Genomic DNA, 111,559 nt, shown 5'->3' on the forward strand with positions numbered 1-111,559 from the left:
GGCAGGAGAGTGTGGCCACAGGTAAATAAAATTTCACCGACATACGAACTGACAGGAAACATTCCCACTCCACGGACTCACTCCCTCAGTTGCTCACAAAGCCTGCCCAGGGCTGCTTTCAGAGAGAGTTCCGGTGAGTTCTGTTACCGTTTCCTGCGCTTGCTTCTAAGGCCTTAAATATGCCTGGTCAGCTCCTTTGGAGTGTTGGTTTTTTAAAAGCACAGACTAAAGACTATTTTTGAAGTAAAACTTTCCTCCTGGGATAAAACTTCCCTTCACTGGCTCTTGCTCCTGAAGCCACACCTCCCCTCCCTCGAGCCAGAGCCTTCCTCCGGTCTTGTCCCAGGTCTTGTTCTGCCTGGAAGGCTCTGGGGTGTCCGTGTGCCTGGGCTGATTTTCATTAAACCCCTCAAGGCGAAGCTGAGCAAATGGCTCCAACAAGTTGATTTTCCAAAGAGTCCATTTTATTTTGAACCAACGTGTCAAAACAAAATCAAGTCAACCTAAAATTCATGCAAAGCAAATAAGTACATCTGTTTGTGGGTTTGCCTTCAAAACTACAAAGGCAATGCAAGACACAGAGGGCCCGCAGAGCTCCTGGGGAGGCAGGGCGTCTACTCCAGCTTCCCCACAACAGGGGTCCAGAAAATGGCAGCACCAGCTGGTGTCTTGGCTGCAGAGGGGTTAAGACTGAGCTCAAGGCTTGGATGACTCCTGTCTCCTTCCCAGCCCTGGGCCCAGGGTGGGGGTGGGCTAAAGAGAAAGCCTCCACTTCACCTGCTGTCCCTGCCTCCTCCTCCACGTTGCAGACGCCAGGCCTGGAAGGGGGTCTGGCCGTTGCACGTGCCAGAGCTGGAGAAGGGCGTGCTCACCCCTCAGCCTTACACCAGGCTGAGACCTCTCGGGCTGCAGGCGGCTGGTGAGTCCACACAGACGCTGGGCCTTGCTCTCGCCTCAGCCTCTTTTGCCAACTCTTCCCTCTGGGGAAAGAGCACTTTGAGGAGCACATCTCCAGAGGTGGGGTCCTTATCATTTGAACTAAAGAGACAGATGCTGTGGTTGCCGTCTGGGGTCTAAACGGGAGGGTATCACAGGCAGTAACCCAATCTTATTAACTTTGACCCCAGACCCGTTGTTAGAACAATTTAATGGGTTGTGAAATACCAGAAAATTTCACAGCAGAGATCTAAATTTATAACTTCTGGCTTAGAATATCTGGCTATACCGGTTCCCCTATTTCCCCATGGCAACAAGTCTGCTGAAGACCCTCGGCAGACACCCTCCCGTCACTGACCAGACCTGTGAGTCCTGGGGCGGTTGCCCTGGGGCCACAGGGACATGGAAGGGTCAGGCTCTGGCCTGCATCCTCTGGAGGGCCAGCGAGAGACGGCCTCCCCTGGCCATTTCCGAGCAGCAGTGCACAGGGGGCCTCCCTCGGATTCCGAGTAGAGCAAACCCTTTTACTAAGAGCTGAGACCACGGCCAGTCTGGGGAGTACAGACTTCTGGGAAAGCACCCACACCCATCCTCAGCCCACCCCCTTTACCAAGATGCCTGTCTGCTGAGCCCTGCAGCATCTGGGCAGAGCCCGAGAGCAGCCTCGACCTGAGTCAGAGACAGTCCGACCCCTTTTGTCCCGGTCGACTGCCCCAGCATGCACTGAGTACAGGGGAACTCCGGAGGGCAAAGCCCACATCCCCAAATGGGCTGCTCTGCTTTGCTCATCGCAAAATTTGCCTAATGGTGGTGTTCCTGGGCATGATCTTGGGCCACCTCATAGTGATGGCTATAGTAGTGACCTCCGTGAATGCCCTGGGGAAGGGGAAACAAGACAGGGGAAGTAGCATTAGACAAACAAGTGGCTGAGGAAGAGTATAAAGAAAGACACTTCTCCATTGTCACAGTCATGAAATGAACATCCACCCAGCTCAGGGGGTTTACGTTTCTGTTCATGTCGCCACCCAGTTGACACATACAGGACCCTGAACCTTGGAGCTTTTTAACACGTGTTCCGCTCCTCTCCCTGAGCAGACAGACTGACAGCTCCCTGAGAGCAGGGATGGCGACACATTTCTGTACAGGTCTCGGTACAACCTGTAGTCCTCCAACATTCCTGGCGATTAAAACGAGTGCTTATGGTCAAATACCTAAAGTACAATGATTTACTAAACATAGACGGACCTACCACAGAGAATGAAATTGCTGTCCATTCGTCATCGCTCATGAAATGCTAGGATAGTGTCTGAACAAAGTTTACAAATAATATTTTTTAAAAAGAAAAATCCACCTATTGTCACCTGCCTGCCTGAATGAACCCCATTATGCCACACAGCACCCTCCCCCAAAGTGAAAGCATGGCAGACAGATGCTGTCCTCCAAAGGAGCTTGGTCAGCTCCCCCAGGCTCTCCAAGAGCCAACTGCTGCCTGGAGGTGTTTACAGGGCCGGGGGGCAGACGGCCCAATCACCCTGGCCCACATGGAGGAATTTTCCACCCTGTGACATGACCACTGGGGATAACCCCACTTGGGGAGGCTCAGAGTGGGGACTGCCTTCCCAGACACACCCACCAGTGTGGAACGTGGGCGACCTAGAAGAGGAACGCTGAGCACACAGTGGTGACAGTTCTCGGAGAGCAGACAGCTGATGCGTGGTGGCCCAGGGTGCATGGAGTCTCAGGAAATGAGACTTAAGATTAGCACCTAATTATTGCGTAGACGGTTCCTACCAAAGAATGGAAAAAACACTACTTTTTCAGTGAATATGTGGTTTAGGTGATGTAGAGGGCTATTCATCTGTAGAGAAATGCAGAGAAACTAAAGGGGGAGGTAAGGATCACCTCTCAAGTAAGGGAGGAGTCAACATTTGAACCCAGGCCCTGCTGCCCAAATGGCATTTCCTTGACTGCCTAGAACAGACAGTCCGCCTGGAGTCCTGGGCCTTGTGCTGCAGGTCTGGAGGGTCCCAGACCCTTGCTCTGGCTCGGTTCTAGCATCCCGTGTGCCTTCGCTTCTGCCCTGTCTGTTCACCACCCTCAGGCTCACAGGCCCAGCTCCCAAAAAGTATTCCTACCTTCTGTTCCACGTTGGTCCCGAGCCATCCAGTCCTGCTGGGGTAACTCAGGCTGCCCCGGACTTCCCTGTGCCACCCCCACCCCCACCTCCCTAGAACTGCCACCTCACGCCTCAGTTTATCTTTCTGAGTCTTTTCCCTCTCCCTTGTGAGCCTGCATGCCCCAAGTCCCTCTGTTAGGCTCCTCCTTCTGCCTCTGTCTTTGCTCCCAAGCAAAGGCCCCACCCTCTTCTCTGAGATGGGCCCACCCTCTCTCTTTCAGAGGCCTGGCTTGGTCCTGTTCCTTGGGAGGCCTTTTCCTTGGGCTCCCCTCCTGACTCTGCCTCCTTAGGCAGCTGTGAGCCCAGTGGACTAAGCCTGGGGTTGGGGCAGGGGGCAGCTGCGCCTGCCCCTGCACACGGCTCCTGATGCAGCTCCCGTACAGAGTGTGGCCTCGGGTCCCATCTTACTATCTGCACCTACAAAATGAGAAGAATTCCAGCCCTACATGGTGTCATAAGGATTATATTAAAACACGTGAGACACCTGGAACAGTGCTTTGCATACAACAAATGGTCAATAGCTGTCACTGTCCTTCGTCCGCCACTAAGTGCACCCCCTTGAGACACTGCAGGTGCTGCCCCTTCAGGCCGCTCCACCCCAAGGAAGGCTGCGGAGCCCCACTGGCCTAGCCCTCCCTGGGCTCACAGGCGAGGCAGGGTTGGAGGATCCTGGTGCTGCCGGAGCCTGAGTCCCGTGCCTGGTGCCAAGTGGCTCAGAGGAACCCTGTTGGAGTCTCCCAACAGGAGAGTTTACCTTCGGTGTGTCACTCTTTGGGAAAGTGGCAGTGCTGCCCCCCGCACTCAGCACGTCACTTATTCAAGTCTCCACTCTCCTCTCTTAAGGCCCCAGCCACTTCCCATTTAATGCCTCAAGGGACTTTTTTAATTTGGCATGCATGTGATTGCTGATTCAGGGCTGTGAGTTCCTTGAGGGCAGGGCCAGGTCTGTTTTGCTCACCACTGACTCTGCCAAACCCTGCCCATCCCTGGCAGAAATTGGACACTTAACAAACAGCTGTCTCATGTAAAAGTATTTTGGTAATGCACATGCAACAGTCAAAGACCAAAGAAACGTGAAAAAGGAAGACCTGGCTGGGTGGTAGACCCTGAGCCTTAGCTCTAAACAATGTGTCTGACCAAGAATTTGTTTCCTGGTGTGCAGATTTATGAGGTGTCTTAAAGAGTTATAAAAAAAGGAAAACTCGGTTTCAATTGTAAAGAAAAAAATAGCACACACCACAAACCACACACACACATTCTTTGCTCTTCAGGATCTCAGGCACCTACCTAAACTGGAAACCTTTGCCTTCTGGACGCTTGAAAACAAGCGAGACCAATCAGAAGCCAGCATTTTTAAGGTCCCGCCCCTCCACATGGGTGACAGACAGTGCGTTCAACCCGGCGCCCCCTGGAGGCGAGGAGTGCAGGTGCTGCGCCTGCTGAGAGGGTTCCCTGCCGGGCGGAGCCTGCTCACCCGGCGAGTCCCTGTCGCCCCTGGAGCTGCGACCTCCTCAACCTGCACGGGTCGAACTGCATAGGGGGTCCACGTTGAGTCTTACAGGGCTGAGCTGCTGAGGAGCTGCCAGCAGTGATTTTTAACCTGTTTACAAAGGTGAGTTTTCCCACAACTTGCCCCTGTTTAATCCGAGGAATGGGTTTGAGGAGAGGAAGTGGCTCCCAGAAGTGGGTGTAAAAGCAACAGCGGGTGTAAAAGCTTCGGAGCACCTCCTTGGGACCCGGCCCAGCCTCCGTGAAGCAGATGGACATAGAGAGGAGTGGCACCCTTTCCCTGGTCCCCGGTCACCGGGATGGGGGTGCAGGGACGGCCCCCACCTCCGCCTGCTGGTGGGCCATCCCAGGAGCCCCGGCTGCTGCCGCTGCACCCAGACCTCCAGGTCGGACAGCCAAGGTGTCTTCGGCTGCCCCCTCTCCGAGAGGACCTGACTGGGTGACGTCGCCCTGCTCTCCCTCACCTGGGCAGGGCGCAGAGCTGAAAGGATCATTATCCACTCCAGGGTCCTCGGCCCCAGTTTGAAAGGAGGTCTGAGGAGCACCCCTGTGAGGACGCCAAAGACCCACTTGGGTCAAGGTGGGTTCTTCCTTGGGCCACTGGTGGCTCTCGGGACAGGCCCTGGGCCCTGCCTGCCCTCCTCTGCAGAGGGGCTTTTGCAGGAGGAGGGGTCAGTTTGTGCAGGCAGGGTGGCAGGAGAGTCGCGGGTCGACAGGGAAGTCCAGGCTCCTGGCACCCCCAACATGGGGAGGTGGGGAGGAGAGGTGTGAGGAAGAGAAGTTTTTACTTATGAGCACCTACTGCGTGCCAAGTACCATGTGAGATTTCTGTCCAGGACAGCACATTCCCCACAAAGGCCCAGGAAATATGGTTTAAAAAAATATATTTATGTGTCACTTGAACGAGTTCATTTTATGTGGAGGAGAATATCCCTCTAGTCCCCTTCCCCACCACCTCTTCTTGTCTGGGGCCAAAAAAGTGGTGGTCGGTGGGACGGAAAGGCCAAGAAGTGACTCCAAAATCGCCTGAGAGGGGAGGTGAGAGCCTGGTCTGATTAGCACCAGAGGAGTTGTGAGAACTAGAAATACAGGTCCTGGCCCCTCCCTGGTGGCTGAGGAAAAACTCAAGATTTTGGAAAAAACTAGCTCCAAGGTGACCTCCCCAGTCAAGGAGGGGAGAGGACGGGGCCACTGCATGGGCCCTGCTCACGGCTGGCTGCTGGGAAGGGCGGGTCTGGTCGGCCACCAGACCCAGAAATCTGCAGCATTGCAGATGAAAGGGGATGGGGGTGCCACTCTGTCCAAGACCTCCATGGTGGTGACAGAGGACTTGCTCCTCAGGCACCCAACTTAGCCCTGGCAGAGCCAGCAGCCACCCTGAGACCTAAGACATGCTCTTGCTGCCACTCCGTGGGTGAGGTGCCCCAAACCCTGGGACCCCTGTGCATCATGGCAGAGTGACCTGTGCTGGGGGTGACTGAGGAGCAGCCTTTGCCTCCCAGTGCAGCCGAACACCTGGCCTCTTGTTCCCCTCCTCGTTCCCTTGTCCTCAGGAACATGTGAACCCCAGTTTTGGTCAGGAAAACTGGCTCCCCAGGCCCAGGTACTATACCCCCCAGCCCCGACCCCAACCTGTCCCTGTCTCAAACTTGTCTTTCCCTCTCCACTGCTCTCCTGCCCTGTTGAGGACCCCAGTATCTCCCAGACTACAGGTCCCATTCAGCTCCTGGGACTTCATTAATTGTGGAATAAAAGGTTTGGTCTCAAGGCACAGAAATGCCAAGACTGTTGGGGAGCAGGTGAATTTTCCAAGTGCTTGTTGGATGCTGGGAACCCAGGGTGCTATGGGGGGAGAGGACACTGCAAGGACAGGACTGGGGTTAGACCTGCCTGGGGACAGAGCTGTGAGCCCGAAGTCTCACGCACTGCTCGGTGACGGGTGAGCCAGCAGGCCTGGGGCCGCTGCCTCAGCCATCCCCTCCTGCACACAGGAGCCCTGGGCTCTCTGGGAAACTCCAAGTGGGCACAGAGTGGAGCTGGGGGTCCAGGCCTGGTCCTGCTAGGCCACTGGCTTGCTGAGAGCCTTGGGAATTAGCACAGCAGTCCTTGGCCTTCATGCCTTCAGGCTTGTGATTAGGACCTAATGCGAAACCTCAGTTGGAAAGCCTGTTGGAAGCATTACCTCCCACTGAGTGGATTCTGCTCATTCTTCCCTCCACTCAGGAGACAAGAAGTAGAGGGAAGCGAGGACACAGTTGATAAAAGCGCATTAGCTGACGTTGTGGAGTGCATGCTACCTGTCTGGCTCCATACCAGGCACTCAGCATATTTAATTCTCCCAACAACTGCACGGACTAGGCAGGACCCTCGCTGCCAGTGTCACTTCTCCTTGGCCACTATGAGTGAGTGGCCAGGCCGGCACTCAGATCCACACTGCCTGAAGCAGAGACCTTCCCTTCCCCACCAGCGTCCCCACCCAACATCATCCTGGGACTGGTTTCCCGGAGACCCTGCTGGCCTGGGGAAGCGCCTTGGCTGGAAGTACGACCTGGCTTTCCTGCTTGACCCCAGCTCACTGCGGGGACTTGGGCAGCTCGCTTTACTTCTCTGGTCTTCTGTCCCTTATTTTGTTTCACAAGGAGTTTTGCTCCCTGAGCCCCCTGCCAGATCCTTGGGGGCCATTTCTATAGTCCTTGCCCCTGATCCTACGTTGGGTTAGAAAAGAAATAAAAGTGCAAATGGAGCCCAGGGCCCTAGAGTGGGGTTTTCTCAGCCTCTGGGCATCCCTACATGTGTCCTGGAGTCACCCACCCATGAGGGTGGCACGGAGCCCGTTACCAAGCTCATGTTTCAGAAAACTAAGGTCCATTGAGGTAAAATGGCTCTTCAGGGTCAAAGAGCAAATTAGAGGCAGAGCCATGGTTGGACTCCAGATTTTCCAACCCTGAGACCAGGCTGCTCTCAGGCCCCTGGGATGGATCCTTGGTGTGGTGGTGGAAGAACAGGAAAAGGGAAGTATCAGCATGACTGAGGTCCCTTTGGAAAGACCACTTTCTTGCCTTTGCCGCCTTCCAGAGGCTGCCCAGATGCCTTGGCTTGTGGCCCCTTCCTCCATCTTTGAAGCCAGCAACAGTGGGTTTAGGGTTTCTTTAATAGTTTATTTGCACTGTATTTTTTCCATTACCATTTACCCCCCTATTCCCTCTTCTACCTTCACCCTCCCCGGCCCAGACTGAGTTTTTCTCACACTGCATCAGTCTGACATCAGCTGTTCTCCCTAGTTCTAAGGGTCCTTGTGGTGAGCCTGGACCCACCTGACAATCCAGGGCACCTCTCCATCATCTGTGTTGGCTGATTCCCTCTCCATGTAACCTAGCACGTTCACGGGTTCAAGGATGCGGATGTGGACATCTTTGGGGGACATTATTCTGCCTGCCACATGCCCCTTATCTCTAAGGGGACTTCCGAAAATAGTTATCTTTCCTGAGCATCCAACATGTGTGTTGAAGTGTGTACCTGCTCCTCTCCCCCATGCGCCTCCCGGGAAGTCTGTGTTCAGCCCTGGCCTTGCCCTTCGAGGATTTCCCTTTCATCCTGTGTCCTGCCTCCCTGGTGCCCACCTTCTCAGCACCTCTCTGTACCCCTTTCACAAGTAGACCCTTTACCTCTGAGCCAGGCAGCCCCAAGCTGGAGTGGGGCAGGGAAGCAGCTCAGGTTGCCGGCCAGGTTCAGCAGGGGAATGGGGGCTGCGCTCCCAAGGGACAAGGGGCTGATTGCTGCAGCTCAGACAGCGCCAATCCTGGCGCGTGGGACAGCCTATGGGATTGGTTCCCGTCCTCCCAAGCCCAGAAAGGGCCCCTACACCTCGGTGACCAGTGCCTGTTGGGGAAATGGAGAGGGCAAGCCAGGCGCTGCCTGCTTGTGTGGCTCCACTCTGCTGGGGGGGGGGAAGGGGGTGCAGAGGAAGGAGGCCCCAGCAAGCGCCTGAGCTGGGACCTTCTGGGAACGGGTGGGGGCTCTGTCTACCTAAAGAGGGGTGGAGGCTCTGAATTTGTCCACGTCTCCCCGACGTGCCAGGCAGCTAAGCTTTGGGCATCACATTATCTTCTTTTGTTCTGTCTTCTGCTCCTTGTATTCTCCTGATACTGTCCCCTCTGGGGTCACCTGGGGGGAGACTTGGGTAAAATCCAGCCACCTCGTCCTTGTACCCTGTAGGAGGCAGCTTCTGAACCAGCTTCCTGGGGTTCAGATCCTTATGTAACAACCCCTGTCCTTGAGGCGGGCTGCTCCTGTGACTTCCTGTTCACAAAGAGAACATGGGAAAGTCTTTTAAGATTTGGTTATAAAAGGCTGCGTCTTCTACCTTTCCCTAACACTCTTCCTCACTGGATCTGGCTTGTTCCCTCTGATGCGGCCAGCTGCCGGCTTGCGAGCAGCTGCACGGAGGAGTCCACGCGTCTAGGAACTGAGGGCAGCCCCCGGCAACAGCCAGCATGGAATTGAAGCCCTGGGCCCAACATCCCCTAAGCAACTGGATCCTGTCACCAACCATCACGTGAGTAACCTTGGAAATGACCCTTCCCCCATCAAACCTTGCGATGACCTGCATTGCAGCCTGTGAGAGACCCTAGGCAGAGCGCCTACTCAGCCACCCACAGATTGTGGGCACAGACTCCTGAACCCCTCTTCTCTGCTTTGCCGTCATCTCTCCCCGCCTCCAGACTGTGGTCCAGCCCCGCATGTCTGGGCTCCACACTCTTACGGAGAGCTCACCCATTCATGGCTGCAGCGATTAGTCAGCGACGTGTCTGTGGCGAAAGGCTTCCAGTCGTTTCCCCCGTCCCACCAGCTCATCTGCGTGCAGTTCCACTTCTCCTCCGGCCCCCGAATACATATTTTATCTGGATGTTACTATAACAACCCAAATCAGTGACTATGTTTCCCTCGTCATCTCTGTTTCCAGTCAGTAATAGATGTTCCCTTTGGAAGGAGGCTCATCGCTCCCCAGACCCTCTGCTGGAGGGAAGCAGAAATCTGCTCCCCGCCCAGCTGCCTCCCTCTGATTCAGCCTCACCTTCCTTAAACATGACTCTCAAGATGTCAGAGCATTCGTGGCTGTCACGTCTCCACATTTGCCAATGAACCTGCCTGGTGTTTCCCACCACTAGCCCCATGTGACTATAGCAGCCGGACCAAGATTTGCACGCCAGTCCTGCCACGTGCTGCCTGTGTGTCCTGGCGTGAGTTGGTTCGCCCCTGACCTTGGCTTCCTAGTCTTTGAGGTGAAAAACTGAGACACCTCAGGTGTGCGTCAGCCTGGGGAAGTTCCTCCCGTGGTTCCAGCTTTGATCACAGGCCTACCCCAAACCAGGTTCTACAGCCAGTGGGATGGCATAGGTTACACGCCCAACCAGTAACGGTGCAGAAGGTGGCATTGGCCTTGGGACTGACAGATCCAGCCAGCACCCCACGGAGTAGGGAGAGGGTTGTTCCCCAAAGCAAGGGGTGCTGGGCAGATGCCCGTATCCAGGTGCACCTTCTCTGCCATGTGGGCATGTTTGAAGTTCTCTCGGTGTCTGTAGAGGTGGTGATCGCACCACATTGCAAATGTACTCAACGCCACTGAATTGTGCATTTGGTGAGGGTTAATTTAATGTTATATGAATTTCACCTCAATAAAAAAGGTTTTTTAAATGCTCCCACTAAAATAAAGAACCCACGTCATCTACAACTAAAAATGCACTTACTCTTCTCCCAGAGGAAGATAATCCAAGTCATGACCAGTTCTAAAATCAGGATCTCTGAGTAATGTGCATTCCTCTCAGTGCAGTCTGGGTGTGGCTTCTTGTCTCTGTAACGGTGGCTAAAGTATAAATTTGACCACCCCAAATGCCACCTTATGATGGTGGACAGAAAATAGATTATCCACAGTGAAGACCGACTTTGGGAGAGGGAGAAGGGAAGGAGCATGAAGAGACTGCCGGTCCGCAGCCTCCACCGCACGCCGCTGGCACGGTGGCCGGGGCTCACTCCTCCACAGTGGAGCCAGGGCCTGGTCCAGTTTCCTGGGAGATCCTCTCTGACCCCTTGTCCTCCAGGGCTGGGCTGAGGGCCTGCAGAAAAGTCCCATCAGGGAGGGCCACCTTCCATCAGTGTGGTCATGGCTTCCCGGGGATTCCTTCATGGGATGAGTGATCCCTCGGTCTGGGGATGGTGATTCCCAGACCCAGGATTCCCTAAAGCCTCGGCCAGCTGCCAGTCAGCTCATTTCCTGGGAAGACCACGGACTAGTAACTAGCCCCACGAAGACCCAAAGCTGCTGGGTGGGCTGTGTGTGCCCACCACAGAGGTTGTGAGCATTAAAGTAGTGTAGATATGAAGGTGCTTTGTAACCCATGAGTGTAATTATCCGCGTTCACAGAGAGAACCATAAAGTCACAGATTCATTCTGTATGGTTTTAAGTGTGCTGGAACACCATTTTCGTATTCATTTTTTTACCCTTTGGAAATAAATCTTTCTTATTTATTTATATATTTATAGAGAAAGAGGGGGGAAGGGAGATAGAGAGGGAGAGAAACATTGACGTGCCTGCAACCCAGGCACTGCCCTGACTGGGAATCCAGCCGGTGACACTTTACAGGATGATATTCAACTAATTGAACCCGCCAGTCAGGGCCTTTTTTCCCCTCTTCCTGGATTTCCCACAGCAACTGCCATAAACTTCCCTGCTTTTCCGGATGCTGGGTCTGCCCCTTCCCACTGGAGGTACCTCAGCCGCTGTCTCTCACTCCAGCATGAACCTCACCCTGTCTATTGACAGGTGTGAAAATGAATATAGGTGTAAAATGCATGGGTGTGTGTGTGTTTGTACATGTATTTTTTCTGTCCACTGAGAATACCTGCCAGGAATGAAACCTCAGTAGCAATGAGTACACCTTGTGCCTAAATCTTAGCTTCTAAACACCATTTTTTACTAAAAGGAACTGCACTTTTGGGGAAAAAATCACAGGTTTCAGAGTTGGGTCAAGGAAGGAGCAGGATGAGTCCAGAATATATCAAAATCAAAAGGAAGGAAACAAAGAAAAGAATGGTGGGATTCATAAGGGACTCCCACTGGTAAAATATGGGAACACTTGAGCACCAAAATAAATAACAATACCAACAGATTACAACCCACTGAATCAAGTAGGAATCTATGAGTCCACATCATTAGAAACAAATATGATGAGTCAATTGTAGGTTTAATGAGGAGTGGGATATTTATATAGTCTCAGAGTAGTTCTCCACAAAACACTTCCTAATGACAATGGGGAAAGAGGGACCCGGCAGTGGATGAGCCTGGTGCACACCCCTTCCATCCAGTGACCAGAGTTAAGGTTGTTGGAACCGGCCAAGCTGAAGCGGTGCGCCACCCAGCAGGATGCAGCGAGACCCACACGGCACCACTTCCGTGACATTCCAGCTGCAGATGCATCACCAAAGCTACTCTCAAGGAGACATCAGACAAATCCCGTCCTGGTCCATTTGGGCCACTATAATGAAGTACCAGACTGGGTGCTTTACAAACAACACACATTTCTCACAGTTGGGGGCTGGAAAGTTCAAGATCGAGATGTTTGGTGCGGGCGTCCTAGTTCAGAGACGGCAGTCTTTTCTCTGTGCCCTCACGTGGTGGAAGAGACAAACTAGCTCTCTGGGGTCTTTTTTATATGGGCACTAACCCTAACCATGAAGGTTCTGCATTGCGAAAGCCTGCACACAGGGAAAGAAGGTGCACGTGGACGCTGGGTGGCCCTGGGGCAAATGTAACGTGTTTGCCCAGCACCCCTTGCTTTGGGGAGTAACCCTCTCCCTACTCCGTGGGGTGCTGGCTGGATCTGTCAGTCCCAAGGCCAATGCCACTGCTTGCACCCAGTTATAGGCTTGGGCGTGTGACCTGCGCCATCCCACTGGCTGTAGAACCTGGTTTGGAGTGGGCCTGTGATCAAAGTCAGAACCACGGAAGTAATCCCTCTGGACCATCCTGCTGGGGATGGCCACCTTGAGTGAGGGTGACATCAAAAAACAAAATAGAACCATTCCGTGTCTCCGTCCTTGAGGCTCAGGGTTGGGGAGGGAGAGTGCTGTTAAAGGATGTGATCCCTTGTGCCCTGGAAGCACTGGAGGAGCTTCCTGAGGAAAAGAAAATGATGTTTCCCCACTGGGATTCTCAGCTGGGAGATGGGGACCCCGAGATTGCAGGCTGCTGCCTTGGAGTTTGTTTGAAACAGAAGGAAAGCAGACGAGAGTGCGGAGAGCAAGCTCTGGGGCTGGCACCTGAGTCCCTGGATCTATCAATTCCTGAACCCCAACCTTGGGCTTCCCAGTGGCCTAAACTCTAAACTGCTGAATTGCTCTGAATTGTTTAAGCTAATTTAGGCTGGGATTCTCTCACTTGTAACTGAGTCTTGACTACCTTGCCACTCTACAGGAAAGGTAAGTGAAAGTTTCACCATATGGCATGGATGAACCTACATGGACAGTGGTCCCAGATGCAGCTCTCCCAGTGGGTGTGACATGCGAAGGATGTTGAGATGACCTGAATGGTGAGTCGCTGTGTGGTTGAGGTCACCAAGCAGGGTGGTCGGTGGGCTGGGTCTGGGAGTCAGGGAGCAGGTGTGGCAAAGGCAAGCGGACTGGTTTCAGACGCAGACTGATGGAGAGGACATAAGGTCTAGCAAGGTGCTGGAGCCGAGGGTGGGGATTCCACTTTCCCCTTCACCTCGGTCAGGAGCATGGGGACTGAGCCTTCTGCTAGAGTCCCTCGGTGCAGGAGGTCAGAGGAACATGGTGTTGGCGGAGGAGTTGAAAGGGCCCCTGGGCCAGTCCTGGTGCTGGTGGCCGAATGCGTCTGGTTCTCCCCACTTTGAAGGCCAGGTAGCATTTACTTCCTGGATCCTTGGAGTTGAATGGAGCTGTACGACTGGTTCCAGCCAATGTGTGACAAATGGCTATCAGTGGGCTACCCTCCAGTGCTGTCCTTGAGGTGGTGGCTCTCCTGTCAGCCAGAGTCCCAGAACACTCACAGGGCTCAGGCCCTCTGCAGACCTTCCGCAGACGTGTACCAGGAGCAAGAAAAGAAACTCGGGCTTTAGTAGTGTATTTAACTAATTCACAACGGGACTCGGCGGTACTTTTGTTGTGGTCAACGGCAATGACAGAAGACAACCCAGTCACCGGGTTCGAGCGCGCAGTCCAGAAGCAGTGAGCACATCCCCATACTGTGCAGCCACCGCCGCGGTCCAGCTCCCCAAACTAAACCTCCGTGCCCACGAACACGACTCCCTGCTCCGCGCCCCCTCAGCCCCTGGTAGCCACTGTTCTGCTCCGAGCATTGGACTTTTCTAGGCACCTCCTATGGCATTTGGCCTTTTGTGTCTGACTTATTTCACTTAGCATGTCTTCGAGGTCCATCCATGTTGGAGCACCTGTCAGAATTCCCGTCCTGTTTAAGGCTCCATGATGGCCCATCGTTATGGATGTGGCACTTGGCTTCCCCACCGCAGGCCGAAGAACATCTGGGCGGTGTTCACCTTTGGCCCTTGTGAATAACATTGTTCGTAACACTGGTGTACAAATGTCTGTTTGGGTCTCTGACTTCAGTCCTCTTGGGTATGTACCTGGAAGCGGAATTGCTGGGTCATACAGTACACCTATGTTTACTTTTCCTGAGTAACTGCCATATGTTTTCCGTAGAACCTTTGTAGTTCTAAGTCACCAAGACTTGGGGTTGTTTGCTCCCACAGAATAACTTAGCCTGTCCCTGCTGATACCACCCCTCACCCCAGATGATCTAGGATCGACTCACTCCCTTCAAGGGGGCTCATCTTGTAGAGGCCCTCGGCCAGGATGGATCTGGCGTCCCGAGCTTGTCCCTGTTGCGCGGGCGGCCTCCACTTGGCCGCCCCACCTGGCGGGGGGTGGAGGGCGGAGTGGGGGTTGGGGCGCGGAAGGGCCGGCGCTGCTGTCCCCAGCCCCAGTGCTGAGGCAGGCAGAGTGCAGTGGGCTCTGGTGGAGGTCGGGAGAACTGTAGGGCATCGGCCGCCGGGGTCTCCTCGGGCTGAGGGGAGGCACTTGACACCGGCCAGGGGAGAGGAGGGGCCGCTGTCCCTGCGGCCAGTGCTGGACACGGGGACCCAGCGCGGAGGCAGTGCCAGGTAGCAGAGCGCCCCGCGGGGGAAGGGCCGCAGAGGCTGGGAAGTGGGACCGTGGGCGCTAGGACCAGCCGCGCGCACAGGCCGCTCCCGCCACGACGCCCCGGGGCCCCCCAGTCCGCGCTGCCTCCTGGGCCGGCTCCGCAGCGCCAGAGCCGGGGCCAGCGCGGCCGCCGGGGACGAGTAGCAGGCGAAGGCCTGGGCCCGCGGGCGGCCGGAGGGAGGGAAGGAGGAAGGCGGAGAGAAGGGGTGGGAAGGGGGGGGGACCCGGCAGAGGAGGCGGAGAGAGAGAGCGCGACAGCCAGCGGAGGGAGGGAGTGAGTGAGCGAGGCAGGCAGGCGGGCTGGGAAGGAGAGAGGGCGCGCGGGCGGCGGCGGCGTCGAGACCAGAGGACCATCCGGGACGCGGCGCCGCGGCACCAGGGCGCGCAGACGGGCCGGCCCGACCCCACCGGCCACACGGTAATCAGCGCCGCTCCTGGCGGCCTGGGCGGCCGGCCCGGAGGTGGGCGAGGAGGAGGTAGGGCCGGGCGGGGGGCACGGCGGCGGGCAGTGCCCGGCTCGGGGTAGGTTCCCGGACCCCTGCAACTCGGCGCCGGGAGCTTGCGGGGCCAGGGCTGCGGGCGGGGACCGTGGGCTGGGCTGGCCGGAGTGGCGCGGGGCATTTGTGGGTTTGTTTATGTCCCATCGGGCTCCGCAGGCGCCCCCTCCCGTCCCGCCCGCTCCGGGCTCGGAGCCCCCTCCCCGCCCCCGCCCCGCTCCGGGCTCAAGTTCAAGTCTATACAATGCGGCGCCCCTCCACTGCTGGCCTCAGCCGCGGTGCCCGGCTCGGCGCTGCCGCAGGGGCTCCGGACTCGCCACCCCCGCCTTCCGGCCCTGCCTCCACCCGGAGCCCCGCCTGGGGCCTGCGGGCGGAGAGCCGGAGGGCGCAGACCCCGACCCCGAATGATCGGCTCCCGCCGCGGCCCGCAGGGAGCGGAGGAAGGGGCGCGGGCCCAGCTCAGGCTCCGCGGCGGCGGCAGAAAATGGCAGCCTGGCACGACCCGGCCCCCCGCCCCTCCCCCCGGCTCCCGGCCCTCCCTGGCCAGGCGGACACGGGAGGCCCCGGGGGGCGGTCCGAGGGGTGATCGGCGGGCCGGGCCGGGGAACACTGCGCAGCGATCCTCCTCCGGCCACCTGTGGCTGGGGGTGCGGGTGCCAGTGGATCTGGGAGGGGCGACGAGGGCGGGGAGAGTGCCACTTGGGGGGCACACCTCCCCGCGGAGGGCCGGGGGTGGGGTGGACTTCGTGCCTGGCTCCTCCCTGCCCGCGCCGTGGGCAGTGGGAGCCGGGGCGGTGGCGCCGCAGTGTAGGGGCGAGGCGGGGGCGGGCGAGTATCCCGTCCTCGGCCGCGGGGCCGGAAAACGCAGGGGTGGGAGTAGCGGGGCAGGACGGGAGCCGCGCGGGTGAGGGCGTCGGGGGTCGCCCGGGCAGCAGAAACACCCCCTCCGCAGCACTCAACACGCAAGCGGACACACACGCACACGCACCCCCGCTGGGCCGGTGCAGACGTGTCCTTGAAAGATTTCCATCTGCACAGTGAAGGACGAGGCCTGGCGGAGGCTGCAGATTAGGGTCAACTAGCCCAAGTCCCCGCGCCCCGGGAGTCCTGGAGCTTCGGAGCCGCAGGCGGCCCTGGTCCGTGTCCCGCCCTCACCCCAGCTCCCCTCCCCCAGGCCGCCCTGCCCTCCCTCCCCCTCCGAGCGGACGGAGCTGGCGTGGGTCCAGGGCCCGCCCCCGGCCTCCCCCAGCCCCCCGTCGCTGGGGCCCGCCGCCCTCCGGCTGCCAAACTTCGTTTAGCTTTCCTGGAGCCTCCCTTCTTGGGAGAACCCTCTCCCTTCCCACCCTACCTCTGTTTTCCCCCCTTTCTCGTCATCCCCTCGGTCCTTCCGCCCGCTCTCTCCACGAAAAAGCCAGTTGAGTAGGTGTTGGCGCCGCGGGTGGAGAGCGGGGGCTCATCAGTTCTCGGGGGCTCCCTTCCCAGCTCGCGAGGGGCGCCCCCTGCGGCTGCACCTTGACCCAAGATGGCGCCCCGCACCCAGCGGGGCAGCCGGGGCCTGCGTCAGGCCGCGGGGAAGGCTCCGGGGCCCGGGGCGCCACACGGCGCGCCCCCTCCCAGACCAGCAGTGACAGGAGCCTGTGCGGGAAGCGCCCTCCGCCCTGTGACCCGGCGTGCCCCTCTCGGCTGTGCCCAGAGACGGCCATCAGCATCCCTGGGGGACTGTTCGGTCTTCGTGTTTCACCCTGGGCCGCCCGCGGCTGAACGGGCCTCCTGGGCTGCGGCTGCGAAGGGATCCTGGGATCAGGTGCTGGGCCGCTGGGCCTCCTCCCTCCTGGGCAGATGTGACAGCTGCAGCCAGGGAAGCTTTTCTCCTCAAGCGTTGCTGGAGTGTGAGGGCTAGTCTATGGGATTTGGGGAGCCCAGCTGTCAGGCGGACCCTCCTTGGGTTGTCTCTCCCCTCCTTTGGCGGAGGCCATCTCCTGGTGGTTTGCGGGAGCTGCCTGAGCTTGGAAGCTTTGGTTGCTAGGTTGGAAGCTAGGTTTCTGGGGCAAGGTGGTCCCCCTCTGCCTCCCAGGCACACCGAGCCCCCGTTGGGCTGTTTGACAAGCAGCTCTGGAAGTGTGAGTCTGTGTGCGTGTGTGCGCATGTGCCGCACCCAGTCAGGGTCTCCAGGCGAACTTGCACAGCGGGCCTGGCGCCTGCCTGCCTCCCTTCCTGGCCCCACTTCTTTGGGCCCTGGCTCCCTCCCTGGCCTCTTGTCCAGCTCCTGGGTCACTGTCTTCAGCCACTCATGAAACACAGAGTTGTAGGCTGTGGCTGACTGAGGCTGTCCTCGCTCTCCTTTCCAGGCATGTGGGCCTGCAATAGGCGGCCAGCCTCAGAAGGGGTGAATTCCTTCTGGACTCAAGGACTGAGACCACAGTGCTGGGACTGCTCCCCAAGCGCAGGGACTGCTCTCCAAGCGCCGGAGCACCGTGGCCGTCAGGCGGTGTGTCTGTGGGGTGGGGGTTGGACTGGAGCTTGAAGGTCCATTCCAACTTTTAAATTCTGTGGCTCTGATTCTCGTGGTGGCATTTCAGACCCAGGAGTGGGGGCAGAGTGGTCTCTTTTTACACCACGCAGCAGTAATTGGGAAAGGCCCCCAAGGAGTGAAGGTCTGCCGGAGAGCAGCTCCCTTCCCCGAGGGGGTGGACCTTTGAAGGCAGAGGTGGCTTGAGGGCTGGGAACCCTGCGGGAGACAGGCTTGTCCTGTCTGACTCCACAGAGGGTGTGGAAGTACAGCTTCCGGTGAAGGCTTCACACGTGTGTGTTCTTCTGTAGGTTTACATATACTTCTGTGTGTGTGTGCATAATTTCTGAGGTTTCTTTCCAGATCCAGGTAAGCACTTGAGTGCCTTACGGATATTTTACTATCGCGGTCCCACATCAGTACAGTTGGTCTTCTGTAAAAGCCTACAAGGAAGACAGGACAAGCTTGAAAATACTTGCCCAGGGCAACCTGGCGGGGAAGAAGGGGCCAGGCCTGCCCTCTGGCGAACTTCGACTGTCTCGTTCAGCTCTCCTGGGCTGCTGCTATGCTTGGTTTCCTCTCCTTCCAGTTTGTAGTCTCCATGGGACAGGGACCTTGCCTGGCTGCCTCCAGGTCCCCCCCACTAGACGTTTCAGGGGGCCACCGTGGTCATCTGCTGAATGGTGGGGAAACTCGCTGCGCACCTGTGTTTTCAGTCCCTGTCCTCTCCCCAGTGGCAGAGGGTTTGGTGGCCCTTCTCTCTTCCCCTTGCTGCTGCTCTGCTTTCCCCAAATAGCCACCACCTCCTTTTCTGCCAGATCCTTAGGCTCAAGCTTCCCCAAAAGATCCCAGTTCTTCCCCAACAAGAGACCAGGCTCTCCAAAGGCTCTTTTTGGGGGGAACCCAAAAAGGCTCTTTTGGCTTCTCTAATGGGGGTAAAAAAAAAAAAACAGATGCAAGCTCTCCGCATCCTTGAGCCTGAAATGTTATCATTAGAACCCAAGCCTTAGACTTTAGGGCTGAAAGAGAACTTTGAGCCCTGAGAATACCTGGAATGGGGTGGAGGGCTGTTTGTGTGGGAGCCAGGCCTCTTTTCCTCCGGGGTCAGCAGTACTGGTCTGAGCCCGGGGCCACACGGCCAGCTGTGTGCCTGTCACATGCTCCTCCTCTGCTTCTGTACTTCCTGATGCCTTCTGCTTTTGTCGGCTTGGTGTTCCTCAGCATGGTGGCCATGTCCCCTTGCCCCAACCCATGCCCCACTAATAGTAAGTGTGTCTCCAGCCTCTAGCTTGGGAACAGGCAACAGCCAGGGCCATCCCATGGCCTGCAGGCAGCTGTTTACTTCCATTTTGGTATCTAATAGACAGTGGGGCCTGTCGGGAGCCTGCGTGCCCTGTGAGGCTGGGCGTCTCTGTGAGCCTGTGGCTTTGCTGCTCCCAAGCGGGACTTTAACAGTAAACGCAAGGGTCCAGATCCTTCTCCGCTCAAACCTTGAGGGCTTGTTTTTAGTCATTTCTCTCTTAGACTGCGATTTTACTGGAAAAACTGTAAAATCTGAGATCCATGTGGAGTCAGGGATGCATGTGTGTCCAAGCTGCCTTCGTGTGGGCAGGACAGGGTGTGGTGCAGGTGCATCTTTGTGCGCACGTCTGTGCACACCTCTCTGTGTGTGCGCAGTGTGCAGCTGTGTGGGGATAGATCCAACTTGCTTACCCATAAGCCTGTTTCAGGGCAGCCGAAGTGGGAGCCCTGGAGTCAGAAGGAACTGCATTTTGACACTAACTTCCCAGCTGTGGGATCCAGGGGCCCTGACTTCATCCCTCAGTTTCCTCACCTGTAACAGGTCAGTCAGCCCAGGCTGTACTCAGAGGTCATTGTGAGGACCAGACAAGGTCATGTGCTGAGTGCAAGCGCTCAGTGCTAACTGGGCTGTGATTGTTTCCGGTGTTTGGGCGGCTTACGTGGATCAGCACTGCAGGAAGTGCCCGGAGAAGTCTGGTCCACCTTCCTGCCTTTTTTGCGAAACCTCAGACTGATGACGAAAGTGCTGCTTCTGATTGAAAAATCTCTGAGGGGCGAGGCTCCTCTGCACCACTCAGCAGTCTGTTCCAGAGCTGAACTAGTCGGGTTGTCAACAGGTTGTCTTGGTAGTCAGTCACCTTAAATCCCTCACACGGCAGCGTCAGCTCCTGTCCCGAATGCAGTGTATTCGCTTCCAGAGACTTACTGAGCATTTCCTGTGGGCAAGGCCATGTGCTGGACTTTGGGGGGAAACAGAGTGAGTTGAGGGTGTGCCCAGCCAAGGTCGCAGGACAGGGAGATAGAAAGTGCTCGAAGGCCAGGTCACAACCAGCTGAGAGGCTCTGAGAGGGTGTCTTGGAGGAGATGGCATGTGAGACAGGCTTCAAAGCACAGAGGTAGGGCCTCCAGGCGGAGAGGAGGAGGCCCTGCCATCGGGGATGAGGCAGGGAGCCACTGAGTGGCAGAGCGGGGCCTTTGCTGTGCTGGGGGCCAGGCTGGTACCCGTACTGATTTGGGGAGAGTCAGCTGCTGTGCTCTGTGACTCCTACATGGCCCAGGGAGAGTCACTCTGAATGGCTCTGCTTGTGGTTGCTTTGGGGGGTAGGATGGCGACCAGAGAGAGAGGGAGGAGAGGGAGAGGGGAAGGGGCCGACTGAGCTCGTGTGGTGTAGGATCCTGATGGTTCCTTTATACTCTGTTGACTAGAGATGAGGAACTCAGGCTTGGAGAGAAACAGAGCAGGGTTTAAACGACACCAACCCCAGGGGTGTGGCAGTTCAGGGGAATACCGGCCAGGGTCAGGTCTGTGTGCCAGTGATGGCATTCATGGTGTGAATGGGGAGGGGCCTTACCTGGTCTCCCAGAGGTTTCTGTGTCTCCCTTTCTATCCCCTCCCTCAAGCCCAGGGGCCCCTACAGGGGGCTGTGAATAGGGGTGCAGAACCTGGCTCTCCCCTACTTTTTGTCTTTCCTCCATACGCAGGGCTGTGAATAGGGGTGCAGAACCTGGCTCTCCCCTACTTTTTGTCTTTCCTCCATACGCAGCAGAACCAAGCCCCTAGTTCGGCAAGGATGTGCCCCCGCCTGGCAGCCTTGCTTCCGAGTATGGCTGCAGGTGCCTGGCCACCCGGAACGAGGACAGTCAGTGGTCAGGGCCCGCCAGCCCACATCTCTCTTGCTGATCACATCGCAGGGCTGTCTGGAGGACAGCGACAGGGGAGGAGGTGTGGGGGCCTGGGGCTCTCCTAGGCTCATCCCAGTGGGGAGTGGAATTTTCCCGACTGTAACTGAGCATTGCCTGCTCCCATCCTGTTGTGGTCCCCTCTGACCCCTAAGGCTTCCCAGCCTTATTTACATCTATAACCAGGTTCCTATTTTCTCTTCCGAGGTCCTGGCCCTGCTCATTGTCATCCCTATTGATCTTGCCTTTCTGTTTGTGTTTCAAATGTCAAGGTCATTTTCAATTCTGAGCCAGTTGTTGGCTGCCCTGTCTGGGTGCTCAGAGGGGACAGAGGACCATCTCAAATAGCTGGTAACTGGAGGGCTGGAACTGGGGTGTGCGGACCCCTAGTCTGGTGCTCTTCCTGTGTATCGCTGTGTATGTGGACCTGGGGGGCGGTGCAGATGTTCTAGACCTGATAGGCCAGCCAGAATCCAGGGTTCCAGTGGTCCTTATGTGAAAGGGTTAAAAGGTTCTTATCGGGGACATGATGGGATGGTGGGGTCACATCTGAGGGTTAGATGTGGGCCGAGTCACAGTGAATCAGAATGCCCAGGCTGGGAAGCCGGGGAACTTGGGAACAAACTTCACCTCAGGGGGTCCCCCAATGACCCAGGGAGGAGCAGGCCAGGATGCTCCGGCCAGTGCAAGGGGATGGGGTCCTCCAGTGTTCCTGTGAGCAGAACCTGTTGGGAAGGGGCCTCTTGAAGGAATGATTCTATATGATTCGTATTATAGATTCTGAAAGGATAATTAAACCTATGGGTAGAGGGAGATCTGGATTCCCCAAAGCCTTTGAAATGGGGTAGTAAGCATGTCTACACTGACATGTGGAAGTCCATGATATGAGATTGGGTTACCGCCCCCCAAAAAACTGTGTAATCTCATTTTTGTAAAATTTCTTTAAAATATATACAAATACATACACTTATAGGCTGTACCTGTGGAGAAAAAGCCACCTAGAGGGGGGCACAGGAAACCCACCCACAAAGACCACCTTTTTACATTATGATTTATGTACTTTGTAACCTTTGAACAAATGTAAATGCCCATGTGTTGCTTTGTTAATAACAAAAATAAAACCATACTTTTTAAAGCTTCTGAGTAAGAACTTGAAAACATATTGAGTTACAATTAGGGCTGGAATGTCAGAGTGTTTTCGTGATGGAGGAAAAGCGGGTTGGAGACGGACAGCAAGGACAGGGCTGCTCGGGCTCGTTTTCGTGGGAGGCTGCAGGGAGGAGCAGCCCCACTCGGAGGCCTCGGCGAGGGTCTGGGCTTGGGGGGCCTGGGTGAGAGCGGCTGCACCCAGCCACTCACCAGGGGCAGGGGACCCAGGTAGCTGTGTAGGACGGCGACTTGGAACTCTCGGTTCCGACCCAGAATGGGAAGCAGACCATTGAGGATTTTCCCCAAAGGCCCCAGTCTATGGTTCCCTGGGAACTGGAGGTATGACCAGGGCCTGGCCAGGTGTGACTCGTAGGGCGCTGCACGAAGGACCAAGTGGGGCTTTAGGAGGCCCTGCCAGGGAGTGGAAGTGGTGCCTGGGGACCTCGGTCTGGCATGTGCCCAACTCTGTGCTCTGAAGGCCATGAGCAGGAAGCAGTGGCCCCAGTGATAGAGTGGAGAGGTGAGAAGGGGCAGATAGTCATCCCTCCGCTGTTGCTTGGCATCAGCGTCCACCTCCCCTGCCCCAGCCCCAGCCGCAGCCCCAGCCCCAGCCCCAGCCCATGGGTACTCTCTTGGAGCTGGCTTTCCCCTCTGAGGCTGCCCCTGTTGAACATGACGTTAGCTAGGGCATGAGTACTTCCATGGCCCTGCCCTGCCCTGCCCTGGAAGAAAGCAAGACAAGTGAAAGAACAGTAACGTGGAAGCGAGCCCGAGCTCAGAGTGGGCCCCCCTGTGGGCCTCCTATCTACCCTTGGCTGGTACGGGGCCGCCTTTCAAGGCAACGGAGACCCTGGGGGCAGGCAGGCCTCAATTAATGTCTCAGCCCCACTACTACAAAGTGGCTTTGAGAACTAAGTGTCTTTGAGCTTCAGGTTTTCCATCAGGGGTAAGAAGAAGATCCACATCTTACCCGAATCAAATGAAATATGTTATGAAAAGAGCCAGCACTGCCCCAACCGGTGTGGCTCGGTGGGTTCAACGTCATCCCACAAACCAAAAGGTCGCCTGTTTGATGCCCGTTCAAAGCACATGCCTGGGTTTCAGGCTAGGTCCCTGGTTGGGGGAGAGCAAGAGGCAACCGATCGATGTTCCTCTCCCTCTCTTTCCCTCTCTCAAAAAATAAATAAATAAAATCTTTATTAAAAAAAGAAGACCGTCAGCATTTTGCGAGGCACATAGTAGGTGCGCAGGAGGTATAAGTTCCTTTTCTTTAAGGGGGGTCATGACAGGGCTGCTGAGGGTGGTGTGAGGGACTGCATGTGACGACTCCCAGAAAGGCCCCAGTGCACTCTAAGACCCTACAAATGTTGCTTGTTGTTTTTCTCACTCCTGAAAGGTCTTGGTGCCCCTCTTCCGGCCCCTGTAAAGCCAGGATTTGGCTGGTGGATCCCTGAGGTCCCCGGCTCCCGCCATGCGATCTCTGGGTCTCGTCATCGGTCCCTTTAGAGCCTGTGCTCACTGGGGACTGAGCAGGTCCTGCAAGCCCTGAGCCCTCTCCCTCCCTGCCCTCTGGCCTCTTTGGGCCCAGAGCCAGCAGTGGCGTCTGTCCTCTGGGTTCTGGGCCTGCTGGCAGGGCTGGCTCTGCCCCCTGGCCTAGAGGCATGGGAGGGTCCAGAGCACAGCCAGGCCTGGCAGCTGGTACCCAGCACTGGTTCCTAACAATTTTATTACCAGCAACAATGTGGCGCTTGTGGCCACCCTCTCACAGACCGGTGGTTCCCAGCCCTGCTGGTGGTGGCCGAGGGCCTGCACAAGACTGGAAGCCCAGTTGGGAAGCACAACGGGGCCGGGCCGTTGTCTGTGCCTTTCCTTCTGGCAATGCCCTCCACGCAGCCTGGACTCTGAGGACTGGGGTTCAGCGTGGGGGGAGGCCAGGGTCCCGAGCTGCTAGGTCTGGCAGCTCTCAAGTTCTCTCTTTGGAGGCCCCTNCACCCTCTCACAGACCGGTGGTTCCCAGCCCTGCTGGTGGTGGCCGAGGGCCTGCACAAGACTGGAAGCCCAGTTGGGAAGCACAACGGGGCCGGGCCGTTGTCTGTGCCTTTCCTTCTGGCAATGCCCTCCACGCAGCCTGGACTCTGAGGACTGGGGTTCAACGTGGGGGGAGGCCAGGGCCCCGAGCTGCTAGGTCTGGCAGCTCTCAAGTTCTCTCTTTGGAGGCCCCTTGCTTCAGATCTGCAAATAAGGTTCATCTGTCTATTTATGGAAGACCTACTATGTGCCAGGCACCGGCTACAGAGACGAAGGGGACCAGCTGGTCCCCATCCAGGAGCCCGCAGCAGAGACGAGGGGGGCAGCTCCGGCAGCACGTGCCTGGGGCACTGCAGGGGCTCAGAGAAGGGCCCTCTCATTCCGGGGGAGGGAACATCAGGAAAGGCTTTTAAAAGGCTTGAGCTGAGTCTTGAAGGGTGGGGAGCGGTTGGCCAGGTGGTCTAGGGCATTTTGCAACCTGGTGTGGTCGGAGTGGTGGGATGTGCGGAATGGTGGGGTGTCAGGCTGGGGGCCTGGGCCAGAGCGGGGCCATGGAAGGCTGAGATGTTATCCGTTGGTAGGTGACAGACGTGGAGTAACATGCCCACATTTGTATCTGAGAAGGGTCATCCTGGGGCATCAAGGACGAGAAATTGGACAGGTTAGGGTGGGGGTAGGGAGCCAAGGCAGAAAGCTGGTGCAGAAATCCAGGGAGTGGCGGGTGGGCATGGAGCGGGGTGCTTTTCAAGGCATTTAGGAAGCAGAGCTGGTAGGAACGGGTGGAGGGGTGAGGGAAGCCAGGGGGCCCTCTTTGGTTTCTGGCTCAGCTGGCTGTGTGGGTGGAGATGCCATCCCTTGTGAGGGTCCGGTTGTGGGGGGGGAGTCTCCAGAAACCTGGGAGTGCTTCACATGGGAGGCGGGAGCGCAGAGGGACTTGAGGGCCCTTAGCATTTGCCCAGCTGGATCCAGGGGCGGGCCAGGCCAGACAGATGGAGAGAGCCTGTGCCACCAAGCCTGGGGGGCGCCCCGGAAGGGCAGGGTCCAGCGTGAGGGATTAGAAAGGTGGGCATGTTTTGTTCCGTAACTGATAGCACCCCCTGGAGAATTCTGAGGAGGGAAGTGACTTGCGCAGGCATTCGTACCATGTGCATTAGGGACGCTGACATGTGGGGCCCTGAGCTGGGTCTCAGGAGCCCCCCAAATGGCAGGCCGCAAGGCCTAGACTCCCAGCCGCACAACCCCGACTGGGGGTGTGTCCCGTCACCCCATGAGAAGGGTGTGGGAGTGGCCAAATTGACACCCACCCTCCAATGAGAGACAGGTCTGCTGAGGTAGGGGGCCATAAGCTGAGGGCCGAAGTTTGGGTAAGAAAACGAGAAACAAAACTGCTTCTCTAAAAGAGAAATGAGTCGTTTGAAGGTCACAGGAAGGGCAGTTTTCGGAGAATTTTTAGAAAAATACCCTGAGCCAGGTCAGTATTACTGAGGTGAGAGGCTGCGTGGCACATCGGCCTGACCCCCTCCTACCCGTATGCTTGGGCAGATCTTGGAACTAACCTCTCTTAGCCTCAGTTTTGCCATCTGCAAAGTGGAGATAACCTCACAGGCTCGTGTTGTGTTTGTTAGCTTGCTTCAGGCACTGCTCCCTGCACCAAACCTTGGCACGTTATGTCACTCATGTAAAGAATCCTCATGCAGTTGGCCTCACAGGTGTCTGAGGATTACAGCTCAGCCAGGAGTGGTCCCTGCCTGGCACCGAGGAGGCGCGTACGCACACTCCCTGAGCTGCTTCTTGCTGCCTCCTGGGAGGCCTGGCCCCCTGGACCCGCGGTCAGTGAGATTCTCATTCCTGGGAAGGTCTGTTTGCCACGTCCCACGGATTCTCTTGCTCGTGAAACCAGGATGATGCCCATGTGTTTGAAGAGCATCTGCTGAGCTAAATGTGAATTAGAGAGGCTTTTTTTTAAATAAAGGAAAGGGTGGTCTGTGCAGACCTGCCATCCATGGCTGTGTGGAGAGCCGAAGGGAGAGGGAGGAAGGGGCTCTGAACCCTGCAGGGCCTGGGTGGACCACAGCGGGGACCTTGCCTGGTAGCTGGCCCAGTGTGCTGGGGGAAAAGGGTGCAGGGCCCTAGAATTGTCTGGGAAATGGGCTTGGGGTGACCTTGGTCTGGCAGGTGAGGCCAGCTTCCTCTGTGAGTGGGGCACTCGTGGTTGCATGTTGGACCCTGCGACGTGCAGGCACGCCCCGCCCCTTGGGGAGATCTTTGAAGTATCTCTGCCTTCCGGAGGAGGCTGGTGGGGTGGGGCGGAGGGGGAAGGTAGGTGGCTTCTCAGCCGGAGAAGTGGCGGTACTGTTGGTAAAAAGGCTGTCTCTGGTTGGGTGTGGGCTGGGATGGGGATCACTGGCCATGTGAGTGTGGACTCCAACATCCCTCTGGTTTGCACAGGCCTGCATACCGGCCCCTGTCACAGGGCTAGTTCCCTGGGGCTCTTCTTCCTCCCCTGACCCCTTCCGCAGATGGTTTGGTGTTGGTTGGGGCCCAGGGTGAGAAGAAAGCCAACCAGAGGCCAGTGGGTAATTCTGATAGCAACAGGCTCTTCCTGAATTTGTGGGGAGGGGCTGAGCTCCATCAGCAGCTCCCAGGTCCTGGAGACCCTTTGGGAGACCTCTTAGTTCTGGCCTGGGAGTGAGTGGGCCAGCTGGGTGTCATTTGGTCAGGGAAGAGGGTGAAAAAGCACAGGTGGGGGACGCATGTGTGTGGTTGGTGTGGGGAGAAAGCGGTCATAGCTGAGCCAGGGGCTCAGCTTCTAAGGGAAGCTGAGGGATGGGAGGCCAGCCGCTTCCCTTGCTTCCTATGGTCACTGGCACTCTGACCTAGGACTCTCGTGACCCCCTCCCTCCTGGGGCACCTGGGGACTGGTGGGGCCTGCACACCCCACCGCAGGTGTACAACCTGGCCTAGGAGAGGTGAGCCTAGGAGCTCTGCTGAAGGCCTTTCCATTGGCCCAGTGCCGGAGGGTTTCGCCAAGCAGCTCCTAGAGTGGGGGCTGTGGGGGCCACTCTGGGCACCACAGCACTGTGCTGGGGGTGTTGCAGCTGCCTGGGGGTGACTGCACACAGTCCTCTCTGCCTCAGGGGTCCCCGGGAGAGGAGTGGGGCAGGAGGGGGAGAAGCACTGAGCTTTGGGGGACCATCAAGGTGCAAGATATGCGCTCTGCCCTCATCTGTGTGAGGAAACAGGCACATCTATGTACAAATGAAAAGCCAAATGGCCACCCAGCAGAAATTGGTTAAAGACCCTGGGTGTGTGGTTGGGGCAAAGCAATGGAGGGGGTGGGGTGTTGCTAAGGGATGGGGGGAAGGGGTGGGTAAACACAGAGAGGGAGAGAATGGTGTGAGTTGGACACAAGTGTGGAAATAGGGGACGTGAGCTGGGGTACAGGGACTGGCCCCGGAATGGCGGGATCCACCGGGAAAGAGGCAGGCCGCTTGGTCTGAGCCAGTCGCTGAGGCCGCCAGTGTGGGACCAGACTGAAGTTTAGGTTTTACTGTGTTTGAAAATCATTGGCATCATAGGCTTCTTTTCTTTTTTTAAAAAACAACAACTCATTGAAGTATAATTCATGTACCATAAAATTTACCCATTTAAAGCATGCACTTTGATGGTTTTTAGTCCCTTTGTAGAGTTGTGTAACTATCTCTGCAATCAGCCTTAGCACATTTTCATCATGTATCATAGGTTCTGACTGAGGAAGCCGTGTGTGGGGAGTCTTTGCCGAGAGGCTGGGGTGCAGGCAGAGACACCAGAGGCAGGGAGACCCATTACGGAGTCACTGCCAAAGCCTAGACCTGTGGTTCGAAGGGTCTGGAGGGAGTGGGGGGGAATAGAAGCCGGAGGACCAGGTGTCTAGTGGACTGTGGGGCCTGAGAGGAAGGCGGGACCCTAGTTCTCTCTGGGGTTTGGGGCTTGGGCAGCTGAGGGGAGGGTGGTGCCAGAGGACACGTGAGGCATCTGGGTCTGGAAGAGCAGGAGTTTAGGGGACAACAAGTCATCCAGATGGTGGCGTCCAGGAAATGAAGGTGGAGGTGTTGCAGAAGGGGTCTGCTTTAGTTTAAGCCCAGCTACCTCAGCAGAGGGGGGTTTAGAGTGCAGCTGAAGGCAGAGTAGAGCCCATGCGTGGGGGGTGTCCACGGGGCAGTTGTAGGGGTGAGACTGCGGCCAGCCTGAGAGGCAGAGCAGAGGAGCCCGAGAGGTGGGTGAGAACCGAGAGCATGAAGCCAAGTGCAGTCGTGGATGGGAGAGAGAGGCAGAGACTCCGCTTGCTTGTGAACTTGCGGAAGCAGGGGTCTCTTTTCACCCCAGTGCCCGGCCAGACAATGGTGCTCAACAAATGAGTGAGTGCGTGGAGCAGCTAGGGATTGGCTGGCGAGGCGGCTGAATTGAGCCCAAGGACCGAGAGGATGGATGAAGGCCTTTCGAGGCTGTGGGTGACTGTGTCGGTCAGAGCCCATTCAGAAGGCAGAAACCACACAGCGATTTGAACAGGAAATGTCTAGTAGGAAAAGGCTTATTGACTGTAACAGGTGATTGGTGTAAGGAGAGACTGGCTAGTAAAAAGGTAAAAGAACTGCAGAAAATAGAGAGATGGCATGTATGAGACCGCCCACAGGGTGGCCATGGAGGGCCCAGGGAAGAGGCCCCGGGGATGAGATCCTGACCTTAGTGGAGAGGGCATGGTCGTGGCTCCCCGGATGACAGGGAGGTCACTGTGGTGCCATGCTGGCAGAACTTGCTGAAAACCTACTGTCCTCTAGAGCCCACTAGAAATTCATCCTTGTGGGGCCCAAGAAAAGTTGTTCATGAGGAAGCATTTTGCTGGAGCTCACTGATGCTAAGCTACCCAAGCGGAGTGTGGGCGAAGCTGCTGGCTGCTGCCGATGTCATTCACTGCAGGGGCCGGGCACTGGGCAGTTGCGTGCTGTGGGGTGCTGGGGAAGCTGTGACCGGGTGGGAGGGGGCACTGGGGAAGCCACAGCTGCAGCAGGATCTGGCCCCTGGAGAGGCTGTACACAGTGATGGACCCCTCGGAGAGAGCACGCTGGATCTAGGGAAAAGAGACATCCTTCAGTGCCTCCTTAGCGCCCCCTACGGCCAGTGTCCCATGCCAGCTGGCGAAGGGGGAATCTAGAAAGGGCCTCCTCCTCTCTCTGTGTTCGCAGAGCCAGTGGTCAGGGGTGGTGAATAAACTTACTGGCACTGTCTCCTGCTCTGGCTACCCAGCTTCCACTGAGGCCTTTCACACACATTCGAGCTCCCCTGTAACTACAAAATAGCCCTATGTCTACCCATCAAAACACCCTTCTTACTGAAGGACACTGTACCTTACTCTCCCCCAGGTGAGGAATCTCACTGCTCACGCCAGTCACTGTCTACATGACCGACTTCTCATGTTCAGTCACAGTCTCACCAAATACTCCATTACCTAGCGGGTGTGGACTCTGTTTAGAGAACTCTGGGGAAGCAGAAACATGCAGGTGTGGGCCATGGGCCACCTCCAGGGGAGGAGAGGATCAGACCCATGCCCGCGGGGGCCCCAGAACGCCAGCCCATTAGGGTCCCCCTGGCTGACTCTCACATGGGCTTTCAGCGAGGCCGCCCTGTGCCCCTGACCCACCTGACGCCACAGCACATACCACAGGGCTTCTCCTGACCCGCCGCCCCCGGACACGCGTGCTCCTTTATGGAAGTCCCCACTGGCTCATCTCGGCTCTCAACAACAACTTCCACTTCTTACCAGCGTCTATTTTGGGTATAAACCTTTTTTTCCCCTCTCTGCTTTTGGGGCTGTGTCATGGTAACCATTAGTAGGAGCAGAGGAGTCTGATTCAACCATCTCTGCCCCCCTGGCCACCACCACCATTGTGGTGGCGGGTTTGGTGTGATCACAGATCCTCACGTTGGTGGCACCCTGGCCTCGAGGCGGGGGTGGGGGGGCGCGGTGGGAGAGCCATAAGTCATCTGGCTGTGCCTCCAGACCCAGGCAGATGGGCTTTGAAGTGGGGAATAGGATGGTGGGATTGGTGGCCCATCACCAGTGGCCCATGGTGTTCTATGGGCAGCCGGCAGCTTGGGTGGGAGGGACGTTTCTGAAAGTCAGAGTATGGTATGACGAGGGGCCCCTCCCTTGTGCTGAGAGAGAATGAGCTGTCGGAACGTGGTCCTCCGACCCCTTCCTCCTCCTTGCGAAGCTCCAGTCTGTGACGGGGGGGGGGGGGGGGGGNGACGGGCCGGGGGGGGGGGGGGGGGGGGGGGGGGGGGCTGTGGCGGATAGACACCTTTGTCTGGGAGGCCCTCGCGTCGGCATTCTGCCGCCCCCAGCTTACCAGGCCTGGAATTTGTCACCATGCTGGCAGATGACTGGGTGACGTGGGCACAGGATACTCCTCCGCCTTCTGTCGCCCACAGGACTCAGGCGCACGTCCTCCCAAGCTCAAATAGGAAAGTCGTGAGGCTGTTACCTGTGGGCTGGTGTCACACCAGGGTCACAGGCAGATGATCTGGGGTCTGTGCTTAGCATGCTGACCCGGGACTGAGTGCCGCTGAGCACGTAAAGACTCCAGAGTTGGATGCACCTGGATCCGCCATCCCGCCCTGGGACTCTCCACTGGGGCCACCTTGGAGAGGTAATAAACCTCCTTAAGCCTCAGCTTCTCTTATGAGATAACAATAGACCCTACTTCATAAACTTTGCAGGACTGTTATGAGAATAATGTAGGACAGTGTACACCCCCAGCACAATGCCTGGCACATAGTAGGTGCTCAGTAAATAGTTGAATAAATAAATGAATGAATGATTCCCACCTTGGCCGAGGCACTGACTATGAGGTCACGTGCCCATCACCGCCCCTGCTCCTGCCCCCATGGCAGACAGACCTAACCAGGAGTGGGAGACTAACTGGACATTTTTTCTCTGGCCAATCCGTGCCCAAAGGTAACGTGGCTGCAACAGTCACGTGCTGACTGTACGAGATCACGACGGAGTGGATGACTGAACTTCGGGGTGGGGCAGACCTGGTCTTGTGTCTGATTCTACCGCATCCTAATTGGACAACCTTACGCAGCTTCATCAACCTCTCTATACCTCGGTTTTCTCAACCGGAAAATGGGGGTAAAAGCAGTACCCGCTTCAGAGGGTGGGAGCAAGGGGTGAGAGCGACGGAGATGTTGAACTTGTAAAGCTCTGTTCACAGGACCCAGCATGCCGTAGGAGCGCGATAAGCCCGTAGTCTGCCAGAGCAATGCGCCCTCGGCGCTCCAGGGATTTCAAGAAAGAAGAGAAAGCTGTGGGCTGGATGAGTCAGGAGCAACTAATTGTTAAAATTTATGGAGTATGTGGTTTGTGTGTGTGTGCGTGTCGGGCTCTCTTGTAAGCATTTTTAATGCCTTTCATTTTAATTCTCACAACAGCCCTGGGCAGTGGCTACTATTATTCTCCCCGTTTTACAGCTGAGAAAACTGAGGCACAGTTTTGCTTCAGATCACACAGATGATAAATAATCACCACCCGACAGCCAGGACTGGAACCCCCACAGTGGGCCTCCGGGGAAGGGTGGCAGGAGGTTGAGATCAGCACATGAGTCAGGACTGTCAGCCGCAAGGCACAGACTCACTCACATTCAGAGAGGGTGACAGATGCCTTCCCTCCAGGTACAGCTACATCCGGGGACCCAGACAATGACTTGAGTGTTCCATGCCTCTATCTCTATCCCTTTGTTCTCAGGCGAGCAGCCAGCAGCTCCTGATTCACATCCTACCATATTAGCATCTTTCCATGGCACCAAAATCATCCTGGGAGGCCTCTGATTGGCTCTGCTTGGTCACGTGCTCACTCTGCCAAAGGTGAGGGGTTGGGTTAGCACAAACCACCAACACGCCCCTGGGAAGGAGGGGAAGGTAACTCCAAACACTCAAACAGGCAAAGTCCACTGTGAGGAAAGTAGACCAGGTAAAGGGACGAGGGAGCTGCTACAAAGATGATCAGTATTTTTCAGCAATTCAGGTAGAGGCCTTGAGATGGAGTGGGAGGGGCCCTTATGGTGATAACATTAGGATTGTTTCTGGTGGAGCAAGGAGTCAGGTTTGTGGGCACTTACGGTTTTGTTTCTGGGGGAAGATAATTCTCTGCAGGCTCCTTTTGAGGTGAGACTGTGGGGTGACGGTCTAGTTGCTGCTGGTTGGGTTATACTTGTAGGTGAGACTGGAGGTGACCAGCTAGGGGGCGCTAATGGGCCTGGGGGTGGTGATGAAGGTGGGAATGGCACGAGGGACAGTGCAGTATCGAGGCTGGGAGCTGACCCGGCAGGCCCGAGCAGAGGGTGGCATCGCGGGCCTTTGGTCTGAGGAGGGCTACTGAGCGAACCAGGGTGGTGGCCGGAGCTGTCGGCAGCAACGGCGGGCACAGGTACAGTTGGGGGGGGGGATGTGTGTGGGGGAGCGCCGCATGGTGCCTGACAGGGCTGGGTGGAAATGACGTCTTGCAAGAATTAAACGCTCTGTGAGGGGCGTGTGTTGGGGCAGAGGGGGAGGTACCACTTTATAGCTGGTGACGGAACTCTGTGTGGGTGTGAGGAGCTGATAATGGTTGTTCTGTGGGATGTGATGGTTTCATAGAGCAAGAGGTGGCAGGGCCGTGGCTGCGCTCTGCAGAGGGGGTGGAGGCCACGCCCCAACGCGGTCACCGTGGGGTGCAGGCGCTCCCGCCTATCCCCATCCTCTCCTTTTAAGTGTTATTTTTTTATTTCCTCACAGCAGGGCATGCACAGAACTTCAGAGGTCGAGTAGTACTAACACCTCTTCACCAAACGCGGGGGTTCCTGGCCCGCTCCCACCCCCGTCTGCTTCTCGGAGGCAGCCACTTTTAGCTATTTCTTCTAGCAGTTGTACACTTAATATCTTAGTAATATGCACATTTTTGACTCCCCATTTGAGACATTTTTCATCGCTTTCTTATTTAGTGAAGAAGAATTTAGTTCTCGCCCTGACTGGTATGGCTCCGTTGGTTGGGCATCGTCCTGCAAAGCGAAAGGTTGCTGGTTTGATTCCCAGTTAGGGCACGTGCAGCTGATCGATGTTTCTCTCCCTCTCTTTCTCCTTCCCTTCCCTTCCCCTCTCTCTAAAAATAAATCAATAAATAATCCAAGAAATCGTTTATGCATACATTAACATATAGGTATGCACATAGTAGGCAGGGGAATATCACCCACCCCACCAAAGGAGCCACATCCTAATACCCTGACCCAGTGGATATGTTACCTTATATGGCAATAGGGACTGCAGATGTGATAAGGTTAAGGGTCCTGAGATGGGAGATTATCCTGGGTTATCTGGGCGGGCCCCAAGTAATCACGCAGGTCCTTGGAAGGGAAAGGCAGGGGCAGGGGAGTCAGAGAAAGAGATGAGAGGGCGCGGGGGGTGGGGTGGGCAAAGGAGTGCCCTGAGGGGAAGACTGGCCATTACTGGCTGTGATGAGGGAAGGTGGCCGTGGGCCAAGAAATGTGCACAGCCTCCAGAAGTTGAAAGAGTCAAGAAAATGGATTTTCCCTCAAGCCTCCAGAGAAGAATGCAGCCCTGCCAACACCCTGATTTTAGCCCAGTGAGGGTGAGGAGGACCATTTTGGACTTCTGAGCTCCAGAACTGCAAGATAACAAATTGGGATTGTTTCAAGCCATCCATTGTGTGCTCATTTGTAACAGCAGCGAATAGGGGATTATTAAGTAGTATCATTCACATACATACATAAATACGTGTCTATGCACGTGTGACAAATATACACGTATTTGTCACATCAACATACACAGCCGTTATTTGCATTAAATCAGCTCTTGCAGCTGAGTCTCCTCGTGTTCTACCACGGTTCACTTTCTTTTTGTTTCCCCTGAAATTAATGATTAACCTGCATTTCCACCTGTCTTATTTTCTTTCTTTCTTTTTTAATTAAAAAAAGTAAAAATTACTTATTTTCAGAGAGATGGGGAGGATTGGATCCCTCTCGCAGGCACCCTGACCAGGGATCCAACTGGTGACGCTTTGCTTTGTAGAACCACGCTCAACCCACTGAGCCACAGCAGTTAGGGGTATTTCCTGGGAACCTTCTGCTAGTGTTGACTATACCCTCTAGTAACAAACTATACCTGGTAGTAACTTTATTATTGCTTTCCACAAGGGCAGTCAAGTATTATGTTTCAGTTCCATTTTTTTTGTTGTCCATTCTCTTGCTCTCTGCGATTCTGCCACTTCCCTCTGTGGTCAGCCCTCGCCTCCCCTCGCCTTCCTTCTGGCTGGAGTGTTTTCTGGATCACGTGTCTTCCTCTCGCTTGGTTTACCGGTCCCTTTGGAGCACGTCATCCAGGACAGACACCCGTCAACATGCAGGCATGTGTTCAGTTCCTGAGCTCAGGCGGCCGAGAGCAAACAGTGGGTGACACCGGTGGTTTTGTCAGGTTGAACAGGTGGCTCCAGGGGAGAAGGCACAGAGATGACAGCCCTGCATATGCCCAACTCTGGAGTCACCCAGCTGAGCTCTGAACAGTGGCCTTCCATGGCTTCACCTGGCCTCTTCCTTCTCTGTTCTCCTGTGTCTTAGAGGACGTCTTTCCATGCTTCCTGAGAAAGGAGTGTCTGAAAATATCTTTATTCTACGCTCACACTTAAGTGATAATTAGGCTGGGTAAAGAGTTCTAATTAGAGAATTATTTTAAGAATTTCAAGCGCATCAGTCCTTTGTTTTCTTGCTTTTGATATTATTAACGTTGAGCCGTCTGAAGCCATTCTGATTCCCGAACCTTTATAGGTCACTTTCTTCTCCCTTTCTGGAAATGCTCAGGATCTCCTCTGTGTCCCAGTGATCCGAAATGTCACCGTGACGTGCCTTGGCGTGGGTCTGTTTTCATCCATTGTGCGGGAAGTTCGGGGGCCTTTTCAATCAGGCGACTTGTACCTGTCAGTCTTGGGAAATTCTCTCAAGTTACCTCATCGGTAATTCCTCCCCCCCCACCCCGCCTTTTTCTTTCTTTTGTAGCTCCTCCACTTTTCAGGTGTAGAAACCTCTGGGCCGATTTTCTAATTCTCTTTTCCATCCTCTCCTATTTTCTACTTTCCTTTCTAACATTCCCCTTCTGTCGAGTTTCATATTTCTGCTAGCGCAGTGTTTTCTTTCTAGGAGTCCTTCTATGTTCCTGGAATGTTCTGTTTTAATGGCATCACATTCTTTTTTTCGTGGATGGGGCCATCGTCCCTGTGTAGTGAGCGGGTTTCCTCCAAGTTGCGTTGGGTTTGTTTGGGTTTGGGTTTATTTGCTCCGGTCTCTGTCTTCCCAGTGAGAAGCTTCCCTGCGCTGTCTCCTTGGTTGTCTTTTCAAGGTTGAGAACAGGGGACTCTCGGACTTTTTGACCCACTGGTTGTAGGAAACGAGCCAATCAGATATCGTTTGGGTTCTGGGGTCAGTACCTGAGCCCTTTTGCCTTCTGAAAAGAAGGTTAGGGCTCAGCTGCCAGTGTTCCGGGACCCCAGTGGGGGAGTAGCCGGTAGGACACAGCATCACATTGGCAACAACCTGCATCTCCTTGGTGTTGGAATATCACCTTCGCTCTCAACGGGCGAGGCTGCCCTTCACACAGAAGCCCTCTGCTTTTTTCTCTCCAGGGAAGAGCCCTCAGACTTCTGGGCGAGGTGGGCCGAGGGGGCTTGCTTCTTTGATTCCATCTTCCTTATTTTCACACACGCATCCTCTTCACCCGTGGGGGTCCTGGAGGCCCCCGCTGCTACCACATCAAATGGCTTTTAAGGACTTAGTTATAAGTCTGTTTTCATGCGCCGTCTGAAATTGGGTGTCCTCTTCCTAGACCCCCAAATTTCATTGGTGGTGTCTCCCCTCTCTCTTCAGCCCCCTCTGTGACTCAACATCTTACTTGAAAAATCTTCCCACTCAGCTGGATTTAGAAGGCAGCGAGTTTGGGTGTGGATATTCAAAATCCCAACTCTTTTTCCACAGGAGTTTTGTCATTGCAGTAGTGATGATGGCGACCATGTCAGTGGTGACACCAAGACATTTTCATGATGGGCTTCCTTAAAAAAAAATTGTTAAGTGGTCATTGTAAACCCTTTTCATGGCCACTGTGGACATTAGAAGTTCACAGAAGGAAAAAAACGCTGCCTTTCACGGAGGTAGGGGCTGGGCAAGGATTCTTCTTTGGTGGTGGTGGTGGTGGTGCAGCCTGTGGTGTGGATGCGGAGGGGGCCCCAGTGCCAGGGTCGTGCTTGGCAGAGGACTGTCATGGCGTCCACACGCCGCTGTGTTGGGACCGTGGACTAGGATTAGGTCACTCCCCTTGGCAGGGATACTTGAGAGAGAAAGGGAAGCACTCGGCCCCCACGGTGTGCCCCCGCGGCCTGCCCGGCCAGGTGCTGGATGGTTTGGGATGATGCCGGGCAATGATGAGGGCCACTCACTGACAGGTCCATCCCAGTGAGTAGCACTGAGGAACCTCGAGGTGGACCCAGGTCAGCGACATGTGCTGTGAGGACAGTGTGCAGCTCAGATGCTGGGTGGTACCTGGAGGAAGGGCAGGAGGAAAGAGCGTTTCCTTTCCTTTCCGGGGTGTCTGCATCGGGGTCAAGTCCATGTTCTGCTTTCCTGCTGCTTCCTTCCTCTTCTCACCAGCAGCCAGAGGTTCACTGAAAGTGGTTTTGTCTCACTGGAGCTCTCTGGATGTTCCTAGGCCTTAGGGCAGCATTATTTGCCTCTTACTTTTCGCCTGGGGCTCCTTGGATTCCATCCTGGGGCTCCTGGGGCTGCCTTTTGTCCTTGGGACCGCCAACAGCTGGGTGGGGCTGAGGCAGAGGACGTCTTGTAGATCATCTAGTCCAACTCTCCAGCTTTAGGGACGGGAAAGAGGACCAGAGAAACCCACGTCTGGGACTAGAACCCACGTCTGGGACTGCAGCTTCAAGGTCCTGTCTCACCAGACTCTGCCTTTTAGCTTCCACATCCTTTTGAAGGTTTCGATGTGAGGGTGACTGGGGATATTTGTGTTAACGGATGCAGTGGGTTTCAGGGGCAACTGCTGGCTTACGGCTGCCCGGCCGAGTCCTCTAGGGGCTCTGGTCTGGGCCGGCTCTCCAGTGGGCTCGCAAGAGTTGTCTCTGTGGGGAGGTGTAAGCTGAGGAATGGAGCTTCACAGAGACCCCCTCACAGCTTTAGAGAGATCTGGATTCAAGTCTCTGCTTTGACACCGAATATGGACGAGTTCTAACCTTTCTTTTTTTAATCCATACCCGAGGATATGTTTATTGATTTTAGAGGAAGGGGGAGACAGAGAGAAACATTGGTGTGAGAGAGGTATCGATCGATCGATCGGTTGTCTCCCGTGTGTGCCCCGACTAGGGATCAAACCCACAACCTCGGTATGAGCCCTGATCAGGAATTGAACCTGCAACCTTTGGTGTATGGCTGATGCTCCAACCAACTAAGCCACCCGACCAGGGCAAGTCCTTACCTTTTTGGGCCTAGATTCAACAGACAACTAGGAATGGTAATGATCCTAGTAGCTGCCCAGAAAAACAATGCCTGTCACGTGCTTAGCACGGCGTCTGACACTTGGAGCGCCCTCACCATCGCCATCAACTCCCCCTTGTGTTGGAGGAGCAGAGGTCCGTGGGGCCCAGCACCCTGCCCAGCTTGGAAGTGTCCATTTCACCCCAGGTTTCCTGGGGGGAATGCAGGGCTCACCTGTGGGGGGTGCAGCTCTTGCAGCCTGTCTGGGTTTGACTTGTAGGCCCCCTCCTGTCCTGGCCTGAAGGAGCCTCCCAGACCCTCCCCAGCTTCGGCTTCCCCCTCCTCACCCTGGGCAGAGCCAGCACTGGGGCACCCACCTCCCAGCCAGGCGCCCATCCCGGGCAAGGTGCTGCGCCCCTGGGAGACCCAAGCCTGTGCTTTCTCCACTTCCTGGTTTTCCAGGGAGCCTAGCAGGAGGGGGATGGGAGGAGAAGCCCCAGAAGGAGGGGGAGCCCAGGGAAGCAGAACAGGAACTCAGAGGGGAAGGGTGTGGGTGGGCCCAGATCCAGGCTGCCTCCCACTTTCCTTCTCCTGCCAGTCCCCTCCCTGGCCCTGGCTGGTGCTCTGGAGGCAGCAGCTCGGCCCACATCTTCTGGTGGGCGGGGAGCGGAGCTCTGTCTCTTATGTGTGTGTGAAGGGAGTTGAAGCCGCAGCACCCCAAGCCCAGCTCCCCAAGCCCCAGCTGAGGCCCTCTGCTTTGTTATTCCACTGGCTGGAGGCCCACACCTGAGGCCGGGGGCAGGAAAATCCCCTACAATTCAGTTGTGTGTTCAGAGGGCCCCACTTAAGCCCACCAGTTTCTGAAGGCAAATGGGGTGGTGGGAAAAGGGAACTCGCATCCTCCCCTGCGTGGCTGTGGCCTTGGTCTCTCCCCACCACGGTGACCTTGCCCCACAGCACTGCCGGCCTAGGCCTTCAGCCTGGCCACAGCCGGTGTTCAGCCTCAGCTTTCTCTGGGCCCAAGCGCCCGTCCTAACGTTCAGTGACATTTGCTTCACTACATCCTGTGACTACCGCTCACTTCCGCCACGTGGGGTAGAAGCAGTGTGGGGGTGGCACAAGCGGAGGACAGATTGGAAGGAAAATGTAGCTGGGCTGGGGACCTCTGGGATTTCCCAGGGGGTGGTTGGGGTGGGAGGGGTACGGGAAGCTTTCAAAGGAAAGAACAGACCTGGCTCCCACTGGCAGCGTGGCAGCGTGGCAGCGTGGACTGTTGCCGCGTCAGAGGCAGGTGGCCCTGAAGGAAACCAGGCGGTGCTGAGCCTCCGTCTCGTCCACTCTCTGGCGGCCTGGGCTGGCCTGAGCTGCCGGTGAGCCCACCCAGGGAAGAGCAGTTTGGGCAGGGGGAGGACCGGGCCTTGAAGGCCAGCAGGGCTCTGGGGCTGAGGGCCTAGCCTTGAGGAGGAGGTGCGGGTCAGGCGGGGCCTGGGTTGGGGGTTTGCTGCCTTGCTGACCCCTCTTCTCTCCCCCAACAGGTGGAGCCACCAGAAACCCACACCCAGAGGCAGCCTGAGGCGGAGTTTCACCGGACTTTTTCACTCAGCACCTGGCTCTATGTCTGACTTTTAACTGCTTACAAAGGCTACGACAATTCCTTCCCCAAAGCCAAACGGCCCCCAAGCCCGGTGCAATCCCAGCCTGCCTCCCACCGCCCAGCTGCCCGCGATGCCCTCCAGCGGCCCCGGCGACACCAGCAGCTCCGCCCTGGAGCGGGAGGAGGACCGAAAGGTGAGCTGCTGGCCCTGCCGGAGACCTTCTAGCCAGAGCCCAGGTCGGGGGAGGGCCCGTCCCCAAGTCGCCGCAGCAGCTTGGATGCGCTGAGCGCTGGACCGCGCAGCTCAGCTTTCACGAAGGCGCAGGGAGGACTGACAGCCCTGTTTTGGCGATGAAGAAACGGGCTTGGAGGGAGAGGTCAGACTCGGGTGGCAGAGGGGCAGTTGTTCCAGTGCCGCCCCTCCCCCCGCCCTGCCCTCCCTGTGGTGTTTGAGCAGAGGTTCAAACCCTAGGTCCGTGTGGTTGTTAGGTCAGCCTTGCAGGGTCCCCAGACATGGATTCCTCTTGGGATTGACCTTTCACTAGCTGTGTTCTCCGGTGAGTCTCTTACTTTACCTGTTTTAGCTGCCTCTCTTTCCCCAGGGTGTTCCCTAGCTTCTCAAAGGCCAAAGACAAGTTCAGGGGGACTTGGTAGGCGTGAGGCCTCGTTAGGGCTCCCCGCCTGGCGTGGGCACAGGGCTGCAGTGTGCCGGCTGCTCAGGGTGACATCAGTCATCGCAGAGATAGTGACTTCCTATTCCCCACCCCCACCTCACGCTCTGAGCAAGTGTCACTTCTGCCCATGGAGCTAGTGACTTCCTCATTTTCAGAGCTCTGGGTGGGCTTCAGTGGGGTAGAGGGAATCACAGCAAGCTGGATCCCAACAGGCTGTGTCCACCTACAGGCAAAGCCCCCCATCAGTGGAAGAGTAAACTTCGCCATCTCCCTTCTGGGGAAGCTGTGCCACCCACAGTCCTTCCCGGGGTGTCCTATCTGTCATGCCCTGGTCCCCACAGTTCCCTCCTCCTACTCCTCTTTCCCTGAGGGGTGGTGGTTCTTGATGCCATCAGGGAATAGCAGGGCATGTTCACGGGGCACAGTTTGTTTTTCTGGAATCAGGGTGGACACCTGCTACCCGATGTGGGGCCCTGAGCCCTCTGAGGGTGTCAGCTCTGCTGGCTCTCCATCAGGGGCAGCTTGGAGACCTGCTCCCTGCTCACCTCCTTTCTAGGCTTGCCCTTTTTTAGAGCGTGTTTCGGTTTTCTGGGTGGTTTCCCATTTATTTAGTCCTTTCGGGACAATGCTTGTAACAAGTGGGACAAGGACAAATGGCCCTAGCTGACAGATGAGGAAGCTGACCCAGCTACTTAGTGGTGGGTCCAGATGGGAGCCTGATATGTGGGGAAGACAGAGCCCCGCCTGTGTGGGTCCTGGAAGGGACATACACGCACACACACATGCACAGGAGCGTGAAGTCCAGACACCTGCCTTCCCAGCCTGGAAACCTACTGCGGGCCTTGGAAGGGTTCCTACCCACCAAGCTGGGGAGAAAATGCATGGTGCAGCCAGCAGGGCTTCTAGGGGAAACACACAGGTCATTTCCATCTTTTTGACCCCAAAGAAAAAGAAGAGGTGGTCCAGGTTACCCCACGGGACTTCTGGGCTAGTCCCACCACGGCTTGAGCAATGGCAGACCCAGCCCCCGCTGCCGCAGGGTTGGGGCCATCTGTGGCCACCTGTGCTCCCGAGTGGCAGCTGTGGCTGTGGATAATTCCCCGCCTTCCTTGAACCTGACTTTGCTCCTCTGTTGGATTAGGTGACCCTGACCCTCCTCCCTTGGTCCAATGTTCTGGCTGGTACTGACACAGCTTTGTGACCGTGTACTTGCAGTGGGTGTTCAGCTGCCTCCCCACCCCCCACAGGTGGGGAAGAAGGGGACAGGTGAGCCATATTCCTCCTGGTACTGGCCTGTGCTGCCCTGGGCAGCAGAGCGCTGGCCTCTCCCGTGGAGCGCAGCAGATAGGCGCTGTGTTATGTCAGTTCAGAATCGAGAAGGAGCGCTGGATGAAGAGTCAGCAGTCCCAGGTCCCAGACACTTACTGGCAATGTGACTTCAGGCTGTCGGGGCTCGAGTTTGCTCAGCTGGGTAATGGGGATAGTAACTCTAGCTACGCCTGTTCTGCCGGGTGGTTGTGGAAGTCAGATGAGGTCACGGGCATAGAAGTGCCCTGCAGACAGCAAAGTCTGGTCCAATTATGAGGGATTACGATTGCTATTATTATCCAGCCATAGTAACTGCGCAGGCTCCAGCGGCAACAAACACACACCGGGCTCAGATCCTGGTGCAGATAGAAGGAGCTGGTAGACAGGGGCTGGGGCACGCCCACGGCACGCATGCCGGCTCACCTGGCACACGTCCCTGGCACCTCTGGGCTGGCTCCCGAAGCTCCGGGGAGTCGCCCTGGGAGGGTGGGTGAGGACACCAACAGCTGCCACAGCGGCCTGTGAGAGCCAGGCCTGGGGCAGGGCTGCCTTGTTGCCGCAGAGGGGGAAGATGGGTTGGGGCTGGAGCTCAAGGAGCCTGGCAGAGTTGCCAGGGGTGCCTGGCACAGAGCAACTGCTTGGGAGCCAGAGGGAAGGGGTGTGGCCACCCACTGGCCCCACGTGCCCTTCCAGCCGCCCCCGGGGCCCCGCCTCTGTTCACCTTTCACTCCAGTACTTCCTGGAGCTGCCGGGTCTTTGTCTCTGCTGTTTCCTCTGCCTGCTGTGCCCTTTCCCTAACTTTCTCTCCTCTCCTCCGATCAAAGCCCGTGCTTCAGTCTGCCTTGGATTACCATTTGTGGTGGACCAGTGGTCCTCAGAATGCCATTCCTAGCCATTCACCCATAGGTGGACGCCTAGGTTGTTTCTTGGCTACTGTACGTAATGCTGCAGTGAACCTAAGGGTGCGTGAGGGTATAATGCCAAGTGAAATAAGTCAGAAGGTGAAATCAAACCATATGATTTCACTCAGATGTGGATTCTTTAAAAAAAAAACTGAATAGACAAAGCAAAACAAAAACAAACTCCAAGAACAGATCGCTGGTTTCCAGAGGGTAGAGTGGTTGGGGGTGGGTGGGTGAAAGGGGGAAGGGCAATAATTGTATGGTGATGTGCACTAACTAGACTTTTGGGGATGTATACAGATGTAGAACTATAATGCCATACATATACTTGAAACTTATGTAATCATTTTTTAAAGATTTTATTTACTTTTGGAGAGGGGAAGGGAGGGAGAAAGAGAAGGAGAGAAACATCAGTGTGTGGTTGTCTCTTGCATGTTCCCCACTGGGGACCTGGCCCACAACTCAGGCATGTGCCCCAACCAGGAATCGAACTGGTGACCCTTCGGGGCACAGGCCAGTGCTCAATCCATCGAGGCGCACCAGCCAGAGCTTCTGTAATCGTTTAAAAAATGTGATGCCTACGACTCTTAGCTGTGGATCACTCAGCTGGTATGTGGATGAAGAAAAAAAATGTGATTCCTAGACCTGCAGCACCTGGAAAGGTTAGAAATGCACATGTCTGGCCCCGCCCCAGACCTGCAAATCAGACACTGTGGGGATGGGGCCCCTGCCACCACCTTGAGAAGCACTGGTGTGGATAATACCTAGCCCCACAGCTGCCCATGGAGGGCAGGGCCCCAGGGCCTGACTAGCACAGAGTAGGTGCTCAGGAAATATTTTGTGGATAAGATGGAAAAGAAAGCGAGAGGGGGCAAGACCCCTTCACAGGACAGCAGTCCTGGAGCCCAGGCTGAGGCAGGCAGGGCACAGGGCTGTGGGTGATGGGCTGAGGTGGCCGTGCTGTGGCCGGGAGTGCACACAGAAGTCTGCATGCGGGTCACCCTGGCACCTGCCCAGCATCCCTTCTCCCTGTAGTCCCCCAACCTCAGCGGGGCTTCCTGGGGAAGCCAGGAGGGGCAGGCTTTGGGGGGTCTGAGCTCCTGTGCTCTGGCTGGGGCGGGTCAGCTGGGTAAATGTGGGTCACAGCAGAGGGAGGGGGAGCTGGTCCTATGGGAAATGGGTAGGAGGCAGAGAGACCAGGAATCTCGGTCCTGGCTTGGAGGGGATTGTGGAGGCAGGGTGCCAGGCCCTGTGTGGCAGGGAAAGAGAGGGGCAGAAGGAACAGGAAAGGGGACCAAGAGCATTCCAAGCCTTGGGGCTGGAAGGGCCTCCTCAGATACACGAATATGAATCAGTGACTGGTCAGGAGTCCCAGTCCCTGGCTGGGTCCCATTCTAGCTGCTTCCCAATTTCTTTCAGCCTCAGAAACAACAGCCGAGATGCGTTTAGTGCTGATTACCTGCCAGGTGCTCTCTTAAACTCTGTACTTGCATTCTTATTTCATTCTTACAATTTGCTCTATAAATTAGGCTCTATTATCTTCATTACTTAGTCTTGTAAAAAGACTAAACCGTTGCTCTGAGAGGTAGGTCACTTGCCCAAGGTCACATAGCTAGTAAGTGGCAGTGCTGGGACTGGAACTCAGGCAGCCCGTGCTGTTGGCTTCTCTGCCCTTCAGGCTCCCTTCTGCGTGAGGGAGGGCAGAGCGAATGTTGTTGCCCAGCTGTGACGCTTCACAGGCCCATCCACGTTTCTTCTGCCGCAGGTTCGAGTACATGTGTTTAGACTGAAAGTCCGGGCGGTCAGAGAATGCTTTTCTCTGTGCAACAGTGCTCTGCCCGGGGGGTAGATGTTGGGGGCCCTTCATTTTCAGCAGAAACTCACACACACAGGCTAGTGTGCATGGCTGTGGGCTCGTGTGTATGTGCCACGCGGCTTCTTACCATTCTTCCCCGTTCCTTCCTCCCTTCCTTCCTCTCTGCACACATTGCTTCTCTTCCTCCCAACCCCTCTCTGTTTTCCTTCTAGCTCAGGTACCTTTCCAGGTACCTAGCCCATAGTAGGGCTTCACAAGTCTGTTGTACAAACTGAATCAGCATTCCTGGAGGACCTAGTTGAGGAAGGAGCATAGGAAGATACTTGCCCGCTGGGTGATAGAAACTGCAGAGAGTGGGAGCGTATCTGTGCTCAGGGAGCACAGCCAGTGCGTGTGCGTGTGCGTGTGCGTGTGCGTGTGCGCAGGCTCAAGCAGGGCCAGCGCTGTGGCCAGGGCTCCTCCTTCCTCACCTAAGCCCAACCCAGAGGCCTGGTGAGCGTTGATTCCCCTTGGGCACTGACCACTTCCTGTGCTCTGGAAGGGAGGCTCAGGGCACCTTTGGGTGGGATCGCCCCAGCTCCACTCCCAGTTGTTCCTGCAGACCCCCAGGCCTATTGCCCACCCCGGGCTTGCTCTGCATTTATTGTACTCAGATGCCCACACACCCCACTTAAGCCAGGCTCTTTGCTTTGTAATAGTCACTATAGGGGTTGTTTAAATAGCATTCCTCTTGGTACATTTAAACAGTTACAGAAAAGGCAGCTTTACTTTTACCTCTTCAGGAACAGCTAATAATACTAGCACATCCATTTATAGCTCCAGGAGGTCAATTGGATGCTTGGGCACGTAGAGCAGATGTGTGATATCAACAATGCCCCTCCCCCCACCTCCCCCTTAACTGGAACCCACATGTTAGGCTCTCTAACATTCTCTGAGCTAGACATTGTTACATGTTTGGGTTAGCTAACCTTGCCATCAATAGTCGTGAGTGATATCAGTTGGACTCTGGAGACAGACCTGTGTTTAAACCTGGACTCTGTGTGACTCAGCTCTGTGACCTCTGAGCAGGGAAAGGGGAGGCTTACAAGAGATAATGTGTGAGTGCTTAACACAGGGACCTAGCACGTATGAAGTTAGTCTTATAATTTATTTTGGATATCTGTCTGCCTACCTGCCTGCCTGCATGCATATTTGTGGTAACGGTCTACTATTTCAATACAACTCCAAGGATGACCAGGGCCTGGGAGAAGAATGCAGAAAATGAAGATGGGAGTATGAATGGTGTGGATTGATTTTGTTTTAATTTTTTAAAGATTTCATTTATGTGTTTTTAGAGAGAGGGGAAGGGGGGAGAAAGAGAGGAAAAGACACTTCAGTGCAAGAGAGCAACATTGATCAGTTGCCTCTCGTATGCACCCCAACTGGGGACTGAGTGGGAAACCCAGGCATGTGCCCTGACCAGGAATGGAACCAGCGACCTTTTGCTTTGTGTGACAACACCCAACCAACCGAGCCACCGGTCAGGGCTGAATGGTGTGGGTTTAAAGTCTGCCGAAAACACAGCACATGGAAGAAAGTTTATTGCTCTCTGGGTCTTCGGGCACAGGCAGGCCTGAGGTTCCTTTTCTCTCCATCCATGGAACAGAGGCAAAACTGAGGCAAGTATCAGGAGACCTAACCCTTGATGGCCCAGGCAGTGGCTACTTTCAGAGGCCCTCCTGACCATCCGTGCTAAGAAGTAGGTCACAGGGGGCTGGGGGCAGGGAAAGCTGAACTCAGCTCTGCTGATGGGAAGAGAGAAGGCAGGGAAGTAAGCAGCAGTGGGTGTCCGGAAGATTGGGAAATGGGGGGATGCCCTTCTTTCCTGGCACCTGCACTGGGCACAGGACCCGGTCCTGCCTGCAGCTGCCCCTGTGGAGAGCCACAAGGCAGTTAGGGACGTTGCTTATAATCATCCCACTTGGCGTTTGCACAGTGTGGAAAGGCCTGTAAAGGAATTTCTTTTGCCCAGCATCAACTCACGTGATCCTCACAGTAATTTAGGCGGGGCCTACTGTCATCACCCCATTTTACAGATGAGGAGTTGGGGCTGAAAGAGGTTGAGAGACTTGGCGAAGGCCACGTGGCTGTGAAGTGGTTTTGCCTGGACTCTTCCCCTCCTTATATAAAGCATGGTGCCTAGCAGGGCGGAGAGGAGTTGGTGGGCTTTGCAGAGCCCGGGTGGGCTGCTGAAGGAGTAAACGTGAGTGCGTGGGCTGGGTGTGCACAGAGGTGGCTGCTGGCAGGGAGTGGGCATGCTCCACCCTGACCCTCAGCACCATGCCAGGTACTTCTTTGTTTACACGTTGTCCTTCCTCTAAGTTCCCTACTTGCTTATCTTTATATCCAGTATGCAGTAGGCACACAATACCTGTTTTCGAGCACACCCATGGTTCTGGCCTCACGGTGGCCCCGGAACCACAGAGGTCAGCACTCGGGGCTGCAGTCTGCTGGGCATGTGCTCCCCGGGTTCTCCCTTCCAAGGCAGTGGGGCCCCAGCATGGCACACAGGCTGTGGGGAGCGCCTGGGAAAACCGACAGGTATGACTGTTTTCAGCCACTGAGCATTTATGAAGCGCCTGCTGTGTGCAGGACTGGGGACTTAGAAAGGAAAACAGAATGTGGCTGCTGCCCTCCAGGGACCTGGCGTTTTGGGAGGGATGGGTGATTTTCACCAATGATAATTATGAGGGCCACCTGGCCATCAATGACTGTGTGTTGACTCTTGTTGAATAATTGAAATAAAGGGCTGATGAACTTTAGAGGTAACTGGGATCAGAAAAAGCAAGGCTTTGGAGGGCCGTGTGGCAGTGTGGGCATCTACAGTGAATCCAGTGCCACTGCGTGTGATGTGGTGGTTCACACCGTCACCCTCTGTTTCTCCCTACCTGTCCACCCACACACCTTGCTGCTCACCCGTTGCGGGCCCGACCTGGGCAGGCCGGGCCTACAAGCGCGTGTGCGCGCACACTGTGTGCTGTGCGGGATAGGGGGGAGGGGGGGTGGTCCCCTGACTGTAGCTCTGCGGACAGGGTCATCAGGTGGCCCAGAACGGGGCTTTGCCGGTTGGGGAAGCCAATTCATTTCACTGAGTTTCACAATCACGGATGGGCCCTGGGAGGCCAGCCAGCCAGCTGGCAAAGAAAGGCTGGACGTGCTTCTTGTCCCAGGGGGCCTGGGCAAGTGGCTGGCTAGATCTGGCAGGTTCATCCCCTCGGTTCAAACACCGACTTGAGACATCTGCTCTGCGGATGCTGGGTCAGTAGCATCCGGTGCGTGCTCCGCAGGGAGCACGTACGTCTGGCTGGCGATGTCTGGGCAGGGCCTCTCTTGGAGAGAGAGGCATGGTGTCCAGCGAGGTGTGAGGCTCCTGGGGCAGCTGTGTGTGGACTGTGCGTAGAAGTGCAGTGCGCGCCTTTACCTTGGTTTGCCTGCGTGTTTATGGTTTCACTGTGTGTGTGCACACTTGTGCACACGTGTCAGTAGCACACTGCACAGTAGGGTACAGTGGGATGTTGCAGTGCAAAGACCTAAAGGCTGGGCATCAAAATATTTAAATTTTGATTCGAAAAGGCCTGGCTTCCTGGCTCTCTGATCTCAGCAGGTTAGATAACCTCTCGGAGCTTCGTATTTCCCGCCGGTCTAATGGAAAGGAAAAAAAGAAAGAATGCCAGCTCCACTTTCTGTGTAAGAATAAAAACGAAATGATGTATGTGAAAATGCCTCGTTAATTACCGCGTACTGTAAAAATGTGAGAGATTATTATCATCACAGCCCAGTGCATCAGAATGAGCAGTTGTGTGTGGCTTAAAATAATCCACCCAGTGAGCTGAGTCAAAATGTAGGTCAAAGCATAGCCTCAGAAGTTGAGAGGGGCTGATGGTAGCTACCTAATCTAACAGGCCACCACATGTGAAGGTGCCTTGAAAGCTGTGAAGAGTTACATAAATGTAAAGTGACATGATTACGTTGGAGCCTAGAAAGTACATCTTAGTCTCCCTGTTTCCCTGATTTGGAGTCATATCACTCAGAGCAGCCCTGGAGCCTCATGCGTGGCTGTTCTGGGGCAGATTTGTGGATTCGTATGTGTGCCTCTCTGTGGGCATGGACGCATTTATTGAGCACCTACTATGTGACAGTCACGCATCAAGTATTTTCAAGTGCCTTCCCTGTTTCAGGTGCATGGGTCTAGGCCCTGGGGGTGCAAGGTGAAGAAGACACAGTCCCTTACCTCAAGGGGCTGGTGGCCTGGCTAGGACAGTAGCTGGCAATGGGAGTGCTGGTCAGTGGATGCTACAGGAGAAGGACCCATGAACTTGTTCAGGGTGGGGGAGGGGAGGAGGCAATCCAGGGGAAGGGAATCCAGAAAGTAAGCTGGAAAGTTAAGGGTTTGCTGGTCCACCTGAGAGAGAGGAAGCTGGGACAGCAGGAAGGAAGGGTCTGTGCCAAGGTGCTGGGGAGGGAGGCAGCCTGCTTTGGCACCTGACGCCGTCTGTTTGCCAACAGGTGGGAGGAAGGCAGCGGAGGGAGGAGTCCACGGCTGCCAGCCAGCTCCTGAGGGGGCCTTCCTCCACACAGGCTAGGGAGCTTGAGTCTGGCTTGATCCTGCAGGCTCTGGGGAGCCCCTCAGCACGAGCTTATGCTCTGCGGGGTGACATAATCAGCTTTGCATTTGGGGAAGATCGTGGAGCCCCAGTGTGCCTGAGTATCTCACTGCAGTAGCACCAGCCAGATGTTGGGGTGTGCCTGCAGCAGTGAGTGACAGCTGCCCACGTGGGCCGGTGAGCTGGGGTGTGGGGGGGGGGCTGGAGGCGGGGGAGGTGGGAGGGATGCGCTCTTCATGAATAGGTCTGGCCAGGGCGTGCTGTGGGAGCAGAGGAGGTTAGCAATTCTTGAGTGAGTGTCACATGTCAACTTCCCATATATTACCTTATTTAATTGTAACATCTCTGGAAGGTGGCTATTATTAATATTATTATTTTATTGATTGATTTTAGAGAGAGAGAGGGGAAAGGAGAGATAGAGAGAGAAAGAGAGATATCAGTTTGTTATTCCACCTGTTTATGCATTCATTGGTGGATTCTTCTATGTGCTCTGACCTGGGATCAAACCCCTAACCTTGGTGCATCAGGACGATGCTCCAACCAACTAAGCTACCCAAGCCAGGGCTGAGGTAGATATTAGTATCCCAGTTTTGTCAGTGAGAAAGGCAAGACCCAGAGAGGTTAAATATTCTTGAGGTTATTTGTGAGTGAAGAGTAGAGCAAAACGTCCAGCCTGCCTCTGCCCTCCCATAAGCCCACCTAAGTAGAAGTTCAGCCCCCTCCTGCCACTTCCCAGTGGAAGGATTGACTAATTAGTTCCCTTACTTGACAGATGAGGAAACCAACCTGGGCTCAGATCTGTTCCTGCTAAATTTCTTACTGTTTTCCAGCTGCTCCAAGTCACTGTGGATCAGATTCTTCCCTTTCAGAGTATTAGCAACGCTTCCTAATTCAGTGCTACTTGCAGATTTGATAAGCATATTTTAAATTCCTTTGCTCAGCCTATCAGCAAAGATATTGAATGAAACGGGTCCCATGACATATGGGAGACTGAGCCCCTTGCTGCGCCTCCAAGCCACCTGCTCCCCCTTCTCAGTGTGTTGCCCCCAACTCCTCGTGTGAACACAGTTGGACCCGAATTGGAAGGGGCCGCCTCCCTTGTTGCCCTGTGGCTTGTGACTACATCGAGGAAGAACGATATGCTGGCCAAGAACAGCATGCTTTTCACAAAGCCGTGCTTCAGGGTCTGACTGGGTGCAAGTCCTAATGTAGGCTCTCGTGGAGACTTGATTTCCTCAAGCACAACCTGAGGCCCGAATGCTGGGCTGGGTGTGAAGCACCTTGCCCTGCAACAGGCTCAGTACGCGGCAGCCTGCCCCAGGGATCTCTGTCTGCACTCTCGACAGGTCAGGACCTGGGCATGAGGGCATTGTGCCCCTTTCTCCTGGGGTGTATTGCACTGAATTGAATTCAACAGGGAAAACAAACGTGCTGAGCATGTGTGACATCAGGTGAGGAATACCGCAGCAAAGCTGCAGGTGGCACACGGGTTGCCCAACCGGGGCCCCCAAAGGCCTTCTCCACCTGCTGATGCTGATGTGTCAAGTGCCTTTGTTTTGGAGAGATTTCTGCGTGGTATTCGTGGTGCACTTTTTGCTGATCAGAGGCTTTCACATCTCTGATGAGTTCAGAATAAAAGTGAGAAAATCAGCCCTGGCTGGTGTGGTTCAGTGGATTGAGTGCCAGTCTGTGAATCAAAAGGTCGCTGGTTCAATTCCCTATCAGGGCACACGCCTGGGTTGTGGGCCAGGTCCCCAGTAGGGGGCAAGCAAGAGGTGACCTCTCAATGTTTCTCTCTCACTCATCAGTGTGTGTGTCTCTCTCTCTTTCTCCATCCCTTCTCCTCTCTCTGAAAATAAATAATTAAAATATTTTTTAAAGGTAAGAAAATGAAGCCTCTGTAAGTTGTTAAACAGTGTCAGGAGGAGATTTGCTCAACCTCATGGTTGGCCAGGCTGATCCTGACCCACTTTGGCATCCCCTCTCGTCTGCTGCCCTATGCCGGCCAGTCCCATGGGTCTGGCCACTAGGAATGGCCAAAGGCTCTGTTGGGTCCGGCCTAGTGCTCTCTGGGCAGGTACAGAGGTGGGTCTCTGGCTGCTGGGGAGGATGTAAGCCCTCTCACCTGGGGGGCAGGCCCTGCTAAGTGCTGGGCTTGGTGTAGGCTCTGGGGGTCCAGTAGTACACAAAACAGATGAGGGCAAACCATTCATCTGCCCTCTTAAAACTCTGTGAAGCAGGCGGAATGGAAACCCATTTCATGGACGAGGAAACTGAGGCTCAGCGAGAATGGTCCAGTAACTACCAAACAGGCAAGCTGGACTCTGTGCACTTCGGTTTGCTATAGGCCCTGTGCCTTCCATGACTTCCCATTGCCTCCGATTATTCTGTAAGTGCTGAGTTACCCGGCCAGAAGGATCAAGACCGTGCCCACTCTGTAGCGGTGGAATCAGACCAAGAACCGCCTGAGCTTGACATTCGCTATAGTTATGTAGAGCCCATTGAAAACTGCGCAGATATTCAGTTGCATCACTGATGTTTCCTCTGAGATCCAAGCAATCTTTTCTTCAGCGGAGATATCTGTCTGTGGAGTCTCGGAAGATGGCTCAGAACCAGCAGGGCCAGCCTGTCTCGGGGCATGTTCCCTTGGGCCACCCTCAGCCCCAGCACCCTAGAGTTCTCAAGGACACCCAGAGCTCACCCCTCAGCCTGGTGCCCTCCCTTCTCCCCCACAGACAGGTACCAGGCCCCCCAGCTTCTCTTCCAGGCCATTCTCAGCTGGCCTCCTTACATTGTCTCTTCAGTCCCTCTGCAGCCCCTCCCGCCTCACTGCACAGCATAGGGACAGTGCACCCTGAAAGATTGGCCATCACCACCCTACCTTGGTCCTTGACTTCCTCGAATCTGATGACTTCGGGCTCTTGGGCTGGCATCTCTCTCCTTCCTTGTGTCCATAATACCCGGTGTCCTCTTCCTGCTCCTCTGAATGCTCTCCATCTCCTTCGTGTGTTCTGCCCTCCCTCTAACCTGACGGCAGCCTCCGCTCAGTGCTGAAGTCTGGTGCCTCTGTTCCTCTTCCCCTTGCGTCTCCCAGAACTCAGCTGTGATGCCCCGAAGTCTCCCTCCCGGGAGCGTCTGTCCCACAGATGTGCCTCGAATGCGCGGATGGTCCAGTGTCTACTGGTCCCAGTAGGTTTTTGTCTGCATGTCCCATTGTCACCTGAAAATTAATGTGGCAAACCACAAGATATTTTGAAATCACAGAAAATGAAAGTTGAGCGGTATGTCGAGGGCCATCTCGATGAAATCCTCAGGGAACCTGTGCACCCGCCTACCCTTCTCTGGGGCACCAGGACTGCTCTGAGTTGACGCCCTCCCCCAGGGTGGCCGAGAAGCCATCTTTGGTTCCAGCTGTCACAGCGGGCATGCAGAGCATGTGGTCCCCATACCGGGTCAGGGTCCCTCTCTCTGGTGCCCTTCCCCATCATTGTTTCTGCTCATGATTAGTCATGCTAGAGCTGGCTGAGTCAGAAGTGACGTGTGGGTGGTTTGTGGCCAGGCTGGGGCAGCGAGGGAGGACTTTCTAGGTTTAGTTAAAAACCCTCTGTGCCCCGGTTGAGCATGGCCCAGTCCCAGCAGGTATGTAACAAAACCAAACTACTGATCCCCCCCAGTGGATCAGGGGGATGAAGGCAAACGAAGACCTCATCCCTGAGCTGCTCCTGGGAGGGGACAGGCGTGGGTAATGCCGGCACCACACTCAGAGCCTTCAGGAGGTATTTCGTATTTGTGGGAGCTGGAGAAGCCCTCCATTTCCTATGGGGGTCCTCATTCCCAGTGCTGCATGTGCTTCCAACATGCATTTAAGATTTTATTTATTTGCTTTCAGAGAGAGGGGAAGGGAGGGAGGAAGAGAGGGAGAGAAACATCAACTGGTTGCCTCTTGCACGCCCCCTACTGGGTCCTGGCCTGCAACCCGGGATGGTGCCCTGACACGGAATTGAACCAGTGACCTTTCATTTTGCCAGAGGACACCCAACCAATTGAGCCACACTGGTCAGGGCTGCATTACTAAATGTAATATTTCTTCTCTTGTGATTTTTTAAAATAAAGGTGATCTCTTAAATATATATCTAATTTAATTTTTGTGCTGTGTAAGAAATGTTTTTCCATATAAATAAATGCATTTCCAGAAACAAATTATCTGTTGTTGCTTGTGTCATGATTCTGCAGTTCAGAAATGTGGCGACCAGGAGGGACAGCTGCCGCCCCTAAGTCCCCAAAGGGTATATTTCAATGAGGCTCTAAGGGTGGCTCAGGCTTCTCCAGGCGTGAGGGGGTGACATTCATCCCTGCCTTGAAGGACCACCATGGCACAGGCCTGGGAGCCTGGCCGTGCGGGGCAGCAGGGTGGGGTCCTGTTGTGTCCAGCCTGGCTTCACAGGCCGTGTCTATGCCCACAGGAGGGAGAGGAGCAGGAGGAGGCACGTGGCAAGGAGGAGCGGCAAGAGCCCAGCACAACTACACGGAAGGTGGGGCGGCCCGGGAGAAAGCGCAAGCACCCCCTGGTGAGTGTCTTGGCAAACCCCCAGCACACACGCACGCATGCGCGCAGTGATGCGTGCCCCTCCCAGGAGCATCTCAGGTGTCTCTCACGGATATGTGAAGACCCTCCCACGGGGTGTGGCCCCTTCCCCATTCTTTGAGCCCCTAACCACCCTCGGGCCTTTCTCTTTCTACATCAAAGGGGAGGCCCCTAGAGACCCGGGCACTTGCACTATGGGTTCAAGCAGAACAGGGACTTGAGCCAGGCCCCCGACTCCCGGCTTCCGTCTGAAAGGGCAGTGAGAGAGGTTGGCACATACCCACCGTGACTCGACAGGGCAGAACCTGCCTCTGCCTAGCCTGCCTGCACAGGCCCCTCCCTCCCCATGCACACACCCACCCTGGGCCTCAGCCCTACCTGGAGAACCTGGAGGAAGAGAACTCAGGTATGGGAATCTGAGCACAATGAGCAGTAAAGAGATGCGGGCTGATGAGTCCCTTTGAACGGAAGGACAGGTGGGCCCTGCTGAGTCCTGTACAAGTGGTACAAGTGTAGCTCACAGAAGTGCATTGCAGGCTGCTGGCCACTCGAAGCCCCAGGCTCCTGGGTGCCATTGCTCTCAGTGGGGGGCGGGGAAACTCTGGTGTTGCCCAAGCTGAGGAGTGCTCTGGAGAGCAAGGCCTGCGGGCTGTGGGAGCCGGCCTGATGCCTTAAACTCCGAGGCGGAGCAATAATGATTTGCCAGCACGAAAGACAGCTGGTTCCTTTCTTTTAGCCCCTTCCAGCTGAGAATGGGAAACTTGAAGCATGAAGGTAAGGAGGAGCCAGGAGCTCCGGATTTGTAACTCTGCCCTTCAAGGAAATGTTCTCAGCAAGGCAGGATTTTCTCCCTTGGGTAGAGTGGGGGGGGGGGGGGGTCAGAAGTGAAAGGAGGCAGCCGTGGAGGGGAGGGCTGCAACAGCTGGACCCGAGGGGGTGTGCTCAGTCCTGCAGTGGGGTACTAAAGGGCCCCACTCCTCACCCTGCTGGAACATTTGGAGGGGAAGGGAGTGGGGGTGGGGCAGAAGTGAAGTCATGTAACTGGTAATTTTAGACATTTTAATATTAAAGCAAACATGGATATTTTATGGCCTAGAATGAAAAATTCACATGAAGTTGAAAGATAAAAGAGGGGACTTTAAAGGAATGTCTAGCTTGCAACAGACTCCAGGCTGCACCCCCAGACTCCCAAGGTGCCCCTCTATCTTCCTCCCCCATAGGGAACCTAGTGGGAGACAGTGGGGGGCCAGGCTGGGGTGGGCGGGAAGCCAGGCTGGGTCAGAGAACACCGGCAGTTCCTCCTCTGCACGTGCGCCGGGGACCCACTGCCTGCTCTGGGTGCTGGGGGCCAGTCCCCACTTACAGCAGAGAAAGGCTTGCAGCCCTTTGAATCCACGGGACGGCACGTCACTGAGAGTTGGGGTGAAGGCCCTGGAGCAGAGGGTGCCTGTTGATCAGGGCGGGTGTGCAGAAATGGGCCCGGAGGTGTGCAGGTGAGGGGAGAGGGGGACTGGAGAGTGGGTGAGCCTGGGACGGGGCCCAGTGTGGGAGGAAAAGCTTCATCTTTGGAGCCCTGCAGACCTGGGTTTCAATCCGGGCTCCACCACTGACCACCTGTTTCACCTTGAACCTTGGGTTCCCCTTCTAAAAACTAGAGATGACACGGATGCATTCCTTCTAGACCCCTGGGAGAATTGAATGGGTTCCATCACCAAAGAGCTAGCACCCGCCCTGGCGGGGCCAAACCTCTCCTCCTGACCGTTCTTCTTTAGGAGGCCACAGCAACCTCAGTTGGACAGGAGGAACAGTACTGAGTTTACTGCTTCGAAGCTGTGTGATCTTCAGCAAGTCACTCAGCCTTTCTGAATTTCCACATATTGGTAGCGCCTGTCCTGTGTGCTCCAGTGGTGTTGTGCAGACAGCAAAGTGGAGTCCAAATGTTCGGGCCTGGCTGCAGCATACCTGCCCTGCTGCAGGGGCTGGCGGGGCCAGTGCTTTGGGCGGGAACCTAGCTCGGGCTTCTCACTAGCCCTAGCGGGAGGCTGTGCACAGTCACAGTCTGGATGTGGTCCAGGCCACGTCCTAGGCCCCAGGATGGGAGAGAGAGCGTGGGGAAGGCAAGGTTGGCTGGGGAGACAGAGAGCCAGGGCAGCTGTTGTGAAAGGACCCCCTGTACACTGGGGGAGCAGAGAAAGACTGAGAAAACGGCCAGCAGACCCCTTCCCGGACAGTGGGCCCTGGGGGTGAGGGTTTGGGCAGGGGAGGAAATGTGTGCTGTGGCTAGAGGTCAGTCAACCCATGGTCCCCTGGCCCACAGGCCATCTGGTTCACTTGTGCGGCAGGTGTTTGCCCCAGCACCGCCCTGCCCCCCAGCAGAGGAGCACAGCAGGGAGGGTTTCTTGGGGACCTGGTGCAGCTGTGGCCCTGAGAACGATCCGCCAGGGAGCTTTCCAGCAGCTGAGTGAGTGTGTGTCATCCAGCTAAGCCTGCGAAGGGGCGGGAGCTTGGCTCATTTCCCAACAGGTGGAATGGAGGGGGCAGTGCTGGGAAGGGAGAGAGGAAAACCTGGCTGTGGGCTGGGCCTTCACTTGTGCAGAGGCTGCAGGAGATACTCACACGGGCGCCTTCGCCATCGCCCCCAGCCCCAGGGTCAGGGAACCTTTAGTCCCTCCTCCTTTTGCCCCCAAGGCCTACCTGTCTCCAGGTGCCTCCCACTCATTCCTGCTCCTGACATCTGGTTGCACCCTCACGCAAACCTCACCCAGACCCCACCCGCCAGCCCTTTCTCCCTCAGGGACAAATACTTTATCCCTACTGAGCACCTACCAGGATGGGGCAGGCCACACAGATCAATAAGGCTTAGCTTTCAACCCAGTGAGTTTGAAAGGAGACCACACATAACCATACTGAATACAGTAGTCTGTGGCACATCTCTGCCCAAGACTCACTCTCCAGAGATTCTATTCCCACGGAACAGGCTCTGGAATACTCCATCTGGCTCCTCACCACGGGCTCCCTCCTGCCCCTGTGCTGCTTGCTGCTCAGTGTCCACTTCTCACCACAGAAACATAGAAACCCCCTCCCCTTGCTGCTCCCTGAACACACCCAGCTCAGCCATTGTGACCCATGCTGGCTCTCCTTTTGGAACTGTTTGTAAAATTAATCCAAACAAACACTAAAAAATAAAAGACTGGCGATAAGCCCCCGACTGTTGGCTTGGGTGGCAGCGGCCCTCAGACACAGGCCTGTAGACTGCCGCCTGCCTGCAGAGAATTCGAGAAAAAGTGCTTAGAAACTTGTACGTGTTTTACTGTTGCCACGTCCAAGTGAGTGATTTTGCATTTCACAAAAGGATCGTTTTTTCCATGGATGGGGAATTAACAAAAACAAAAGCAAACACCTGGCCTTTCACCCTAGAGAGCTGGAAAAGCAGGCTGAAAGAGCCTGTCTCTTCCATAAGATTTTTGTTTTGAAGGTTTTATTTATTTATTTTAGAGAGAGGAGAAGGGAGGAAGAAAGAGAGGGAGAGAAACATCAATGTGTAGTTGCCTCTCACGTGGCTCCCACTGGGGACCTGGCCTGCAACCCAGGCATGTGCCCTGATTGGGACTCGAACTGGCGACCCTTTGGTTTGCCTCCTGCGCTCAATCCACGGAGCCACAGCAGCCAGGGCTCTTCCACGAGATTTGATGTTTAGTGCCCCCCCCAACACTGTGGTTGTGGAGCTGAGCCATAGTGTGCCGCATACCCACCTCACAGCAGACAGAGCCCGTGAATAAACGCTCGGGGCTGTGCAGCCTTTATTGCCTGCAGAGGCCATCACAGCGTGACTTCTTGAGACACCGACAACAAACCTGTGGGGGGGCGGCGGGGGGCGCTGTTGTTACCCTCCTCCCTCTCAGATGAAGAGACTGAGGTGCCCAGAGGGTGACTCCACCCCGCCCCTCGGCAGAACCCACAGTACTCATCTCTCCTGGGTATCCAGATTTTCATTGTTAATATAAAAACACAGGGCTGTTTGAGAAAGGGTGTAAGCTGGTCAAAAAGGGTACAGAGAACATGTAACTGAGGCGGGTGATTGACCCAAATACCAGAGAGCCCGTGGGGGAAGTGGGTGAGACTGTGGCAGCCTGAGGGGTGAGAGGTGGGCCCGTTAAAACCGGGCAGTGGCTTGGTCTGCAGCACTGGTCTCAGAGCCAAGATGCTTGAGATCAGAACCGGCAACAGGAAACAGGAAGCCACTGCAGGGCTGGGCGGGGCTTAGGAAGGGAGCTGGCACCTGGACTCTGGGCCTGCGGGCTGGCCAGTGCCTGTGGTAGGGAGGAGGGGACAGCGGCATGCCAGGCTGGTCTCTGTCCCCCTGAGCGTGAGCCTGCGTGTGGGCGTGAGTGTCGGGGTGGGCGGAAGAGTCATCTTTCTGCTCACCAGCTCCGCAGGAAGTTGCTGAGTTAGAAGTGAGGGTGTCCAAACTTGGTTCCTGCCTGGTCACAAGCCCAGACAAGCCCCGCGAGTGCCTTTGTCCTTCATGCTGGTTACAGCTGGGGTACTTACTAGGAGGGACAGTTTCTGCCCTTGCCCACCAAATCCTAGGGGGCGACCAGCCCTTTGAGGCTCCATGCCCTATTTACTAGCTGAAGTATTTACTCATTGAAGATTTATACCCACCAACTTCCTCCAGGGTTAATTTTGCTCAGTGGGAGCACTCTGAGGTCACCTCTTGCTAAGAATAACCCAGAAAGGGAGGGAGGGGAAGGAGGGGGCTGGGAGCAGGCGCCAAGCTCAGCCAGACCGGCCCAAAGCCAGTAGTCGCTCCACGTTGAAGCAGAGCCTCCAACGCAACGCCTGAGTGAGTGAGTTCCAGAGGGCGAAACCGCCCACTTCAGAGCCAGAGACTGGGGTACACACTGTGGGAGGTGAGGGAACCACTCCTCTGGGGCCGAATCCAGCTGGGCACAGTTTAACTCAGCTGTTGGGAGGCTGCAGCCCTGGCTCATTCTCCACCCTGGTCTGACCTTTCGGGTGGTCTCCTAGCGACGGCAGATCTCAGCTCCCCTCTTGGTGTCCAGGCCAGAGCGGTTCCCTTGCTCACCCCTGGAACCTGCCTTGGTGACCTGTGCCCTCTTGTTCTGATGCACAAAACTTCCTGAATAAGGGCGCTGGCTTCGGCAGCACACGCAGACGGATAAACATGGACCGGTTCAGAGGAGATTAGCGTGGCCCCTGCGCAAGGGTGACACACAAATTGACGAGGTGTCTCATACTTTGCGCAGCGCCCAGTGGGCGTCCTCACGCCCTTTGGTTATCTTGGAAGAAACATGAGTCAAAGCCCAATGCGTGGCACTTGGTAGCAAAATCGTGACTTTTCACTGTAAAGATGTTTGTGGAAGGCAGTCTGTGAAATGAAAACGAAGCTGAGTTATACCTGGAGTATTTGTGCTAATATGTTAACTTGCATTTCCTCTGTAAACCTTAAAAAAAAAAAAAAAAAAGAGGGAGAGAGATAAAAAAAACTTCCTGAAAGAGCATCTCCCGTTCCTGGGCCCCAGCCCTTGGCCTCCCTACGAGCCTGCATCCCTGGTTCATCAGCGTGTTTGGGACGGTGCAGAGAAAGCGGGGCTGCCCTGTTGTGTCTCAGGAGGTTAGAGACTTTTCCTGTGATGGCCCTGCAGACCCATCTGCCCCTTCCCCAACCCGGTCCGTCAGATCAGCACCGACTAATGACATCCAGTACGGAAAAGCCAGACCATGGGCTCTGTGTTAAGCATGAAGATGTGTTGGGGGCGAAGCTGGGCTTGGGCCTTAGCAGGGAGGTAACATTTGGAAGTCAAAGGGGGAAAGTGGGAGACTCTCCTATTTCAGGACTTTTCCTGAGTGAAGAGCACGTGGGCGCCACAGGTCATGGGGAGGCCTGAAGGCTGCGTGGAAGGACTAGGGTTTCACAGGAGAACAATGGTTTCTGTCCTGGTCAGAGAGGTGGTTTTCAGGCAGCCTGTGTGGGTTACACGTGATCCTCTCAAAAACGTGTTCCTCCGGAAGGTTTCTGAGGGACTGGCAGGCGTGGAATGACAGGAGTCATGTCTGGGAAGCTGTCTCTGGCGTCCCAGAGCCTGCCGGGCCGCGCACAAAAGAATGCAGGGAGCTAGGAGGCCGCTGTGGCCGCCGGAGGAGGGAGAGGAAGGGGCGAGAACAGATGTTTCCAGACCTCAGGCCTAGCGTCAGTGCTATTGTCAGAGACCGAGACTTCTGGAAGAGAGCAGATTTGTCAGGGCCCTTTTGGAGGCCCCTCCAGTCTTATTGGGGGAGCATCTTGGTTTTGTGTTTCTGCAAGTCCCTCCCTGGCCCCCTCCCCAGAGTCACACATTCCAGGGCCGCCTCCAGCAAAAATCCGGCAACCCCTCAGGTCCCAGCCGCCTCGGCTGCGGGAGCCACAGCTGCACCTGCGCCCCTCCTGTGGTGGCAGGTACTCGCCGGCACATGCGTCAGGGCAGGGTTGTTGACACTGGTTTCCTTTCATCATCCTCGCCTCGGGAATTTTGTGTTTCAGTTCTGCCCCCTCCAGAAAGATACAACCACGCCGGAAAAAGCTCCAGAGAAGGGTAGCCGAGTTGATGGACGGGCGGCCAGGCTGCCAAGTGAGGACAGGCTGAGATGACGACTGCCAGGCGTGGGGAGATGGAGCCGGAGGCTGAGAGGGGATGTGCTGAAGGCTGCGAAGTCCTGTCGCAGGGCGGGGCAGGATGAGCACGCCCCGGCTTGAGGTGGGGGTGGGGAGGTGCCCACTAGAAACTTTGGAAAGGTGCGGCGTGCAGCACAGAAAAGAAAGCTCCGTTTGCCATGGCGCGTTCTCTTCTTACCAAACATGTCACCCTAGGCGTGGATGGTAGAGGTTGAAAATAGAGAACTTCAAAAGAGATTTGCCTAAATACGTGGATCTCCTATACATAATGGCTTTTGTAAGGAAGCCTTCAAGCTCCCTCCGAAACGCTTTGAGGTTGACTTCAAAGAGCAGAGCCAAGCCCTCTTCCAGGCAGACAGGTGTCCCTGCTGGAAGCAGTGCCCAGAGTGGGCCTGCCACGTGCTAGGTGTGTTTGTTCCTGCATCCGCCTGCGGGGGCGCAGACTGAGTGACCTCTAGGACTTCGCTGAGGCTTGAAGTTCTCAACTTGACACACACACAGACACACACAGACACACACGGACACACACACACACACACACACATATGCATGTGAAGAGATCCTCAGTGGCGGGTGGGTTCCTAGGCTGGGGCCAAACTTTCCAGGGTTGGCCCTCTATGGTCTCCGGTCCTGCTGTCCATTGACCCCACTGTTGACCCTTTTAGCCGCCTCACTGGGAGAAGGAAAATGGAGGGGTCGGGCTCCTAGTTCCAAAGTGATGGAGCCTGGCTCCAGTCACCCCAGGGAGGCTAAGCAGGGAGGCGTTTGGGACCTCCCTTGGGAGTAAGTGTGGGGTGGACCTCTCTGGCTCTCCTCATCTCAGGGCCACTTCCAGCCAATCAGATCAGAGGGCTGCCAGGGAAGGGGCTGCAGGAAGGCCTGGGGCAGAGGAGAGGGGGAGCTAGGGCCCAGTGCCAACACTTGGGAGGCAGGGCTGCCCTGCTCAATGGGACCGTCCGGCCGTTTCCTGAAACTGGAGTCAATCTGGGAGAACCGGGGGCTTTTTGAGGGGCCGATGGGCCTGCAGGAGCAGAGGCAGTGGGATGAGCCGTGGGTGTGAGTGGATGGCGACTGCTTTGTGGTTGTGTTGACATCGCTCTGTGGCATCCCAGTCTTGCAGAGCAGGGGGTGGGCATCTGTGAGCAGTGGTGCACAGCCTTGCGTGTGTGTCTGTGTGTGTCTGTGTGTCTTTAATCAAGAGGCCAATGCTGGCCTGATGCCAGGGTCCTGGCTGGCACAGAGTGAGCACTGCTGAGGGCCTTAAAGGCACAATGGCAGTAATGTAGGGAAGGTCAGGGAGGGTAAGCTGAGGCTAAGGATGGGCTGGTGAAGGGCCAGCCCTGCATCTGCTGGCCTGTGGGCCTTTCTCCCCTAGAGCTTCTGGGGATTTGGGGGGGAAAGCCCTTCTCAGCCACAGCCTCCGTCACCAGAGTGGAGGGTGAGTCAGAGCCAACCCAGGGCCTCAGCTTCTACATCCAGGGGCTCCAGGCCTCCCCTTCCACACCTGGGCCCAGGTGAGCCTCACAGTGCCCCGTGAATGGGCTCCTGTGCCCACAGATGCCGGGCATTGTTTCCCTTACCTCTTACTTGCCAGGCTTTAATTTTTTTTGTTATATGTAAATATTATAACTATAGTAAAAGGCCCCTACTTGTCTGTTTGGAGCCTTGAACTCTGCCCACCTTGGGAGACAAGGCTTTACCCTTGAGGGAGGGGCAGGAGTACTGGGGTTCAGACCAGACTTCCAGCAAAGGCGGGAGTTGGGGAGGCTGGGGAATTGGCTTTGGCCTGGACCGGTCCACTGCAGAAAGCCCCTGCTTGCTCTGCCTGGCTTTGCTGCTGGCTTTTCCTTGCAGCTGGCTGCTGCCAGGGAAACAGCCTGCAGCCTTTCCCGGCCCTGCTTAGGCCCATCAAAGCCTCCTTTCCTCTGTGGGACCCTTGGGATTTGAGGTCGGGCTTTTCCAGAGACTCAACCTGGAGCAGGAGACGGCTTTCAAATGCCTCTTCTGTGCCTGGGTCACTCTGGCAGCTTTACCACTTAGAAGGTGTGTGACCTGAGGTGACCCTTGGGGCCTCTGTCCTCAGCGAAGTGAGGGTGATACTACCCGTCAGATTAATTGTGATCATTAACTGTATCCATCCATACGCATATTGATGCTGGGGCCTGTGCTTGGTGCTGGGAGCTGTGGGTAGACGGCTGGAAAGGAGAGAAATGAAAAGATAAATGAGACAGAGCTCACAGTGGAGGAGAGACGCAGTAAACAAATAATTAAGTACAGTGTGAGGGGTGCCGTAATGAGATGGGGTGTGTGAGTGCTCTGTAAACAAACCAGGTGGCAGAGGCCTGCGGTGGGCTGGCCCAGGGTCAGCGGGAGCATGGAGGGGCCTTTGCCCTGGCTCCTGGGGCCAAGCTGGGGATTTGGGAGCTGGGCGCAGGGGTGAGGTGGTGGCCTCAGAAAACCAGGGCCTGGCCCAGAGCTCTCCCAGACTGGTGTGTGTGTGAGAGACAAGACAGCTGGACGTCAAAATGTTCCTTAGAAGAGGGGTCCCCAACCCCCCAGGCTGCAGATGGAGCTCCTGACCCCACCCTTGGCCCGGCCCCATCCCCACGTTCTCTGAAAAACCTGTGCCTGGTGCCAAAAAAGTTGGGGGCCAGGGCCTTGGAAGACAGAAAGTCGAATGGCGGTTGCCAGGGACTGGAGGCAGGGCCGTGGGGGGTTAATAGGCACAAAGTTTCCATTTGGGAAGATGGAAAAGTTCTGGAGACGGACGGTGGTGACGGGAGGAGACCCACGATGTGAGAGAACTTAATGCCACTGCATTGGACATGGGAAAATGGTTAAAATCATAGGTTTTAGGTTATGTGGGTTTTATCACAATACTTTAAAAAGTTCTCTAAAAAATTGGTCCTTCGAAAAAAGGCAGTCCCCGGCTGGTGCCCTGCCCTCCGCCAGGGTTTCTCTGTGGTCCTTTCTGACGCCAGCCTGCGGGGCTGTGTTCACATTTGGACGCTGAGGGTGCTGTCCTGCGTCTTGTGGGGCGCTGAGTGGCACCCCGGCCCCTGAGCATGATCAGCCAGCAAGCCGCCCCTCCCCCACGTGTCTGAGATGTTTGTGGTGGTCTCCACCGTCTTCGCCCACTTGGCATAAGCTGCTCACAGGGAGTGTGTGGGAGGCAGCCACGGAGGCCTGTCTTTGCCTGTAGGAGGCGGTTGTCCCAGGGTGGAGGGGTCTTGCTGGGAAGGAAGGTAAAAATTGACAAATTCTGAGGGCCCCCAGGAAGTGGTGGGCAGGGTTTGAAGGTCCAGAATGAGGCACAGTGGGCATGGGTAGGTGTGCAGCGGGTGACACCACGGAGCGTTCCGCACAGCTGTTGCACCCACCCAGGGGGCGAGGGAGGGTGCCCCCTGCTGCCGTTCTGGTTCTGCCGCCTCCCCTGCCCCTCCCCTGCCCCCCAGCCCCATAGGGGCGAAGCAGAGGAAAATGAAGCTGTCGCCTACAGCTGCTGGTGCTGCCTTCTAAAGGGGCCAGGGGCTCCGCCCCACGGGAAAAAATGAGTGTGTCAGGGTGTGCTGGGTCTCCTTTCAAGGTGACAACAAAAAGAAAAGCAAACAAAACCGAAATCTCTAGCAGTTCGATCTGATGTGCAACAAAGGTGAAACTCTTAGTGTGTGTGAGCGGGCTGCTCTTCTAACCTAGTCCTCAGCAGTCAGGAAGCAATTACGAATCCTGAACATGGGCCAGGTGCCCGGCTCTAGGCAAAGCCTAACCAGACAAAGTTCCTGCCTCCCAGAGGCACAAGCTCATGGCCACAGGGGAGAGGGCAGGTGAGGAGGCCTGGCCTGGCCCGGCCTGGCTGGGATAGCCTCTCCCATAGACTTCCCCATGTGGGTTATTGACACGAAATGCCCCTTTTGGAGAGTGCCCAGCTTCTCCCCAGAGATTTGACGGGTCGCTTTAGTCGACTTGCCCGTGGACCTACTCTGTCTCAGTGGCCTGCCCAGTTACCCTGGCACCCAAAGAGGGCCAGCGAGGGGCGCAGGGTGTGGGTTCTGGGTGGGTGAGCTAGAGCAAGGGGTCCATGGCAAGAGTCAGTAGCTCCCCCTAATTTCAGGGCTTTGGTTGGTGCAGGCTCACTGGGGTGGGAGAGGACAGGATGGCAAGGGAGCGTGGGAAGAAAGGAGGAGGAGGAGTTGCCCCTGGGGCTGGAGCTGGGCAGGGTACTCCCCAGCTTCCCCATCTGCCCACCTCACAGAGGGTGGTGCCTCACGTGGGGGTCCTGCAGGGCTGTCTGGGAGGGGAGCTTGACCTGTGTGGGCCATGACCTGGGGTTTGCTGGGCACCCGAGCAGGCACTCCTGGCTGTCTCTGCTCTGGAGCCGGCAGTCAACAGGAAGCAAGTCCAGGATGAGAGAAGGCTGTGTGGTCCTAGGCAGGAAGTGGATGACAGCATAGTTGTCTTGAGCAGCTCTGTGAGGCCCGGAGCCTGCCCCAGCTTGAGGTGTCGGTGGGGCAGCAGGTGGCTCAAGGACAGAACACCGGCATGACGAGGAACGAGCTCAGCCAGAGTGGGCCAGTGGGAACCCCACCCCTGCCTCCCCCGGAGTGCCATGTCTGGGCTCCGGGGTGGCTGTGGGGCCTGGCGAGCTGCACTCCACAGGCTGCCTGGGCCAACGGACTTTCTCACACACAAGACAAAGTCTTGCGGATGAGGGGGTTTACACCAGGGAAGGGCCCTCTGGGCCAGGGAGCCCTGTGGGTTTGAGCAGGGAGGTGGGAAAGATAGTCTGCATCCTGGGCAGAGGGCGTGGGTCCCGCTAAGTGGGGATGGCAGCTGAGGAGAGAGACGGGTCCTTCTTGCTGCACTCGTATTCCCGTGTTTGACCTTCTGGCTCTGCTGGCTTTGGCCCTCAGTGCCCACGTCTCGTGGAGGAATTCTCGCTTCCGCTTCAGTCGGAGGCCTCTCCTTCCTCTTGCTGCAGCCAGCCCTGTGCCCCACATTTGCAGCTTTCCACGGTGGGGCTCTCTTCCTGGAAGCAGACCTGCCCCGGGCTGCCCCCCCACGGCCAGGAGGACGGCTTGGCCGGGGTCCTGGAGTTCCCTCTGCCCACGCTCATGCTGCTCCACGTGACTGCTACCTCGTCCAAGAAAGACTCCAGATTGGTTCTGGTTTTTCTTTTTACTTCCCCCCCAAGGTGCTTGTCCCTATTTGCCACCTCTGGGGCCTTGTCATCAGACAGTAGCAGGCTCAGAGTTGAGGTCGTAGACCCCTAGAGCAGAAGCCACCTTTCAGAGTGCACTTGAGTAGCACCACTCTCTCAAGGGGATTTGGCCGTTTCTACTCATTAGGTGGGCAGGCCCACCCCCCACCACTGCACTTCTGGGGCTCTGGCCTACAGAGACCTGCAGGCGCACAGAGCTCTAAGTGCGCTCCCCCACTGCAGCCAAAAAGCAAATCGGCCCAAAGGCCCGCCAGTAGGGACCTGGATGACTAATCTGTGGGGCATCCACTCCAGGGAGGGTTGGGCAGCTGTGACAGAGAGCGACACAGACCCGTGTGCACAGGGTGATGGGTGAGAGGAACTTTGCTCTCTGAGCAGCAACATGAAGGACAGTTACGATTACTCTTGATGTGATTCTTGTAGCAAGTTCAGTTCTTAGACTCTCAGGGACAAAGCAATGCGCGTCCTTTTGGAGGGGGGACCTGGGACCACGTGGTAGGGAGGGTGTGCGATACAGACTGCAGCTGGGGTCTTGGCTGTCCTGGGGTCTGAGCACCTGGGAGAACCCATGGGGGCCAAAGCTGAGGGAAAGACTGGTACTAGGCTTTGGGGCCCAGAGGAACACTTTTTGTTTTTTTGCGGGGGTGCCCTTTGACCCTCCTGCTCCGGTGTCTCTTCCAGCTCTTCACTGAATTTAGGCCTTGAGAGACACAGAGGAAAGCTGGGAGGCTCTGGCCCAGAAGGCAGATTGAAACTTTTGGAGGAGGGGTCCTGATTAGAAGTGGGGATATTGTGGGGAGCATTTGTTTTTAAGGGGGGCTGTAGAAGGCTAGAGAGCACTGTCAGCTCAGTGAGTATAGGTGTGGGGGTGCAGCTTGGGCCATGGAGCCAGGCTGGCAAATCTGGCTGTATTCTTCCCCTGTTTAAGCAGGAGTCTATGAGCCCCTTGTCTTCAGGTGGCCAGGCCCATGAACCCCTTGAAACTGGGCAAAATTGTGTGTATATGAACATCATGCAAAGTCGCACGGGCATTCATGTGAGCGGAATTGTCTGGACAGTGTGCAGCTTTCCCCAGAATTTGAGAGGTCAGTGATCCAAACATGGCTGGGACACTGGCCTGACCCTCTCCTGTGTTGTTTCTCCTTCCCTCCAGGTGGAGAGCAGTGACACGCCGAAGGACCCTGCGGTGACCTCCAAGTCCCCGTCCATGGCCCAGGACTCTGGCCCATCAGAGCTGTTACCCAATGGGGACTTGGAGAAGCGGGGTGAGCCCCAGCCAGAAGAGGGCAGCCCCGCTGGGGGTCAGAAGGGCGGGGCCCCAGCAGAGGGAGAGGGCACAGCCGAGACCCCGCCTGAAGCCTCCAGAGCCGTGGAGAATGGCTGCTGCACCCCCAAGGACAGCCGTGGAGCCTCGGCTGATGAGGGTGAGTCCCCAGCTCAAGGGGCAGTCTCTGCAGGGCTCCCCTGAGGGTTGGAGACTTGGCGCCTCACTGGTCCCTGGAGGCGTGGGCTGGGCCCGGGAGCTGAAGCGCTCTCCTCACCCAGGCTGTGCCCAGGAGGCTGCTGGCCGAGTATAGCCTGCACACAGGTTTTTTGGGGCCCATGTAGTATTTTAAGCATTTAAACATATTAATTGTCAATATTTAAAAATCAAGACATTGGTCATAAAAATCTGGAGTTTTTGCTTCTCATGGGAGGGAAAAGGTAGATTTGGCGACAGCGTGGGTTTGCAGAATGCCGACGGCTGCTAGACGGGGGTGAGCTGTCTCCGTCCCCGACCCCCCCCCCACCAGGCTGGTTGTGCACTTGTTTCCCTCAGCCCCTCCCTGGCCTGCTCACTCTCCCGTAAGACCTGTGGCTTTCAGGGATTGCTGTGTTGGTAGCCCCTGGCCTGGGTGACCTGGGGGTAGCAGGTACCCTCGTGGGCATTAAAAGCCCAGTGAGCCTCCCCCAGCCCGGTTGTCCCAAGCCCACCGCAGTTTGCATGACTGGACTAAACTGCAGCTGGGACAGACTGGGGTGGGGGAGGGGCGGCGGCCAGTGTGTTGCCCAGCCTCAGCCTCTTCTTCCTCCATTCCTCCAGGGACTTCTTGGCCTAGCCCTGGAGTCCTGGAAAGTTGCCCACTATTCCCTTTCAGGTTAAGCCAGCGATTTCAGGGCCAACCAAGCTGTAAACATGTTAGTAATGAGCACGACTAGCATTTGTACAGGGCTTCACAGTTTACCCGGCGCCTTCTCACACATTATCACATGTGCTGCTCCCGGGCCCTGCCAGGTTGCTTTGCATATGTGCGCTTTAATTCCAGAAAGTCTTCCTTCCAAGTGTGTGTGGTGGAATGAGTGAATTGATTAATTGGCATAAATCATTTTGTATGGATCCAAACCTAACATTCATGCAGGATTGAGAACATCTCCGAAAGAGAGATTTCTAAATTAATGACAAAAATGCCTTTCATCTATTATTCATCTGATATTTATGATGCCCCCACTACGTGCAAAGAGTTTTCTGAGGCATTCTAGGTTCATTGTTTTACTGCTCCTCTAAACAATCTTCTTGCAGAGGAATTATCCCCATTTTAAGGTGGAAAAAAATGGAGGCTTAGCAAGATCAAGTGACTTGCTCAGAGACCCCAAGCCCATAAGCGGCAGGGCCAGGTTTCGGTCTGTCCTGGTCTCTGGCTTCAGAGTCGGTGTGTCCTTCCACTCTCCCCTTTATTTTGCAGTGGGGTTTGGGAGGGCCAGCCCTGGGCCCCTAGCCTCACCAGAGCGAGTGCCTCCAGGATGCGTCCTGACATTCGGTGGGAGTGTTCAGGGGCCCGAATGGAGGGAAAGGAGGAGGAAGGGGAGTGGCTACCACCCTCCTATTAAAAAGGCCAGGTGTGCAGGAGCAGAGCCCGCCCACCTTTCCTACCAAATGTGCTGGGCCCAGGAGATCTTGGTTGACTCCCGGCTTCCCGGGAGCCCCCCTGCCACTGGCACCCAGCTCCGGGCCAGGGCTCAGGCGGTCCGTTCTGGCTGGCAGGATGGAACCACAGCTCCAAGGCTGCTTTTCACCTTGAGGGTCTGCTTTCAGTTTGGGATTTCCCTGTCTCCATTTCCGTGTGTTCTCAGGAGCTCCTCTTTCCGTCAGTCGACAGGTATTTATCGAACACCTTTTGGTCTGTGCCAGGATCTGGAGAACTCCTCAAGAACAAAAACTCAGTTCTTGCCCTCAAGGACTGCACAGTCCGCTGGAGAGGCAGACACTAATGAGAAATCTGCACTGAAAAGGGCGTGATGATACCCAGAGATAAGCTGTCGAAGGGAAAATAAACATGATCCTGTGAGGAACTCAAACAGAGGAGCCCAGCTGGCCTGGGCCATTACCCCTAAAAGCTGAAGGAGGAGCTAGGCTGCCCCAGGTGAGGGGTGGTGCAGGGAGGGAGTGAGGCCAGGGCCGAGGGCTCCCAGGTGGGAAGGAGCGAGGCCCTTAGGGACCCGGCAGGGACCCACAAGGCTGGAGTGGAGAGCGCAGGGGAGACAGACAGGTGGGAATGAGGGGAAGAGCAGACAGGCCCAGGGTGACCTTTGAGGCCACCCTCCCAAGGCTGACATGGTGTGCTGTACATTTTGGGAAGATCAGTTTGCCGTCTGGATCCTGGAATGGAGTGAACAAAAGGGTGGGAGCCCAGGCGAGTGCTTGGGAACTCGTGCGGGGACAGAAGCAAAGAGGGTGGCTCGGGTGAGCAAGGTGGACACAGAGATGGATAGAGGCGGACAGATGGCCAGGGACGGAGGGGGAAAGAGGGAGATGGTTCAAGGGTGACTTCTGCATCGGGCAGATCTTCCTCAGAATCTTAGTGCTGAGCACAGTGGGCAAAAACACTCTGAGTTTCCTTGAGCACTGAGTCGGGCCCCAGCTCTCCCGCGCGGCTGCCGCAGTCCAGGCAGAGGAGAGGCTGGCAGGGGTCAGAGCTGGTGGGATCCCTGAAGGCCGCTGTGAACTTCCGGATGCTGACACTGGCCAGGTGTTGTTACCTAGAGAGCGGGCAGTGGCCTACTGGAGGCTTGGCCACCATTCCAGTGTCAGCCACAGAAAGTACATGCTTGGCTGCTTGGTTCTGGGGAGGAAGGAAATGAAGGACCCAAGGAGCAAGGACCTGGGCTCTGGTCTCCCTTCAGTTCTGCTCATTCTAGGTTTCTGTTCAGGGGCCGCCTCCTGTCTCTCCTGGAAGCCCTCTCACTACGTCCCATGCAGGGAAAACCGAGGGCTCTAAGGCAGATTTCCTGTGGGTGGACAGCCAGGAGAAAGAAAGAGGAACTGGGGAGATGATGAGTAATCAGGACCAGAGCCACCTGGACAGGCAGGTGGTGGCCTTAAGAAGGCTCCCTCACCCCCAGCACTAATGCTATCACTATGCTAACAGTAGGGCGGCTTTCTCTTTTCTGGAATGTATTCTGCATCCTCTACTCGGAGTGGTCCACCTGGCATCACCTGAGAAGTTAGGAACGCAGACTCTCGGCCTCACCCTAGACCTAGGGAATTGGAATCTGCACGCTAGAGAGATCCCTGTGATTTCCAGGCACGTTCGAGCAAGAAGCCCTGCTCTGCGTGTGTTCTTTAATCTCGTGATCCTGCGAGGACCCTTTCATCCCCATTTTTCTGATGGGGAAATTGAGGGTTCAGAGAGTTCAGTTATCCACCCAAGATAATACAACTACTAAAGGACCAGATGAGGGTCGGCACAGAGCTCCTCTCTCCTCATCCTGAACACCCAGTATTGGGCTGGTGACTGCCCTCTGGACAAGCCTGACCTAAATCTTTGAGATTTAGATTCATTTTAAAGGGAAATTGAGGTGGCCCCCTGCTGAGTATAGTCCCAGACCAACAGGTAAGTGTTAGAAGCACCCTGGCCTCTGCTGCCTCTAGGACCATGCATGTCAGGGCCCACCTGGGAGGCACTTAGCCACCTGGCCCTGACCGTGACCCTGGGTCTGGGCCAGGAGCAGATGGACTGACTGCAGAGGAAGTGTTGAGAAAGCAGCTGACCCTTCTTGACTCAGGACAAGTGCCACATTCTGAGGCAGCCCAGTTTGTTGTTTTGCTTGCTCGTGTGTGTGCGTGTGCGCGTGTGTGTGTGCGTGTGCGTGTGTGTGTGTGTGTGTGTGTGAGAGAGAGAGAGAGATCACTCAACCGGGCATGCGCAAAGGCTAGTCCGTCTGGGAGAAAATTCCAGAGAGAAGGCAGTTAGAAACTACATAAGGAAAAGTAATTCCGTTTGGGAGAACACGGGGCCAGGCATGTAGAAAGGGGAGCATTGAGTTGGTGTCTTATGAAGGGAACTGTCTTTCCAGCTCAGGTAGTAGGTCACGCCACTCCCTGTACCTCAGTTTACACATCTTCAAAATCCAGGGCCCTTGGAGTACTCCCTCATCCTTACCATTTCTTTCTTTCAGCGGCTGATTTGCGTTCATTCGCATGAATAAATGACTTCCCCTAGATCAAATGTCACAGAGGGCCCGGGTAGGAAACGTGGGAGGTCCTGGGGGTGCCATCAGGTCCCAGGGCAGGCGCCCCCTTCTGGCAGCGCAGAGCCTTGCCAGGCAGAAAGTGCTGGTTGAAGTGGCACAAAGCACTTGCGGGGTGGGGGTGGGGGTTCCGGCTGCCCGGGTGGCGAGCCCCGCTCTTGGGGCCCAAAGAAATTCGGGGCAGCATGCGGTGGAGAGAGGACAGGACCTAAAGGAAACAGGTTGGAAGAGACTGAGAAGGTCTCCGCCAGACCTTGAAAGGCCTGTCCTGTAAAAAGCGTCAGCGAGTACCGCGTGCGCCCACGACCGACTTACGCGCTTCCTCCCCCCACCCCACCCCCGCAGCCAGCTTGGCCCTGCGGGCGCGCCGCGCCCACATTTAGTCCTGGGAGTGCGGGCGTGCAGGCATGCAGGGCGCCCAGATGCTGGTCCCCACGACCGGCTCCCCGGGACTCTGGGTCCCAGGTAACCCAGAACTGCCCCGGCCCCTTGTCTGGTAAAAGAAAAGAAACAGCCTTTGGGGCTGAGGATTCAGAAGCCTTCAGTGCTGTGGCGAGTTTCCGCTTCTGAGCCAGGAGGTGAAGTAGGGGCTGTTTTTTCCGTTTTTGCCTCTTCGTGTCCCCCTCCGCCTCTGCCCTCCCCACTCCTCCCCCCACCCAGCTACCAGGAGCCAGCCTTAGTGACCTTCCTGCCTGTGGGCCCGCACTCAGAACTCTTGGCTTCAGAGAGGGAGTTCTGGGGCTCAGGTAGGAAGAGGGCTCACTCCCCCTGACCGCCTGTAGGAGGCCCGGGAGTGCGTAATTAACCCCGCCCGGCCGCCCACGCCCACTGCGGGTAGTGCTGGGCCTGGGACCTGGCCTCTGGGAGGAGAGGACACGTACAGGACCAGGGTAGGAGGGCAGGGGTATTAGGAAGGAATGTGACCGCCCTCCTGCCTGGGACCAGGAGCAGGACAAGGAGTGAAGACTGTTCTCCTAAAAACAGCGGCTAGTGGGGCTTCTGCCTACAGGGGAACCCTCTCTCCAGGAACTGGAGGCAGGATCCAGGTGAGGAATTGCAGGGAAGAGACGCAGGGCACTGCTGCCTTAGGGAAGGGGAATGCAGCTAACTTGTACTGAGTACCTACTACACCCAGCCCCACTCGAGGCATTTAATGTTCCCAGTAATGTAAAGATTTTGGAAGGTTTATCTACCTTAATTCCGTGAGGACACAGGCCAGGAGAAGTTACAGAGGTCTCCTGAAGGCACTCACAATCCAAGTCTTCCAGAATGCAGGCTGATGTCAGGAACCTGAGAATGGGGTGGGGAAGAGGGTCCAGAGGCAGATACCAATAACGGAGCCGTAGTTTGGGAACTGCAGGAGGGCCTTAGAAAGGATCTCCAGCGTCTTTATTTTCCACACGAGAAACCCGAGTCTCCTAGAAATGAAGTCTCTTCACCAGAGCCTCGCTCCAGTGGCCCTATACCCCACCGCTCTCCCCACCACAGGGCCCCTGCTTCCCCCACAGAAGTGAATGTTCCAGTCTGGGGCCAGGGGAGGCTGTGCAGGCTGGCCCCTTCTCTGGGAAGGGGGCTCTGGTGACTTGGAGGAACGGTGTGGGGCTACTTCTGCAATAGATCACCCCCCCCCCGTGCCTAGGACAGAGTCTGTGGGCCTGAAACCACAGCCCTGGCTTTTGTTGCCCGGATTTCTGGGCGTCTGGCCCTGCCCCAGTCCCTCCTCTGCTCTGGCTGTGCTCTGAGTCCTCGGGGCCAGCATGGCGTCTGGTACCTCGTGGGCCATCCCATGTGACACACAAACAACTAAGTGGTCCGAAGACCCCTGTCCCCACAGCAGGCACCCCAGGCACAAGGTGGGGCCTCTGAGCTACTCCCGAAACTCCGCCGACAGTCCCTTTGTTCTTCCCTCTCCACAGGCAAAGAGCAGAAGGAGACCAACATCGAAACCATGAAAATGGAGGCAAGTGTTTTCCTCAACCCCAGGGGCTCTGTGGATCCCGATTCTAGGAGAAGAAAGCCACTGCTCTGAGCGACCGTGGCGAGTGTGTGGCAGGGGAGCCCGAGGTGGCCCCTGTCCCCTTCTTTACACATCCCTCTGTGAGGAGGAGAGGAAGTGGGTGTGGAGGTTGGACGTCCCCCAAGGCTGCCATCTAGTCCCCCTCCAAGACCAAGCACCTGCCCTCTCGGTGTATGCCCATGTGCCCCCTGCCCCGCCCCCAGCTGCTCAATCTCCAGCCCAGACGCGCCTCGCCCAGCACTCGCAGGGTTGGCACCTCTGGCCGGGAGTCAGAGCTCCTGGGTTCTTTCTGTCCAGGGTGAGTGAGTGCCTCCTCGGTTCCCCCTCCACGAGGAACGGACCCTGCGGTGGTGCTGTTCGTGCCCACCTTAATGGCAGTCTGTCTCTGTGTTGTCTCTCTGTCCTAGGGCTCCCGGGGCCGGCTTCGGGGTGGCTTGGGCTGGGAGTCCAGCCTCCGCCAGCGGCCTATGCCGCGGCTCACCTTCCAAGCGGGGGACCCCTACTACATCAGCAAGCGCAAGCGGGACGAGTGGCTGGCACGCTGGAAAAGGGAGGTGAGGTGCCTTCTGGCCTGGGCCCCAGCCGGTGCCACTGTGTTGGAGAACCAGAAGCTAGCTTCTGCCGCCCCCCCGGGGCCGTGGCCAGTTTCCTTCGGGCTGACCTCTCACACTTCAGAGGACTGCTCAATCCTAGGCAGGGAGTGGTCCCTTTGTTCTTTCAACAAATGTTTATTGAACACTTGCTGAGTATTAGGCAGTGTATTCACATGTGCCTCCTGCGCTCGTGGAGTTGGCATTTTGACGGGGGAGACAGGCAGAAAACAAGTAAATGGGCTGGAATGGAGGGTGACAGAGGCCTGCTCTGGGTGGGACGGTCAGGAGAGCCTCCTTGGAGGAAGTGACATTTCAGTTGGGACTGGAACCAAAGATCTGGCCATGTAGGAGCAGGGTAGGAGAGAATATTCTAGGCAGAGGAAACAGCGCAAGCAAGGCCCTGACTTGTCTGGTGGAATGAAAGACCAGTGTGCGCGGAGGGAAATGAGCAAGGGAGAAAGTGGAGCCAGACGGGGCTGGGAGGCAGCAGGGTCTGATTGTATAAGGCCTTGTGGGTGCCAGTCAAAAGCTGGTTTAATTCTAAGTGCCTGGGATGCCATCGACAGAGTCTGTGCAGAGGAACGATGGGACGTGGATGGGAGGGGCAGTGGTGGACAAATCCAGGGTGGATGTTGGAGATAGAATCAGTAGGGTGTGCTGATGAGTGGGAGGCATGCAGGGCAGGGAACAGAAGGGCTTGAGGATGACCGCCAGGGGTCTGGCCTGAATGCCGATGGTGGTTGTGTTACGTCTTCAGATGGGGAAGACTGGGAGGAACAGGTTTTGGAATGTAGAGTTCAAGGTGAGATGCTGAAGTGCTCGGCGCCTGGGCAGAGGAAGGTGCGGGCGGGCTGCAGGCACCGAGGTGGGAAAGGAGTCAAGAGCAGAACCTCGTGTTTAAGTCCGTGGAAACTGATGAGCTCACGGCGGGCAGTGCGGGGAGGGTGTTGCGGTGGCCATGGTGGCAGCAGCGGGCAGACACCAAGTTCCAGGATTGTATTTATAGAAATCCCTGTTTATGGACCTCATGGAAAGCAGGGGTGGCAGGCAGTGGGGACAGAACAGGGAGGCCTGGGAGGAAGCCAAGGGAAGAGATGGGGTCTCAGAGAGAAATTTCCCCAGGGAGAGTGGCCACCCAGCCCTGCAGAAGCTGAGTCCATTGAGACATACCTATTGCCTCTGACACACTGGAGGTAGCTGGTGGTTTTTCTAAGAGATGCTTTGGTGGGGGTCGTGAGGAGGGTGGGAGCCAGCCCCTGGAGGGCTTCAGCAGCGAGAGGAGCCGAGGCGGTGGAGAAGGAAAGGCCAGGGGAAAACCAGAACACCAAGAACGGGGCTGCTGTCCTGCATGTTTAAGAGATGTGTTGAGCCCTGGCTGGTGTAGCTCAGTGGATTGAGGACGGGCCTGTGAACCAAACAACTGTGGTTCCATTCCCAGTCAGGGCACATGCCTGGGTTGCAGGCCAGTTCCCGGCAGGGGACCCACGAGAGGCAACCATACATTGATATTTCTCTCCCTCTCTCCTTCCCTTCCCCTCTGAAGATAAATAAATAAATCTTTAAAAAGAGAGAGAGAGAGATGTGTTGACCTACCAACACAGGGAAGGGAGCGGAAATGGGAATGGCGGGAACTGCCACCCCCCACACACCACGGGGGGCATTTCACATCACTCTCACTGGTCTTTACCCCCGGCCTGAAAAGGAAGGCGTTATCCTCAGTTCATTGTTCGGGGATTTGCTCCAGTGAAAGTTCAAAGTAGGGTGGGGATTTGGCGGCCTGGTTGTTTTCTGGATCTGGGAAGGCAGACGTTACTTCCCTGGTGGAGCCTAGAAAGCCGCAGCCAGTCCAAGTCCAGGAGCAGAGAGGGGCTCGACCAGAGCGGTGAGAGTGATCTCTGGGATAGAAATTGGGCACTGGGACCATATTCCCCCTCTGGTCAACTGTCCCTCTCTTGACCCCTGGAGCCAGGGAGGGGTTTTGCTCCTGAAGCACTTGTTAAGCCTGGTGGTGTTTCTGACCTTCCTTAGCCTTGGGGCCAGAAGCTTAGACTTAAGGACTTTTAGACCTGCAGAAGCTTCTAGAAGTTCTGTAGTCCTCAAACTGCTCCCTTGAAGAAGCAGTATGGAGGCTTGCCCTTAGTTAGGATAAAAAAGGAAACCTGCCCCGGCTGGTGTGGTTCAGTGGAATGAGCGTCAGACTGCGCATGGAGCTGAAAGGTCACCAGTTGGATTCTCAGCAGGGCTGGCCCTCTGGGTTGAGGGCGGGCAGGAGGGGGTTGGGGGCGTGTGAGAGGCAGCCGGCGGATGTTTATTTTCCCCTTTCTCCCTCTCTTCCCCTCTCTCTAAAAAGTAAATAAAATCTTTAAAATAAATAAATAAGGGAATCTTTTCTCAACTTCCTGGAAAATTAAGATAGTAGATACGTTTTCTCAGCTTTAAGTTTCCTACTAAAATTTAAGAAGACTAGTTTACCGTGAGCCTTTTCTGACACCCACAGAAGTAGCGAGAGTGGAGTAACGAACCCCTGTGCGCCTATCACCCAGCTTCAACAACCATCAAAAGCTTTTTTAGAAAATGTTAAACCTTTGGCCTCTGCTTCTTCCCCAACCCCAACTCCAGAAAGAGAGCCCCCGCCAACCCCCCAGCTGTTTCCCAGGCAGTGTCACCTGAAGGTCCAGCCAGCATTTCCCCGCCTCAGAATGAGACACCTGGTCTTTAGAAGGTCCTGCAGGGCACTGTCACGGAGCTGTGACACGGAGCCCTTGGCATCTGAGCGCAGAGCGGGTTCCTGGGGCTACCGGAGGCCAAGAGGACTGGTCTTGGGTGACTCAGTCGTCCCATGACAGGCTGAGTGTTCAGGCACCTCAGAAGGGGCGTCACCTGGAGGGACTCAGACACATTTTTCTTCTTCTTCTTCTTCTTCTTTTTTTTTTTTTTTTAAGATTTTACTTATTTTCTTAGAGACATAAGAAGGGAGAGAGGGGAAAAAAAAAGTGGAACATCGATGTGCAAGAGATACATCAGTTGGTTGCCTCTCACATGCCCCCAGCTGAGTACCTGACCTGCAACCCAGACATGTGCTCTGACTGGGAATCGAACCAGTGACGTTTGGTTTGCAGGCTAGCATTCAACCTGCTGAGCCACACCAGACCAGCCAGGGCGGGACTTAGACTCATTCTGAAGGGGGTCATCCATACATCAGTGAGAAGTGGCTTCTGGCTTTTAAGGGATGAATCGGAATTTAGGGAAGAGGTGTACAGTGTGTGCAGAGGTTTGGAGGCCGGCAGAGCATGGCCTGTTTGGAAGTGGGGGGTTGTGGTGGCGGAACACGGGGAACACGGCGCTGAGAGTGGCAGGAAGGTGGCTGGGGCCAGGGTGGGTGGGGTGCGTGTGCCCTGCGCTGGGACTCCCACTGGACTCCAGTCTGCACCTGCCCCTTCCCTGCGGGACCCTCTTCCCCTGAAACATCCTCTGCTGCATTATTTCCTTTTCCAATGACCGCCTTTGTCAGGCAGGCCACAGTTACTGAGGGCTACTCCTTACTTTTCTGTCTGTCTGAGATTGCCGACCTCCTCGGACTTTCCTGCCCTCTCCCCCACCACACAAAAAAAATTTAAGACATAGAATATCACCAAATGAATGACATTTGAAGCAAGTGGATGAGGAAATGGGGCATTTCTTCTTTCCTTGAGGCTGAAGCGGGAATTCCTGCTGGGGCGGGGAAGCCGTCATCTTGTCTGTCCCAGCTCCTGTTCTCTGCCCCTCTCTACTAATTCTTTTAAGGATCAGACTACCTTAACCAGGACCAGGCCCTGCTATAGAACAGAGAGTGGATCCCTGTTGTCTCCTCTGTCACATCAGAAATCTTCTGGCTGTTTCTTGAGGCTTCAGTGCACACTGTCACCCACCCCACTTCACTGCCATTCTCTAATATGAGGGGCCAGCCTCCCCTTTATCCTTGCCATGCTCCTTCCCTCCTCTTTGCCTTTTTTCATGCTGTGCTTTTCCCTCTCCATTCTTCAAAGTTGAGTTCAAGAGCTGCTACTTTCTCCAGGAAGCTCTCCAGGATTTCTCCAGAATATATTGACTGCTTCCCTTCTCTGTACTTTGTAGCCCTTACTGATAATATTGTTGGATTTAGCACATGGTTTCTTGGAGTATTTTTTCACTACTTAATGTGTTAGTCATGTCTTCTCCCATTGCACCCAGCCCGGTGTTGGGCAGGGGGAGTAGGCTCCATGGACACCTGTTGGTTACTAAGCCATCGGGAGGTAGATGAATGGGGGACCCCTTCGCAGGGAGCTCGGCCCTTGGGTTTCCACCCCAGAGCCCAAGCCCTTGGTTTCCAGGGGTGCTGACAGGTGAACCTGGAGAATAGCATGGGGCCCAAGGATCTGGGTGGGCAGACCCCCTACAGTAAGGCGGTGCCTTGACTCTTTTTCATGCTGTGCTCCGCTCCTGCTGTTCCCACTGGCTCGTTGCTGTGCTTGAGCCCAGGAGAGCCTTACATGGCCTGGGAGAATGGCCCAGGCTGGGGTGGTGGGGAGAGCAGAGGTGAGGCAATTCCTTCTCTCAAAGGAAGGCAAGTCCTAGGACCCTCTTTCTACTAATTATCAGAGCGAAAGGAGCCAAGGGAGGGCTTAGTGTTTAGGAAGGCTTCTCACAGGTATTGTCTTCCTGGTTCCCGACACTTCGAGGCGGAGGGGAGCAGAGGCCTAGCCAAGCAGCTGGAACAGCCGTCCAGGCAGAGGGAGGGGCTTCTGTACAGCCGGCCGTGAGGTGACGTGATGTGAGGGCTCTCTCTGTAATCTCTTCACTCCAATCTGATTCTAAATCGCCTCAAGGCAAGGATACCACGTCCCGCTGATCTAGAATCTGGTCTCTTTCAGACTCCCAGCCTGAGGGGGGAGGACTCATGCATTCTTACCCTTATTAGAGGCTCAGTACCTGTTAAATTGGTGATGATAATGCAGCCCTAGCCAGGAGGGTCGGTTGTTTGCAGCTTGGTCCCCGAGGGCCAGGGTTGCAGTTCTGTGCCCTGTTAAGGCACATGCTCAACCAATGGGTGCACGGATGGGCAAAGCAACAAATCCATGTTTTTCTCTCTCTCTCCTCCCTCCCCCCTCCCTCCCTTTCTCTCTCTCTAAAATCAATAAATAAAAGAAATCTGTTTGAAAAAAATATGATAACAAATAATCTTCAGTCTCAATATGTAGTCTCCCCTCCCCTCCCTTTCCCCTCTCCTCCCCTCCCCTCCCCTCCCCTCCCCTCCTTTCCCCTCCCCTCTCATCCCCTCCCCTCCTCTCCCCTCCCCTCCCAACACTCAGACCCAGCCTCCCCTGCCCTGCCCTCAGGCTGGCCAGCAGGTAGCAATGCTTCACAATCCCAGGGGGCAGGCTGCCTTTGGAGGTGAGTTCAAATGCTGACATAATTTCTTCCCAGGTGTGGGACCTCAGGCATCCTTTAACCTTAGCAAACCGAGGTCCCTCCGCTGTGGCGGCAGGGGCAGCACTCACCAGTTCCTTTTCTGCTTCAGCCCTTCCCGAGCTGCTTCTGTGCTGGCGCTCGACCCCTCTGCCCCCAGGGCTGGCATTCAGAGGGATAGGTGAAGATTTGCTGAATGAATAAATCTAATCTCAGAGTTGTCTGGGTTAGTAAGGTAATATGTAGCATTTAACGCTTCTAGCACAGGGCTAGCATATAATATTAGCTCAATCATTTTTTTAAAACAAATTTAAATTATATAAGTTTTATACCGATACATTCTTATTGTAAATCCCCCCTCCCCACCCCCATTTTAATTCTTCCACCAGAGGTGCCTGACAGGGCTTTTCTTTCCATTTCTGTGTGTGTGTAAATATATAATTTTGCTTCACAGTTCCTTTTTCTTTTCCTTTCTTATTCAAGTGGAACCGCACCATAGTTTCATTTGACAGCTTGGTTGTTCATGTACAGTAAGTCTGGGCAGGCGAGCCCCGTGATTGGTCGCTGCTATGTTCCACCACGGGCATTACCGTGATTGTATTTAACCATTTTCTTCTCGGGCACTTGTGGTGTTTACGGTGATCTGCTGCATAAGCACCGAAACAGTAAACACCCTTGGTTAGGACTCTTTGCACATCTGTGTTTCTCTAGAAAGAGAACGCTGGGTCGAAGGGAACGTGTATTTTGCATTTTATAAAATCTGCCAAATTGCCCTCCTTAAAAAGGCCAGCACCAATTTATGCCCCTACAAACAGGGTATGAGAAGACTCCCACCTTTGCCAGCATCAATATTTTGCTAATCTAAGGGTTGGGGAAAATGGTATCTTGTGATGATTTTAATTGGCATTTCCCAGATAATAAGTGAGGTTGGACATCTTTTCATATGTTTATTGGCCATTTGCACCGCCGTTGCCGCTGCTGCTTCTGTGAGCTGAGCAAACGCTGCTTCCTCTTGCTTTATAGCCCTGCAGTCTCAACAGATTGCTTCCTGTCTGCCCCGGGAAGAGCAGCCGTGAATGTCCACAGGGTCGTCTCCTGCTGCGCTCTATTCCATTGAATAAGCCATCACCGCGCACCCACTGAGCAGCAGGCATTGCGCTGGGGGCTTTGGGAATAGGTGGATTAATTTGATCTCCTGGGCTTTGGTATAGGAGACTGGAGAAATGTCAACACAAAGTAGATCATGAAGGTCAAAAACCAAAGTATTAGCAAAATATGTTAAGTGGCAGTTTCAGGGTATTCTGACCGGCAAACATTCCGCACTTACTCACTGCATATAGACTAATGAAAACCTGAACTTTTGCAAAATGGCCTCAAAAATAACATCAGCCTTCAGAGAGGGGATGCCGTTTGGAGCAGGCGTGACAGCATGTTCCACCAAAAGGCTGAGCGTGTTTTAAAGGCATTCCCGGGACAGCCTGTGAGCAGTTGTGACTTCCAGGCCTGCTGGCCTTTTGGATAGGCTGGGACGTTGTTGTCACAGAGGTTCCCCATTGGCTCTTAAGTGGGTGGGCTGTTTGCACACTAGAGTGATCGTTTCATCTAAGAGAGAAAAGCTCTTTGAACAACCCCCTTTTTTTTTTGGTGGTGAGAAAGCACGGGGTGGGGCAGGCGGTCGTCACTCACCCGGGATGCGGCAGCTGGCTGCAGCGAAGCCTGGACTAGGCCCGAGGGGAAGGCCTTAACTGAGCACCTACTGCGCGCCAGGCACTGTGCCCAGAGCACTACTTTCACGGTCACCCTGAACTGTGATAACGTTAATTCGTATTTCAGGACCCATGAAATGGAGGCCGCCCCAGTGGCGCCGGCCTACGTCACACGTCTCAACCCAAGTCAGCTGCTCTTACGGGAAACACCTGTCAGGGAAACAGACACCAATCACAGTCCTCCGGCTCAGCTTTAGCTAGTTGACCTTCCTCTAGAAAATAAGACTAGCTGGCTTTATAAGGAAATCCCGACTTCCTGGCCAATCTGGTGCTGTTTCCACGTTGCCTCTTCTAATGCTCGGGAGGAAAGGTCCACTGCTCGCGAGGTACTATGTTCCACCGATCCGTGGATTGCTCTCCCTCGAATAAAGGCCACCAAATGCATTGTTAAGGTGTATAATTCTTGTTTGATAGATATATGATCCAGATTCCCTGTAGGAACTATTTGTATCCAATTTTACTGTTAGGAAACTAGGTAACAGCCATGTGTCCTTGTGGAGAGGTCACGTGGGCAGAACTGGACTCCAGCTCCCATGCTGCCCTTGTCTGCACCCACAGACCCAGCTGGAACCCAGTCTTCCCGGTTCGCAGCCTTGGCGCCTCCTGAAACTGAAGTGAGCTGTGAGGAGAGCGGTGTGGGGCCGGCCAGGCCCTCCGCTGGACTGCCTCTCCTCCCCACCTCTCCAGCTGCAGGCGTGGAGGCTGTTCCACCGGTGCCCTCGGGCCGGTCCCCTGCTCCACTCACTGGGCCCCAAGCCCTTTCCCTTGCGCTGCTGTTTCTCATGATCTGTGTCAGGCATTGTGAGGTGGCGTTGCAAGGGTGGGAGTGAGATTTAGGAGGCCTGGGTTCTGGTCTCGGCTTCTGTCCCTGAGCAATCCCAGGGAGTCTGTCCCCGCTGTGCACTTCAGTTTTCTCATGAGTAACGCGGCAGATACAGACGGGAAGACCCCAGAGAGTCTAGAATTTCATAATTCCGGGGGCGGGGGAGGACAGGGATCAGGATCTGGAGCTCTCCTTGTCTCCTTTACTGCCTTGTCCGTAAACTCTGAATTAAATATTTGAGTGCATTCTCAGGCTCACATAAATGCCTCTTTTAGAAGCACATACATAAAGCCTCCTTATAAGGATTCTTTAGAAAAGAAAACTTGAATGAAATTCATGTTTGGTGCTAGAGTCTAGTGTTCCCTCTCTGCTCCTGTCCCCGTTTCCTCCTCTGTCATTTTATGCCAGGAGCAGAACGAGGGGACGCGGTGCGCATCTGCAAACACTAGGTCTGGGTACAAGGCAGGAGCTTGACCTCATACTGAGAAGGTGGTGTTGCGGAGCGTGCCCGCCCTCTGGCCCTCGCAGCCTCCCGCGACATTTTCTTAGCTCCGGAGTTCACAGCCCTGCTTCTGGGTTTGGTCGCCAGAGACCTGCCTGGGTCTGCAACCTGCCCTCACTGCTAGTTTTCTTTCTTTTCTATTTATTTATTTATTTTATTTAAAGGTTTTCTTTTCATTGATCATACAGTCATTGGTTCGTTGTTTCAAATGGTTCTTGAGCCCCAGCTGAGCAAACACTGTGTGCTCAGGCGTCCAGATAACACCAGACATGTCTGGGTGTCTCCTGTGTTCCAACATGTTCTAGACACCGAGGAAACAAATCCAAAGGGAGATCAGAATCCCGCTCTGGGATGCCCCCTCTCCTGGGAGAGGCAGGCAGGTGAGCGAATAAATCATGCTGCTGAAATCCAGGAGGGGCATTATAGAAATACGGGGAATGGGGCTGCAGGAGTAACTGACTGGCCCTGCCCAGGACCTTGGGGACGCTTGCCACAGAAGGGACATCATGCAGGCTCCATTGGAACAGGAGTTTGCCCGACAGGGACCGTGGGGAAAGGCACTGAGGGGTCCTAAGGTAGGTGGTCCAAGCAATGCCCTAGGGGTTCGCCGTCCAGAGCGCCTCGGGATGTCTTGCATACTCAGTTCAACTTTTACAAGTATTCTCATAGCATTTTCCAGGAGGCAGACAAGGGAAAAGATGTGATGGTGATGCTTTTTCTGCTCTGCTTGAGAAACCAGACCATTTGTCAAGGTGGTCCCTGGGATGCTCAGGCATGGAGTGGCAGGCTGGGCCCTGTGACTCCGTGAAGGAGCCAGTACACTACATGCAGGAGTTCACAGCCGTGAACTGATGCCTCACCGAACACACACAGCACTGCACCGGCACTGGGGAGGTGGACGGGCACTGTGCTTGAGGCGCACGCCGCCCCACAGGCGTGGGGGTGCGCAGACCATTCACTGTGAGTCTGTCTCACTGTCAGTGGAGCAGGGGGCTCATTCTTTGCTTCTGACCCCAAATCTGATGAGCAAAGAAAGGCTGGGGAACTTCTGGGGGACTCCTGGAAAGCTTCCCGGAGGAGGTGTCCTTTGAGAATTCCAATAGGGATACATAAGGAAGGCATTTTAGGGAAAGGAACCACTGAGGACAAAGAGAAGGAGGCATGAAGCTTCTGAGTTGTTTAGGGAACAGCAAGAGATCCGGTCACTGGGGTGTGGGAGTTGGGGAGAGAGTGCGATAAGAGAGAAAATGGCAAGGGAGGGTGGTCAGGCTGTCCATGGTCTGCTTGTTGTAGTGAGGAACTCAGGCTTCCTTGTGCAGTGGGGGCTGGAACGTGAGAGCACTGGGTGTTCGTATTAGGAAGGGGACCCTGGCAACATCATAAGGGACCCGGACAGGGGACGTTTAGAAGCGGGACCAGTTAGGAGGTTTTATGTTTGGCTTTGAGGGTCCAGGTAATGGGGATCAGGCTTGATAGAATTGATGGAACACGTCTCTGGTCGGTGGGCAGGGAGAGACCTGCCTGGTGTTTGGGGAGTAGGGACTGGAAGTGGGGCTGGCTCTCATCACCTGCACTAGAGGATCCTTCAGGGGAAGCGGGTTTGGGGCAGGGAGGTGGTGTGGACTTTTCATCGTCTTAAGAAAGTGTGTGTTTTGATGAGCTGGAACTTTTTGGTTTTAATGAAGTTCAGTTTCTCCGTCTTTCATTGGTCAGTGTGTGTGTATCTCTAAGAATTTTCTGCCTACGTCAAGGTCGCTGAGATTTTTTTTTAAGAAGGGGTAGGCTTTTGAGTTAGGTTTCAGACAAGCTGCTTTTGAGAAGCCCCCGGGTGGCTGTCCACAGAGAGCAGGTTAGCAGGCAGCTTCCAAGGTGTCACTGTCACCTGCAGACGTGGGGGACAAGTGCAGGCTGGAGGGCAGGGAGGGCAGAGCTGAGGAGTGGAGGGCAGCCGTGCATTGGAAGGAGCAGGACAAGGGGGGACAGAGACTTGCAGTATCTGGGAGCAGCTGGCAACCAGGACAGACTCGTAAAGGAGTTCCAGAACTGACTGGAGGCCCACAAAGCCCCCCTTTCCACCCATCTGGAGCTCTTTCTAACCCTGTTAGGTCTCTGAGGGCACCTGTCCCTCACCTCTCAGCTCACACTCTCCTTGCCAACTGAGTGTGTGTGTGTGTGTGAGAGAGAGAGACAGAGAGAGCAACAGAGACAGAAACAGAGAGAGAGGATTTCACCACTTTTCTGACCTGACTTTCTGTCATAACCCTTCCCAGGTGCCATGTTCCTCTTTAGCCAGTGGGTGGTGGGCAGTATACATGTATTCAAATCTCACTTCCATTTCAGGTTGGTTAAATACAAGTAGGGATAAAACAGTTCAGTCTCTTGTATATTTGAATCTAGGTGCAATATGAAAGGTCACTTTGTGGGGCAAAAAAACAAACCAATCCCGGAACCCGCCCCCCCGAAATTGAGTTGGACATGCTTTATACATCCCAAAGGTGCTATCAGAGCCCAGTGTTTCTTGAAGGGTATGTCTTCCTCCCTCACAGTCACCTGGGCACTAAAAAGACACACCCCCAGCCCCCATTCTGAACCAGTGGGGACAGAATCTGTGGCTTGGTTCCTGAGAAATCCAGTTATCTAGCCAGGTACCTAGATGATTCTGGGGCGTGGGAAAGTTTGAGAATGCTCAAGCTATGCATGAGAGAAAGTGGATTAAATCTGGCCTAGGAGAGAATCCCCCGAAGGTGCATTTGCTGTATTTCGGACCACCCTATCACCCTTATCAGGGGTCTCCCTGCACGTTGGAATCACCTGCGAGTTTTGTTGTAATTGCCCCTGCTTTGGGGTCCTTGGTGAAGGGCATGGCCCAGGTGTTTCTCCAGGTGATTGGTTCCAAGGCTCAGTACCAAGTGGGGGGAGAAGGGCAGGCTCTAAGGCTGGCAGAGCTTGGGGACCATTTCCGAACATGGGCCGGGGGGAGAGGCCGGAAGAGACTTGGTACAGGAATTCAAATTTTTCCTTTGGGATGGAGATGGTAGGCGCTCCAGCTGCCTTCAGCCTAGTTTACCCCAGTGCTCTAGGCTGAGCTCCTCGGGAGTCTTCCCTTTGGACCCTGAAACTTGAGAGGGTCTGCATGCCTGATTCTGAATGGTGGTCCTGAGGCCCCACCCTTTGACCCCTGGAGCCCAGCGATAGCGGGGAGGTGGGGAGGGGAGAGCAGCCCAGGCCTTTGGGGCCTATGGGGTGCCTTTGACCCACATCCCTCCTTGAGTATGAAATTAGCACTTCTCTCCAGGGTCAGGTTTCTAAAGCAAAGTGACAGTATCGATGCATCCTCAAGCAAACTTGTCATAAGGTTCTTTCCACCTCTCACATGTTCCACCCTCCGAACTTCCTCGATCTTATCTGTAACGTTCAACACAGGGTTGTGGTTCCGTTAGACTGATCTGGAGAAGCTAGGCACTTATAGACAGTCTTGTCCTCAGCGTGATCCCCTGTCAGTCCCAGACCTCGCAGCCTCTCCAGTTGATTTCCCTGGTCAGGAGCTAATGAGGTCTGGGGCCCTGCAGCATCCCCACCCCCACCCCCTGCTCCCCGCCCAGCCCGCGCCTTCCTCCCTCCCTCCCTGGAGGACTGGGCACACCCTGGAGCTCCTGGGCGTGCTGGGGGATGAAAGTGACTGTGAGAGAGAGTGGGGTTTGTGGAGAAGCCTTCCCTGGTGGCGCAGGCCTGGAGCTGCAGGGAAAGAGAAGGCAGATGGGCGCAGGGAGGCAGGAGGTAGCCACTGAAGTTCCCGAAGCCTAGGGCAGGTCTGGCAAGTTCCGGCTTCCAAGCACAGGCCATTGGGAAGTGTAGCAGTGACAGGGAGAGAAAGGGGGACCTGTGGAGGGGTGAGGGCTGCTTGGGGTAGGGGTGGGGGGAGATGAAGTAAGGGGTCAGTTTGTTCTCTGGATCAGAACTTAATGGCAGCGGATCCCAGAACAGGCGCCTGGCTGCTCCCGTTCTGAACAGATAGGCAGACAGCTGCGCCTGCGCTCCTCGCCCTCCCTTCATCTGGCAGGAAGCAGAAGCCACTGCAGACCCCCCCCCCCCCCAGAGACCTGGCCATTCCTGTCTGAGAAACCTGGGGGGGTCACACTGCTCCCAGCTCTCCGTCTCCCTCCCTTGAGTCTTACTGCCTTTGCTGATCCTGGCCTCCCTGAATTTCCTTCCCTGTGAGGAGGAAGCATCTCAGCCACGTCACTTACTGTATCTAATTGCACGCTGTCCCGAAGGAGGGCTGTGCTTCCATGTGTGGTGGGTCTTGGGTACACGGTTAGGCTGCGAGTCACAGAAGGTGGAGGCCCATCTCCTGCACTGGACCCTCCACCTCCGCAGCGCCCTCCCCCAGCCAGGCTCTATTAGGTGCTCGGGGGGCCTAGGGCTCCTGGGTCCTAGTGTTTGGGTGTGTTTGGGGTGGGGTGGGCGGGTCAAAGGTGTGCTGCCAGGTAGAACACAGCCTCTTCGGGTTCTAAGACTCTACTGGCAAGGTGGTTGCCCCTTGGCGTTTGCCCAAATGCTGCACCTCTCCTGGGCCCACGTTTGGGGTGGTGGCACAGAGCCCACACATCCTAAGCCAGCACATGGCAGGTTGCCATGGTGACCCCTTGGCTTCTCCTCCAAAAGAGGATGGATTTCTCTATCAGCCCAGATCCTCTGCCTGGGCTTCCACTGTTCTAGGAACCAGACTGCCCAACCTGGTTACCTCACACTCTCTGCCGTGGTGGCAGCTTGTGGATGGCTGGGTTTGAATCAGGACCCAGGACCAGAGGACAGCATGTTCTGGCTTGAAGGGGACCTGAAAGGAAAGGCCCAGGAGATGGGGCTTCACCTCAGACATGTGCACTGAGCTGCCCCCGCCCCCCAGCCTCCCGCATCTCCTTCTGCCTGCACCTCCTCATCCCAGACCACTTCCTCTCCAATGAAAGGCTCTGAGCCTTCTGGCGTCCTCCACCCCTCTAGGCCTCAGTTCCCTCATTGTAGCAGAAACAGCCAAGGCATTTAGTGGTGTCCGTACCTGGGCAGTATCTGAATTACCTAGGGAGGCTTTAATGGGTTCCTGGGCCCTACCCCAAGCCTGCTGATCTCTGTAGGAGAGCCCAGGAATCCGTACGGTTTTAAACCTCCTTGGGTGATCCTGATACTTGTAAACCCGACTGGGTTCAGGATTCTCCTGGCAAGATGATGTGTGAGGCCCTCGTGGGAAGAAAAGGCGGCTAGGCCGCTCTGCCTTGTGTCAAGGACGGACCGGGTTCCCAGGAGCTTCTGGAGACCCCCTTGCAGGTCACTCTTGTCAGAAAGCCCGTGTTTCCTGGTCATGCTGGCCAAGCCCAGACCAGGCCCCCACCTTTCCGCCACAGGAGAAGCCAGGAGAGAATGACCGAAAAGGGGGGATGTTGCCATAACAACCAGCTCCAGGCAGAGGCCTTCCTTCCAGGGGCTGGTACTTCACCCCAGTCATGGTGGTTTCCATGGAGATGGGTTACTGAGGGACAGGGGAAACATTTGCCCCACTTAAAGCATTAGTCAGGAGCTGCCAGCAGGCAGAACATCTCTAGGTGGGAGCTTTGGACCCCTGTCAACTTTAAGTCGCCCCCACCATGGCCTCTGCTCTCCCTGAGCAGGTCTGACACTTCTCCCTGCTTAGTTGCTCTCTCTGCGACTGGTCTCCCTAGCAACAAGTCTTGCCAACTCCTTGCTGTTGGCTTGTCGCTATTTTTAGCTTCACTGCCAGCAGCCCAGTCCTGGTCATTTGCTTGCAACTTCCATGTGGACTGCAGGGAAATGGGAAAACAAAGGTTCTTGCCTCTTTGGGGTGTCCTAGACCTGGACCTTTTGGCACCCTCAGAACTTTGCTATGGGAAGTAGCCGTCCCCCACTGGGAACTTGGGCAGTGGCTTCCGGGTGAGGCTCCTGCAAGGACATTGGTTTCAGTTCAGCAAACACTGTCTTAATCCTCTACAATATGCAGGGAGTTCTGGTGCACACTGCTTCCACATGAAGCTGAGCAAGACCCGGTCCCTACCCTCCCAGAGATTTTAACCTTGTGCAGGAGAGAGCTGAGTACACCTTGGCATGGGCCCAGGTTGGCTGGTGCCACGAGAGGGCTCCTAAGTGCCCTGGGAACATGGAGGGGGAGGGACAGGATGACTTTCCGTAGGGGAAGGCGAGGGTGAGAACCCAGAGCAGCGTTGTCAGGTAGAACCTTCTGCAGTGACAGAGATGTTCTGAACTCTCTGCCACCCAGTACAGGAGCCCCTGTCCCCAGGTGGCTTGTGGGCACTTGGGATGTGGTTGGTGCAACTAAAGAACTGAATTCTTTTTAACTGTTTTTTAAAAGATTTTTATTTATTTACTTTTAGAGAGAAGGGAAGGCAGGGAGAGAAAAATGTCAGTGTGTGGCTGCCTCTCGTGTGCCCCCTCCTGGGGACCTGGCCCGCAACCCAGGCATGCGCTCTGACTGGGAATCGAACTAGCGACCTTTCAGTTTGCAGTCCGGCGCTCAATCTACTGAGCCACACCAGCCAGGGCTATTTTTGTTTAATTTAAATAGCACATGCAGCCAGGGGCTACCTTCTTGGACAGTTCAAGTCTACAGAAACCTTCATGGCGGACATAATTGGTGAACTGGGCCAGAAGGATGGGGAGGTAGGATTTGGGCTGGTGGGAGGGGAAGACGAAGGGCAAGGAAAGCATGAGCAAAGGCACGAAACCCCCCCACACACTCGGGGACAGAGTGTGGGGTGCATGACGTAAGTGCTGCCTGCGGATTGTGGGGGCCTTGAGTGCCACGCAGTATTGATGTCATCAGCAGGTAGTCAGCGGGCATGAGTGTAGCCCTGAGGCTGTTGAGCTGTAGGTGGGAGGACCAGATCAGAATAGACGTCCATATTCACCTCGTGCTCTTCTGTCTGGACGAGGTCTCCTGGCCTGGAGGTCCGCGGGAGCGTTGGTGTGGCGGAACATGCAGTGTCTTCCCAACGTGCGGCTTAGCAGATGGCTTCCTGGGGATTGTGGCTTCTCTGATTTTCAGGAAAGGGTCTCTGGTCGTAAATGTCCTGTTTGATGGAAACAAAATAACTTCCCTTCATCCTGTGGGCCCTGGATTTTGACAGAGCATGAACCGAATGCTGAACTTGGAGTTGAAACCAGCCAGGCTGGCATAGCATTCCCACCTGGACCAGTCTGTGCAGGTGACCGCCCTTCGGTGCAGGGTGGGGGAAGGGACTCTCGGCCTTGGGTCTCATCTTAGCTCTGTGAGTTGGAGAGTCATGATTAACAGCACATCGTGATCACACTCTTGGGAAACACGGACAGTGACATGTACCAGAATGTTAAATTTCCCACCTCATTACAGGGCACGTCCTTGCCACACAGGTCCTCATACTTGTCCTGCTGTGATCTGGCAACTGACTGGTATCCGAGTCACTGGAAAATGTAATTAAAATCAGAAGTTTGTTTGATGGATACAGTTTCCAGGCTCAGCGCGCCAAGTGCCCTTAAGAGGCATTTTCATCAGGCCTACCGAGTCACCACCTTCTACCTGCCTGTCCTTCGGGCCGCCCCCTCCTCCCGGCCATGCTGGACCCTTCCCCTCCAACACTTCTTTCAGGCTCTTGACACCCACAGGATCCTCTTTTCATCCAGGAGTCCTCCTTTCCACATACTTCTCATAACGTGTCCAAGAACCCGACTGTTTCGCGAGACTCTGCTTTTTCAGGTTGACCAAATCATTATCTCAGTCCTGAGACCTGTCCCGGTGACCCTGCTGGGTGGGTCAGTCTGGAAGGCGGGGGGCAGATGGGGCCTAAGGATCCTTGAAGGCTGTCCTGGTTTGTTCCCTGATCTTCTGCTAAAGGCACTCTTGCCCTGGGTTGTGGCGTCTTTTCTGATTTGGGGTCCACCTCTGCCCATGGAGCACAAAGGCAGGAATCCCTAAGAGGCTAGGATAGGGCGGCCTCTCCTGCCTGGTAGCTACAAGAGAGGGTGGCACCCTGGGTTGGCAAGGGGATAGCTCTGAGTTCGGGCTTTTTTTTTTTTTTTTTTGCTTAAGATGGGAGCTGAGTGTAAGAGGCAACTTTAAGTGGGCCAAGAGAACGTGAGGCTGATGGCTCTGGCCCGATCTGACACTTTGAATCCTGGCTGAAGAAGTACCAAGACCAGCAGAGTGTAGAGGTGAAGGTGTTTAGCCATCTAGTCTAATGGGAAAGGAGGGGCCGTGCATGAGATGGAGTGTTTCTTACTAGAGAGAGCCAGGCGAGCCAGATCAAGTTTTGAGGGGAGGCCTGTGGCAAGGCCTGAAGTGGCCTGTTGACAGGGCCCAGGTGGGGAGGAGCCATCATCGGGGAGAGAAGCAGCCAAGCAAGTCCTATTACGTCGCATAAAGGGTGGGAGCCGGCGAGAGGCATAAACTTGGGGTTCTCAGGGAATCTCCTGAAAAACTGTACCAAACAGGTACTGTGACTGGGTGGAGAGAGGGGTTGGGAGAGAGAAGGGCCTGTGTTTTTCTCGAATGGCTCCTTCATGCTGTGTGCATTCTGGGTCTCACTTGGGGTTGCGAAACGGTGGTCTGTATTCCCCAAGAATTATTTCGAGGAGGTGTTCTGATTTGGAGTCCTCCTTCCTCTTGGTGCTTGCTGACTCACTCGGAAGGGTGCTGAGCCCCAGGAGAGATGGGGGGTTGTTCTTCGCGGCACATCTCTCGACTGCGTCCCACCAGCACTGGTTTGGGCCAACGTGTTGCCGCTGACTGTGGCTGGAGGCCAGGCACCTAGGGCGTTAGGTGATCCTTAAGTGGTGCTGGGCTGGGTTTCCAGGGCCTGGCAGGGCAGGTGCCATTGCTTCTGTATTGCAAATGAGAAAGCAGGCTTCTTGGGGTTAAGTGGCTTGTTCGGGGTCATGACACTGGAAACAGAACCCACGTCCAGGTCTTCTAACCAGTGTCACTGGCCCACCAGCCTTCCCCTTAGGAGCGTTCGCCTTTGGTTCCACGGGTCTTTCTAATTCATCTTGCAAACTGAAACCAGGCTCATCTTTCCAAACCACCCGTTCATCTTCTCTTGTCAGGAAACCTGCAATTAGTCTTCACTGCTACAGCATCTCGCTATGGGCACCTTCCTCTGCACCATTTCACTTTAGTTGTGTTGGGGGTGGGAGGTGGGCAGTGGGTCCCTCCCCCCCAGACTAACATCTCTTATTCCTCACCCACCCTACCTCATTCCAAACCTAATCCCTCCTCCAGGCCCAGTCTGGGCTCTGCACTGACCTCTCTAACCTCATTTATCATCCATACTACCCATTGTTTGTTGGCTTCTAGGCCATCCAGACCCCTCAGGCTTGGTGTTTGTGATACAGCTATCTTTGCAGAAGTTTGCTTTTCAATGGCTTTTTCCTATCTCTCCAAGTCTAGTTGAATCTGCCCATTCCTTTTGTGTCTCTTCTCCCTGGGGCCCCTGCGGAGAAGGAGGGAGCTTGCAGTGGTGGGGGCTGTACCTGTAGGCTCCCCCTGGAGGTGCCTGGTGACGAGGAATGGGGGTTGCGCTGCACGAATGTGATTGGGAACGAAGGAACTGCTACCCAGTAGTTCTCTCCTGGTATGCAGTTTGGTTTTCCGAGTTTCAGTTACCTGAGGTCAACCACAGTCTGGAAGTACTGAATTTCCCCACCCATCCACATCCTGATAGCTTGATGGTTCAGGGTCACCCAACACAGATGACAGACCCTCCTTCTGACAGGTGGTCAGAAGGTCCATAGTAGCCTAACAGTAGTTCACGCACCTCACCTCACCTCACTGTGTTGGCATTTCATTGCCTCACATCGCCACAAGGAAAGTGGGTGAGTGCAGTGGTATTTCAAGAGAGGTTTCATTCACATAACGTATTATAGTATATTGCTATAATTAGTCTGTTTTATTAGTTGTTGCTAATCCCTTACTGTGCCTAATTAATGAACTTCATCATAGATATGTATGTATAGGGAAAAAAGAGCATATATAGTGTTAGGGACTATCCACAGTTTCAGGCACCTACTGGGAGGGGGGTCTTGGACCAAGTTCTACTCCCCCAGTACATGGGGGCTATCCTACTTCTGAACAAGTGCCCCACAAATCTTTGCAAAAGAAAAGCAGGAAAGTCAAGGCCGACCCAAAGTGACCTGTGGAACCCAGAGACTTGGCTAGGAAGAGGTTTTGAAAGACTGGACTCCCCAGCTAGCTTTTTCAGGCACCCCTCTCCATCCACCTGTAGTAGGAAGGGAGCCCCCCTCCCCCCACACACTTCTTGTTCCGGAGTGCTCCCAGTCCTGTGCGGCATCTTCGGTCTGGCTGTGAGCTTGGAGTTTTCCTGCAGCTTCTTGGGCTTCTTCGCTCGCCCGTAACCTTTTCCTTTCTCTTTCTTTTTATTTGGGTGTGCTTCAGAGACTCAACTTTTAACAACTTTTCTGACTGTCGGGAACCTCATTTCTCCTTTAGCTGCGCTCGCGGCTTACCTCCGTACCTGGATAGAGAGTGGTCCCGGCCCGTCCGCCCTCCTCCCAGCGGTGCCCCTGGGGGCTCCCCGCTCGCTCCGGACAGCGCAGAGCTCCTGCCGAGTTGGGGTAGAGGAGGCGGGCACCGCCTGCGGCCCTGCCCTGCCCGGCCCTGGGAACCCGCAGGGCCCCACTGAGCCCCCGGCCCCCACGCCCCCCGGCCGGGAGGAGAGGGGCTGGCCCACTGCCAGCGTCGGAGGGCCGGCCCCCTCCCCCGGCCCGCTCGCAGCCAACCAGGCAGTCCAGCGGGGCCCACGTGACCTGGAGTTCTAGACAAAGAAAATGTTCAAGCCCTCCCCCCCACCTCCCCCCTCCCCCTCTCTCTGGCCCCCTCCGCCCCCAGCCCCATCACCCCCTTCCCCTCCCCCCAGACTGGCAGCTACTTACAGAGCTCCAGGGCCGGGGCTCACACCTGAGCTGGACCTCGGAGGGGCTGCACCTGGCCTTATGGGTAGGTTCCTGGACAGAGCCCTGGGGGGCTGGGGGCGGGAAGGCAGCAGGGCCGGCAGGGGGACCTCTGAGCCGCTGCAGCCCTCCTGGCTGAGAAGAGTCAAGTACGCCTCCCTGGCCCGAGTTCTGGAGATGCTGAGTTACTCCTGTCCCGCCCCACTGCTTCCTAAGGAGCCCCAAGTCCCACTCCTCCCTGTGCTCAGGTGGGACCTGGCTGGTCAGGGGCCAGGGAGAGCAGCCCTGCCCTGAGCTCAGGACAGCGGTCAGTGAGGGCTGGGGAGCAGGCCCTGGGCAGGGGTGCTGGGAGCCCAGGAGTTGGGTTGGACGCAGCACTTTTGCTGAGCTGGCTGGCAGCTGGTTGTTGGCGTTTCCGTGTTGACCTGTGTTCCGGCTGGTAGACCGTGCTGTCCTCAGGCTGTGCCCACCTTGTGGCCTCTTGAGAGGAATAGTCTCCACTCCTGCGTGTCCTTGGAAGCCACCGGGCAGGCTACCAGGAAGACGTGATGCTGGGGATGGAGGGAGCAGTGCAGCCCTGACAGGGGCTGTGGCTCATCAGCGGGAGCCTTGGAGAGGGGGGCAGCCTGTGATGGGAGAGGCGCCTGGGACAGCCCAGGATCCATTGCACCAGTGGGGAGTCCGCGTGGGTGTCCAGACCTCTGACCTTTGGAACAGGAAGCGGCCTGAGTGCAGAAGGAGGTGGAAGTGGGACTGGACTGGGAGGCCCGGCCTCCTCCAGAGCGGCGTTACCAGTGGCTTTCCAGGCTGGACAAACTCCAGGCAAAGTGGCTTCCCTGAGCTGCAGTGGTGGGGGGTGTAGTGTAGTGTCTCCCTGATTTTGGCCAATCTCTTAGCCACCCTGGAGTGTTGTCTTCTGATCTGAGGGTAGGAGCCTTTAGCCCAAATGCCAAGGCTGAGTTAACCCTTCTGTCTCCTATTGTTTGCTCGGGAGGAGGGTGAGAGTGAACGTAGAGCAAACCGGCATTCCCTCACTGTCCTTGGCGGACTCCTGTGATGAGGAGGCCCCTCCCCCACCCAGCCACTGTCTTTGCCCCTTCCTCCCCTTTCTCTTGCCTCCTGCTGCTAACCCACCTCGTCTTCCTCCCCCCACCCCTGCTGGCCTTGTCACGATGGAGGCCCCCTTCCTCCACCTCCGTCTGCCAAAAACTGTTTCGTCTGCCAATAACTGTTTTGGGTGCGTGCTCTCCTGCACCTAGTGGGTTGGCTGTGCTTAATAGCCGTCAGCAGCAGCGTCTGACAAGCAGGAGGAAGTTGTGGGGGAAGAATAATGTTCAGGAACTGGCTGTGGAGGGTGCAGGGCAGAGACAAAGGGCTGTGGGGGAGGACGGAGGGCAGTGTCAGGCACGACTGGATTCTAGGCCCAGGGCACCCAGCACCCACCCACCCACGGCCGTTTGATGTGGACGTGACTGAAGCTCCTTCCCGCAGGAGGCCCTTCTCTTTCTCCTGCCCTCTGCCAACTGCACACCTGGTTCTGGCTGGAGGGGCCTTGTCACTTCTGACGGGGTCTTTGGGTCATTCAAGGCAGCACCCTGGTCTAGGTCGGTTGTCAGACCTGATGTTGGAAGTGGCAGGGTGGAGGGAAGGGAGCAGAAAAGGCTAGGCAGGGCGTTTATCTGCCCTAGTCTAGTGCACTCGGTTAGGGCTGCCCCGGCCGAATCTTCCTCCTCCCTAGGGTTCTGCGCCTGCCTGCCTAGGTGGCCTACCTTCTTGTGGGGGAGGAGGTGGTGGGTCATTGCTAGTAGGAAGGGGAGGGCAAAGTCCTGGCAGGTAAGAGTGGGCTCGGTTGGGAGGAGCAGTTACTATGCGTTCTTCCGCCTCATCCTCCCAGCTGTTTGTGGGCTGGGGGCAGGGGATGAATTCTCCCACTTTAGAACTGGTTGAGTCAGAGGAAGAACTAGGACTTCCATCCTTAGTGTTTTAGGGATTGCTGCAGGAAACCGATTGGTCCCGGAACAAAGACGTAAAGAATGAATGAAATGAATTTACAAGAGACTAGACTATTGAGTTTAAAACCAAGTTTCTTTAACCTGGCACTCTGGGATCTAGGGGTCCATTGACGGGCTTTGGATCATCCTTGGAAGTCTCAATACACACAGACATCAGATTCTTATACCTCGGAAAAGGTTAACAGAAGTCCTGCGTTCAAATGCCCTTTTGGGTTGGAGCAACTCAGCGGAGGAGGGACTGGCTGTTCGTGAGTTGCAGGGCTAAGACAGGGAGGTGGATGCTCGGGCTTCCACCTTGGAACTCTTGTGTTCCAGGTTGCTTTCTTGACGCTCTGTTTTCATCTGCAGGATGGGTTTACACCCTCAGCTCTAAGCTCTGGGGGAAAGCTTCATGTTGAAAGGCGTGTCAAGGGTGGGATTTTCTTTCTCTGAGTCTGGGGCGGTGGAAACGAATGCAGGGCCTTGAAGTTTGAGGGCCACACATTCTAGATTCAGTAGCAGGGATGAGATGGGGTGGAACGGCCTTCAGAGCTAAGTACCGAGGATTTCGCCGTCCTCTGTGGGGGGATGGGAATCCTGGAGCAGGGTGTGAGGCGGAAGGGATGGGGGCCTGCGGGGCGGAGGCTGAAATGGGAGGCCGGAGATGCTGTCCTGCTGCGACAGTTCTGGGGCCCAGGCAGTTTGTTGTGGGGTGGCCGAGAGGATATCTGTGCTCAGTGAGCAGTTGTTGCAAGAATAATGTACGTGTGGATGGATCTGAGAGGTTCACAGGTTCACCCCTTCCTGTTCTGTGTGCCTTTCCGCACGGCGCGGGCAGGCCAGCTCCTCCGGGCTTTTCTGTGGTGTTTGGGCAGATGGGGAAGGAGGCACGCTCTAAACACACAGCGGCAATTTTCATCACCAGTGAACATCACAACAAAGCTGCAGCGGTGGTCGGTCTGGAAGGCACGTAGATGTTTCTGATTACCCAGGAAATTTGTGGGAAACAGATGAGAAGGTCCAGTTCTTGATTGGGAACTAGGAGAGGAGAGGATGGAGCCAAGGACTGTGCCTGAGTGAAGGTGCACGATTCGTGTCTGACTTGAATGAACCTTTCCGTGTCAGTGGGTGGGCAAGCGCTAGTGGCGACAGATCGGGAAAAATGAGACCGGGGAGCAAGGTGTCCCCGAGAGGCGGGAGAGGAGGCCAGAAGTGAGCCAGGTGATTGGAGCTCACCTCTCACCTTCAAGTCTTTCTGTTTTCGTGGCAGGCCAGTTGCGTTGATGAGGGAAGAACTCTCTCCAGCCCTTTACCTCCCGTCACTGTCTCCAGACCAGACAGATTGTGAAGAGCGCCCTAAGTTTGAGGTGGCCTTGCTGATTCCCGGAGAGGTCAAGGTAACTTCTGTTCCTTGTTCTCCCAGGCTGAGAAGAAAGCCAAGGTGATTGCAGTGATGAACGCTGTGGAAGAGAACCAGGGGTCTGGCGACTCTCAGAAGGTAGAAGAGGCCAGCCCTCCCTCAGTGCAGCAGCCCACCGACCCTGCGTCCCCAACTGTGGCCACCACGCCTGAGCCCGTGGGGGCTGATACTGGGGACAAGAATGCTACCAAAGCAGCCGACGACGAACCAGAGTACGAGGTGAGCGGCTTGCTTCCTCATCGGCCTCCACCAGCTCTGTCCTGGGTCCTTCCACTGGCAGCTCCTCCCAGCCTGCTCTCCTCTCTCCACCTGATCCCAGGCCTCTTCATCTCCCTGGTGTTGCTCTGTTTTGGTCCATTCAGATGGAGCTCCCCTCTGGCTGTCCTGACCCTCAGATGCCCAGGGCTGGGGTTGCCGTGGGGGGGTCCGGGTGGCAGGGCCTTGCAACCACTGTGTAATGACTTGTGCTCCTTGGGGCTCCAGGACGGCCGGGGCTTTGGCATTGGGGAGCTGGTGTGGGGGAAACTGCGGGGCTTCTCCTGGTGGCCAGGCCGCATTGTGTCTTGGTGGATGACGGGCCGGAGTCGCGCCGCCGAAGGCACCCGTTGGGTCATGTGGTTTGGAGACGGCAAGTTCTCAGTGGTGAGTCTCGGAGTTTGGCGGTAGCCTGGGGGAGGAGGGGGTCTTGGTCCCAGGGCCTACAGTTTTGGCTGGTGGCGCGGTCTGGCACAGGGGTGGTAGTGGTGGGTTCTGCTTGCCCCCCACTCTGTGTGTGTGAATGAAAGAAGCCTGGGAGATAAGTAGGTTGCACTGGTGGCTCAGAGAGCTAGGATACCTGCCGAGTCGTGGTCTCTGGGAACCCCTTCCCCAGAATTCCTTGCATTCGGGAATTTCTTGCATTCAGTGCATCCTCACTTGCATGTAAGTCCTTTGTGTCATGTAATTATTTATCGATGCATCAGGTTCTCTCAAGGACAGGGGCCAAGTCTTGATGCCCCCAACCCCTGCCAGTAGCCAGGCACGTGGTGGGTGCTTGATGAGCACGGGGGGAGGAAAACAAGGGTGATGGCTGTCCTTCTAGGTGTGTGTTGAAAAGCTGATGCCGCTGAGCTCCTTCTGCAGCGCTTTCCACCAGGCCACCTACAACAAGCAGCCCATGTACCGCAAGGCCATCTACGAAGTCCTGCAGGTGGGTGCCCTCTGCGGGGCTCAGACTGCCCGCAGGCCTAGAGGCCCGAGCGTCCATATTAGTCCTGGGCACCGGGACCTGTGGGCTCCTCTTGTCCCCTCCTGACTTGCCTCCTTTCCGCACGTTCCCCCACGGTCCTGCCCTTCCCGGCCCCTTCTCTGCTGGGAAGCTGCCCCCCAGCCCGACATCCACCCCCACACCTGTGGTCCTCCAGGTGGCCAGCAGCCGTGCCGGGAAGCTGTTCCCAGTGTGCCACGACAACGATGAGAGCGACACTGCCAAGGCTGTGGAGGTGCAGAACAAACAGATGATCGAGTGGGCCCTCGGGGGGTTCCAGCCCTCTGGCCCCAAGGGCCTGGAGCCACCAGAAGGTAAACGCAGGGGCCCGGCCCAGCCTTCTGGGACCCCTGCCAGCCAGGCCCGGGAAAGCCATGCCTGGGGAGAGCTGCCAAGGCCTCCACTGAGGGGCCATAGGCTCCCTCCTCTGGGGTCAAGGTAGGGGCAGTACTGCTGTATGACTCAGAATAGCCTGCTCCTCATTGTCCTGGGGGCACCAGAGAGGTGGGAGCAAGGGAAAAGTAGGGGACCAGGCTCCCCCCCATTGTAGGTAGATTGGGGGAGGAGAACAAACTGGAATTCCCTGTCAGCTGGTAATGACCATGACCTCATTGCCTGCTTCCCCCATCCAGAGGAGAAGAACCCCTATAAAGAAGTTTACACAGACATGTGGGTTGAACCTGAGGCAGCTGCCTATGCACCACCCCCGCCAGCCAAAAAGCCCCGAAAAAGCACAACTGAGAAGCCCAAGGTCAAGGAGATTATCGATGAACGCACAAGAGGTAGTTGGCCTGGCTCTGGAGAGAGTGGCATGGCGAGGCCAGCACTCAGAGGAGTGGGCGAGGCCTTCTTGGCCGCCTCTGATGCTGGGCTTCCCTCCCCTCCGCAGAGCGGCTGGTGTACGAGGTGCGGCAGAAGTGCCGGAACATCGAGGGTGAGTTCTGCCGGGACAGCTGGCCAGTCAGAAGCCTCTGTCCCTGGGAGAGGCAGGTGGGCTGCCTGGTGCAGAGGCACAGCTGCTTAGGAAAGTTTGAATGACGTGGGACTTCAGTACTCAGGGACAGGGTCTGTTCTGTGTGTCCCACCACTGCCAGCCTATTTCTCTCTCTCTCACACACACACACACACCCACCCCCGTCTTCTGGTGCCATAATCTTGCCTTCCTATCCATGTCATCGGCTGCTCATTAGGGTTTGGGACACTCCAGTGAGTCACTGAGTGAAGGGGGCCTGTCTTAGATTTCATTGAATTTGCCTGAACTCAACCTTTTGGCCTTTCGCCTCTCACCCTCTTCTTTCATCCAGTGGTCATTATTAGCATCATGTGTCTGCCTCCCTTGGCTTAGTGATGGCGTATCCAGCTTGGGGACCCTCAGGCCTGGGAAGGATGGGGGCGGGGGCCCAAGGACTATCTCCAGAGTCACCCTGGGGCAGGGCCCTGTTCTCGTTGGCGGGCTCCTGCCCCATCTGACGCCTTCCTGGCTGGCTTTGGAGATGGCCCCAGCACCTCCCTGCTCCATGGGACGCCTCCCAGACTCCTCTCTGCCTTACTTTCTGGTTGCTGCTCCGGCATGCCCCTTTCTGTAGCTTTTCTGGAGCTGACTTTGGTCCTAGGTGAGGGCAGCCCTGTGGGGACACTCACTCTGCTTTCTTTGTTCTCTAGACATTTGCATCTCTTGTGGGAGCCTCAACGTCACCCTCGAACACCCTCTCTTTATCGGAGGAATGTGCCAAAACTGCAAGGTAGGGTGGTGGAGGGCGCCCCTGGCTTGGCCCCTGGCTTGGCCCCTGGATGAGCTCATGGAACGGATGTTTGGGCTTTGGGCATTTGAGCTGCCATTTGTTTTCCTCCTGAAAGATTCTTCCCCCTCTGACACCCGTCCTAGTCCCCAGGTGTACATCGGTCACCGGTGTGAAGTGGGGGCAGGTCAGGCTGACTGACGGGTGGGTTTTTGTGCCCTTGGGCCCAGGAGAAAACCCAGGGCTACCGCAAGGGGCGAAGAGCACAGCTCCCTCCCTGGCCATCTCTGGGGCCTCCTCAGTACTATCCACTGCTGTCCCCTCACCTGATCTGTGGTTCAGGTTGGACCCTGGTTGGATGGGTGGCTGGGTCAAGGTCCCAAAGTGAGAGCCCCCAGCTGGCTACAGCCTGCCTTCCCCCCGCTGCCCGGGGTCCCGCCCGGGGCCTGACGCTCCCCTGCCCCCTAGAACTGCTTCCTGGAGTGCGCGTACCAGTACGACGACGATGGCTACCAGTCCTACTGCACCATCTGCTGTGGGGGGCGCGAGGTGCTCATGTGCGGGAACAACAACTGCTGCAGGTGAGCGTCCGCACCTAGGCTCCCCCTTGCCGGTGCTGCGCGCTTGCTGCCCACCCTGCCCAACCGAGCGCCATCCAGGACTGGCCTGGGGCTGGGAGTCCTGCCACTACCCTGAGCTTTCTTCCAGGTGCTTTTGCGTGGAATGTGTGGATCTCCTGGTGGGGCCGGGGGCTGCCCAGGCAGCCATTAAGGAAGACCCTTGGAACTGCTATATGTGTGGGCACAAGGGCACCTACGGGCTGCTGCGGCGGCGAGAAGACTGGCCCTCTCGGCTGCAGATGTTCTTCGCCAACAACCACGACCAGGAGTTTGTGAGTGCTGGGCCCGGGGCCTGCTCTGGAGCTCCCTGCCCTGGAGGGCAGGCTCGGCTGAAGCAACGGTGCTTGTGTGGGTCCTGGGGCCGCGCGATGAGTGGAGGCGCCTGAGCCACACTCCGGCTGGGCAGGGCTAGGAGCCGGCCGCGCTCCCAGTGGGCTGGGGAGGCAGCCCTGTGCGCGGAGTCAGAGTGCAGGCCTGGGCGCTCACCGGCCCCGTGGTGGTGGTGTGCTCCCTGCCTAGGACCCTCCGAAGGTCTACCCGCCTGTCCCAGCCGAGAAGAGGAAGCCCATCCGGGTGCTGTCTCTATTTGACGGGATTGCCACAGGTGAGGGGGGCCCCCCCGGGGTCCTCATGCTGGGTGGGACTGCAGCTCTGCGTGCGTTCGCTCGGGAGAAACGGAACAGTACCGAGGGTTGCAACTGTTAAAGTGTCACCCTAGAGGAGGAACCTTGTGTTCGACGAAATGTAACGTGAATGGTGAACCGGCGTGTCCAGTGGGCACTTTTCTCAGTGGCGGAGGCTTCCCAGCAGAGGAGGGAGCGCCTGCTAGTCAGAGAGGATACTGACGGTTTTCACAAACCTCAAAGGACGCATGGGCACCCAAAACGAAAACAAGAGAGCAAAGAACATTTAGATTGCCCATAATCCTGTAATTAGTGTTTTGGTGTATGTCATTTTAGGTTTTTTTGGTATGTGCTTGTATACGTCTGTTTATATAACCATAACGGAGATGAAACAAAAGGGTAGAAAACGGGTAGTGTTTTAACTTGGCCTTTTATTTATGATACTGCGGCTCTCTCTCATGTCAATCAGCATAGAGCTACATTCTTTATTTGTAAACGCTGCTCAGGATTCCACTGAGCCAAAGTACTGTAATTTATTTAATCCTCCGCTGGGCCGAGCACTATTTTTTCCACCTTTGAGAGCGGCGCTCTGACAGGCCTCCATGCACGCACGTCATCACAGGTGGAGAAGCCATCATCCTTTAGGGGACGCTGGGTCACCATGCAAGCACCGCTCCTCTCCTGTGCCGAAAGCCCTTGCAAAAGGTGGCGCGCCATTCATCTGCCCCTCTGGCCCGCTCCCAGGCCAAGGGCGTCTCTCTTCCTGAGAAAGGAGTAGCCCTGCTCAGAACTTGCCTTCCTGTGACCAGGAGAGGGACAGTCTAAGCCCAGGGACCTCAGCCAAAGAGCCAGTGTGAGGGTGGCACCCCAGGCCAGATGGTGGTTGTCAGCAGCTCAGCGCCGATGCTCAGAACAGCTGTGGTTTTCAGGCCAGGGCCTGGGGCCTCCTTAAGCCATGTGGCACTTCGGTGGTCTGCAGGCGCTCCCGGGCGGGGGTCTGTCGGGAGCATTGGGAGCGGTCCCACCGAGGCCTCTTCCTCCTGGCGCTCTTGGGCCTGTTCTAGTTGTTTCCTCAATCAGCAGGTGTTTGTGGAGGCGTGATGGTGAGGAAGTGGGTATAGTTAGCTCAGGAGGAAACCCATGGGTGAGGCTCCGTGCCCTGACTGGGAGACCATGCCTAGGCCAAGAGAAAGGCCAAGTTGGGAATCTGCGCTGCCCTGAGGAGGCGGAGAGGGTGCGAAGTGCTGGGGGCTCACTGAGGAGGGCGGTGGTTCCGGGGGCGGGGGGGCGCAGGAATGAGCATTTTCAGAGCAGGCGGCATCTGTGTTGAGTCTGGCAGATGGGTGGGATGGCAGCAGGACACGCTGTTTTGGGGAGAGGAGCAGTGAGGACAGACCCGGTGTGTGAGATGAAGAAACAGGAAAGTAGATGCCACCTGAAAACCAGCTGCTGTTCTTCCTGGGACCACACACTGGACCCTGAAACCACACGCTGTCCAGTCGGCCCGTTGTGGCCTCTGCTGCCTTGGAACTAGATCCGACGAGACAGGAAACAGCCTTGATGTCCTCATCATTGATATTCCAGTTGGTCCAGGAAGATGTAAAGCAGCTTACTGGGCAGGATGGGGCTCGGGCCTGTGGCTGACCCGTGTGTCCAGTTGGCCAGAGGACCCCCTGGAAAAACCAGGGTGCGGGAGGCGACCCGGTGACCGTGTTTTCTGCTGGCCGGCGCAGGGCTCCTGGTGCTGAAGGACTTGGGCATTCAGGTGGACCGCTACATCGCCTCGGAGGTGTGCGAGGATTCCATCACGGTGGGCATGGTGCGGCACCAGGGGAAGATCATGTACGTCGGCGACGTCCGCAGCGTCACACAGAAGCATGTATGTCCGTGCCGCGGGCCGTCCCGCCGCCTCTGCGCCTCTTGCGCTCAGCCCTTGGGGGCAGCGCTGGCCCCCTTTTCGTTCTGTTCGCATGTTCTTTTCCTTTCCCCGTTTGCCCCCAGCCTCTCTTCCTCCCCCTCTTCCACTCTCCTCCTCGTCTCGAGGGTAATGGGCAGAGTGCAGTGGGAATTGGGGAGCTGACCTTTTGGGGCTCCGGCTGCCCCGTGGCTAGTTTTAGGGCCCTTGTTATGTGAATGCTTAGGATGGCAGCAAGGGTCCTGCCCTCCTCATACTTTGGGGATGGCTTTGCCAGCCTCCGTTTCAGGCAGGGTCTTTGCCCTTCCGGTTACCCACGAAACTGTAGGCCCTCAGGAATGCTGAAGGTCATTTGCCAGGCATTCAGATCCTAAAGGGCCCAGGGTGCCAAGTGCCTTCGGTTCAGCCGTGTGGCCAGGGCTGCCTTCTCCCCGAGCAGCTGCTTTTCCTGCTGGCCGCACGCCGGCTTCCCTGCTGGCCTCAGATCACCCAGTTTGGTCCCTTCGCCTTATCATTTGGGAAACTGAGCCCAGAGGCCTCAGTGACTGGCCTGTGGCTGCACAATGTGTGTGTGTGTGAATGTGTGTGTGTGGTGGGTGTGTAAAGCATCCAGGTCTCCTCCCCCCATGTCCAAGTACTTTTGGGGGGGGCCATGTTCATGGATAATTTCTATTCTCTCTGCCCCTGTCCCCAGACATCAGGCCCATTGTATTACCTTTATTCCCTAGATCCAGGAGTGGGGCCCGTTCGACCTGGTGATTGGGGGCAGCCCGTGCAATGACCTCTCCATCGTCAACCCTGCCCGCAAGGGACTCTACGGTAGGTGCTGGCTCTCCCTGCCCCGCCCTGGGGCAGCCCCACCCTGGGGTGGTCCCTCCCAGCACCCCTGCCATCCTCCCCCCTCCCCGTGCCCGAGCCCCGCCACTGTCCCAGCAGACAGCCCCGCCGATGGCTTTCTCCTTTGCCTCTCAGAGGGCACGGGCCGCCTCTTCTTTGAGTTCTACCGCCTCCTGCATGATGCACGGCCCAAGGAGGGAGATGACCGCCCCTTCTTCTGGCTCTTTGAGAATGTGGTGGCCATGGGCGTTAGTGACAAGAGGGACATCTCGCGATTTCTCGAGGTATAGCCTGCACCCGGTTCGGCCAGCTCGTGATTGGCTTGTACCTTGGACTGTCACTTTATCCCCGTCTCATCTGCACTGTGGAGCCGGGGGTGGGGGGCTTCTGCTTTACAAGGGGCTTGTTTGGGAAGCTCGGGACTTCCCAGTTAGCCAGGGAGGAAAGCAGCCTTAGAGACCCACCCCAGAAGAACTCATGGTCTTCCTCTAAGAGGGGTATGTGGCCGTGGGCCCCAGGACTGGAGGACCTGGCTATGAAAGAGGGGGGCCCCCTCCTGGGGCTGGGCTGCCTAGTGTTTCACTAGGGGGACCTCAGAGAGGCAAAATCAATGGCTGTCCTCGCTCCTTGGCACCTGCGACAGGTGCTCTATGTCACCTGGGAAGAAAACACGGTTCATCTCATAACGTGGGTCCCAGCTCAGCTCTGAGCCAGCTTTGAGCCCTGCACAGAGGGTTTCTGCAGCCAGAGGCATTTTCGGGGCAGACGGTCCGGGAGCTCAGCCCATGCGCCCAAATCTTGGGATCAGTAGCCCTACAGGCAGCAGCTGTCTGGCTGCCTCTCGACCTGGGTGTGCACAGGTGGGGGCTGGCTCTCTCAAAGCCTCGAAGTGAGACAGAGCTGCGGGGTCCGGTACTGTGGCCTTGGGTGGTATTTAAATAAACGTTGAAATTTCCTCAGTCACACTAGCCCTGTTTTAGGGACGCGTTAGCCACCTGCCTGCTGCTGATGCAGTCGTGGCTGCTGTAGTGAACGGTGCAAATAGAGAACGTTTCCATCCTGGTAGCATGTTCACTCAGTCGGTGCTGGTCTGGAAAGTTCCAGTAAGAGCAGTGAGGCAAGGTTTCTTTCTGGCCTTTCCCAGAGGCGTCAGGCCGCCTGGTCTGTGGCCTCCTCAGAGAAGTCGGAGCCTTCGAGGCTGTAACTGGCAAACCTTCCTGGCACAGTGGACATTCCCCTCTCACTCCCCGTTAACCTCCCTCCTGTTCTGCAGTCCAACCCTGTGATGATTGATGCCAAAGAAGTGTCAGCTGCACACAGGGCCCGCTACTTCTGGGGGAACCTTCCTGGTATGAACAGGTGGGTGATAGCGCCCGAGCCTGGGGTGGCTGCGGGGGGTGGGCAGTGTCTGCTGGCAGGACAGCCCGGCCCCGGGGGTCCCTGAGTGGCCCTGTCAGGCCAGCTGCCCGCTGACCAGCTTGCCGCTCGGCTGTGTTCTTCGTTTCCTTCTTGAGGAAGGAGAGGAGTCAGGGTATAGGATATACTTGCCAGAGAAACCAGCAACTGGCGGTCGAGAGCAGGCCCTGTAGAAGTACACTGTCCGCACAAAAGAAGAATTGACGTGCTGCTGAGTGAGTCGGTCAGTCGGTTCCCCTGCGGTGGCGATGTACGTGGAGTCAGCTGGTCTTAGTCTGCCGAGGCCTAGTCTGCTGAGGCCGTTGCGGAGGACAGGGTGGGGATGGGGGAGAGGTGCCCGCTGCAGCTGCATGTAGGGCAGAGGTTCCGACTCATTCATCCATGCTCAGTTGGCTGCAGGTCTTGGAAGGATGTGCTTCATTTAGGTAACACAGGTAGAGATTTGAACATTGAGGAATGAAGAACATTTCATTTCTTCAGTGCAATCATTGCATTATGAAAAAGGCCTGCGGGGACAGGAATTCTGGTTGAAAGGGAGCAGCTAAAGAGCAGAGTGAGGTCTGCCCCCTCTAGGTCTCTATTATGGAAGGGGGTATCTTCCAGAATGTTCTGAGTATGGATTTGACATCCCCCCGGGCAGTACGTACCTGGAAAGGGCAAACATCCTTCTGCCTGGCCTCAGTTATCTCCTCTCTCTGTTTGCGTCAGTGCCAAGTTGTAGGAACTTCCCCAGGCTCGTGCCCTTTAGCAAGGCTGCTGTCTTTGGTGGGGCTTGCTGAGGGGAAGGAGAGGGGTCAGTGGGGCAGCCGACCTGCAGTCTCGCAGTGCGCCTCTGAAGTTCCCGAGGTGGACGTGTCCGTTGGAAAAATGGGCTGGCTTATATGGTCCAGCGCTCTCGTGAAGTCACTGACTCAGGGTCTCCCGCCAGGCCTTGGTCCCAGGGAGCTATTCCCACCTGCTTCTTCCAACTCTGAAGTTCTAGAATTCTGAGATTCCAGGAGGAGTGGGCGGAGGTGCCAGGTGGGACCAGGCAGATTTGTATGTGTATACATGTGTGTGCACACATAGACGGAGAGGAGCCTGGAGGTGCAGCCGGAGCGCGGGTCCCTGGGCCCCCACTCGGAGGCGGCAGATCACCATGAAACCTTCACCGGGTGTTTCTAAATTGCTGGGAAAACCCCCTCCGAAGGGCATCTGGCCTGCCCTCCGGAGAGTGACACGCTTAGTGTCAGAGAATTTCGGCCTGCAGGGCCCACAGAGTGTCTCTCTCTACCTGTCCATTTAAGGGGGACAGTTCACTGCGTTTTATCCAGTCTTCACACCCGTGTAACTCTCACTGTAACCGAGACGCACAGCACTCTGTCTCCCCCAGAGTTTGCTCGGTGATGATGGATACTTTCAAAATTTTTAAATCTGATTGGAAATATTTAGGTTTTCTCCCTTCCGGGCAGGCGTTGACTGCGTGTCTGTAGTTTGAGACCCCGTGTGAACTTCCCTCCAAGGGTCACTGCTTGCTGGGTCTGGGCCCAGGGGTGGCTGCCACGTGTGCGCATGTGTTCGGGGTCGTTGGAAGGGCTTATGACAGGCGTGGGGGACAGGACTGCTTCGGCTTACCTGTGTGAGTCAGGCGGCGGACTCAGCACTGCCGGGTGTGCCCCCGCTCTCCTCCCGATTTCTGTTGTCACCCTCTCTTTTCTACCCCAGGCCGTTGGCGTCCACTGTGAATGATAAGCTGGAGCTGCAGGAGTGCCTGGAGCACGGCAGAATAGCCAAGGTTAGCCCGGCCCCAGAGCCCTCTGCGGGGTGGGGGTGCGGGGAGGGGGCAGAGGGCAGGCGGGGCAGAGCCGCCACCAGGGCTGTGTGCTGCCCGCCCTCTCAGGCTCTGGGTGTGCCTGGCATGGGGAATGCGATTTAGGAGGCCATGTGGGCCATTCACACAGTTGGCCACAGGAGAGGATCCAGAGAAAGCAAGATCGGGAGGGTAGGGAGAGTCATTGCTTCCCTGGCTGGTGTGGCTCAGTGGACTGAGTGCTGGCCTGTGAACCAAAGGGTTGCTGGTTCAATTCCGAGTCAGGGCATATGCCTGGGTTGCAGACCAGGTTCCCCGTCAGGGGCGAGTACGAAGCAACTGATCGATGTATTTCTCACACATTGATGTTTCTCTCCTTCTCTTTTTCCCTCCCTTCCCCTTTCTCTAAAAATAAATAAGTAAAATCTTAAATAAATCAAGAAGTCATTGCTGGCTTTCAGCCCTTCCTTGCTGAGCATCACTTGCTGTCCCACAGGAGGCAGATGCTGAGACACCTTTGCCCAGGTCCCTAGAGCTGCTCGGGCTTCTCCTTTTTTTTTTGGCCAGGACCTGTGGCTTGAGCCTCCACATCAGAGATCCCCTGTGACGTGGAAGCTCCACCTCTCCAGAGAATCCCCCCAAGTGGGTGCACCGGGCACCAGGCTCCGTGAGGGCAGGTGCCGGCACGAGCACCTTGGAGCCTGAGTGGTTGGGCATCTTTCTCCCTGTGAGCCAATAGGGAAAGCAGCAGTTCTTTAGAAGGCCTAGGGAGGACAGTGGTTTAAGCTGCTATTCCCCATGTCCTTGGCCAGCAGGACTGGACGAAGGGTGGCTGGGTAACCTCAGACTAGGAAGGAGGAATGAGGCGGCAGGGTCTGCGGAGGCTCATGACTGGGGCCTTCCCTGGCGCCCTGAATGGACCAGGCCTCTGCAGGGTTGGACTCACCAGCCCCTGGCAAGCACCTGGTGCATGTGGTACAGGCATGCCCAGTGAATGAGCACTCATCCCTCTTTCCTCATCTTCTAGTTCAGCAAAGTGAGGACCATTACTACTAGGTCGAACTCCATAAAGCAGGGCAAAGACCAGCATTTCCCCGTCTTCATGAACGAGAAAGAGGACATCTTATGGTGCACTGAAATGGAAAGGTACCTGAGGCCATGGGCTGGAGTCACAGGGCTGTGTGGTGTGTTCTCACTGCTCGCCTTGCAGGGGGAGGCCTTGTCTCTACTGGCCAAGCCAGTGTCTTCTGCAGACGCCCTGTGAGCAGCGGGTTTTCCCAGGAATTTCCCAACATGGCACCTAGGAACTAATCCATCAGTCCATGTGGCCTCGGCTCCCAGAGGCCCTGCTGCCTGCCAGGAAAACACAGTGGCTCCAGAAGCTCCCTGACTTGGTGCTGATCCTTTTAAGGATCTGCCAAGCACAGGACCAGCGGGGCCCTCCAGCCCGAGCACCCAGATTTGGTGCCAACCGGACTCACAGGCAGATGCCTTCCTCTGTGTACCTGTGACTTAGCCAGACCAAGACTGTGTGTACAAGCAGCCAGGCCAAGGGGGCCTCCAGTGCTCAGGCAGGAGTTCGGCCCCTTTGGAGGTTTTCCCCCTGTCTTGAGGGGAAGGTGTTAGGATTAGGAGGGGAAGGCGCAGGCGGAGTGGTTATTTACAGACTTCAGTTTCCCCACTGTGGACCTGAACCTCAGGTGGAGCCTGCCCTGGACAGGCCCTTCCCCAGTACAACTCTGCTTCTGCTGTGTGGCAAATCCCTAGGCCGTGGTTATCTTACCTGCCTCAACTCTGCAGAAAGTACTGGGGTGCCCGAGTCTTGACCCGGTCATGGGACCAAAGGCCCCACAGAGTCCCGCACCCCAGCACTCACCCGTGCCCCTCTCTGCCTTTCCTCCCCAGGGTGTTTGGCTTCCCTGTCCACTATACTGACGTCTCCAACATGAGCCGCTTGGCGAGGCAGAGACTGCTGGGCCGGTCGTGGAGCGTGCCGGTCATCCGCCACCTCTTCGCTCCGCTGAAGGAATATTTTGCTTGTGTGTAAGGGACACGAGGGCAAACTCAGATAGTGACAGAGTCAAACAAACAAACAAGAAATCACAAAACACAACAAAACACCAAGAACGTGAGGATGGAGAGAAGTATCAGCACCCAGAAGAGACAAAGGAATTTAACAGCCCCAGAGGCGGAAACACCGGAGGCTTTGCCTTGTGGACAGGGTTGGACATCATCTCCTGATTTTCCAATGTTAACCTTTAGTCCTATTTAAAAACAAAACCGAGTTCTCTCCCCGCCCGGCCCACCTTTTTTTTTTTTTTTTTGGTCAAACCTTTTATTTTCTACTCTTTTTCAGAGGGGTTTTCTGTTCATTTGGGTTTTTGTTTCTTGCTGTGACTGAAACAAGAGGGATTTTATTGCAGCAAAAACCAATAACAAAAAAATAGTAACAATACCTTGCAGAGGAAAGATAAGAAAGAGAGATGGGGGGGGAGGAAATTCTATAGAAATCTATATATTGGTATTGGATTTTTTTTTCTTTATATCTTTTCTGTTGTTGTTGTCTCTAGCCTGATCAGATAGGAGCACAAGCAGGGGACAGAAAACAGAGGGACACTGAGGAGGCAGACCCCCCCCCCCAGGCCACTGAGCTGTCTTGCCAGCACCATTCCTGGTCATGCAAAACAGAGCCCAGCCAGCAGCAGGGAGACGGGAACACCACACAAGACCCTTTTATACAGTATTTCAGGTGCCTACCACACAGGAAATCTTGAAGAAAATCAGTTTCTAGAAGCCGCTGTTACCTCTTGTTTACAGTTTATATATATATGATAGATATGAGCTATATATATAAAAGGTACTGTTAACTACTGTACAACCTGACTTCATAATGGTGCTTTCAAACAGCGAGATGAGTAAAAACATCAGCTTCCACGTTGCCTTATGTGCAAAGGGTTTTAACCAAGGATGGATAGAGGGAGAAAGCTTGAAGGTGAACTCTTCACCGAGGTGGGCTCTCCCCCCCTGGTGTCCAGCGAGGTGAAGGAGAATGGGGGAGCAGCGCTTTCCCGCGTCTCCCCACCAAAAAGGGGGGGTGAGGTGGTCGGGACCGTGGACAGCTGAGAGTGGGATTGATCCAGGATCACGCAATAACCTTTTATTTCTGCTTTCCAAAAGGAGACCCCCCTCAGCAAGGTGGCAGGATGAGGGGTCTCCGTTCCGAGTTTCTCACATTAGCCAATTCGAGGGCTCCGCGTGGTGGGATCAGAAGTGATCCAGAGTGAGGGCAATGACAGTTCAAACCCCACCTGGAGCAAATAAAAAAACATACAAAACGTACTGGTGCTTTCCTGTCTAAAGTCGCCTTTTGTGTGTTCTTTTATGAGGCCCCACCATCCGCCCTCTGTGCACAAGGCGGCTTCCGGCCCTGGAATGTGATGTTTTTGGTCATCTCCAAAGGCTGCAGTTTTATACTGGGAGGCTGATGACACCTTTTGTTATCATTATTCTTATGGTTCTGGTTATAGTTATGTTTGTTTTCAGATTTTTCGTTAAGAACACAGAAACCCAACCCCCCCCCTTTAGGTTTCAAACCAAGGTGCGGGGAGCAGGGTGCTTCTACGTGAGTGGTGGCCCTGGTGCCCCGGCTCCCCACCCCTCGGGCCAGGTGGGCCACCAGGCACAGCGGGCAGCTGGGCAGCCGGGGAGTCCCCAAGGCCGGCCTTCCGGTGCGTCCCTCTTCTCTTCTACTTCCCCTCCTCTGGAATCACGTGTGTCAGGGCTGGAGGGAGGACCGGCCGTCTCTCTCCTTGTGTGTGTGTGTGTGTGTGTGTGTGTGTGTGTGTGTGATTGGAGTGGTGTGTATTTCTTTTCTAGTGCTTGGTCTGGTGGTAGCTGTGCTCTGACCTCGAGTCAGCAGCACCTGGAGCCCCAAGCGTGCGACACTTGGTTCACTTCCTACCGAGGCAAGCAGCCTGGCGTTGGTGGTAGGCGGGGACGGCACTGGCGGCTCCAGGGTGAGGGCCCAATGGGCAGATGCTTGCCTGGATAGGTGGGGTGTAGATATGTGGCATATAGAGATATATATTTTATAATGGGAGGGGGGATGGCACCTCCTGGGACCGGCAGGGCTGGGAGGTGTGCTGTCAAGCACATGGTCCCAAGTTCGCATCCCTAGAAACACAGGGCCTATGGTAATAGGCGCTATATAAATACATAGATAGGGTCACGTATAAGAAATATTCTGTAGTGGGGAGCGGCGGGGGCCGGGGCTCAGGGTGCTGAGCCTCGGGGGCCCCGCTGTAGCCAGAAGCCCCACCCCAATCAGTCCCACACGCATACACAGGATCATTTCTATCCCGATGCATAAGGAGCGCACTCACGCGCAGCCGGGGCGCCCGGCGGCTCTCCCCAGGATTCAGGACTTTGTGGAGTCGGCCCTGCAGCTCTTTACCTCTGTTGCCCTGATTGCAGGTAGACTGTCAATCCCAGAAGTTGCTAGGTGCTGAAGGCAGGAAGAGGAGGAGGTTTTATTTTAGCAGGTGCTCTCCTCTAGCAGGTAGCGTTCTCTCTCTTTTGCCCCTGGTGATGTCAAAAGATTCTTCTGTTAGCAACTGTGATACTGACCTGCAACTCGAGGCACCAGTAAAGTCAGCCCTCAACTCCCCCTACCTATTCTCCCCCCACCAAAACAAAATTGACATCCAGGTCTGTCTTGGCCAAGGGGCTTCCATTCAAAAAAAAAAAATGGGACATCGAACTTCAAGTTTGGAATAAAGCAAATTAGTAATTGGTGACGAAATTAAACCGAGGCTTTGAATCCCTTGCTCAATTGCTCAGGAGTAAGCTCCCAGCCGGTAGCCAGTCTTCTGGTCCTTTTAGGGGTGCTTAGTTCTGGACCCCAATCTCATTTCCTTGTCAGATTGGCTTTGAGGATCACACCCGGCTGCTTCCTGCCAAATTGGAGGTGGCTGGTGGTGATGGTGGACCCCCCCAGGGGGCTGGAGCGGCTAGGAAGGGGGGATACTTTTGCCCCTCCCCCCTAAGCCTGCATGTAACTGGTGCTTACCCCATCCCCTGGTGCTCCAGCCAGCTCCATCTCCCTGGCCGGAGACCACCAGCACCGCTGTAGGAGGGCTGGGGGGAGGA

The 111,559-nt window shown here is 55.9% G+C and overlaps 1 protein-coding gene and 1 non-coding gene across 10 annotated transcripts; both read left to right on the forward strand.

Moving 5' to 3' along the window:
• The first annotated feature begins 15,142 nt into the window (after positions 1-15,142).
• DNMT3A (DNA methyltransferase 3 alpha) lies at positions 15,143-111,151 on the forward strand. 9 transcript variants are annotated; one of them, XM_037066797.1, is made up of 26 exons: positions 15,143-15,276; positions 30,711-30,928; positions 31,496-31,633; positions 32,026-32,144; positions 39,334-39,586; positions 53,199-53,303; positions 66,368-66,638; positions 72,639-72,682; positions 73,147-73,293; positions 96,230-96,445; positions 96,710-96,868; positions 97,308-97,415; positions 97,630-97,786; positions 98,105-98,254; positions 98,362-98,406; positions 99,135-99,214; positions 99,680-99,792; positions 99,920-100,103; positions 100,351-100,435; positions 102,188-102,333; positions 103,098-103,188; positions 103,342-103,490; positions 104,480-104,565; positions 106,327-106,396; positions 107,439-107,557; positions 108,317-111,151. In XM_037066797.1, exons 5-26 carry the CDS (start codon positions 39,524-39,526, stop codon positions 108,456-108,458), a joined length of 2,730 nt encoding a protein of 909 aa, XP_036922692.1. In that variant the 5' UTR covers positions 15,143-15,276; positions 30,711-30,928; positions 31,496-31,633; positions 32,026-32,144; positions 39,334-39,523; the 3' UTR covers positions 108,459-111,151. The 9 variants fall into 9 exon arrangements, with proteins under 9 accessions (XP_036922692.1, XP_036922690.1, XP_036922691.1 ...); XM_037066795.1 differs by lacking the exon at positions 31,496-31,633; XM_037066796.1 differs by lacking the exons at positions 30,711-30,928; positions 31,496-31,633.
• On the forward strand, positions 58,482-58,585 carry LOC119001499 (U6 spliceosomal RNA). Its single transcript, XR_005069587.1, has one exon. It is a non-coding gene; the product is annotated as a U6 spliceosomal RNA (small nuclear RNA).
• Positions 111,152-111,559: the final 408 nt, after the last annotated feature.

The sequence above is a fragment of the Sturnira hondurensis genome, unplaced genomic scaffold (assembly GCF_014824575.4).
Source record: "Sturnira hondurensis isolate 20B ecotype Veracruz unplaced genomic scaffold, ASM1482457v3 Scaffold0016663, whole genome shotgun sequence".
In the NCBI taxonomy this organism is placed as follows: Eukaryota; Metazoa; Chordata; class Mammalia; order Chiroptera; family Phyllostomidae; genus Sturnira; species Sturnira hondurensis.

Coding starts and splice junctions, on each gene's coding strand:
- DNMT3A (XM_037066797.1), top strand. CDS start 39,524: ATGCCCTCCAGCGGCCCCGGCGACACCAGCAGCTCCGCCCTGGAGCGG. Junction 98,407..99,134: donor GAAGTGCCGGAACATCGAGG/GTGAGTTCTGCC, acceptor TTTGTTCTCTAG/ACATTTGCATCTCTTGTGGG. Junction 99,215..99,679: donor GAATGTGCCAAAACTGCAAG/GTAGGGTGGTGG, acceptor CCTGCCCCCTAG/AACTGCTTCCTGGAGTGCGC.